This window comes from Crassostrea angulata, chromosome 5 (assembly GCF_025612915.1).
Source record: "Crassostrea angulata isolate pt1a10 chromosome 5, ASM2561291v2, whole genome shotgun sequence".
NCBI lineage: Eukaryota > Metazoa > Mollusca > Bivalvia > Ostreida > Ostreidae > Magallana > Magallana angulata.
The window spans coordinates 121,765-245,343 of NC_069115.1; the positions used below are offsets into that span (position 1 = coordinate 121,765).

General features: G+C 33.6%; 6 protein-coding genes and 2 pseudogenes across 8 annotated transcripts; 6 read left to right on the forward strand and 2 right to left on the reverse strand.

Moving 5' to 3' along the window:
• Positions 1-644: 644 nt before the first annotated feature.
• On the reverse strand, positions 645-11,527 carry LOC128184004 (titin-like). 3 transcript variants are annotated; one of them, XM_052853273.1, is made up of 4 exons: positions 11,509-11,527; positions 10,731-10,840; positions 3,367-4,919; positions 645-2,218 (listed from the first exon to the last, which is right to left on the reverse strand). In XM_052853273.1, coding segments are annotated over exons 2-4 (2,799 nt in total). In that variant the 5' UTR covers positions 10,733-10,840; positions 11,509-11,527; the 3' UTR covers positions 645-974. The 3 variants fall into 3 exon arrangements, with proteins under 3 accessions (XP_052709233.1, XP_052709234.1, XP_052709235.1); XM_052853274.1 differs by lacking the exons at positions 10,731-10,840; positions 11,509-11,527 and adding an exon at positions 7,398-7,920; XM_052853275.1 differs by lacking the exons at positions 10,731-10,840; positions 11,509-11,527 and adding an exon at positions 6,147-6,255.
• A 66-nt stretch (positions 11,528-11,593) lies between these two features.
• Positions 11,594-28,894, forward strand: LOC128184005 (uncharacterized). Its single transcript, XM_052853276.1, has 16 exons — positions 11,594-11,809; positions 12,215-12,398; positions 12,891-13,049; positions 13,159-13,246; positions 13,377-13,494; positions 14,472-14,595; positions 15,413-15,559; positions 16,129-16,326; positions 17,539-17,664; positions 18,497-18,691; positions 24,955-25,116; positions 25,733-25,944; positions 26,667-26,793; positions 27,111-27,269; positions 27,435-27,620; positions 27,765-28,894. The coding sequence occupies exons 2-16, from the start codon at positions 12,224-12,226 to the stop codon at positions 28,061-28,063; spliced, it is 2,475 nt and encodes an 824-aa protein (XP_052709236.1). The 5' UTR covers positions 11,594-11,809; positions 12,215-12,223; the 3' UTR covers positions 28,064-28,894.
• Positions 28,895-29,880: 986 nt separating this feature from the next.
• Positions 29,881-36,655, forward strand: LOC128183588 (uncharacterized). Its single transcript, XM_052852670.1, has 5 exons — positions 29,881-29,904; positions 33,022-33,167; positions 33,692-33,800; positions 33,885-34,027; positions 34,499-36,655. The coding sequence occupies exons 1-5, from the start codon at positions 29,881-29,883 to the stop codon at positions 34,815-34,817; spliced, it is 741 nt and encodes a 246-aa protein (XP_052708630.1). The 3' UTR covers positions 34,818-36,655.
• A 9,228-nt stretch (positions 36,656-45,883) lies between these two features.
• LOC128185866 (uncharacterized) lies at positions 45,884-48,609 on the forward strand (annotated as a pseudogene).
• A 13,215-nt stretch (positions 48,610-61,824) lies between these two features.
• Positions 61,825-89,565, reverse strand: LOC128183591 (uncharacterized). Its single transcript, XM_052852685.1, has 14 exons — positions 89,354-89,565; positions 86,458-87,113; positions 86,018-86,323; positions 83,791-84,057; positions 82,962-83,264; positions 82,584-82,868; positions 82,105-82,392; positions 81,690-81,755; positions 81,337-81,456; positions 81,041-81,253; positions 80,604-80,897; positions 69,986-70,141; positions 69,317-69,585; positions 61,825-63,609 (listed from the first exon to the last, which is right to left on the reverse strand). The coding sequence occupies exons 2-14, from the start codon at positions 87,077-87,079 to the stop codon at positions 62,734-62,736; spliced, it is 4,065 nt and encodes a 1,354-aa protein (XP_052708645.1). The 5' UTR covers positions 87,080-87,113; positions 89,354-89,565; the 3' UTR covers positions 61,825-62,733.
• Positions 89,566-95,485: 5,920 nt separating this feature from the next.
• Positions 95,486-104,114, forward strand: LOC128183894 (N-lysine methyltransferase KMT5A-like; annotated as a pseudogene).
• On the forward strand, positions 103,876-106,481 carry LOC128183592 (dentin sialophosphoprotein-like). The gene is made up of 4 exons (XM_052852686.1): positions 103,876-103,910; positions 103,952-104,764; positions 105,091-105,231; positions 105,974-106,481. The coding sequence occupies exons 1-4, from the start codon at positions 103,876-103,878 to the stop codon at positions 106,479-106,481; spliced, it is 1,497 nt and encodes a 498-aa protein (XP_052708646.1).
• Positions 106,482-106,937: 456 nt separating this feature from the next.
• On the forward strand, positions 106,938-112,025 carry LOC128183893 (uncharacterized). The gene is made up of 3 exons (XM_052853113.1): positions 106,938-107,788; positions 108,436-108,534; positions 110,390-112,025. Exons 1-3 carry the CDS (start codon positions 107,062-107,064, stop codon positions 110,650-110,652), a joined length of 1,089 nt encoding a protein of 362 aa, XP_052709073.1. The 5' UTR covers positions 106,938-107,061; the 3' UTR covers positions 110,653-112,025.
• The last annotated feature ends 11,554 nt before the right edge of the window (positions 112,026-123,579 follow it).

Sequence of the window (123,579 nt, forward strand, 5' to 3'; positions counted from 1 at the left end):
TCCCGCTCTTACACTGTTAATCCAATTTTAATTTTATGGCGTCATCATATATTCAGCAATTTGGAAAAAAATAGGGCGATATATAAGCTATACTCTGTCCCGAGTTTTTGCTTCCATCACTTTTTGCTTGATATTTCGATAATCATAAATACCTTTGTGCTCAAACTACGTTCATCCACTAATATGAAAAATTTCCAATATGAAAAATATCTGTTTTGAAACGTCCCCTCTACCGCTTCAATACACAACCAAAAATAAAAAGCATTGCATCAGCCATAAATAAGCCCGGATGGTAACGTTGAAAAATTGCGCGAAACATCCAGAGTACTTCCGAATGGAGAAAAGATGGAAACATTTCCCATTATAAATCTCCGTAAGAAATTTGCATGTTTTCTTTCCTGTGAACCTTTATGAGTGGAAAATGATAATTGTTTAATGAAAATATCTTGGACATATTCCCTTTTATCGATTTTACCTGTACTTCTTTCACAGGTATGTGCATTTTTATTAAAACTCATTAAAAAGTGATGGAAGCAATAACTTGGGACAGACTATAAAAGAAGTAATGGGAACTTGGATGCAGAATTATCTACGGGGAGAATAATGTGCAATGCCTCATGTAATTAACATGCATTACAATAAACAACAGATAATATCATTTATTCAACAACATCGGCACCATTTAAAATCCGTAGAAAAATAAATATGTATAACAATACTGTTACCATGACAACCGTACACGTGATTATATACACTGATATCACAGCCGTTGAGCATCCACAAAATACTGCATCGGATACTGACATATAAACCAGAATCAACATTGATTAAATAAAATAGAAAATCCGTAATATAAATAAAAAATGAGAACATATATAATATCGAAAGACAACGCCTAAACAAAAATATTATCTTGTCTCTTTTTCTAGAATCTTTACGTATTCATGTGTCCACGTTTACTCTCAACATCAGCTCTATGTTCCAAACACTTCTGCAATAGAGTCAGTAGAGTGGTCCGTGTTTTTGCTTGACGCATTAAGACGCTTTGCGTTCGCCTCAATCAAAGAGGTGGCGGAAGTGGCTGCGTCTCGCTTGGTTACTTCCGCCTTAGAAGAGGCCTCTTCTTTTACCGTTTCGTCTGCTTCTCTCTCCGTTTTCTGATTTTCCTCTGTTGTGTTCTTGTCGTTTGGTTTGTTTGTTGAAGCTGGTACCGTTTCTCCCTCCTGTTCTTGTGTCTGCTGAGTGTTATCTTTATTTGAATCCTCTGTCGGTTTCTGTGTTGACTGGTTCCCCTCTGACGGTTTCTCTGTTGATCGGTTCCCCTCTGACGGTTTCTCATTTAACTGGTTATGTGGCGCCGTGACCACTTCAATCTTCTCCGCCGATGGCTCCAATAGTTTGGATGGAGATGGAATCTGGTCTGAGGGCGTGGTGTTTGGGCTGTGTTCAGGTGGTGACTCAGCCGATGGGGCGTCTACATTTGTCGTCTGTTCAGGTTGTGTTGGTGTTTCCTGTACAGGGGGATCTGGCGTCAATTGGTCCATTGTCTCCTCGGGAATTTCTTCAATTGTATTTTTCCTGGAGCCTAACAGACTTTCTTGATGAGGATTATCGCCATCAAAATCCCACAAACGACCTCGAGGCCTTCCTCTCCCAGACAGGTTAAACTCCGACATGTTACGATAGTCAGGCGTCATGGTGAAATCCGTCGAAGTGTCATCAACTTCCGGTGTGTCTTGTTGTTTGCCGGTCGTTTCCACGTTTGTCGAATCAGAACGCTGGGGAGATTGCTCGGTCGTGTTGTTGGACTTAATTGGGCCTCGTTTTGGATAGAAGCTATGACGCTGGTGGTCACGTGGTGGGCTTAAGGCGTTTGCAGCATTTCTAGAAATAATGACCTCGCCAGTTGAGAATTGGAAAGTCATGGCCGGAAGTTCTTTTTTCAAATCTCGTTGGATCAAGGGTAGTGGTGGTTGGGGACTAACATCCGGGGCTTTCTGCCATTCGGTCGGAGAGCAGCGTAAATCCAGTTTGACCAACGGTTTCTCCGTGTTTTTTATCGGATTAAGCTTCTTGGTACTGGTGTCCCCAAACACTTCCAGGCGCTTGAACTTGAGAACTTCTCGCTTGGCCTCGGATTTACTCATATCCAGGTTGGAATCTCTTGTCGGCGGAGGAGCGTTTCGACCATTCTGGTTTGTAACCGAGGAATGTGAGCCTGGAATGATACAGAAATAAAATAATGAATAATATATAATTATATTCAGCTGTTTTTGTGTAACCATGGTAACAGATGTAACAAATCCAAAGACACCTTTCTTTACCGGCTTTGCTAGAATTCCTTTATTAATATAAAAATTAAGAACTGTTAAAATATAAAGCAACGCAACTTCACAACAAATACCAGGAAATACAGATTGTTTCTGGGGTGTCTGCGCAAAATTCCATTTTTTTTTTTTATCAATCCATTCAATTAACGAGTTTGCCGATTTATTAAGTAAACAAATATCTTCATTTTTCATCTCATTAAATCACCAAACCGTGAGATTCCGCCATCCAGCGAAATTCACGACGGTCGTTCCAGACCAGCGACATCGGCGTACGCCGGCAAACCTTCCCCGGTCAAATGAAGGAACAGGCCGGGTCCGACGCCGGTTTGACAAATGAAGTCCTACCCTGGGACTCGCGCTTTCCTCGGCAGTGGAGTTTTGGTGAACACGTTTGTAACTATACAACAAACTTGGGCCATAACATCTTAGTAACTACGTCTCAGCGTGAAGAGAGGGAGCTAGTGGGTTCATTGTTACAGAACTCTGAAACAACATTGTCTAATTAATAACCTTTTTCTTCGTGTGGTGAGAAATAATGAACCTCTCGATTCTTAAGAAGGATTTCACAATTTATCAAACTGGCGTACGCCGATTGCGCCGGTTGACACGTTGTTATATATATATATATATAGGTATAATTAAGTTTGCTCATATACTACTAGTATTCGAAGTTAATGTATAGACAAAGACTGCAGAATGCTTAATTTTCGTGGAGGAACCCTTTAAAAAATCTGTATTTCACGGTGCCTTTAATGAATATTGAATTTTGATTTGATAATCTGTTACCATGGTTACATAAACATTTTGATCCACAAAATATTGCTCTATTTTTTTTACGCCAGTTTATAATTATTTTATTCGCCAATTTACCGTTTACGTCATATGACTGACGCATTATGGCTTACGCCTATATGGAACAAAAGAAGTACTAGTCTGCCTATGAAGAATAACCTTAATTACGTATGCCGTAAGGATCAAATAGACCCACTTATATACATGGGCCTCTAACAAAAGCAAAGGAACCCGAGTAAGTTACCTGGGGAGGTCACCTGTCTGTTGTCTGGGTCAGCCGTCTCACTCCTGCTCTCGTCCGTCGCCTTCTTCTCTATCTTGATCACCGACAGGGCTCTGTCCAGCGGCTGCTCCACAGACTTGGCTTTCTGCCAGGAATGCTCGGTGTGACCCGGACTGACCTTTGACTCGCTGGAACGAAGCGAGTTTCTGAGTCGGATCGGGGTCAAGTCTACTGATGTCCTCGCCCGGAACAGACCTGACCTGGCTCCATTGTTCTCAACAGTTTGCTTGGCAAAGTTGAACTTCTCGCTCGGATGAATATCGTACGCTTCCACTGCGAACTGGTCGATGTTTACAGTTTTGACTCCGTCGCCGTCTTGCCTCTTGGCGTTCATGAGATCTTTCAGCGTAGTTTTCTGCTCCTGGTGATAGAACTTCTCGGCGTCATATTGATACAGAGGGATTTCCGCGTCTGAATGCGTCCTGTGACGCTCAGTGCGCGCGTTCTCGTCACCAAGCATCTTCAGCCGCAGCATGGAACGCTGCTTCAGTTTGTAATGTTCCCTGTCGATGATGACGTCACGCTTTATGGGTCGCTTCACATTTTCTCTAAGTTCTAGATATTGGTTGGGTATCGGGTTTAACGGTCTCAGTATTGGTAAATGAATCTTCTCCTTTGAGGGATTTCTGGGTAATTTCTGTTGCGAAGAGTCACTCTCACTTTGACTGGTTTTTTCCTCTCTTGCCATTTTATCGGCTTGTTCTATGACGTCATCGGGCATTTCCGAAAACCATTTTTCGAGATTACTTTCTTCCGAATTACCCTCCAGATGTAAATTCCTGTTCTTGATGACGTCACTACGCTCCTCCCCGCGAGTGAGATAGGGAAGGGTTTCTCCAGACACGGACTTTATCACAGGCAAAGGGAAGCCTTTATTTTCATCTGTTAACTTGAATGGTGGAGCTTTGTTTTTTGTCCGTTTCTTCGAAGAAATTGTGGGTAATATAGTTCGCGCCACTCTTTGAGCTTCAACTTCCGGTAGGTGTTCAAGGTCCTTTATATTAAGGTACGGGGCGTTTATAAATAGCGCTGTGATGCTGGGGTCTTTTCGCTCCTTAAGGGTCAAAGATCTGAGGTCCTGACTACTGTAGTGGCGCTCCTTCCTGGACGCCGTGCGTAGACCTGCAGCCCGCCGTAAATCACGCATGCTTGTTGTACGCGTGATACGTGGGTAGTCTGATGGCACAGAATCCGCGGACTTGGAAACATTGGACACGTCATCGTACGACTTGACGCGCCGTTTGCTGATCAGCGAGTAGACGTTCCTCGGGTTGGTGAAGTCGTTCTCAAACAGGCCAGGGTTACTCTTGTACAGGAGGTAGACGGGATCGTACTGCGATCCCACGGAGTCTTGGTCAGTCATTATCTGGTCCTCTACATTGGTCACAAGGCGGTCGTAGTCTAAGATTATAGGCTCACACGACCCGGTCGTTAGGAACAGATAGTCGGGACTGGTCCGCGCGTCACGCGACGACTCGGGGGAGACCTCGGTGTTACCTTGGAGACGGACCGACCTGAAAAACAGAGGACATAAATAAAGAAAATATGTCAGTACAAAAAGAGGTTTGCAAAAATCCAAAACAACAAAGTCGGTGAACAATAAAAGTTCGAGCTTTCATGCAGCTATCACTGCTACCAGTTACAATGTACAACTCAAGCATGTAGTTATTGCAAGGAACTACAGATAGGTGGTTGGGCTCTTGTGAGGTCTTTCAAGGACTCCGTAACCAGTAGATTTAAAATTAAACTGTGTATCTCTAATTGTCAGCAGGCCTAAATTGTCATCAAAATACGTGAAAATGTCATAATTGTCAATCAAAAAAATGATTTATAAATTCGTTTGTATTGTGTTTTAATAAAGAATAATTTGAAAATGCAGTTATCTTTGGGATAATGATTTTTATTATGGTGTTCCGTTACCCGTTTATGAGTGGAATAAATCGACTTAACGCTAAGATAAACAGACCGATGGAGGAAAGGAAGGATGGACGGACAGACCGATGGAGGAAAGGAAGGATGGATAGACGGACCGATGGAGGAAAGGAAGGATGGACAGACAGACCAATGGAGGAAAGGAAGGATGGACATGCGGACGGACAAAAGGACGGACGGGCGAGCAGACAGACAGGGACGTTAATACAGTAATAGACAAAGCATGAAGTCCTCGTGGGGTCGAGAGCTTACGGACAGGATTAAGACGGTCAAACGATCAGAGAGGGATTAGAATAATCCGGAATAAACATATGGTCAGAGAGACTTAGATATAACAGATCAATATCTACACGGACTCACAGGAAAAACTGTCTAATAACCAACCTCTCTATAAAGATAAAATATAAAGATATAAAACGATAATTTTATCTTATTTTAAAGAGATATATCTCGACTATTACTCTTACTAGGGCATACATGTTTTCTACCCCATCCCACCTCCCTCTTTGAGATATCATTTTTAAATAGTTTACTTTATGATACACGTCCATATATATCTTTCTATAAAAAATGTTCTATAAAAGTCAAGTACAATGGCATAGCTGCTATGCGAGGTACGTATTCTATACTCTTTAATAAACTTGGATATTTTGCCTACTGAACCATAAATAAAAATTTATTTATTTATTGACAATGTCTTTAAAAACCAGAGAGAGTCTCTATACATCAATTTTTAATTACACCCTCCTCCATTACTTAGCACGCTCTACAGACACCTAACTCCTCTAATCAAAGGTAGAATAGCTTACCATTGTCAGGATATCACAATGACGCCTAGCACCACGGCAGGAGGAATGAGAGACGAAGAATGAATTCAGTTCAGAAAAGCGACTAGGGATCAACGAAGCACCGATCAATAGGAAAGATTGCAAGTGAAATAAAAATCGTTGTAATTGAATTTTAATCCGCGGCAAAGCTGCGCTGGTCGTGCATTCTTATGCAAATCAGTTACCCCGTGCCGAGTCAATCCCTGTTTTATTTCTGTTTTTCTTCTATCTCTCACTCTTTCTTGTATTACTCTCTCTCTCTCTCTCTATTTGAAATGATGTTTGTTCGACCGTCTCTCTCTCTCTCTCTCTCTCTCTCTCTCTCTCTCTCTCTCTCTCTCTCTCTCTCTCGCTCTCTCTCTCTCTCATAACTAACTTATCTATTTTATATTATTTGATATTAACCCTGACTGCCAAGCAATATTTTTTTGCAGTCTTAAATAATATCTTATGATCCTTTTTGACAGCCGCAAATCAATATATCCTATCTCAAGTACATACTACCGAAATATTTCGCAGACCAAAACACACTTTAAACATAATTAAAGATAAAAGTCAAGCCTAGATTATCAGCTGGCGCGTGTGTCATAATTCTGAAGCCCCCCCCCCCCCCTTCTCCTTCGCACTTTTTTTGTTTTTTATGTATTAATTTCGTCCTGGGTTTTTATTTTCAGTTTATTATGTGTTACAATAAAATAAAAACTTAGTTTTTTATCGATCAAATCATGGGCAAATAATGTAGTTGGAATGCAGACATTTCTACAAACAACAATGTACATACAAACTAGTTATGTCTGTATTGAAAATCAATGGTTTCGGGAACTGAAATAACACCGAGGGGGGAAATCGAGCCAAAAAATCGCTACCATTTTGTTGCTCGAATTTGAAATTCAGAAAACTTTGTATTCAAAAAACTTTAAACAATGCTGAATTATGTATGCATAAGATAGAGTCTTGGCAATGGTTTTCTTACCGACAATCCTTCAAAAATAAAATCAGTTCAGAAGATAGGATGATTATCCTTCATACTTTAAGGATGGAGTAAAATCAAGTTCATGAGCCATTTTATAGATATACCGACAGACAAACACACGGACCACACCAACCTACCGCCTCTCTGTGTGGGTACAGTTATATGACCTGATTAAAGATTTAGGAAGAAGAATCCCTGTTTTAGGACAGAACCTTTTATAGATTAAGCAAAGACGAAGGAGACAGAAGTTAGTGTTTTACCTCTATCAATTTAAATTCCAAGTAAACAATTACTCTGGGATCCAACATAAGGTGTAGTCTAAGCACCACCGGACAGTTCCCCCGGGTTATCACACTGTAGGTTCACCCCCACCACACGCGGCGTACTTATCCTGTCTGTCTATCTGTCTGTCCGTATCCGGGACTCCCACTATTGGATCAATCCCACAAAATCCCCGCGATCCGATTTCGCTCACGTTCCCGTGTCCGCATCGATCCGAGGCCCGGCGCACTAGGTAGTGTTCCCCAGGTGTGTATAATTAATGTCCCCCCGAGAAATCTCGCCGAGCTCCAACAAGGGGGGTAATCCTGTAGAAGGGTCCTTCAGACGAGCACTCGTCTCACAGCCAGCTATGTCCTCCACTTCTCCACAAAACCTTAATCCCTGGCCGCGCATTAAAAGCCTGCCGTGTTTATACAGCTAATGAATTTTTATGAAAATTAAAAGTGAGGCAGGCTATAACTACTCGTGGATTTAATTCTCGCCGCCGTGAAATCGACCTTCTCACTCGGTTTTGTTCTATGGGTATTTGTGTGGGGAGAATGTAAGGGGGCGGGGCCGGGTTGCTTTGTTATAGAGTCGTCACAATAAGTTGGACAATGATTAAACGCAGCACATATTTACTTCTACTGTTAATACCAATATCGACCAACTTAATTCATTGTCATTACATATATACCTCTACTTATAAATAGAAAGCTACAAATAATTTTGTGTTCTCTCTCTCTCTCTCTCTCTCTCTCTCTCTCTCTCTCTCTCTCAAACAAAAAATTTAACTAAATGTTGTATAGTCATAAAAAGAAATAGAAGGCAATATACACCAGGGTCATTATTTGATTTGTAACCGTTAAGGCCTATATACACGTTCTGGGTGTCGTCATGGTGTCAGTGTAGAGTTTGGGGTTTGGGCGACAAGTCGTCTTCAGATGGGATTAACGTGAAAAAGAAAATCCTCACGAAAAATACAGCTCATCAAATCAGAAAGAGACTTCCACGTGAAAAGAGTCCAATTAATGTCTGATTGTTTGGGTCTAATTTACGGTTAACATGTCTGCATGATTCAACAATCAACAATTTTTCATTGTAGCGCGGACCTAGGTGGCTATAGATTGGGTTGGTTTATCCATGGTGTATCGCGCCACAATAAGTGTTTGTACAGCTTATTATCAGCTAAACCAACTCCCGAATTGTTCTGTTTTATTATTATGTCGTGCTTAAAATGGAAGTCTTTCTGAAAACTTATTTAGTCAACAGTAAGACCCACGAGGCTATTTATCTATGAATAATTGTATTTGACGAACTGGATTCCTCTGATACAGCATTGATCTAATTATTAGGATCATAACTTGAATAAATATTGGTTTCCTTTGACTTCATAACATGTAATTGTACAAAGTCCTTTAAACTTTGTAGATGTATTTATATGTTTACGGGGATTCCGATCTCGTTCTCATTTTGTCGAACGGGTTCATGTAGATGTTTGATAAGTAAGAGGAAAATAGAGTGGTCAAATTGTTTGTAATCAACCTGCTTTAGGTCGTGTTTTGTGATGGTTTTATATTGATATTTGGTCAAAGTTTACAAGTGGACGGATAAATAGATAAGTATAGAATTCAGAATCCTATAATCTATAGAAACTAAGAAACTAAGACTAGAGCCGGGTTGCACAATGGTACGGAATAGACGGGTGCCGGGTTAGGCGGGTTTGTCTGTATGTGAGGAGAGATTTTCCCAAGTTTTATTATACTTTGTTTGGCGATGTAATATTAATGCAGAGAAAATTAAAAACCATAGCAAACTATGTCTTCTAATTAAATCGTAAACAGTTTTATTTCCATACGTACAGTAATTAATCCTTTCGACATTCCCTATAACGCAAAGATGGCTTCAAACTGTCCTAAGGGAGTTAATCACTTTTGTCGGTACACAGTCCATTGGAGAGTTCTTATTCAATTCAATTCAGTTTATTCGCCCAAACCATGAAATGGTACATGATGTCAATCATTATATACAGTCCAATGCAACTTTGAATAAAATACATGTACAGATAGAGTGATCTGTCTGTTTAAGTTTAGATACATGCAGAATAACATTTTATTAAACTCATGCGCGGATCCAGGGACCGTTCTATAGGGCGCGAGGGATATTAATTTTGTTTGCCGGGCGTCCGAGGGTGTTAAGGATGGCCGGGGAGGGGGCCCGGATCGAGTTTTTCGGACTCCCACCCCCTTTTAAATCGGTGCATGATTGTGACTTACCGAAATGAAATTACAATAATTAACTACATAATTATATATGCATTTAGTTGATAAATTTATTTTCATTTAGTTATCTTACAGTTGTTCCTTAGCATTGCATGACCAAATATAATTAACTCGTTATGAAAATCATATATGGTGTGATTGTATACTTGGATAATTACAAGTTGTTTGGTATCAACAAAAAGAATATTATGAAAGAAACAGATCTTTATCACAAAAAATTTCAATCTTTGAAGTAGCGACCTTGACAGTAGTTCTTCCGACAGAACCGCTTTAGTATATGGCGGGTCACATTCTAGTTTTTCAAATCAGAGGTTAAATACATAAAAATATGACAAAAAAATTTTTTTTATTTGATGCGATATACCTCAAACTGAAAAAGGTTGAACATGCATGAATTAAGTCTTCATTTGATAGGTTTTGTGAAGTAATCTTTACAGTTTTTGAAGCATATAAAATTGCCGATTTATCATTATACAGTTTGTCCATTTTCTTCGATTATTCAAGCCACAACATAAATGAAATATATTTAGCAGCGTTTTCACTAGACGCATTTCCTCCATTTATGTCAGCAAAAGCAATAATTAAATATTAACATATGATATTTTCTCTTCAAACTTTTAACATGTGCATGTACTTCCTATATAGGCAGTAATTTGAGCAAAGGCGCTACATATTCAACATTTTTGCAATATTCATGTTTTACAAAAAATAATAAAATTGTTCATGACGAAATTGATGTTTAAAATCAAATTCATTAATATGGATGTCAATTATTATGTAGCCTAAATGTGATTTTATGCAAGTAATATTGTAACATAAAATAAATCTAAATATCAGTTGCGAGTAAATATGTTTTATTTATTTTACTGTCAATTGCCCTCGCAGGAATTGTAATATAGACTATAGCAATTAAGCAATTATCTCACCTGGTCAAATTCCCGTTTCGCACACATTTTTTCGATACCTAATTTACAAATGTGTGCAAAACGGGAACAAAGCGTGGTTGTTGTGTATGTCAGAAATATGACAAGAAATTAAAATTCTACTTACATTTTCAAATGCCCAGCAATTACATGTACATGTACCAGTTCTATAAAATGCTATCCGTGGCAAAAATAGCCGCTCATGAACCCAGTTTGATTTCCATAGTTTAAGCTCAGCTATGAAATGGAAAGGTTAGAACAATCAGTAGGGTTAGGGGTTGTCAGGGGCGAAACGTTTGCCTCTTGTTTTATTTTGTATCATTATTTTGAAGAAAATTTTTTATTTTCTCTTCATAATTCTAAATAATATAATAACTGCAGTCTGCATGAATTTATTAAAAAAAAATTTGCCCGATATTCATGTGAAATTCTGTATGAATTTTGTTGAGAAAATTTCCCCCTCAATATCCCCCTTTGTCCCCCCACCTATGACTGTATACCGTTGTATTGTTTTAGACTGCGCTCACGAATAAAGCGTTCATTTCCCCGGACCAATGGTCCAAGTCAGCGCGGGGTGTCCGGTGTCAAACATATAGACCGGTGAAACAGAGAGGAACCTCATTACACCACGCAAACAACTTTTACTAATTAAGAAATTGTATCTCATGAAAAACAGAAGATTTCAAGTAGCAGTAATTTTGATTTTAAACGATGCAGCACCTCCAAAAATCGACCAGCTAGCCCAGCTACTATTTATACAATTACATACTCCGTGCATAACGTTAGGCTAGCCTAAAATAATATTTTGAGAATCTGAAAGTTTACTATATTTTCACTAAAAATAATTCAATTAATGATGTAGTTTTATATTATTTTTGAATGGATTTGTGAACTTTTAAAATTACCAACAAACCAAGTCTTGTGAACCGGATAAAAACTATCTGCAGACTTGGTTCTAAATTTAGTAAAGTGTTTACTTCCGAAAGCATGCGACGGAAAGATAGCAACGAACAAACTAATCTTAGAATTTAATGTTTGTGTAAAAGATAAGCGAGAAAATGACTACTAGATATAAACATTTACTAGATCTGTTGTGAAATGTATCTGGCGGTTGTCTGTTAACCGAGCCCTGTGAACATCGGTGCGTGGTGAGCCGAGGCAGTGAGTCCCTATCATGGAGGTGTCTATACTGGAGTAAATCAACAGGTGAGACCACCTTTACGTGTTAATCCATTCACCCCGAACCTGTCCGAGTGTCAATGAAATCCGACAGTGTAAGAAGATCCTGAAGTAATATTTCCGTCACAGTGTGAAAATCTTGAAATCAGAAGCCAACGTCATGTTTTTTTTTTACCAATTAAATTACCTACATGTAGGCATGTTAAATTAAATAGCCAGGGCAGCTAAAGACAGTTATATGTGATATGAAAAATATTGGACATTTATGAATCAACGCAAAAGTGTCAATATTAACTAGATTTGAGCCATATTTCTACTAATTCTATAATTATTCTTGTTGGTGGAAAACCTAGTTAATTGTGATTTCCTGAAATTTGATATTTTCACATACATGTATATGATCATACAAATTTGCGTCTGTTGATTTAACAGGTAGTGACAATGCCTGGACAGTTCCGCAGCGCGGGGGACATCCTGTTCACTGACCACCCCCCTATGCCGGGTCTGATCTCGGACGTCCAGCTGAAGCAGTTCTCCGAGACCAGTAACTTTCTCCAGTGTCTGGTTCCCCTCACCCCCGACAAACCGTTCTTCTTTGCTCAGATTCGAGCTCTGTGTATGTATTCTGTTGTGTTAAATCTTGGATTTTTCTTTTTTATCCAAAAAATTGAATTGAAATATTTTTGTTACCAAGACCTGGTAAAATTTGGCTAACCTTTGAACCTTGAATGCTAGCTTAAACTCAGATATCCAAGCACCAGTGGTCTGGAACTTTTAAGATCAGTGATTTTTGCATATCTTATTTTATTGTTCATTAACAGCTAAGGCTTTAGTATGGTGGTTTTATTATAATCAGTGATTTTTTGCATACTTTTGGCATTTTAATGATTAGTGATTTTTGTGTATTTTTATGTTACCATGATCAGTGATTTTTGATCTCTTTTTGGATTTCATCTTTATTTGTGATTTGGGGATAATTTTAAATTCATTTTTACAACTTTAAGGATTTCGACAAAAGATTGGATTTATTGTGATATCATAAAAAATCTTGGCATACTTTTAAAACTTTTACACGGTTAGTGATTTTGGCGTAATTTTTTGTTGACAGCTGATAACAGTGAGATCACCATCGGAATCGCTGGACCAGACATCGCTGAAGATGGACGACCGGGCCGGTGGATTAACACGGTGGGATATAGCAGTGATGGCGTCTGTCGGACATCACACAATGATGCAGCTAACACCCATGGAGCCAAGTATAGCATAGGTATCGGGAACTCTGTTAAATTTTAAAAAAGATAAGATGAAATGACGTGTGAATTTACACAAAAGATGCATTGTATAATCTATAATTTGCTTAATATTTTTTTTTTAAGGTGACATGTTTGGGGTTTTTGTTTACCATTTTGGAAAGTCGATGTCAACTGTCATTTTTGTAAAAAACGGACTTCCTGTTGCCACAAGGTCAGATTTCTTGATGAATCAAGACCTTTGATATAGATCTATGATTCATTAAAATCTTGGTTTTAAACCCTATTTTCTTATGAAGAAATTCTGTCTTAAATCTCTCTAAGAACTGATGTGCCTGTTGTAGATATCACTTTGAACCGGACCACAAGAAGTTTTTGCCGACGATAAGTCTACAGGGCGGCCCTATAGACCTCGGGATCATGTGGCCCCAGTCAGTCATGATGAAACCTCAATTCTCTGATGTAAGTAGGATGAATATATCATAACCAAACAAGAAGGTGTATACTGTAGCCACCTTATTTTACGGGAGTACTTAATTCAGCTATTCAGCCGTTTCACATCAAATCGCGAGAACATAAATGCCGAATGTCGAATTTTTAACATAGTTTCAAGTAGTTTACATATGTCCAGAAAAATAAAAACGAGATTTTAAAATTCGCGACATGAGCTTCTCTACACGGATATCAATTCCTCGTGTTTTAATAGGAATCTACAGTAAATACTGTGGTTTAATCATTATCGGTAGAAATGAACAGACTTAAGTGAAAGAAAGTCAGTTTAGAGGGTACATATTAAATTTGACAGTATTTGTATCAGTATTATATTTTGTTACACACTTTACTGTCATGCCTTTGATTATAAGCAGATGGATTGTCTCAACAAAAAATTCTACAAAAATTAGCGTGTAGATTTCAGTCTGGCTGTTTCTATAAAGCTATGAATTAGCTATAAGTTTCCGTAAGAAATAGAGGAAATTATGCTTGGTAGATGTAAATATATTAGAATGTAAAACTGATGAATCAGATCATAATTATAAAGATGACGTTGATGATAATCATAGATGATGAATTGATAATGAAGATACTATGAATGATAATGTTATAGTTGATGATTGTCATCTTAGATAATGATGATGATCATCATAATGAAAAAGGGTTTATTTAAAACTTGGAGAAGTCTGTACCAATTCCACTTTTCCAACACCAGTTTTTCCACAGGTGATATAATCTAGCTGCAGGTGTGTAACTCCCTGTCTGAAAAAAATTTGTATGGATGGCGTGGTCTTCCATTCAAATTTTTTCAGATAGAGAGTTTAGTAACAGACCTACAGCCAGAGAAATCTAGATGATAGGTCTTAATGACAAGAAGTATTTCAATAGGTTCTTTGCTATAAATATGACATAGTAAATAGAGATGAAATAATTTTCATTACTTACAGAAAAACATGATACACTGGATGGGTGACAAGGATGTGAGATTCAATATGGCTGACAAAATGTTTTTGTTGGATTCTGAGGCAGAGAATGTAGGAATAATACAGAGCCCAACTTCACTCAGTAAAGGTGATCAACACTATATGTATATACATGTATACATGACCAATAAATTCTAACCTGCTCTAGATAGAGTTGCTACAGTCAATAGCTACATACACCATGCATAATATAATCATGTAAAGAAGTCATATGTATTCTAGAGAAGTGACTATATAATTATGTTATACTTTCATGTTAAATACTGAAATCTGATTGGTTAAGACGCAGTTCATAATCCTTTCTATTACCCTCAGCGTTAGCATTGCACTTAGCAACGGGTAACATTAAAAATTGTTACATGCGCGAAAATTATGCGCATACGGTTCGCTGTAGAATTCACGTTTTTCTATATAAAAGCAGTAAAATTTTCTTTAAAATTAAGACATTCAGTATAACAAAATAAATAGTGTCTGTTTGGGAGGATAACAGTTGAAATTGACACCCCTCGAAAACCATTGTCAACCTCCGCTTCGCGTCGGTTGACAATAGTTTTCTCAGGGTGTCAATTTCAACTGTTACCCTCCCAAACAGGCACTATTTATATAATGTTTGTTTGATAAGGTTAAGACATGACCAAAACAGATTTGCTCAAAGACATAACTGCCAAATTTGATAGCTTTGATGAAAAACATCTACTGTTATTAAATCTCAATAAAAATCTTAATTTATATTTGAAAAAAAATAAGAGTTATCCAACCTTATGCATGTTACTCTATACCACTGATGAATGTTTGAGAGAGAGGTACAGGGTGCAGACCTACATTTATACGCTGTGTCTCCATGGTAACACATTTTTCATTTTTTCAGAGTTTGGTGACCCAATGTTTTCTCCTTATATTCACAGAGTTTGAGCACTACGAGGTGATTGTTCAGAGTGTGTCAGAGTTACAGGAGGGACCAGCCGTTGGCATAGCAACCTGTAGTCTGCTGAAACCAACACCCACATGTAAAACAACTGTAGATTTCTTCCGACTATCTGCTGATGGTGAAAGTGAGTTTAAACTGAATGTTTAGTATAATATTTTGTATGATATCTCTGTATAATCTCTGGTGTGATATCTCTATGTGATATCTTTGTGATATTTGTATATCTGATATCTCTATGATATCTGAATGTTATCTGTAAAATATTTTGTGTTATATTTTGTTTGATATATCTCTGTTAATTAAAGACAAGTTTAAAAATAGCTCAGAAAATTTACAAGCGAGTCAAAACGGATGAAAAAGACATGCATTGATTCATATACTGCGAAGTCAGTTAAATTCGTTTTTTGATTATTTGTAAGGGTTAGGGTTGAGGTTGATTTTGTGGATGCATCAGTTTTCAGTTCATCCAGTAACAAACTGTTCTTAAATTTGTTTTCATTGAGGACGTAAATTTGTTGGGGAAGGCTACCCATGAATACCATGAAAACAAATTCTAATGGTTCCTCAGTACATGAGCTGGAAAGAGATAATAGATTTTCATTTTTTCAGGCAGCTGGAATGATCGCTGATTAAAAGTAGATAACATAGCAGACACTAAACGTGGCTTTCCTTAAATTCTGATTCTTTTTGCAGATATTAAGATTTCCGTGGGACAAAGGATGGGAATTGGGATCCACTATCCCAAGGAAGTGCGGGAAAATCCTAGTCAGAGTGACAAATCCCAGCAGCTGGTGCTTGTGTTTGTTACCATAGATACGAAGATTGTACACGCCCGTATCATCATGCAGCCAGAGGGCGGGTTCTTTCCACTGGTCATCCTGACCAAGAATGGTGAGTAAGGGACAATGTCCTGAAGTACTTGGTCTCAGAAGTAAAAAAGATCCAACAGTATATCTACCACTGAAAGTCAACTTCAGTATCATCACACAAGGAATATTGACACTCAGTGGAATTAAATTCCTGACATCCATGTATAATTTCATTGAGTATACTGTACCTCTAAAATTTCTTAAACACAATCTGAAAAAAAAGAAAAAGAAAAATTCTTTTTTTAAGCCTTTTTAGTTCACCTGAGCTGAAAGCGCTTGTGAGATATTCTAATCAAAATTAGTCCGTTGTCCATCTTTGTTGTTGTTGTCATTATCATCATCATCGTCTTAAACTGTTTAGTTTTTAGACTTCCTCTCCAGAACCAATGGACCAATTTCAACTAAGCTTGGCACAAAACATTCTTGATTAGATGAAAGGGCTTCAAGTTTGTTAAAAAAAGAGTCCTTTCAAAGGGAGATTATTAAGAATTATTGAAAATATGTTGGTATCTTTAAAAAATTTTCTTTGCAAAATCAGTAAGGAAAGCTGAAACTTGCGTGGAAGCAGCCTCAGGTTGTGTAGATTCAAGTTTGTTCAAATCATAAACCTCAGGGGTAGAATGGGGCCACAATGGGGTTCAGATTTTTACATAGCATTATGTAGAGAAAAAATCGTTAGACAATTTCTTCCCAAAATCCAATCAGCAAAAAAACCTGAAACTTGTGTTGAAGCATCCTCAGCTAGTGTAGATTCAAATTTGTTTAAATCATGATCCATGGGGGTAGGGTGGGACCACAATTTGTCTTTTTTTTTGGTGGGGGGGGGGGGGGTTCAAACATTAAAATATGTTTAAAAATCGTATTCAAAAGTACTACAATGCTACTAATTGTGAGATTATTATATTACTATACAAGAATCCTCAGATAGTGTAGATTCAAAATTGTTCAATTTTCTGAAGAAATACAAAACTACCTTTAGTGATGTCTCTATTTTAGCATTTTCATATCTTCATATTATCATATCAAGGTTACAGTGACGTTTTTGTTTTTATAAGTATTTATAGATAGTTAATTTTCCAATTTTCTTACATATAGGTTCATGTGTGTAAATTTCAAGAGAGATACAAGTACTGTTGTTTAGGTGAGCAATGTGGCTCATGGGCCTCTTGTTTTGCTTACTTGCACAACTTTTGGTGTGTTTAGTTCAATTTACAATTAGGGATTTATTTTACAGGCTACAAAGTAACTCTTGATGTGACAACTAATCGTAAAATTGAGACACATGAAAATCTGGATGAGGTTTTTGAGAATTATTTGGAAGAGGCCAACCGTCTTATGTTGAATGATTCTCTTCAGAGGCGTAAGTAAACTGTATCATGCTGAATGATGCTCTACAGAGGTGGACAGAGATGCTAGTGAAACAAACTGTATCTTGGTGAAATATTTAGTACCACATATCTGGTACCATTGTTTCATTGTATACCAAATTGAATGTTTAAAGGTGGAATAACAGTTCATCACAAAATGCCTGACCGCTGATCAAAACAGCATTTCGTTTTTTTAAAGGATTTTATCGAAGGCAATATGTAACTCCCTCCATAGCAGAGTGGATGAAGTGTTGGGCTTGTGTTTCGTACATCCCAAGTTCAAAATCCCTAGAGATTTTGTTGTTACTGGCTGAATTGAATTTTTTAGATATTTATTTTTTATGCCCAAACTGCTAATTGTTCGCTTATTTATGTATAGTTTATTTATCATAATATCTCTCATAATCAAATAATTTACTGTTAACTTGAGTGACTTTTTTCAGGTGTGTTATTCCACCTTAATTAGAGAAATTATATACTGTGTTACTGATTAACTCCTGTGGGAAACAAGTACATGTATGTTGAAGGTGTGTCAATGGGATAAACATGAATTTGAAAAGAAAAAATAGATTTTTGTAAACTATATCCATCTGTGATTGCAAAATTGAAGTTTCGAAAAGATGCAATAATAAATACAATATGCTCAGGTTGTATTGAATTTTTTAAACTATCTCTTTATAGCTAGAAAAAGAGTAGGCAAAAGACTGTGGATAAATGATTAAGCACAAGCATTGAAAATAATGTCCATGTTCGGGCATTTTGAAATTTTTGACTGTTAATTTTACTAGCCTCATTTAAAGTTTTTACTTCCCTCTAAATCTACAGAGCTGAAACTAGAAATGATGAGGAAATCTGAAGATTTGATGGTCGAATTACATGAGCAGCTCCCCCAGGTGGACTTCAGTAAGCAGTACTGCCGTGTTAGACTGTCCAAGGAAGCTATGGGGATCCATGTCATCCAGTTCAGCCTACCCCTGACTGAATCACGACCATACTACTGTATAGAGATACGTAAACTCAGTAAGCCTACCCCTGACTGAATCCAGACCATACTACTGTATAGAGATACGTAAACTCAGTAAGCCCACCCCTGACTGAATCACGACCATACTACTGTATAGAGATACGTAAACTCAGTAAGCCTACCCCTGACTGAATCCAGACCATACTACTGTATAGAGATATGTAAACTCAGTAAGTCTACCCCTGACTGAATCCAGACCATACTACTGTATAGAGATACGTTAACTCAGTAAGCCTACCCCTGACTGAATCCAGACCATACTACTGTATAGAGATAGGTAAACTCAGTAAGCCTACCCCTGACTGAATCCAGACCATACTACTGTATAGAGATAGGTAAACTCAGTAAGCCTACCCCTGACTGAATCACGACCATACCACTGTATAGAGATACGTAAACTCAGTAAGTCTACCCCTGACTCAATCCAGACCATACTACTGTATAAAGATACGTAAACTCAGTAAGCCTACCCCTGACTGAATCCAGACCATACTACTGTATAGAGATACGTTAACTCAGTAAGCCTACCCCTGACTGAATCCAGACCATACTACTGTATAGAGATACGTTAACTCAGTAAGCCTACCCCTGGCTGAATCCAGACCATACTACTGTATAGAGATACGTTAACTCAGTAAGCCTACCCCTGACTGAATCCAGACAATACTACTGTATAGAGATACGTTAACTCAGTAAGCCTACCCCTGACTGAATCCAGACCATACTACTGTATAGAGATACGTAAACTCAGTAAGTCTACCCCTGACTGAATCCAGACCATACTACTGTATAAAGATACGTAAACTCAGTAAGTCTACCTCTGACTGAAGCCAGACCTTACTACTGTATAGAGATACGTAAACTCAGTAAGTCTACCCCTGACTGAATCCAGACCATACTACTGTATAGAGATACATAAACTCAGTAAGTCTACCCCTGACTGAAGCCAGAGCATACTACTGTATAGAGATACGTTAACTCTGTAAGCCTACCCCTGACTGAATCCAGACCATACTACTGTATAGAGATACGTTAACTCAGTAAGCCTACCCCTGATTGAATCCAGACCATACTACTGTATAGAGATACATAAACTCAGTAAGTCTACCCCTGACTGAATCCAGACCATACTACTGTATAGAGATACGTTAACTCAGTAAGCCTACCCCTGACTGAATCCAGACCATACTACTGTATAGAGATACGTTAACTCAGTAAGCCTACCCCTGGCTGAATCCAGACCATACTACTGTATAGAGATACGTTAACTCAGTAAGCCTACCCCTGACTGAATCCAGACCATACTACTGTATAGAGATACGTTAACTCAGTAAGCCTACCCCTGACTGAATCCAGACCATACTACTGTATAGAGATACGTAAACTCAGTAAGTCTACCCCTGACTCAATCCAGACCATACTACTGTATAAAGATACGTAAACTCAGTAAGTCTACCCCTGACTGAAGCCAGACCTTACTACTGTATAGAGATACGTTAACTCAGTAAGTCTACCCCTGACTGAATCCAGACCATACTACTGTATAGAGATACGTAAACTCAGTAAGTCTACCCCTGACTGAAGCCAGAGCATACTACTGTATAGAGATACGTAAACTCAGTAAGTCTACCCCTGACTGAATCCAGACCATACTACTGTATAGAGATAAGTAAACTCAGTAAGTCTACCCCTGACTGAAGCCAGACCATACTACTGTATAGAGATACGTAAACTCAGTAAGTCTACCCCTGACTGAATCACGACCATACTACTGTATAGAGATACGTAAACTCAGTAAGTCTACCCCTGACTGAATCCAGACCATACTACTGTATAGAGATACGTAAACTCAGTAAGTCTACCCCTGACTGAATCCAGACCATACTACTGTATAGAGATATGTAAACTCAGTAAGTCTACCCCTGACTGAATCCAGACCATACTACTGTATAGAGATACATAAACTCAGTAAGTCTACCCCTGACTGAATCCAGACCATACTACTGTATAGAGATACGTAAACTCAGTAAGTCTACCCCTGACTGAATCCAGACCATACTACTGTATAGAGATATGTAAACTCAGTAAGTCTACCCCTGACTGAATCCAGACCATACTACTGTATAGAGATACGTTAACTCAGTAAGCCTACCCCTGACTGAATCCAGACCATACTACTGTATAGAGATAGGTAAACTCAGTAAGCCTACCCCTGACTGAATCCAGACCATACTACTGTATAGAGATACGTAAACTCAGTAAGCCTACCCCTGACTGAATCACGACCATACCACTGTATAGAGATACGTAAACTCAGTAAGTCTACCCCTGACTCAATCCAGACCATACTACTGTATACAGATACGTAAACTCAGTAAGCCTACCCCTGACTGAATCCAGACCATACTACTGTATAGAGATACGTTAACTCAGTAAGCCTACCCCTGACTGAATCCAGACCATACTACTGTATAGAGATACGTTAACTCAGTAAGCCTACCCCTGGCTGAATCCAGACCATACTACTGTATAGAGATACGTTAACTCAGTAAGCCTACCCCTGACTGAATCCAGACCATACTACTGTATAGAGATACCTTAACTCAGTAAGCCAACCCCTGACTGAATCCAGACCATACTACTGTATAGAGATACGTTAACTCAGTAAGCCTACCCCTGACTGAATCCAGACCATACTACTGTATAGAGATACGTTAACTCTGTAAGCCTACCCCTGACTGAATCCAGACCATACTACTGTATAGAGATACGTTAACTCAGTAAGCCTACCCCTGATTGAATCCAGACCATACTACTGTATAGAGATACATAAACTCAGTAAGTCTACCCCTGACTGAATCCAGACCATACTACTGTATAGAGATGCGTTAACTCAGTAAGTCTACCTCTGACTGAATCCAGACCATACTACTGTTTAGAGATACGTAAACTCAGTAAGTCTACCCCTGACTGAATCACGACCATACTACTGTATAGAGATACGTAAACTCAGTAAGTCTACCCCTGACTGAATCCAGACCATACTACTGTATAGAGATACGTAAACTCAGTAAGTCTACCCCTGACTGAATCCAGACCATACTACTGTATAGAGATACGTAAACTCAGTAAGTCTACCCCTGACTGAATCCAGACCATACTACTGTATAGAGATACGTAAACTCAGTAAGTCTACCCCTGACTGAATCCAGACCATACTACTGTATAGAGATACGTAAACTCAGTAAGTCTACCCCTGACTGAATCCAGACCATACTACTGTATAGAGATACGTAAACTCAGTAAGTCTACCTCTGACTGAAGCCAGACCTTACTACTGTATAGAGATACGTAAACTCAGTAAGTCTACCCCTGACTGAATCCAGACCATACTACTGTATAGAGATAAGTAAACTCAGTAAGTGTACCCCTGACTGAAGCCAGACCATACTACTGTATAGAGATACGTAAACTCAGTAAGTCTACCCCTGACTGAATCCAGACCATACTACTGTATAGAGATATGTAAACTCAGTAAGTCTACCCCTGACTGAATCCAGACCATACTACTGTATAGAGATACATAAACTCAGTAAGTCTACCCCTGACTGAATCCAGACCATACTACTGTATAGAGATACGTAAACTCAGTAAGTCTACCCCTGACTGAATCCAGACCATACTACTGTATAGAGATACGTAAACTCAGTAAGTCTACCCCTGACTGAATCCAGACCATACTACTGTATAAAGATACATAAACTCAGTAAGTCTACCTCTGACTGAAGCCAGACCTTACTACTGTATAGAGATACGTAAACTCAGTAAGTCTACCCCTGACTGAATCCAGACCATACTACTGTATAGAGATACGTAAACTCAGTAAGTCTACCCCTGACTGAAGCCAGAGCATACTACTGTATAGAGATACGTAAACTCAGTAAGTCTACCCATGACTGAATCACATCCATACTACTGTATAGAGATACGTAAACTCAGTAAGCCTACCCCTGACTGAATCCAGACCATACTACTGTATAGAGATACGTAAACTCAGTAAGTCTACCCCTGAATGAATCCAGACCATACTACTGTATAGAGATACGTAAACTCAGTAAGTCTACCTGAGTTTACCCCTGACTGAATCCAGACCATACTACTGTATAGAGATACGTAAACTCAGTAAGTCTACCCCTGACTGAATCCAGACCATACTACTGTATAGAGATAAGTAAACTCAGTAAGTCTACCCCTGACTGAAGCCAGACCATACTACTGTATAGAGATACGTAAACTCAGTAAGCCTACCCCTGACTGAATCCAGACCATACTACTGTATAGAGATACCTAAACTCAGTAAGTCTACCGCTGACTGAAGCCAAACCATACTACTGTATAGAGATACGTAAACTCAGTAAGTCTACCCCTGACTGAATCCAGACCATACTACTGTATAGAGATACGTAAACTCAGTAAGTCTACCCCTGACTGAAGCCAGACCATACTACTGTATAGAGATACGTAAACTCAGTAAGTCTACCGCTGACAGAATCCAGACCATACTACTGTATAGAGATACATAAACTCAGTAAGTCTACCCCTGACTGAATCACGACCATACTACTGTATAGAGATGCCTAAACTCAGTAAGTCTACCGCTGACTAGTCCAGACCATACTACTGTTTAGAGATACATAAACTCAGTAAGTCTACCCCTGACTGAATCCAGACCATACTACTGTATAGAGATACGTAAACTCAGTATGTCTACCGCTGACTGAATCCAGACCATACTACTGTTTAGAGATACGTAAACTCAGTAAGCCTACCCCTGACTGAATCCAGACCATACTACTGTATAGAGATACGTTAACTCAGTAAGCCTACCCCTGACTGAATCCAGACCATACTACTGTATAGAGATACGTAAACTCAGTAAGTCTACCCCTGACTGAATCCAGACCATACTACTGTATAGAGATACGTAAACTCAGTAAGTCTACCCCTGACTCAATCCAGACCATACTACTGTATAGAGATACGTTAACTCAGTAAGCCTACCCCTGACTGAATCCAGACCATACTACTGTATAGAGATAGGTAAACTCAGTAAGTCTACCCCTGACTGAATCCAGACCATACTACTGTATAGAGATACCTAAACTCAGTAAGCCTACCCCTGACTGAATCACGACCATACCACTGTATAGAGATACGTAAACTCAGTAAGTCTACCCCTGACTCAATCCAGACCATACTACTGTATAGAGATACGTAAACTCAGTAAGCCTACCCCTGACTGAATCCATACCATACTACTGTATAGAGATACGTTAACTCAGTAAGCCTACCCCGACTGAATCCAGAGCATACTACTGTATAGAGATACATTAACTCAGTAAGCCTACCCCTGACTGAATCCAGACCATACTACTGTATAGAGATACGTTAACTCAGTAAGCCTACCCCTGACTGAATCCAGACCATACTACTGTATAGAGATACGTAAACTCAGTAAGTCTACCCCTGACTGAATCCAGACCATACTACTGTATAGAGATACGTAAACTCAGTATGTCTACCTCTGACTGAATCCAGACCATACTACTGTATAGAGATACGTAAACTCAGTAAGTCTACCCCTGACTGAATCACGACCATACTACTGTATAGAGATACGTAAACTCAGTAAGTCTACCCCTGACTGAATCCAGACCATACTTCTGTATAGAGATACGTAAACTCAGTAAGTCTACCCCTGACTGAAGCCAGAGCATACTACTGTATAGAGATACGTAAACTCAGTAAGTCTACCGCTGACTGAAGCCAGACCATACTTCTGTATAGAGATACGTAAACTCAGTAAGTCTACCTCTGACTGAATCCAGACCATACTACTGTATAGAGATACGTAAACTCAGTAAGTCTACCTCTGACTGAATCCAGACCATACTACTGTATAGAGATACGTAAACTCAGTAAGTTTACCCCAGACTCAATCACGGCCATACTACTGTATAGAGATACATAAACTCAGTAAGTCGTCATTTAATTTTGTGACGAGCACAATTTTTTGAGGACTTTACCATATGTTTATTTGAATTTGAATTGTGACAGAAAATCATTTTTTGTTAGATAAATTCATGTAATATTAACACAGAATATTACTGAGTCAATGCATATGAAAATTGTAGCCTACTTCAAATGAATTCACAGTACTAAGTGTCGATAAGTTTAATGCAAGAACTATTTTTTACAGGTGAGGACTCGGTGCTAACACTTGGTCTCGCTCACTCCAGATTTCCACTTAACAAACATCCGGGAAAACTCCCAGAATCCACTGGATACAACTCAAGGGACGGCAAAATGTACTACAACAAACTACATGAGGGCTTCACTCCAGGGGAGAGATTTGGAGAGGGTGAGTGTTTCCTTGGGTACATATAGTCGGAGAATATGAAAAGTGGTAGAATATAACCACTTTGTGACCGGTAAAATATAACCACTTTTTGACCGGTAAAATACAACCACTTTGTGATTGGTAAAATACAATCACTTTGTGATTAGTAAAATATAACCACTTTGTGACTGGTAAAATAAAACCGGTTTGTAAGTGGTAGAACTCACACACCACTGTATCATATCATACACCCAATAGTGATTCATTTTGAACAGGGGAATCACTCAATAGAACATAACCAGTTTGTTAGAAATGAGTTGGATAAGTTTCTGGCCAGACCAGACTCAAGTTGTCTTTGGAGGAAGCAATAATTGTTTTATCCACTTAACTTAAAGAACTATTAGTATCCTGTAATCCAAAAAATTACAAGGCATTGAGTTAATTAGGCACTGAGTTAATCTGGAAAGAACTACAATAAAAGTTATGCTTAGAAATGGAATGTGTTTCTGAATCATTACCCTGGAATTATATTGTTCACTCTTATTTTGACAAAAATTTTTGAAAAAGAAATCCATATAAGATGCTTTGCAGCAAAGTATCAGGACTTTATTTCAAACTTAGACTATGTCTTTTTCAGGAGACATGGTAGGGGTGGAGATTTCAATGTTTGATAAGAATCACCCAGTGGCTCTCTTCTCCAAGAACTATCGGGCTATAGGCACACGGTACGTCACGATGCCTGACCAGGACCAGATGTTACCGACTGTGGCTGTGTGTGGGAACGGTTATGATGTGGAGATTGACATCTACTGGCAGAACCAATACCTAAAGGGCCCCGCATTCAGTGAAGTAAGCTCCCTCTATTAAGGAACGAATTTGTTTTTTACCTACGTAATACTCATAGAACATAGGTAGAAATTAAATTAATTCCTTATGATTAAATATTCTATGACTAAAATAAAAAAAAAGCTTACTTTTTAAAGAATGACGTTCTTATGTGCAAATTTGAATGTAACATCAATCAATTAATTATGTTTTGCATGTACATCTTATTGTGACGTAGGCAAGTTATTTTATATGATGAAAATTAATTTGTTTTACCATTCAGATGAGGCATTACAAACAGAATTAAATTATTCACTAATAGTACAAAAAAAAACAATCAGTGAAATGGGGATATAAGGTTCAAACAAAATGTTTTGTTTCTCACACACCACTGTATCATATCATACACCCAGTAGTGATTCATTTTGAACAGGGGAATCACTCAATAGAGTTATTATTATTCTTATCAAAATGAAAGTAAGATAAATGTCTGCCACTCCATATATTAAATTTAGTAGTCTGAGAAACAAAAGATTATTTTTTAATCTATTAAAGTCTGTATGACTGTTTATCTAAAGATATGTTCAACTCACAACCAGATTTTTATGAGGTGTCTTTGTTTGGTCTCTTATTGTGTGTGTTTTCAATATCACGGGAGGACACACATTTTTGTGTGAAGACACTTTCTGAAGGATCAGATTTTGTAAGGTTCAGTGATTTGTAATGTTTCACTCTATTTGTTGCAGTGTAAGCCACGTGACTGGTGCTACCCCCAGGAAGTGACGGTGGACAGTGTAAGCCGTGTGTTCAGTGTACCGGAACACGAGGATGTCGTTCTGATTCAGTCACCGCGACCTCTGAACCCAGACAACAGTCAGTATTCTCGTTCTAATATCATAGAAGAGGAATGGGACATATCTAGGTTCTTAATCTACCCTGATTTTATTGTGATTGCTATAAAGTGCAAAAGTTTTACATTTTTGACTCATTTAAGAATGTTTTGTGGCCCAAATTTGTGGAGTTTGAACCTACATTGTACTTTAAATTGCAATTACCAGGATATATTTGAGTGTTTCATTCTAATTATTGTCTTTCTGTACCATTCCTCTAAGCTTATGACATCATGTTACATAAATATTGTGATGTTTGATAGATGCCTTTTGAAGCAGTATGTATTTTTGTTGTTGTAGATTATGACTTCTTTGAGGTGCAGATCTTGGACGAGTTTGAGGGGTCCGATTCCCCTCCCCCAGGGATTGCCCTGGCCTCTCCCTGTCCCCAGAATCTCTCCCCAGAGGGTTCTTCTAATTTTAGATTGGATTTTGTGCGTTTTTTGGCCATTAATGGAGGTAAATAAAAATTGTTTCTTTTATCAAATCTCAAGTCTCTATCTAATTTTTAATCCATTCTGACTCATTTTTTATAACTTTTCACAAGTCTTGTGAATACTGGTTTTTGATAATGGCAAACTGTGTCTAAACAAAATGGACCAAACTTGATCTGATTAATTTCAGCTGAAACGTCTGTTTCTGTGGGGGACAGGATTGGTTGGGGGGTGATAGTTCCGGTCAGTGAACAGAACAAACAGGAGGATCGCCTCATCATCTGTTACCTGTGTATCAACCTGAAGGTCGCCATGACCCGGGTCATATACCAACCCAGGGGAGGGGTGTACCCAGTCATCATGCTGCCCAGTGGAGGTAAGTCTAGTGAATGTGTAATTTGTGAATCTAATATACATGGCTTGGAATGTAAAATGATTAATCATAATTATAACTTAAGTTATATTCTTATGTATAGTACTGACATGTGAATAAACTGGATTGTTTGTAATCGTCTTACAGCGAACCGTGCAAAGCTTGGAAATATTGTTCACATAAAGTCACATCCGATAACACCAAGCATAGAGGAAAACCTCCTTAAAGAAGCCAGGGACCTACTGGCCAAAGAGAAGGACTTCAAAGCAGAAGGGAAAGATGCACAGGAAATGGACATCGATAATTCACTGTTTAAGGTGCTTGTTCCAGAAACTGAAGAGACAACGCAAAAACAGAGGAATTCTTGGAAGGTTGCGGGAAATGTGATCATGGCTGCCAATGGATTTAAGCGGAAAAACAAATCCACCAGTTGTGTGTTGTTATAGCACATGTGTAGGGTGTGTGTGGTACACAGTGTTGGGTTTGTGTCACAGCAATTGCAAAGTGTTATAGCAACAGTTTTACATGTGTTGCATACCTTCATGACTTTCTATAACAGCTACATGTGCTGTTGCCCAATACATGTGCAATGCAGCAACATGTAAATACTCTATAAACAGAGCAGCAACATGTTAATACTATATGTAACAGATCAGCATTGCTAACTTAGAACTGAATAACCAAGTGTTAACACATTGAGTATCTCTAAGCCTAAAGGACATGCCTCTGAATTGTATCTCTCCTTGAAATAATTGCAATGTTAACAATGGTTTGTATGCATACATTTTTTTGCTTTTTTTTAAGCAACTTGCAACATTAAGATCATTAATTCATTAATACATTTGACAAGTCATATAATTAATGATTGTGTAAATATTCTATTCAACATTCCAATCTTGGGTTATCTATTTGTAATTTTCAAATTTATACTGTGTTCTAAACTCTGTATTTATTTTTGTTGGTAGTTAGATAACAATTTACTTGTATTACAATGAAAAAAAATTCTTTATTTAGACAACTACAGAATACAAAATTTGCAGTATAAATATGTTTTGCTAATAGAAAGCAGGGTTTATTTTATCCATACCACAGTTGTATAATGGTAGACTGTATTCAATTTTTTTCACATACATTAATTTATACATATTTTGCTAATCATTTAATGTTTACATATTTTATATTTACATTCCGATGATCATAAACCTGTGATATGTTTTAAACATTGATATACTATCCTATGCTCAAATCTTTGATAAAACAAACTAGTAATATTGTTACATTTTGTATTGTTGATATTTTGTTACCTTTCTGAAATCAGGTCCATGGCAGTACATTGAATTACTGATATGACAGAATTTAGAGAAATGACACCTGATATCACACTAAAATGTACAGAAATGACACCTGATATCACACTCAAATGTACAGGAATGACACTTGATATCACACTAAAAATGTACAGGAATGACACCTGATATCACACTAAAATGTACAAAAATGACACCTGATATCACGCTAAAATGTACAGGAATGACACCTGATATCACACTAAAATGTACAGGAATGACACTTGATATCACATTAAAAAATGTACAGAAATGACACCTGATATTGCACTTAAAATGTACAGGAATGACACCTGATATCACACTAAAATGTACAGAAATGACAACTGATATCACACTAAAATGTACAGGAATGACACTTAATATCACACTAAAATGTACAAAAATGACACCTGATATCACGCTAAAATGTACAGGAATGACACCTGATATCACACTAAAATGTACAGGAATGACACTTGATATCACACTTAAAATGTACAGAAATTACCCCAGATATCGCACTAAAATGTACAGCAATTACACCTGATATCACACTAAAAGTACAGCAATGACACCTAATATTACACTAAAATGAACAGAAATGACACCTGATATCGCACTTAAATGTACAGGAATGACGCCTGATATTACACTAAAATGTACAAAAATGACACCCGATTTCACATTAAAAAATGTACAGAAATGACACCTGATATCGCACTTATAATGTACAGAAATGGCACCTGATATCACTAAAAATGTACAGAAATGACACTTGATATCACACTTAAATGTACAGGAATGACGCCTGATATCACACTAAAATGTACAGGAATGACGCCTGATATTACACTAAAATGTACAGAAATGACACCTGATTTCACATTAAAAAATGTACAGAAATGACACCTGATATCACACTAAAATGTACCATAATGACACCTGATATCACGCTAAAAGTACAGAAATGACACCTGATATCGCACTAAAATGTATAGAAATGACACTTGATATCTCACAAAAATGTACAGAAATGACACCTGATTTCACATTAAAAATGTACAGCAATGACACCTGATATCGCACTTAAAATGTACAGATATGATACCTGATATCACACTAAATGTACAGGAATGACACCTGATATCACACTAACATGTGCAGGAATTACACCTGATATCACACTAAAATGTACAGAAATGACACCTGATATCACACTAAAATGTACAGGAATGACACCTGATATTACACTAAAGTGTACAGAATTGACAACTGAAATCACACTAAAAAGTACAGGAATGAAACCTGATAATACACTCAAAATGAACGGGATATGACACCTGATATCTCACTAAAATGTACAGAAATGACACCTGATATCACTGTATAATGTACAGAAATGACACCTGATATCACACTAAAAATGTACAGGAATGACACTTGATATCACACTAAAATGTACAGGAATGACGCCTGATATCACGCTAAAATGTACAGGAATGACGCCTGATATTACACTAAAATGTACAGAAATGACACCCGATTTCACATTAAAAAATGTACAGAAATGACACCTGATATCGCACTTAAAATGTACAGAAATGACACCTGATATCACACTCAAATGTACAGAAATGACACCTGATATTGCACTTAAAAATGTACAGGAATGACACCTGATATTGCACTCAAATGTACAGGAATGACACCTGATTTCACATTAAAAAATGTACAGAAATGACACCTGATATCGCACTTAAAATGTACAGAAATGACACCTGATATCACACTAAAAATGTACAGAAATGATACCTGATATCGCACTTAAAATGTACAGAAATGATACCTGATATCACACTAAAATGTACAGAAATGACACCTGATATTACACTAAAATGTACAGAAATGACACCTGATATTGCACTCAAATGTACAGATATGATACCTGATATCACACTTAAAATGAACGGGAATGACACATGATATCACACTAAAAGGGTATAGAAATGACACATGATATCACACTAAAATGTACAGAAATGACACTTCAAATACATTTAAATGGTGATATATTTGATATATTATGTTATACGTTTACTTTTCATGCTTCATAACCAAACCAAAAAAAAACCCTCGTTCAATATCGTATTAATTATTTCTTTAGATTTTAGCGTCATTCCGCTAATTTTAGGAGTCATTTCGGTTAATACTGTCATTTTGGTAATTTAGGTTACCTATTCATTTGAATAGCCCTCTAACGCTAACGCGCCTTGAATTTTCAAATATCTGACAGAATACGCTTTTCGGCTTATGACCATTACATAAATGTAATAACCACGGGCACGTAGCCCTGTCAGTTTTATGTACGTTTCTTCGACATTAAGAGGCCAATGAAAATAAATACAGAGAGAGAGAGAGAGAGAGAGAGAGAGAGAGAGAGAGAGAGAGAGAGAGAGAGAATGAATCATTGTAGTTTATAAAAACATAAACCGACTAAAAAGGTACAGATATTATACAAAATGATGGACAAACTGAGACAACAGGGTCTCACCAACTTGCGACAGATGCTCTACTAAATTTTCTCCACTGATACCTGGCTCGGTCACAGAGGCTTGGTTGTTGGATAGTGACGTTTCTAATCATTTGTTCCCGAAGGAAAATTGATTAAAATTGGTAATCTTAGGTGTATTTTAGTTTATTGCAATTAATAAATTCACTGAAAACACCTGTTTCAATCATGTTTAAAAGGTGCATGCAATTTACATTACCTTTGAAAAATTTATTACACACCCCTAGCGTATAATACACACGGGTGGGCGAATTTTCGGTTTATATAGCACAGGGCGGAAAGGGGTATATTTTCTATAAATATACGATATAATATAATATAATACAATATCACATGCTAAATACAATATTGTGTCATACAATAAAATGAAAAATAGCAATAACAAACTGTCCAACTAACAAAGTATAATATTAAACGATATCATATTTTATTATTGAATATTATATATACATGATATTGTATTATATATTTTATACCAAATGATATGGTATAATATGATATGATATCATATGATACAATTTGTTTTGCATAGTATGATTTCGTATTGCATATTATGATTAATATTGCATCATACTGTCACAGTAATAAATTGTATATATAACACTTATATTAATGCATCATAAGATTTATAACGATGTTCTATTTTATTCATTCCAACGTAGGAAAATTGTTTTAGATGCGTCATATAAGTCTTAATTTAGAAAATAACCCCCTTATATTCTTATAGACCAAATTTCCGATCTTTGAGGTGAAATCATTGAGGGCGTTTACTCAAAACACTTGAATACATTGATGGTACTGATTTTAACAAAACCTTAAAGTGAAAATCATTTACTTGTCATGTTGTTAACTTCCTTCCTGCTTATTCCTATATTAGAGATGGTTCCTTATTACATTCTTAGAACTATCCAATACGGTTTTTCCGCCCCTCCTTTTTATTGAACACTCTTAAGTGAGCTAGTTTTGTTCTACTCCGTAAACATATTTTAGTTTGAAATCGTTTCAAACGAAAACCATGCCCACAAGATTTCACGCCGTTTTAGTTTTGGGGATCTCGTCATTCATTTCACCGGTATATATTGAGGACTTTTTGAAAGCTTAGTTTCAACATTTAATACAATTTTTCTCAATGATTGTACTACTACTTTAAATGTATAATTGGATGCCATCCAAGCCTAAATGATATTTTGAAAGTTGTTTACATCTTCTAATAGGTCGTTTTTTTTCATTGTTATGCAATGATTTCATAGGGAAATATATTTGCTTCATTTCTTTTAAATGCACATCGAACACGACATCATTGTTGTAACTGTATCATCTGTTATAATGTCTTATCTAAATGAATTCATTGCTAATGTAGTACTGATACATGATATATTGAAATAAGGAAACAATTTAAAAGAAAGGTGAGAGCAAATTAAAAGTGGGTTCTTTTACTTTTAATACATGTAATTTTTGTTACCCAAAGGCCAGATCGTGGGTTTATGTATTAAGAATTCCTTTTCAGATAGCTGCGGGGGACTATGATGTATTGGTCAGGTTTCTGGAGTACAACAGAGATAAAGACACCGACTGTGATGGGCTCTTTGTTAGCGGTGAGGAATGTGATGTTTACTTCAAAGTATGCCTACAACCTCTTTCGCCGAAACAAAGGTAACTATGCGTTCGTTGTACTAACTTAAAAAAGTCTTTTCAGTACAAAATGATTAGTTTGTATTTATTTGTCGGATATACGATTTCTCTCCTCATGCCGTGCACCTTTGTAAAAGTGCCAACATTATGTTTGTGGCCAAACTATCCCTGAGGGTTAGGGTTAGGGTTATTAATTATGTTTGTGGCCAAACTGTCCCTGATTTAATTAGGTATTAAGACTTTACTTTCAGGTATGTTTTCCTCAACTTTCATGGTTTTAATTTTAGAACACAATCAACAATGTGATTGTTAATTTGATATGTCTATTACATTTTCGAACAGAATGAATACATGGTAGCACTTTAAAAATAAAGGATTGGATCGTTTTCAAAAATCAATCGAAATTTCTCATTCAAAGATTTTAAAGAATATTTTAATTGTCTCAACATATATCTATAATAAGTATTTATAACCTGTACATACTTTTTACTTAAGCAGACATGTAAAGGAAACAATTCTATAATCTGTACTTAATTTTCACTCAGGCTGACATGCTCGAGAAGTTATTCAGAGTTAGAAAATACCTACCACCTCGTTTTTTCACGTACTCAATGGAGATACTTTACTTATAGTTGGAAAGGGATTAGGGGTCAGGTATGTTTAGACCTAGTACTGCTTGTTTTCGTAGAAGCGATATATCCTTTTTCGTTTTTGTTTAAAAAAAAAAAACTTTTTTAGCCCATATTCAATATATTGGTCCACGTATATGACCTTGACCCCGTTGGTGATGACGACTATTTGGGGATGACCATCTACACTCACCTAGGTAGCGGGTCCACGGTACGGACCGTTACTACCACGCCTTCCCACAAGAACTTGAGGTATGAGACAGTGACAATATGGGATGAAGGTACACTTTTTCAGTTAGCTAACTTAAGGCGTATCACAGTTGATTCCATATTATGCACCTGTCAAGTATATAGCTATTTGTGCACGCACCGCGATAGCACTGCTGTGTTAACTATGCAATGAATGTTTCATATATTATATCTTTTATCCAATACATTTATTTGCATTAGATGGAAACTTGTATTCACTAACAAGGTCAATATAAAATAATTTTTTTTCACAAATGAATGGCTTTATTACGAAGCATTTCCCCCTATGAGTAAAATTAATAAATATCGGAATGATAAGAGCGCGAAATATCCCGTTTGGTCTGTATCTTAATGGACTTTTTCTGTTAACGAGGAAATGAAAAGAAAATTAGCTGATGATTGCAACCTGTTGTTATAAATGGTGATAGAACAAAGGAAACCTTCACTTATTGACATTCATTATTTTTCTTTCAGAATAAAATTTTTGGTGGAAGTAACATGCTTATCTCCTCCAAGTAAAAGCCTATCCACTACACGTGCATCCACTCCAGGTAAAAGCCTCTCCACTATACGTGCATCAACTCCAGGTAAAAGCCGCTCCACTATACGTGCATCCACTCCAGGTAAACGCCACTCCACTACACGTGCATCAACTCCAGGTAAACGCCACTCCACTACACGTGCATCCACTCCAGGTAAAAGCCTCTCAACTACACGTGCATCCACTCCAGGTAAAAGCCTCTCCACTACATGTGCATCCACTCCAGGTAAAAGCATGAAAAACAATGTCTAAAGGGTTTTTTTTTAAATCAAAAGAAATTAAATGCTTCGATTTCTCCATCCTTGATGTTTTAATGGTTTAATCTACTTTTTTGTTTAAAAAAACTGCAAACGCTAACGTCCGTTTCCCGCCTACATTTGACATCCAAATATTTCGGAATTTCTCTCAGATATTCAAAACAAAGTTATCTAGTAAAAAGTATAATCAATTTCTAATTGATTTATATCAAAACAAAATTTGTAGTCAAATAATAATTTTTTTAAATGAAAGTTTTGCTTACGGGAGGTCTAAAAAATTCTTTATTGGAAATCAGTCTCTATGAGTAAGGAAAATATAATTTAGCGCCCGATATTTGCATAAAAACTTAAAAATCACATGTTTACATTAAATAAGAAAGTAAATATCCATTTTAATCCATATTTGTATATTATTTTTGAAACGTTACAAAGCAAAATGCCTTTCATTTGGAATGTATTTTAGTCTGTAGACATATCCACCCCCCCCCTTCCCGTGAAACCACAAACCCTTTGGTATAAATATGCTGTATAACCCTTTATACCTTTATATAACCCCTTAAAAGAAATTTTTGTTTCTCCGGGGGGGGGGGGGGATTTTTTAAAATCCTTTTCCCGTTAGTTTCTATTATAAAATGAGCTATTTTAACCCAAAATACAAAGCTATTTATCTTTGTTTGACCAAATAATTCATATTTAATGAAAATAAGCAGAAATGTTTACATTATCTTAGAAATATAAATTTAATTATACAATTATCAAAAAATGACTTTTAGTTAGGCGGCTAGACAATGTTATCGTTCGCAGTTCATTTAGGATCAATATGTAAACAATTAAATTGAATTAAGATATTGATAGGTTGCAAATATTTTTTTTCATGGTGTAAAAGCTAAAACATGTGCATTATCAGGGCAATTATAGCGATTACTGCTCCAAAATAAAACATTACAATGACATATAAACTCTTATCTGATTACGAAAGCTAAAAACAATCTCAACAGGAATAAATCACAACCCTTTTTATATGACCGCCTATGTATGTTTTCACTAGTTTTTTTTATTGATTTCGTGATTCAAGCCATAACAACTCTCTTCATTGTTAAAAATTACTGTCACTTTACTTAATTGTGTTAAATCACAACTTATTTTTCAAGAAATATTGCCAAACCTATGAATCACGATACACATATCAAAGCTAATAACGGTAAAATATTCCCGAATGGTCCTGACAATATCATGCCACAATCGAAAGACTTTATATTGCACATCTGCAATATAAAATCACTAGCGTTCAATTAGCAGATATCATAAACCGTTCAATCTAATCCAAACAAACTAAATGGCGGTGAAACACTTTATTTTTATCACAATAATATTCGACGATGAAAGAGTAAGAATTGTTTTCAATTTAATTGAAACTTTCACAAAATGACGCTTATTAATTCTTGTAATGTCATGTGAAATATTGTGCATATTTATGCGCCTAAACGGTACAATTACTTAATAGGTAAAATGTTTACAAAATATAAAATAATTAAAAAAAAAACTGACATGCTCCGTGAAGCAATTATCTTATCGTAATAATTAAGCTGTATATTTATGGTACGTAAAAAAAAACAAATCGTGGTGTATTTATTAAAAATTACGTCAAGTTTAAATCCGAGAAGTTAATCCGCTCACGATCGAACTTGTCCACGAACTTTCTTAACAACCTTCGTATATATCTATGAATTTAAACCGTGCAAGCACTGAACAACAAAACAGAAACCTTTCTTGAACGATTTTAAGATTAATCAAGCGCGGGCTTTAGAAAGATGCATCCAATGTTTTTTTTTTTTTTAAAAATGGTCGATCAGCGTTTGAACAGACAGCAAAAGACATTTGAAGATACATTAGGTAAGTTATGTATAAAACTTGATAAAATTAAATGGATTGAACTATTGATGCAATTTTATTCAAAACATTTTTTTCTCTTGTTCAGCAGGATTTACATTTTGGTAAATGCCTATGGATCGGTGATCACTCGGTACGAAACCTTTTCAATCATATTTGCGTGGACCCTGAGGTCCACGCAGAAAATATATAAGCGAGGTTAAACCGGATGCAATGGGGAAAATTCATTCTGCGCATGAGCTAGCCTGGTTCCTGTGCGTAAAGGGTAGCTCAGGGAACCAGGCTAGCACACGTTTATCTGAATCGGGATCGGGATTCCGTGCCATATGTGTACATAAGTTCAAAGGCGCTGTAATTGTAATGTTGTCGGTAAACAGTACAGAAACAAAGTATTCCTTTTAAAGAAATGATTGGCATGTGATATGAACTATCAGTATTATGAAATAAGTTAATGTTATGCCGAAACTGCAACATGCATCAAATAGCATAATTTGCAATGTTTTGTTGTTTTCCGAATACACAATCATGTAACTTAACTTTACTTTTATAGTAGGCGAGGCTAGAGTACTTCTTGATTCAATTTTTTAAGCATTTAAGTATGATTGAATAATTATGTCCCTGCATAAAAGTTTAAATCCCAAGAAAAATACATCAAAATATGAAATTTTTAATTTACACAAAGCTGTCACTGCATAGTTAACAAAGTAGTGCGAATCGTAATGTGTGCGCAAATAGTAGAATTCACCGAATGCATGATACTATACATGCAAACTTCATTCATAGATAGATCATAATTATTTTAGAAGTATGAACCCTTCAAATTCTGAGATAAAAAATCAGGGCTATACATAAATGTATACGTAATACAACGTACAAATTTAGTGGTTAAAAGCAGAGGGCTAGAGTCGGTGGAATCTCTGATAATCTTAAGGCTTTCACGTTTTCGTTAAAAATACCTGCAAATGGTCCACGTATTGTAGTCCTTTTTTAAAGGACAGCAACTTGTATTTAACTTTTATATCAGTAGCTTCTAGATCATGAACAAAAAGCCCCAAGATTTCTCCATCCGAAATTTTGAAATAATTGGATTTTTGATATAACAGTGAGTATTTATTCCCAAGTCAGTGTTTTATCTATTTGTGCTTTACAGCTTCAGACATCATTATTTAGTTTAAACTCTTGGCCGATTTCAACACGACGGCATTTCAGGGACATCATTTCTACGGCGTGAGTCCATAAATAGGAAATTTTTTTAAGTATTCCTTTTGTTGTCACTTATAAATTTTCTATCGCTATAAGAATTCATCTCCAGTCTATCCCTGTTTTCTGTTCTTGTCAAGAGAGTGCTGCATTTAGGTTCCCTAAATAAACTATCAATGGTCTCGCCCTCCGTCTCTTCAATCTGTAGATATCCGCTGTGTCGTAATCCTTACGATCAGTGACAACCTTAGCTCTAAGATGCTATTAACACCAGCATGGCAATTGAAATTGAATTGTGTTTTTTCTTGTGAACCTGTTTCACAGCTGCTATGTACATTTAAGTAAAACAGTAATTAACATATAATAATAGGTACGTGTTAAGTCGGAAAGTAAAAAAGAATAGTATCAGAGGGAGACAAAAGTCAAAACCAACCATATGTTAATTCGAGAAAAATGTAATTTACGTACTTTACAGGAAAAAAATGAAAAGAAGAAGAAAAAATTTATTGTTTTAGTGTTGTTAGATAAATTATTTATTTTACTGATATTGATTATTTACAGAAGATGACAACCCTAAAGATCAAATATACGAAAGCAGCTGAGGAAAATTGGAACAGAAAGGTCATTGTAAACTTGTGTAAATACTTCGTATTGCGACTATAAGCAGTGGTTAATGTGATAAGCATATGTTAATTTCAGTGTGTCCAAACTAATCATCTCGCTTATCTTTCATGCATGTTTTCAAACAAATATTAGATGGTTAGATTATCGCTTCATGTTTAGAAATTTTATAATCATTGTGATAATTCTTTGGTTTTTGTAAAATACAATTGTTGAATCATAATAATGGCAGTTTTTTTTAAACTTATGTTGTATTATAAATTATGTTTTTGAATACTGCGATACCAAATTCTTTTCTTTTTATCCTTAGGTTACACTTTGGATTCATAATTTAAATTGATCAATTAATACCCCGTAAAACCGCATGAAGAACTCATCGTAAATTATTAGATCTCATTATGCATATTATTCTTTATCAGCATTATGTTATAATTTATTTACAAAAATTCATGTGCAAAAATATATTTTCTTGATTTGATATAAAGCTGTAGAGATGTTGAATAAACTGTTGGCGATACACAACCAATTTACTGTACTCAAAGATAGCATACATTGTCACAGAAAAATTGTTTATTGCAATTACCTATCGTCGAAACTCATACATTGCCATATCAACATCATATATCAACATATCCCGTCAAAACTCGAATACATAATGTCATTCTATTTGTTGTAGTTTCAATATCATCTGTTTAAGGTCTAATTTAAAAACAAGGAAAAACTGTCAACGTGACAGCAAACAAGATTTTCTTTCGTGGGAATAGTATTGATAATCTTTTTCCAACCCGGAACTGACAAACTCTACAAATACTGAGAAATTGGGTACTATATCTGCAATATTATGCGAAAAATGACTAAGTTCAGCAGCTATTTTTTTGTATTAATTATCAACTGCAAAATCCATGTACAAAGGTTGATCCAAAAGTTTGGTCACACGATGCATTGCGCTTCTCGTGAACGCTTGATTATATGAAATAATATATCAAAGTTTTTTAATTCTAAATCCTAATTTGAATTAGCAGTGTGATTAAATTTCGTCGACTAATTAAAAAGACATGAATATTTATAACACTATATACATGTCATCGCCGCTTAATAAATGGACGTCTTTTTTTTAAAGTTGCATTCAGGTTGCACAGACTTCTAAATGCATAAATTACACAATGTAGTAAAATGTTTGTAATAAAGAATAAAAGAAACAACAATCAATGAAATACAAAATATATTTATTCTTTGAAAGAATTTCCAAGGTAGACAGCGCCGCCTTACTTCCCATGCACATCGAGCACTGTGTAGTTCATACAGAATACATAACGTCTGCATCCTTTGAAAACCCCGGCGTTGCTACATCCAACACAGTAGCTAAATGATAGGAAATTTAAGACATCGTTTCCATCGGTGTCTACGTACAAAATCGCTCCGATTCAATGATGACCGCTGCCTTAATAACCTGCTTTAATAATTAAAGAAAGCATTCTATTGTTAACATTTACATCATTCTTTTCACAAATTAATAAATTGATCGTAAAAAGGAAGTACAATTAACTAGAATATTGTTCATGTGTATCAGTATGTTAGAGAAAAGAAACAACCAATGTTTTCTATAGGAATTTAAATCAGACATCAGCATGATTATCTCGTGCAGGCAGTGATGCTGAAGGTTTCAACAAATCGATAAACGTGGCGTGTAGATTTCATTCCTGTCAGTTTTTACAGAACTTAGTATGAATGTACAATCAATTTCATTTAGAAATAGATGGAATCATACTTAGTGGATGTAAAATATTATACAATAAAACGCGTCATAAATACTTCTCAATAACCTGATAAATGTATGCATTCTTTCTTTAGTTTACAAAGCTATAAACTTTCTGAGTACATTGAACATGCGTATTGTTTATTTGTTTAATTGATTTCTAATAAAGGTGGAATAACACACCTCGATAAAGTCACTCAAATTAACAGCGAATAATTTGATTATAAAAGAAATAATGATAAATAAATGTACATATGTCGAATAAGCAAAACATTTGCAGTTTTGGGAATAAAAAATGAATATCTTTAAAATTCAAATAAGTAAGCAACAACAAAAGCCCCTGTGGGATTTTAACTCGGGGTGTACGGATCAAAAGCCCGAAACTTTAATAAAACGAAATATTGTTTCGTTCAAAGGTCAGCCATTTTGTGATGATGTGTCATTCCACCTTTATTACAGATCCTAATTTTGTATTTAAATATGAAAAGCTTGCAGCAAGTTAGACAATTGTTTTATGTGGATTTGAATAATGCAGAAACAAATTTAATGTCCGGAAAACTAGTACATTCTCATGTACATATTTACTACGGATTCATAATTATTAAATCTAAATAAAATCAGATTCTCGGTCCGCTCCTTGTGTTTCTATTGTCGCTACACGTGTAACGACAATAAAAAACAACAACAAAGGAGCGGATCGAGGATCTGATTTTAATCAGATTGCATAATTATTGGGAATCTAAGCATTTGTACGGGAAAAGTAATTGAGCTAGGAAGTCATACTACATTTGTTTTTTGTACAAGAAAAGTAAGTTAAAGTTTAAAAAACAACATGTCAAATGATATAATGTTTTTATTAAAAGTAGTCTACTGTACAGCATTTCTTGCGAAAGGGTAGGTATTGAAAGAATAGGGTACAGTTTTTTTCAATATTTGCCCTAAAAGTTGTTCAAATGTCATAAAAATACACATATACTATTTTGAACACATGTTTATGAAAAGTACCAAGTTATGCACTTGTTTCAAAAAGTAATTACGACTTCAACATTGGCATATTGCTAAGATTTGGTAAAGAATGATGAAAAATGGTACATTTTCTTACAGATTTTTGAAAGAAAAATGTGTCCGCAGTCGTCACCCAAAACAAAATTGATATATTTCATATAATATCACATCATAAAGTTATAATGTAAGTTTCATCGTGGGCGACAGCTGCGGACATATTTTGCTTATCAAAAAATCTCTAGGGAACTAATGTCTTCTGCTCAGTTTTATAAAAATTACGGGATAATGCATGGTTTATGACGTCACAATCAAAGTCTTATCACGTAACTATTTATAGATTCTTAATTTATGAGTATTCTTGTGTAAATAAACGTTACATTTCAACTGTTTGTGATATTTTTAAAATTTACTATAAAACAGGACAAAATATGACTGAAACTGTACCCGTTTCTTTAAAAATCAAACATAATAATGCCCTCCTATTAAACCATATCTACAGTTAAAAAAAATTAACAGTCAAAAGTACCCTAGCTCTGTATCTGGGCCCCTCTTTGACAGTCAACTTAAGGTTGTATGGAACATCTGTCGATATGAATGTGGATTGAAGTACATTACAATCAAAATACGGATTTACATTTGCAAATTTTACTATTTTAGTATGTTAAGCCAAAAAAAAATACGTTTAAAATTTGTCTTGAAAGGTAAAAATAACAAAATTCCTAGAGGGATTCGAACTCATGACATACAGATTTGTAGTTAATCCTCTGACCCACTGCGCTACGCTGCTTGGTGACAAAACTGTGGAAAAAAAACTATTTATGAAATTTGACTTAATTTTATTGTTTATTTCGATAAATAAAACGTCACAACATGGAAGTGTCCCATAACAACTAAATGCATTGTTGTGTGACCTGTTTACATAGAAGCGTGCATTAAAACTTACCTTCTAAAATTTAAAAACCAGATTTTTCTTTGTTCACTTTTTGCACTCTCTTTCTGCCTTCCACGCTTTCCATACCTGTTTACTTTCTAAATTCATCTCGCGAGGTCAGATTTCATTAAGATTTTAGCAAAAAACGTTTATTAACAGGCAACAAAAGAAATAAATAATTATAAAATATTCGTTCATTAGATTTAAACTAAATAAAATGGTGTTGTCTATTTATTTTTCAAATACTTCCTTCTCCAATTAAAATGTATCATTTGAGGCAAATAAACACTGTCATTTTGGCTGATTTTAACTAAACAAACACAGCACAGGAGTGTATCATTACTGGTTTAAAACATATTGATGAATGCATCATCCAACGGACGTTGAATGTTTAATTTTCTTCGAGGGTGTGTTGCTGAAATTAATATAACAGCTACAGGAATGAATTATAGAAACGTTTGCGAATATCAATTCAAAGCTTAGATAATAGGCTAATATTCTTATATTGTGTTATTTCTATAGCACACGCCGTTTTAGTTTGTTAAGTGTCCAAACCTCAAAGTTTACATTTTTGCCCCAAAATTGCATTAGTATGGCTCAAAATTCTTCATGTTACAATGCTTTTTAAAAATCAAGACCAAATCATAAACCAGCAAGTATATAACTTTTCTTTTAACCAAATATTATGAGATTAATATTTGTTCAAGATTGATAATAAAGAACATTTCTTTCCTCAGTGAACGTCTGCTGTCCAGGTAAACAAACAATTTTGAATGTATCACACGGCACTTGAATGAAATGACTCCAAGTGGTTGTACGGTGTGGTTTCACATGTTTAAAGTGACCGGTTTGGGTGTAGTGGTTAGTAGAGGCTCCGGTAACGACATCCGCCGGGTGTCACGTTTTACATCTACTGAGTCTAGATATAGTGAATATCTCCAGTTAGATAAAATACTAGTTCAAAAAACGAGTAGCCATTGAATTCTGGATATTGTTAGGTGGGCACATATTTTCTGAACCTGTAAGCTTGGTTTTTTTTTTTTTCGTTTTTTATGTTTTGTTTATTATCTGTTTCAAACTAAACTTGTGTATTTTATTTACAAAATCCTTTTTTTCATTCAGCCGACAAAATCAAAAAGAACTCATTACACAGATATAGCACAAACCTTTCTGTGTTAAAACAGTTAGGAAATGTTAGAGTTCATTTTGTGTGCTTTTAGAGAAAAAAAAACGGATATTCGACTACTAAAAAAAATGCATATGTTTGCTTCAATAGAGAGAAATAACCACAAAATATATTGGAATATATACATGAATCTTAAAATGAGAAGAGAGAGAGAGAGAGAGAGAGAGAGAGAGAGAGAGAGATAAAATATGTTCGAAAATGAAATGTTTTTTTTTTTATCTTTAAGAACCTTTGTTCTGTGCGTTATAGAAAAAATTGAGGTTAAAAAAAGACGTAGTAAAACATGCGTCAAAAAGTATCTCTCATGATTTGCGATGGTATACAAGGCTCGGGATAGAGAACACAAAACGAGTTGGATAAAAGTCATATACCATCGTACGTCATCAGAGATCCTATATACAATGCTAATAAATAACTTAAATAGTCAGAAGACATGCGCTCTGAACAAAAAAATAGAGCTAGGTTCATATGTCAACAACAACATTACACGACCACGGTTGTTAATGACTTTTTGCAAAGACATCGATAAAAGTGATTTTGCATTTGCATCAAATAATCCAATATACTATTCTAATGAACACACGAAGAAAAATAGTATTCAATGAAATAAAAAGAATGATAAAAAAGTTGATAATAGCATCATGATAAAATCCATTTTTAAGCTAAATTATGAAGTTTTAACAGAGCCTCAAGAATCCAGAAATGACGTCGCCAGTGTGCGGTTAAAATAAATGATTTTTCACATTATATGTTTTTTTTTTTTTACAAAACACAAATTGCTCGTAGGCTCCCTGATATATTTACAGTTTAAAATTATGAATGATTTTTCAACATATTGGAATTTTTTTTTTTTTTAATAAAATCAGTTAAACTGTTGAATTTTCTGTTAATAAATTGGGTGAAGACCTTAAGTTAAGAAGCTTGGCACACTTTGTAATTTTTAAGTACCCTTGTTTATTAAAACATGATAAAGTGTTACTAATTATAGTTGTTGTATCTTTTCTGATCGTGCCTATATCAAATGTACTAGATGTAGTTCCTTATCACATTTCCAAAACTATCCAAAAGATTCTTCCGCGTCACTCTTCCACATTTTTATCTTTTAATTATAAACGTTACATAATATATACTTATTATTTATTTCCTGGTTGTGCCTCTATCGGATGTACCAGATGTAATTCCTTATAAAAATCCAAAAATTATCCAATTAGATTATCCCGTCCCTCTTCCATCTTTTAATCGAACAATTTTAATAAGACCGATTTTAGGGGGTTTTGTGCAAAAACAAAACTGCATTAGAAAAACTCTTTATTTTTTTTTATTTTTACAATATGTAATTTACATCAATTTTAATTTTTTGCGAAGTTTCAAAAAATCGATTGGTTTGTTCATTTTAGGGCCCATCTCAAAAAATATCGAACAGGTACAATTTCTATAGTAATATATAGGAAATTGTCTTCTTTCGCACTAAAAATCAGATTTAAAAAAACAAAATTATAGAGATTTTCCTCAAATTGTAACATATGATTATATATAACATTTATAATTATGTAAAAACTACTTCATTCAAAATATTTAAATAAACAAATTTTGATATATTTTTGGAACATTACAAATGCAGATCGGTATTATAGATTCACTCAAAAATTAAGAAAAATAACCCCAGGGATAGCATTATTCTGTGTATAAAACGACGAACGATTTATACTCGCTCTTTTATATTTGTTCTTATAACATACTCCCACAAAGCTTCAATTTATTATAACGTCTTGAAAGCACTAAGGGAATGCTCACCTATCGTACAATGGAAAAATTGTTTAAAAATGCCATTTTCCATTAAAATCTAATTAATTTCATCTGTATTTTGTTTATTGTGTTTAATTTAATATATAGTATCGAAAAATGAAACAAGAATAGAATTCCTGGGTCCCCCGCCGGTCAAGCAGTATACTAGAATCGACCAAGGCTGATTTAGAAACTTGACCAAGGTATTAGTGGTATAAACATTTGGTATAAATTTAATGAAAATCCGTCATAATTTGTAGGCATGAGAGCGCTTACAAGGTCAATTTTTGGATAAAACGGAGTCATTATTGTGGTCAAAGTCCCATAACTCCAACAACAAGTATCGACCAATGCTGATTTTCGAACTTGACCAAAGTATAAGTGGTATAAACATTTGGTATAAATTTAATGAAAATCCGTCAAAATTTGTAGGCATGAGAGCGCTTTCAAGGTCAATTTTTGGAAAAAACGGAGTCATTATTGTGGTCAAAGTCCCATAACTCCAACAAAAAGTATCGACCAATGCTGATTTTCGATCTTGACCAAAGTATTAGTGGTATAAACATTTGATATAAATTTAATGAAAATCCGTCCAAATTTGTAGGCATGAGAGCGCTTACAAAAAAGTGTGACGGACGGAAACACGGACACCCGGACGCACGGACACACGGACACACGGACCCACGGACACACGGATCCACGGACGGACGCCCGGTATTTCTATGTCCCCACTGCGCGTTGCGGCGGGGGACAATAAAAAGATATAAATACACTGTATTTTAATAGAATACGTAAAAACATGTGCAATTAAAATCTTAAGCCGGCCTCCAATAAGTTTCTTCCGTCCCTCTTCATTTTTCTTTTATCGAACAATCTTAAGTTAGCCAGTTCTGAACTTTTCCATGAAGATATTTTAGTTGTAAACCATATCAAACGATCGCCATGAAGAAAAGAACTCACACTGTCTTATTTCTGGGAGTCTTGTCTTTCATTTCACAGGTATACCTATTGATATTATTTTGAAAGTTAAGATAAAACTTAAATTTTTGAAATTTCTCGCATCATGATTGTAATATTTGTTTAAATTCATAATTGGATGCCAGACTGAATTATGTTTTGAAAACTGTTTACTTACACCTATAAAAAGGTCGTCGTTAATTTAATGTGACGACTAAATAATATGTATTTGCTTTAATTTTTTAAATGCACATTGATCATTAGTTCACAACGTTTATCTGCATCATCGGTAAAGTCTTATCTAAATGAATTCATTGCTAATTTAGTACTGATACATAATATACTGAAATAGAGGTACATAGAGGAGTCTAAAACAAAGGTTAGAGCGAACTTAAACGTTGACTCTTTTTCATTTATTATTACTTATAACCAGATCATAAGTTTGAAGACCTCAGATTCCTTTTCAGATCACTAGGGGAGACTATGATGTATTGGTCAGATTCCTGGAGTACAACAGAAATCAGGATGCTTGTGATTTACTATTTGTTAGCGGCGTTGAGTGTGATGTTTATTTCAGAGTGTTTACAGCCTCTTTCGCCGGGACAATGGTAACTATGTTTATTGTACTCTAATGATTGGAACAGTTCATCTACAGTATTGATTGTTTCTTATATGGTTTCATTTTCCTGTGGTAATTCGCGGTTTATAAAGCGTTAACTGTCCCAAACCATTTTATATCGTATAAAACAAATAAATATTGAATTCATTCCTTAAATGATTCTGTTAATTTCACTTAGTTAGAATAATCTAACCCGAACAGGCCTTCACACCAGTTAATATGCCTCCCATATACCCGTAATGTAGCAAAAAATGCACAATCGCTCCGAAACGATTTTGGAGCAACTTAATGGGGCTGCATTGAAGATAACAGTCCAAGTTTCATCTAAAAATTTAATTCATTTTGATGAAGAATTCAATACTTTTTCACCAACGTTTTTTACTCGCTTCGAATTTACACACCATGTTGACATTCGGAACTCCCGGGATATTTCATATTAAATGCACTGAGATAGAATTATCTCCTGTATTCCTTTGATGAACAGAATATAAAACAAATTTTCAATAAAATTTACACTTACTTGTAATAATATCGTTTCTGTGTTTATCCAAGCAAATGTGATATTGTGGAAACACAAACTAAACAGACTCCCATGATTTAGCGTGAATGCAATGCGCATGTGCAAGATTGTAAAATCCAAAAAATCCAGATAATTTCCGGATTTTTTAAAGGAATTTTCGTTAATTATTACTTGAGGGAGCTTGATTGAGAAAAAAAATAAAAACAAATTGGTAATCTTCAAGTACCAGTTATGTTTAAAACATAAAAACCCTTCCAATTTCTCGGTATTAAAGCCCAAAAATTCGAGTCTATCATTTTAATATAGTAGTATAGAAAGCCTAATGTGATGTGTTTCGAAAGTCGCTTTCTACGAAGAGCAGGAAGTGGAAGCTTTCATTCTCAATATTTAGCAAAGAGACTTAGCTCAATACATGTTAAATGGGTCAACTTTTAAATTTGCAGTAAAAGGAATGGTTATAATCATATGCATAAATAAGCCTGCAAGTGATTCCGACAAAAAAGCATATTTTCCATATAAATGCACGTATATAATCCTCAGTTTAAAATAATAGCTATGTTTGAACGGTTAAAGGGGGGGGGGTCATGGGGGGGGGGGGGGGGTCATCGCGTCAAGATGTTACCTATCGCTTACTATGATAGAATGTACAACGTTTATAATTGATGTTGGATTATTATTGACAATAAAAATCACCAGCTTGGATAGAATTATAGATATATTAATATAGTCTAGAAGGACCTAAATCACGAAGCGGGCCGTTTTGTTTTTCATGCCCTGTTTTCTTGATCTGCAGAACGATTTCGCGAAACTTGTGTCAAGCTTGCGTGTCTTTAAAAATGTACTCGCTTGCACTTTAGCTGATTAAACAATAAGAATGTGTATTTATTCTAAAGACCCTTTCTAAACATTAGATGTTAAGTATATATATTGTTGTTGATATGCAAACTAAATCTAATGATATGTTTTGAACTTTTTACTCAGGGAAATATGTCGAAGGAAAAATTCGAATATTTTGTTAGAAAACACCCACTACTTTCTATTCTCGCCTGCTCAAAAAGAAGACTATACTTTCCGCTGGGGTAACATTAAGGGAGAAGTAAGTTCACATTTATAGCTGCTTGTTTTTGTTTAAATCAATTTCAACCTCTTATGTTGAACGTATTTTTTCAGCCCATATTCAATATATTGATCAAAGTTTTTGACCTTGACCCCGTTGGTGAGGACGATTTTTTAGGAACGACCAGCTACAATCATGTAGGCAGCGGACCCATAGTACGAAACGTGACCACCACGCCTGCCGATATGAACCTGAGGTAAATGACTGTAACAATATTTTAAAAATCATCAATTTTTTTTATTGGTGTTGGTTGATCAAAAGAGTTCCGTTTAAATATAAAATATGCGGCATATAAATTTCTTTGCGCATGCACTGCAATTACATTAAGTTCTTTACCTGCACTGTCGTATCTTTAATCTAAAGCATTTACCTCGAGATGCAAACTTTTACATCCAATCAGGATAATTAAAATCACGTGTAATATATATATATATATATCGCTGAAGACATACGCGGGTTGCTTAAGGCGACTCAGAGTTAAATGACCGTCGATATTATGATCAATTTAAAAAATGTTTATTTTTATGAAAACAGTGCTGAATATTAATATCAAGTAAACATTTTCGCCAAGATATTATTTTTCTATTTTTCGGAGTCGAGTCAATCTTTGAAGCTGCCATGCCATGGTATCACGTGACAGTTAAAAAATAGATAACTTTTTTACCTTAACAAAAAATCAAAAAATGTAACATTAACAGTTCATTTGTATGTTTGCTACAATAATTCGATCGGCAATTAGTTCATGTTTATTACTATTACTGCTAGAATCCTATCGTAAATCGCATATAATAAATATTGACATTATTTATCGGAAACCCTCTCAACTTCTTCAATTTCATTGAAAGTCCTACGGATTTTTTTTACAACAAGGCACATGATTCTAGCAGCACTTTTCAATAATTTTATGTAATGTGCTTTTGATATTTGCAAAATTCAACTTTCATAACATTCAAGGTAGTGTTACACTCTTGTCTTTTTTTAACACATTGTACAGGAAAGACCGGTCAAGCCATATAAATGTCTATCTGCTAACATAGTAACACTCGCTGATAAAACAAAATACCCATGCCTGTATTATCCTGATTATAATCATCCTAACTGATATTCATCTAAATTTTGGGTATCTGTATTAAATATCTTTTTTCGACATTGTTTACACTGCATTCCGATGATTTGTCTTGCGATATTGATCTTTTCTATTAAACATACATGTGACGTCATCAATCATAATTATACGTAATACAGAGAAATCGAAGATATATTCAATTAAAAGAAAATGAAATTGACATGTTTCTGATTAAAATATGACATCATGCTGCTTATTGTGAAGTAATATTGATATAACAGTTAAGAGTGATTTCCATAGCAAATATTAATGATTATTAATAAACCTTTATAGAAGAGCAACACATATGGCTTTTGAGAAATATTCGTCGAGGATTTAATTTTGTTGTTTTCGTTGGCAGTATAAATCAACGAAATTAAAGCATGACAAATGTTCAACCCAAATTTCAATGAGTACAAAGAGATTACAATATGATGAAATTTAATGCAAACGAAATTTTATTTGGTTTAAGGTGGAATAACACATAATCATAAAATGGCCGACCGCTGATCGAAACGACTGCTCGTGTTATTAAAAGAATTTTATGGACTGTAACACGTAAATTACTCCATAGCCGAGTGGACAAATTGTCGGACTTGTGATCTGTACATCCCAAGTTCGAATTCCGTAGGGGATTTTGGTGTACTTACTGGAATAATTATTTTAGATATTCATTTTTTATCCCCAAACTGCAAGTTCTTCGCTTATTTAACATTTGTACAGTTTATTTATCATTTTAGCTTTCATTATCCAAAACTTTCCTGTTAATTTGAGTGACTTTTTCCAGATGTGTTATTCTACCTTAAAAACAACGAAATTTTGACCCAACGAAAATATGTGCTTTTACAGAGTTGTCTTTCTTTTCTCAAATGATATCACACACTCCTTTTATAAATTTCCTTACTAATAAGCTTCCTGACTTTCAAAGATCTATTGATGGTTGCGTTTTATTTATATGTTGTAAAACTAATGAGTAAAACAATTAAGAGATTATATTTATTATTAAGAAGCGTTTTACAAACTAACTTATCTCTTTCAGAAAATGGAGTATAATTTTGGTGAATTACATAGTTTATATCTGTTTACGAGAGAATGAAAAGAGAAATGTAAAAAGATGAGCAATTTTATCCTAAACTTTATTGTTGATAAACAGGTTTACTGTAACATCTTTCCAAGAATAATCATGTGACAAAACAAACCCTTACATATTGACATTCACTATACATTGTAATGTATATTGTACGTACATTGTATATCGTTTCAGAGTAAAATTCATGTTAGAAATAAAATGCTCATCTTGACCATGTGAAAGCACATCAACCGGACTTACATCTACCAAAAGTAAAAGTATATTTACTACACGCGCATCAATTCCAAGTCAAAGCACATCTACTCGACTTATACCTAGTCGAAGTAAAAGTATATCTATTACACGGGCATCAACTCGAGGTAAAAGCACTTCTCATGGACTTATATCTACTCGAAGTAAAATTGTGTATACTACACGTGCATCCACTCCAGGGAAAAGCACATCCACTGCGCGTACGTTCCCTGGATTATCATCTGCTTCAGGTAAGACAAAAGTTTTCAAAATTTTCATTCCCACGACTGTTAGGCATCCCCCTTTCCAGTTGAGGCAAAAGGTACATGTTTTAATATTTAAGGCTACAATCATCGTTTCTAACAAGGAATTAGGGAGAGCAGTTGTAGAAAAAAGCAGTTGAATAACCTCGAGGACAAACGTAAACATAACGTAAAAAAATGAAAATAGATTTAAGATATTAAGAAATAAAACGTTTTCTTTTAGTGTTTAGTGCAGGTGTAAATGTTGCTACCAATTGCAGGAAAAATTATGAGAAAACCTTGCAGCTGATGAAATAAATGCAGTTGTCTTGATCTGTGCGACAAGAAATGTTCCTTAATATTTTGTAGGTGCGACCTATCACGGGACTAGTAGATTTGTCTTTGTCAGTGAATTGCACAAAAATTCGTTAGTATAAAGGATGGTGAGAGTCTAGGTTCTCAAACGTAGTACTATTATCATTTTTTGTATTTCAAATAGGTTCCCTGTCTGTTGCAGTAATCTCATAATGTCTTTTTGCACTGTGTGGGCTTTATAGTATCGAACAAACAGATGAGATTTTAATATCTTGCTCTGTTCTTCAGAGAGCAAATTTGTCAAATCTGGGTAGTTTATGTTTAAATAAGGAGTACATCTTAAAGGTATGTGATGGAAACCGCTGGACGGTGTAAGGTAGATATTGAAGTAACTGGGTTAATTATGGATTAAGACTGATCATTATGTTAAGAAGAGGTGGGTTTAATATTGACCCAAACTGAATATTATGTTGTCATCTTCGATACATACATGTATATATTTTCTGTAATGTATGTCATTTATTCTTCATAACAGTAAATTTAAGGTATATATATATATATATATATATATATATATATATATATATATATATATATATATATATATATATATATAAAGCACTGAATAGAATCAACAACACTAGGCATCTTTAAAGTGTCGGATCTAATATATAGATACTAAGCCAGTAAACTGAATATAAAAAGCACTAAAAATGGCTAACGACACGAACAATAGAAATTGTCAAATTTTCGGGACAACCAGTCCCTTCTTCAGGACCAAAAAATAAATTACATGAGTACAAAACAAAGAAAACAAAATCTAAAGCTACTACTAAACTACTTAAGAAACTATAAAAAAGAACAGCTACATTATAAACAATTGTTCACATTCTTAAAGAAGGTGTTGCTACTGTCGCCGATCGCTCTAAAGTAATCAATCGACTGCCAACTTCACGCCTGATTAAGTTAATTAGCTAATTAAAATTATGTCCGAATTATCTAATGAAAATTTGAACCCCCGTTGTTAACTCGTACGGCACTTATGATATAGACTCGAATTTAGATTAAAAAGAGATAAAATTTTATCTCTTTTTAATCTAAATTCGAGTCTATATCATAAGTGCCGTACGAGTTAACAACGGGGGTTCAAATTTTCATTAGATAATTCGGACATAATTTTAATTAGCTAATTAACTTAATCAGGCGTGAAGTTGGCAGTCGATTGATTACTTTAGAGCGATCGGCGACAGTAGCAACACCTTCTTTAAGAATGTGAACAATTGTTTATAATGTAGCTGTTCTTTTTTATAGTTTCTTAAGTAGTTTAGTAGTAGCTTTAGATTTTGTTTTCTTTGTTTTGTACTCATGTAATTTATTTTTTGGTCCTGAAGAAGGGACTGGTTGTCCCGAAAATTTGACAATTTCTATTGTTCGTGTCGTTAGCCATTTTTAGTGCTTTTTATATATATATATATATATATATATATATATATATATATATATATATATATATATATATATATATATATATATATATATATATATCTGTGTGTGTGTGTGTGTGTGAGCACAAACATTGCAATAACTCTCAATGACAAATACCTGCCCATAGTGAAAGATATAGATATACATAAAACACAAGGAAATTCACTGCATTCATTTGAATAAACTGTCTAAATTTTATTCATAATTTTCTTTCTAAAATTACAAATATAAAACAATTAAACACACCATGGGTGAAATCAGACGTGTTAGACTTACCAGATATCACATACTTCTCATTTCATTTCATATCGTACTAAATTGTTGTTGAACACGTTTATTGTTTATCACAATAAAAAGCCATTACAATAGGTATTATAGAATTTAAGTCAAGTAAATTCGTTCGCGCTTGTGAATTACAATCATGTAATCACTAAACAACGGAAACTTGTATGGAAAGAAGATAACGCTGATTTAAAGATTGATCAAGCGCTTTTTTTAGAACAGTTCAATGCATTTGTGAGAATATAAGGTAAGTAATTTATTTTTAAAAAGCTTTGATATAGTTAAATAAAATGAGCTATGGATGCAATGATATTTTAAAAAACCCTAACACTAACCCTGGATTTACCTTTTAAGTAAGTCTCTTAAGATGACGAAACATCATTTAATTCTAGCATCTTAAATTTAAAATCTTAATTTTTTACCATCTGTATAAGTGGTTGCTTTCAATTATGTCACTATCTTAAACTGCTCATAAATGATATGTGTATAATTTGAAAGTATATCTTTCTATTAGCAGTTGACGTTCACTTTAAAAACTGGAAAACAGACTTGAAGAGTTGTAAATATGGAAATGAAGAGATGGAAAACCATGGCCAGAATAATTCAATTTTTTTGCTAAATTTAATAATATTCCATTTCATTACTGATGAATTTATTACGACTTAAACATTTTTTGAATTATAAGAGAAAAATATGTTTACCACATCAAAACCGTTAATTAACTTCATTTTACAATTTTATTTAAATGTGGATAGATGGCAATTCTGTACAGAAACTCGTGCAATGATTTCTTTTTGTTGTATTATTTTACTTTTTGATCGCTAACTTCTGGATCATGGGCAAGAAGTAGCAGAATTTCCACATCAAAGATTCTGAAATAAGTGAAATATTGGTTAAAAAGTGAGTATTTCCTTTGATTATTATATGCTTTATAGCTGCTGCAGATGTAAAGCGTTCAGTTCAAACTCGTGGCCAATTTCAACACAACGGCATTTCATGGTATTGGCGTTTTAACTGCATGGCTCCATAACAAGGAAGTCATTTTTTAAATTTTTTATTGCTTTTGTTGTCACTGGTAAATTTCCTATCAATTTAAGAATGTATTCTTATTACTTCCGTGTTTTCTCTTCTCTACTAGAGGGTGCCACATTTAGCATTCTTAAATAAACTGGCAATACAATATTCACTTTTTTCGCCTCTTCAATCAACATATATATCCGCTATGTCGGTATAGGTTACAATCAGTGATATCCTAGGTTCTAGTGACATCTCCAGTTCTAAGATGTTATCCGCATCAGCAGATATTCGCAATGTCAGTTTCGTTACTAGCAGTGACATCCTTATCTTAAAAATGTTACCACTTCAGCACTGCAATAGAAAAAAAAATATTTTTTTTTATGGTGAGCCTGTTTCACAGCTGCTATGTTAATATAATCAAAACAACGTTAAACAATTAGTGACAGGAACGTGTTCAGTCATTCGGAAAAAAAAAACAATATAAAAAAAAGGGGAGGGGGGATACAAAGTATTCAGAGAATGATTGGTATCATAAAAGAAAACTTGGAAAAGTAAATCTCACAGCTTTAACATGTTTGAATAAATCATTTCGGGCACCCCTAAGTATGATGATACTTCATTTGTGATATTGCTTTATTCAGATATTTTCAGTAACCAATGACGACTATGTGTTATAGACAAGTACCACTTTGGTGGCCGGGATGGGTGTGTCTATTTTACTGGTCGAACAATGTACTAATATCTCTCTCCATGGCAGTAGAACAGGTTAATTATTGTCGCTAAGATTTGTTCAATGTATTTATTTCATCAAAGTCTTAAAGCTGTATACCAATGTAAATAGGTTTATGAATTTATTGCTATTTTGAAAGTTGCACATCAGAATGTGTCGGTGGTCTATTAATACAAAAGTATTAGTTTGTAAAAATATTTACTGATTAAACCAATATTAAAGCAAAATAATGTACTAAATATTGATCATTTACAGGAGAAAATCACCACAAGAAACATATATACAAAAACAGCCTTGGAGAATTTGAACAAATTGATCATTGTAAACTTGTAGAAAAAAAACATGTTGGGGTCATAGCAGAGATTAATAATAAGGGTAATACATGTATTTTACTTTCAGTTTGTATGAACTCATGACAAATTTCTGCAAGACATGTTATGGAAAAATTGTAAGTGTAGGGTTATTGATGATTCAGCAATAAATGTTGAATCATAATCATGGTAGTTTTAACTCGATTTTCTTAAAAGATGGTCTTTCTACTTCCCATCAATCCTTTTCTTTAATTCTCAAGATTTAAGTAATTTTAGATGGCGATTTTGATCTTTAAATACCCAACGAGGATTATTCTATGTGTTCACATCTAGATAAACTATTTAATGGTAACGAATGAAGAGTTTTATCTAAATATAAACACATTACGTTGACGACTACATTTACGTAGGGGGTATGTCCTGTATTTAGGAAAACACATAACCTTCTATGTTAATGTAAATCCCATCGATCATACCAAATGAATGGATGGGAACAGTTGTATTTGACTAATTATTGCTGAATTGTTTTCAATGAAAAGGAACATGTCAAAGGAACTTCAAATGAAACGTACCTGTAAATGGTGCACAACGAACACATTTTAATTAATAAATTGACCGATAAATACATGTAACAACGTCGTATATATAACTTGTATATATACATGTTGGTGCAATATGCACACAATACCCTAATTCATTTGTTTTTATTTGCATTGTCTTTTCAGTCAATTGTTCATGGCTATCATTTTTTTTATCTCTGTCTTTCACCATTAATAAGACATTAATAAGACATAAGCATTCTAAACATCTTTCCTATACATTCTCTGGTTAAGGATCGGAGTGGATCACACACCCGTGGCAAGCGAAGGTACATCTAATAATCTATTTTACCATGTACTTTCAGTGTATTTTAATCATGTGCGTATGTATAATCTCCTTCCGCAGCGTCCACCAACAAATGCGAAATCCTGTCCTTTTTGGTTTCACTGTTGTTATGTTTTGTATTTGCTAGAATCACCAAATCATTGAGACTACATGCGATTATGTACAAACAGTGCTCGCACCTATCGGACGCTGACAATACCGGCCAGTGACGCTCTTTCCATTATGTTCATCTCAGATGCTTGTTTGCTGAATTATGCCGAGATTGTATTCGGGCATGAATAAGATTCGACATAGATTGACGAAAGTACATTTGGGGAGTGGTACCATGTATGTACTCATCTACATAGGATGCTGCTTGACGGACCTGATTCTATAGTAAATATCGAACGTTAGCGCTCTTTTATCTGTATATCACCCTCCGTCATCTTAAGGAAGTCATGTAAACAGTTATGCGATTCATGAAGTAGGGACCATGAACTGAACCAATGAAGTAGCATCGTTGGTAGAAAATTTATAAGAAGATTTTGGAAGGTATGTGGGGAATTCAGTGTAAAACCGCCGTCTTTAAAGTTTAAGGACATCTCAAAATCCTCGATCCAGGATAGATATATCACTCTCTTTTAGTCAATCATTGATTCCATTAGCGTTTGGGTTTTTTTTACTTCACGTTTCTGATAATTACTGCATCATTGTTTTTCCATCAGCAAAGAAAGGCCCAAATACTTATAAGATGAACCCTGTCGTGGTAACCCAAACCATTAGCTTGATAAGCGGACGGTGCTATAGCATTTTCTTTGAACTTTATTGTGATGGGTGATTGTTTAATACATCGTCTCTACTTATCGCATTAAATCTGACGAAACTGTGAATAAAGACGAAGTAATTGTAAAAAGGTGATATTTTATTATAATTAAGTCATAATTTCAATATCATAAAATTATAAATTGAGAGTTCTAGATATAAATTATAATTTTTGGTTTTACTGTTAAAGTTGTTATTATAAACAATTTTATGTACAATCTAACAGAATGTAAATATCTATATAGTTATTTATATAGTATGACATCACAATTGTAATTATGGTCAGTGTAAAACTTTTTTTAGTTATTTATATATCACATGATGAATTCTATTTTTGAATTTTCAGTTTCATTGGTCCTTTAAACTTCCTCTCTTTGCTTTGTCCTTTTCAATCTTACTGACCAGATGTGTTTGTGTTAGATCCTGAAATAAATCTGTAGACTGTAAGTAATTGTTTTATATTTTATGCTATTACTGCTTATTAATGAAGCATATTATATTTGCTAAATAATTAGATAATATTGTAAAATGTAAATATATTTAAATGTTAGTTATCATGAGAAAAACTTAGTGTTTGAGCAATACTCATAACATTTATATAACCTGCTTTCAGCCAGATCACCAAAATGTAGGTTTAATAATATTGTTGTATGTAAATAGATACCATACCTGATGAATCTAAAGGTTCATGCAATGCAGATCAAGGCTAAGTGTCACACATAGGTATGCATATTTCAATGTCAGATTTGATACTTATTTCCTAAGTCAAGTTTTAATATGTTTAACTTATTATTTATTATTTTAGAGTTACAGATAACAGTTAGCACTGCGATAAGGGAAATAATTCTTGATTGTAAACTGTGCTTGGCAAAATCATTAAATAGATGTTTTAAATCTTATACATTGCAAATGACATATTATGTGTGATCTTCTTTTTTATTTTTATGATTTTTACTTATTGTGATACATGTATTGTTAAACATTTCAGAGCTGATAAAGAATAATATATCGGATGAGAACCCTATTTTGAAGTTGTCTTACATATCTAGAATAACACCACCATTACATAAGCGCTATCTTTCCTTTCTGGATCTTGAGACTTGGTATCGTTTTAAAGAACCACACAAAGTTTCTATCAATCTGATATATATATGCATATCAATATACAAGTATGCAGTTTGAAAAGGTTATTATCTATTGTAAAAAAATTGTTACACTATTGCAATTCTATTCTTGTTTATATTCGATACCTGGGTTATGATAATGTACACAAGATACATTTTAAACAAACCCATTGCATTCAGCAAAAGAAGCTGGATTTTGGATAAGTAAATCAGATGGAGAGACTGGTGGATAGATAGATAGATGTACGGATAAATAGATGGTACAACACAATTAGCTGTAACAAATTGTGCTATAATTATTCTTGTTTATTTTCATTTATCTATTTTACTTTTTTCTGCAATGACATTAATTACAGTACCGATCAGACTCAACCTAACAGAAAGTAAACCCCAACAAAACCCTGGGTTCACTTTCTGGGTTTACTTTGGGTTTACTAGAGTGGACCCAGAGTAAACCTTATGTAAACCTAGAGTGGACACAAAGAGTAAAACCCCGATCAGAAGTATATCCTGAAAGCAGACGCTACATGTGTATTTGGAATATACAAGGGGCACGAATCACAGGCAGTAGGATGATAAGATAAAATCTGCACACTTCACTCAAAAAGCAGTTCTAAAGTAAACCCCGATTAAACCTAACGTAAACCCAGGTCTGATTGGTACCTGATGATAATGTACCAACACCTGGTGATAACTAATGACATCTAGGCCATGCTGAGGATATCATAACTGGACATCTGATGCAGTACATATTATCAGTATCGATATGGTCATCGAGCCCGTGGAACTCTATGATAGGACTATCAGGGTTATAATTGATTCTCCATCGAACTTAGGACATTCACCTTTAAACTACGATACAACGAAACGAATATAATATCCGAAAGTGGTCAGAAGAAATCAGTCCTCAAATCACCATCAGTGAGGAAGAGCATACTCTCCAGCCGTCATGAAACCTTAAAGCTATACGATCACAGACTGTAGAACAACTTCCCCCGTCAGAGACTGTTATCTGGTGTGCCTGTTGCTTGGAACTATAACTTTAATTTAACCATATTATTGGAGTTTGTAACTGAGATAACTTTCTTATCTGATTTGTAATTACTTCATCATTTGCTTTGTAACCTTATTTACCTTATTTGAACTTAGCACTCTCTTTCGTTTATGCTGTTATAATGGATAGATAGATGAACGAATGAATAAATTAATGAATGGATTGATGGATGGATGGATGAGACTGTAAGCGGATGGACTGATGTGACTGAATGAACGGATTGATGAACTGACTTTACAATTAAAGGAAGAAAAAATACAAGATCCTAATACGTTAGGCTTTGTATTTAAATTATATGTGCACAGTTCTATACTTAAAAATTGATATTTAAATACCATATGTTTCACTGACGAATAAATCATTTTCGTAGATGTTCATTTGTCAATGATATACATAATTGTTTAACATACAATTCGTTTGATTTAAGTTTGTTTGTTTAAATCAGTACATTTTGAGAAGCATTGTTAAATGTTTTTATTTACAAGAGTAACATGTAGAATAGTTTACCTCAAAGAAACACCAGTTCGAAGTTCTAAAAGAAGCATGCCTATTATATTCATGTACTATTTACATTTGCCAATTGTTTCTTTGCACACACGTAATGGTTAACAGTTATTTTTCTTGTTTGGCCTTTTGTTTAAAATGACCTGCATAGGTCGAATTGTTTTTTTGTTTCTTTGTAAACGGCATGATTTTTCATAGTACAAACACCCACTTTCTTAATAGATGCATACGTTTTATTGCAGTCCTCTTTAGTATGTGATATTTATATGTGGACAGTTGATTCATGTACATAAATGTCGGGTACAGTACACAGGAAGTTTATGTATGAGATCATAAGCAGTAACGAAGGAATACATTTTACCGTACACTAACATTTTCAATTAAAAATCGAAATTGTTCATTTTAAATTTAAAATCAAAGGCCTGAAGGGCCATAATGGCTTACGGGTTTGATATGACCATATTTACATGGATCGAGTATGAATCCCTCTATTTCTTACGGAAACTTTAGTTTATTTATAGCTCTATAGAAAGTAACTAGCTACATGTAATTCATAGATCTATAGAAACTAACAGGACTGATATCAACATGCCCCATTTGTTGATTGGTCGAACCTTAGTGACCGAAACAGACAGGATTGAAATCTAGACGCCTCTTTTATCAATTGGTTGAAACCACCATTGCTTTTAGGAAAATCATAGACTGCATAAAATAATAATGATGATGTCAGACTCAAACTCCAATATGAGACAATTTGTTTCTTTCTTTTATCCAACGACTGAAGTACATTAACTGTAAATTCATTCAACTATATAGGACACAAAAACACTTAAAACCAACATGCTCTCAAATATCAGTATACAAATGTACCTTGTATTCCTACGCACTATGAACTTGCGCGAGAGTTCATGCACGGTGCGACGTAACAGCGCCACAGCCAGCGCAAAATCACTGCGCGTAAAAAGAATATAACCAAATGATGAAATATACTGCATGTTATGTACTATAATTAATGAATTCTCATGAAATCTACACCATTAAGTATTATTCCATTTTATTTGTATTTCATAAATGTATATTAATTCATATTTTTCTGGGGTTTTTTCTACTTTTTTAAAAGGCTGACCTTCACAAGCTTTTATAAGAAATATAGATTCACAAGGCAGTTCTAACACCTTCTGTTTTATTTTTTTTCCCTTTGTTCAGAGATTAACTCTTTGGAGGGGGGGGGGGGGGTGGCAAGAAACAGGCAGAACTATGCAATTACAGCAAACTTGTTTTGGCACCAAATTTAATTAAAATTATTTACTGCACTATAACTTTGCAGTCAGACTCTCTTCACATGACATGTATACACAGTCTAGTCATTCTCAGAGGCATACTATACGATGTCTCTAGTATGTTATAGTAATGTGACATCGCTTCCGTATATGACTTGCAATCAAGCTTAACTGCATATTGTTTTCTTATTTGAGTACATTTGGTCTCAAGTTTCCAATATTTTTACGACAAATAAACAGTTCAATCATAGCACAACCAAGGTAACTCCATCGAGGGAACATTGTGCTATTTTTAGATCTTGGAAAATCCCCAACATTCGATAATGGCGGAGGTGACGTCGAAGAAGGCACATTATATTAAAACAAGTCGTAATTGACCCTCTATTTATGCATTTATTACCGATTTATAATCCCGGTTTCAATATATCTCAATCATAAGTTCAGTTCTTTAACCGTTAAACACTTCCCCCTTGCTGAGAAAGATGTCGATCGAAGTTAGCGACGCTCTCTGCGGGTGCAAACGTTTTTATGAAGATTGAACGAAATAACGACAACTTTACATTTACTTATCACTGTTAGGATCTGAAATAATTGGGAAAAGATTTTTTTGCTTATAATACATGTAAGTATGCATAGCGGAGAGCATGGCGGCACTGTGTGATGCATGGCGGGGGGCTTATACCTCTATGCAAAAACGGCCTAGGGAAAACAGTGCAGTTAATATTCATTCGCGTTACATTTCGAGTTTATCTAAATCAAGTCAATTCATATTGGTTACAATAACATAAGTGATAATAACATATGGAAAATATAATCTTGCTTAAAGATATTTATTATGAACAACAAACAGTTAACTTTGCAACATTCGAATAGAACTATTTTTTGTCGCGCATGTTCAGATAACTGAACTCTTTGCCGTAAAGATTATCCGGCAACTAGATGGCCGTAAGCCATAAAAAAATTGTTACCTTTGTCAATACGTACTTTAAAAATGTCATGCATAAAATTAATACCACACATATCAGGATTCAAACCTAAAAAAAAGGTACACATAATTCTAGGATACCTTGTTTATAAAGTTGCATGTTTAAAAAATCACTTCATTTTGAGGGACTTTGATTTTGTGTCAATTTATCAACACATTAAGAGAAAATAGCGTTGGAATTGCCACATTATATATCTTGTATTTTCTTTTAAAATCCGGAAGAACAGAAACGGAAGTCCAAAACATTAAAAAATGCAAGAAGACAATATCTTACCGTTTCAGTATCTTTATTTCGTTTTTAAAATATCGCTGACAAATGTTGTCAAGAATAATACTTTAAGAAATTTTCACAAAGAAAGAATTTTATTGTTCAAAAACTTTTGCATAGAAAATTAATTTTTTATGTATATGGTATGAATATGGTATGAATTATAATTATATTATGTTTATTGATATATCATAAAAACATAAAACCCGTATACAAGTTGTTTTTTCTTGTGTAACATTTTGTAATCTAAGTTGCAATTGTAAATATACATCTTAAATAATGTAGATTCTTTATAACTAAGTTTCACTATTCAATCCCAATATGCAACAATTTACACATCAACAAGTAGGTATAAAAAACGGCCATCAAATGTTTAAAAGCATTTAGAAATCTGTTATATAATAGGATATTTTTTTATAATTAAACGCATACGTCAAGTATATAGTTAAACAAATTTCAGGGTCGCACTAGCTATTTGGCACGCCTTTCATGGACATAACCAACCAAACAAAAATCTGAGGACAGTCACAAACATTACAACTTGTTAGTTACAAGTAGTTATATATCATAAATGATATTACAGTAGTAAGATACAATAAACAACAAAACCCTTATTCATATATCACAGGGAATTTCAGAATCAATCACTGTGTCGTCATGTTCTGTAATTGCTGTGTCTGATAAATATGTATAAACGTATATTTTGTTTTCACACCCAATATATAAATTGTTTTTCTCGTCTACACACAGAGCATTACTGTCTAAACCTTTGTTAGATTTGTGAATCAGTAATTTTGCTAGAAGGTGTCCGTTAATATCAAGTAGGTGGACGCATGGATGGAGAATGTTACTCAGCAGTATGTGTCCAAAAGTGTCGTTACATAGTCGTAAAGGAATAAAGCCTGACCAATAATGTTCACCCGGGTAGGTAAATTTATGTTGCCCATCGCTTTTAAACGCAACTACTTGGCCGTCTACAATGGCCAGAATGTCTCCATTTATGTTCTCCGTGATGTTATAACGAATTTGAGATCCGTTCGTGAATTTTAATGTACTTATCGTTTGTAGTTTAACACCTTTATCGCTGAATCTCTTTATACTATTTTCTTCACTTACGAAAATATCGCCGTTTAGTCGAGAAGAGTGGATGCATGAAAATTCATTGGCGCGTATATGTAGGTCGCGGACTTCACCACTTGAGGACAACATGTAAATATCATTATTATTTTTAAACAACAGGTCTCCTGCCTTTGATAAGGTATGATATCCAGCATGTGTCCAGTTTACACTTAATTCCCTAAGTAAATGTCCGTTCTCATCAATTTCCTTGATTCTCGTATCAGTGGTGAACCACAATCTATTTGGCTTCAAGCAAGATATGTGTTTAATTCTATACGTCGTCACTGTAATACTTGACCTTAAGTGAGCGGAATATTCAAAACGCTTGTGGAATGGCAGCTCTGTAAAATAGAAAATTAGATCAACATAAATAATTTAAAATAATACACGACTAATTTTTTTTTTTACATTTTCCTCACAATTTGCTGCAATTTAGTGTGCGTGTTTTTAATATAGATACATATACTTCAATATATATGTTCTGAAAATAGAAATCCGCACGCAAGTACATATCTAAAATGACCGAATTCTCAAATGATTCCCAAAATTTCAAAATTGATTCACAAATCAATTTGAGTAGCGTTTTTGTCGTGTATAGTGTTCATTAAGCAGATAAACAATTGACATACATAGCACCGATATGTTTCATTTTAAGCTGTAAAAATAAGATATTTATTGTCACGTAATATGATATTTATTGTCACGTAATATGATCTTCGAGGTCCTTGTTTATCATTGTTATAGATAAATGTATTGGCAGTACGGTGCTTTTATTAAAAGTCGTAAACTCGTTTGATACAAGGTATCTTGATCAAATTGAATTAAGTTGAACTACTTACATTTAAATTTATTAAACAAACTTAGGTGAAAAATGTAGGGAGGATAGTTTTTAATCCTGTTGAATGTAGGCGAACAAAACCGTGATATTGAAAAGCTTGAACAAAACAAGAGACACATTAAATAATGAAACAGTAATACAGATGTAAATATGTGTCTTCTCACGACTTCCTTCTGCCTTATGAGTTTTCAGAAATGCTCGCTTTTCAGGAACTATACAGTGTCATAACTTTGTATAAATGTTTAGCGACGACACATTTAATGCCGAAATAGTTCACACAGAAATCCAGTGATACCGGTTTTTGGGAGTTGATTTTAATCAACTCTTCTATGCAGTTACCCAGACAAACCGAAAGTGAAACAGAATTTGGACCTCAGCACAAATCATCACTGCTGACAAGACTTAGTTCTTGATAATAATTGATAAATTCGATGTAAAGTATGCTAAAGCATTGTTTTTCAAGGAAACTTATTTATAAATACCTTGAAAATAACAGATTTTAAATGGTACGAACAGTTTAAATATTTTTGTAGTCGTATGAATTCCTACGCCAGAGTTCAATATAGTCTCGTTCAACTCGACGCTCGGCTGTCTCCGTAAATCCTAGTCGGAGATATACAGTGTCAGCCGAGCGTTTGGTTGAACGAGACTAGAGTTCAATATATATTGCTTGGATCCATACGAGAAATATTTCTATTATTGATACATAGTTTGATTGAATTAATTTTATCTTAAAATATTATTTAACATGATTCATATGGGGTTTTCTCGACATTCTTGTCGAAAAAGTCCAAAAATTCATATTATAAAAATGTTCGTAATTCAAATTAGAAACTATATGTACTTGTCATGCAAAATAAAATATCATTGTTTTTTAAATAAATAAACATCGACGAAATAAACTCCCGTCAGTTTTTCAGTACTTCGGTGATTTTTCTATCAATAATCTTTCAAGATCGCCTCCTCTTGTACCAAGTAAACTTATTCGAAGTTTCATTTCACCGGTCAAAACGAATGTTCAGCAAATATTGTTATTGCACATTTCTCAGTCTTTTAGAATTATAACGTTTGTTTTTGGTCTGATTCACTTAATTCTGCTTATTAACTGCATCAGTTGAATGAATATTGCTGTTTGTTGTGTATTTTTGGCACCATTTTATAACCCGTTAATAAAATTGTTCGGTTAAATAAACTTTGTTTTATAATTTAGTAATGTTAATAAAGGATAAACCACCAGTTTGATAGTCTTACACACCCCGTGGTTAATATTTTTCTGATAGTACGTACGTCATACAAAAAACATTTTTGACTGCTTTCTTATAAAAGTTTCCTTTTCTTTTTCTGGAGTTTGCTAAACATTTTGCAACTAATTTCTAGAAGTTTCGATCTTAAACGTCTAAGTAGGCACACTATATGCCACACCAATGTTTAGTGTTGCATATTTTTGCCACAATGAGCCCAAATGATACTCCAATGAAGCCCCAATGACACTCTAATGAACATCCGTGTATCCAAATAATACTATATTATATATGCATTAATGATATCATCAATGAATTTTTTGTAACAGAGTATCAACAAAGTATGAACTACATTACATTGTTATTAATTTTTCCAACGAAAAACCTCATTGATTTTGTTCCATTTCGGTCTCAAATGATCAAAATTAAAAATAGGTATCAGTCAGATTTGCACCAGTTGTTCTATGTGAAAAAAATTGATAACTTCTCAGATAAGTGTAACAAAACAAAATTTGAAATAATATTTCATTTTAATAACAGGACGATATTGTGACATGGCTGTTATTTTGAAATACAAGAACAAATCATATATTAAGTCAAATCAAATATCAACATAGATAAAGGACCACTATGCAAAGAACATGCACCATAAATATATGTATAGACAATATATAGTTATACATACAAAACTTTAGCTTAAAGGTAAAAGTTTAAACAACATACAATTTAAGAGTTCACGTTTTTGCACATCACAAGTTCATCTTGTAGAAAACATTGACCCCCGAAGGCGCAGAATTGAAATTAAGATACTGCTTTTATGCCGCTTTTTTATGCAGATATTAGGCAAAATATTTACAAAAACATTTTTTAAAATATGGTGAAAAAAAGAAAATTAACGCATTCCTGGCAGAAACTTTTAATACAGATTTATCTTTAAAAATCAATGTATGCATTAATAATTATTAATCAATAATGATTATAAAATGAATTTTAATGATAAGGTGTACACGTTCAGGAGGTTGTGCGGCCATCTTGTACATTTGAGGATGAAATGTAAACATTTTTTGAACAGGCTTGTTTCTGCCCGAAAACGGCCAAAAATGTTACCAAAATATATAAAAGCAAATAAATACGAAGTCATACATGTAATTTTGTTGGAAAAGTATGCACATAAGAACGGGACAATGCCTTTTTGATCACTAAGAAGAGCTGTCGAACTGCGCAGCTACGGACTTTTTTTGAAGATTTGAAAATCTGAAAAAATATGATTGACTATAGGGGAAAGAGGTTTTAGGAAGGTACGTAGACTCGTAATATTTTGAGAAAATCACTGCAATCACCATCTTGTTTAACTGTTAAATGTTTTACCTATCTAAGGTGCAAATAATATAACCGATATTAGGCATACCGCATCGTTTGTTTTCCATATTTGTAGTAATATTTAAATAAATAATACGAAAACCCCCCAGATAACTTCAATAGATAATATAGAGTATTACTTTCAACTACTTGGACCTGAAAACCAAAGGCTGAATTTCATTCATAGCAATTTGTATTGCCTTTTCGTTTTCTCACTTTTTAAGGCTTGAAATCTACGAAATTTGTTAAGTCGTACTTAAAAAAAATCATCAGAAAATTGTCTCCCTTGCGTAAAACAGTATCTTAACCAATGAAATAAATGTTAATTTTCCCATTGTGTATTTTCTACCAATCATAAAGGAGAGGAAGTGTACAATCCGGAGACTAAATTATTTCAACATAGTATACCGTCTTCCAAGGAAAAATGGCTAAATCAGGAAATTGCGAATCTTCCTCGGAAGCATAGAATTACAAGCATTCGTGGATCAAAATAGCTCAATTGAACCATTAGTTCAGGTGAGCAAAAACAAAATGCTGGAAATGCTTGACAACAACGAATTTTATTGCGAAATATCCGAAAACAATTATATAAAAAAATTCAAAAAGTGAAACAATTATTAAAGACCACCAGGCTCCTTATAAAATAACAACCAAAGAAGTGAATTTTTTAACGGATTTTGATCCCAGAAATGTGTCTTTTATGGACTTACCAAGATACATAAGTCAAAAACGATTACGAATGCCATCAAAACGCAAAATAATACATACATTACTTGTATCAATCCGGAGTAGACCTATTGTGGGAAGGAAAATTTCATTGACAAATTACCATTATTCCCTCGTAAAAAATTCACGGAACGAAACAGATTTCCTACGGAGATTTATAAAGGGGAATGTTGACATCTTTTCTCCATACGGAAGTCAATGGGAATACCTCGCACAATTTTTCAACGTTATTATTCGGGCTTAATTATGGCTGATGCAATGCTAAATCCCCGTAAACTTTCTAATTTTTTTTTGCCGTGTATTGAAACCTGACAAGCTAGAGGGGGCATTTCAAAAGACAAATCTTGGGATTTTTTTTATACTATTGAATGAACGTCGTCTGAATCAAGAGTTATTTATAAATATCGAATAATGTATGAAAATATGCGGCAAAAATATCTCGGACAGATTATAGTATATTTCCCGTCAAATTTATTTATAACTTTATGATGCAAAGGTACTTTCATGGGGTGGTAAAATTGTGTGTTGTTCTGTCATTTGAACGTGTTCATGATAACCAGCACGTTGACTTTCTATAAAAAAAAATAATTCTGTTTAAGTTACCTTATGAAACAAAACAGTATTATAGATTAAATAAGTATTTTCAATGTATCTTTACTAAAGTGAGATTTTGGGTTAGAAAAAAATAACGTAACAACATTAATGTGTGTTGTTGCAAACCCTGAAAAGATAAACTAAACTTAACTAACAATATTTGGAACTTTCTAGAAATTAAATGTAACAGTACTGTTATGTTTTTGAGTTCTTCTTCAATCGGCACATTCAACTACTTATATTGACCTTATTCTTTAAGCATAACGTTTATATAAGTTCAATGACCGAAATTCGGTCGTATGGTGTATTTTATCGTTTTTAAGCATTTTTCAATATTTTTGCAATGCGTGCCATACGATTATTATAATGAATAAGTGACATTAAAAGAACAGAAAATTTGCAAAATGTTTTAATACAACCAACAATGTTTAAGCAAAACAAAAAAACCCCCCAAAATCTGATAATTTTCATCAAAATTTCCTCTGTTTTGCTAGAGGTCTTATTTTGTTTCAGCTGAATTCGATAATATGATAAAGTTATTGAATGTTTTGTCAATAATGATTCTTTTTATAAACACTTTTTGTGTAAAGAAAAATTTTACTCGTGACGTTGAACTTTAAACAATCCAAATTTGACAACGTAAAGCCTTAGTAAACAAAATCCTTAAGATTATTTATAAAATAAATTATGTGTGCATCTTCATTGAATCTATTCCTAAGTATGATTTCTATTTAAAAGACTAGTGTTTCCTTGATGTTATTTCTTAAAGAATGCTTAATGGTTCCATGTTCCGTTTCATCAAAATGTATATTCAACTTTATTTTACTACTGTGGTAAGTTTATTTAGATACACGTATTTATATTGGATTCATTGATAATAAATAATTTTATTTAGAAGTAAATTTATTAATTTGCATACAAACACCTTTTGACAATTTTCACTGAAAACAAATAAAGAAATGTCATAAAAAATTATGAAAATATCAATCGTGTTGAAAGGAGATACCAAGATTAGTATTAGGATTTAAAAAAAAAACCTGCTAGGTTAATCTATCAAGTGAAAACAATATAATATTAAATAACAATGCATTTTCAATGTATTTATTACTAGTGTATCGTATGTTTTTGCAGGTGGGAGACTAATATTTGTCTAACGTAATTTTATAAATACTTAACTGGTGTTTTCATATTTTTCTTCAACAAAACATATGTCAAACTCTGAAACTTTATTTTACTATTGTGTCAAATTTATGAAGATTTTTATATTGCATACATAGATAAAAAGTATTTTTGAAAGTAATGTTTGTTATTTGCAAATAATATATAAAGCTATAAAAAAGAAATCGAACTTAGTAGGAGATACCGAGAATATCAACTGAATTAAATATTGACTTTTCAATTCTATAATTAGTAAAATAAGAGTCTTACTTAAACTTGATTTCATTGACTCTTCATCTGCCATTTTATGCAAAAATCCAGTAGATGTATCAACTCTAACTTTAGATGGTATAAAGGTACTTTCATGGGGTGGTATAATTGTGTGTTGTTCTGTCTTTTTAACGTGTTCATGATAATCAACACGTTGACGTTCTGTAGAAAAAAACCAAGCTGAGTTAATCTATAAAGTGAAATCAGTATAATATAACATAACAATGCATTTTCAATGTATTTATTACTAGTGTATCGTAGGTCTTTGGGTGGGAGACTAATATTTGCCAGATGTAATTCAATAGAAAAACATGTCTGGTGTTTGTATATTTCTCTTCACCAAAACATATGTCGAACTCTTAAACTCTAGTTTACTATTGTGTCAAATATATTTAGATATGTATATTGCATATATAGATAAAAAGTATTTTTTGAAAGTAAAGTTTGTTATTTGCAAATAATATATAAAACTATAAATCGTATTTAGTAGGAGATACCAAGAATATCAATTGATTTCATTACTGACTTTTCAAAATTATAGTTAGTAAAGTAAAATTCTTACTTAAACTTGTTTCCATAGACTCTTCATCTTCAATTTTATGCAAAACTCTATTAGATGTATCAACTCTGAATGGTACATAGGTTCTTTCAAGGGGTGGTATAGTTGTGCGTTGTTCTGTCTTTTGAACGTGTTCATGATAATCAACACGTTGACTTTCTATAGAAAAAAATTAAATTCTGTTTAAGTTACCTTATAAAACAAAACAGTAGTGTAAATTAAATATGTATTTTCAATGTATCTTTTCTAAAGAGCAAACCCTGAAAAGATAAATCTACACTTAACTAACAATATTTGGAACCTTTTAGAAATAAAATGTAACGGAACTGTTATGCTTTTGAGTTCTTTTTTATTCGACAGCTCTACCTGCGCTACGGTGGTAACATCGTTATTGTTGACAAGCCAGTCGTGTTAAATAGTTAGTGTTCCGTGGGTGATGTTTGTGTATCGTGCAGAATCGTGCGTGTATCAAACAAATTGGTTTGCGTTTTTTAACGTGCGTGATCATGTGCTTTTTTTTAAATAAATTGTTTACGGAATGCCAGGATTGTTTCTATAAACAACAAGTAGTTTTAAAAACAATTCAACATTGTGACTTTAATAAATTGATAGAAGAATATTGACAATTGTTTAAGTACATGTTTGATGTCAGCGCATATCTCTATCCAATTATTCTCCCTTTTGGTGTAAATGGGGATAATCGGCCATCTTGTACATTTGAGAATGAGAATGTAAACATTTCTTGAACTGAATTGTTTCTGCCCGAAACTGGTCAAATATGTTGCCAAAAGATGAAAAAGCAATAAATATGAAGTACTTCTTGTCAATATATTTGGAAAAGTATGCATACAAGAACAGGACAATACGGTTTTTATCACTCAGAACAGCTGTCGAAATGCGCAGCTACAGACTTATTTTTAAAATTTTAAAAAATCTTTAAAATATGAAGGGGTATATTGGTATCAAAATTATTAGTATTAATATATACACCTTATTATTAAGACTCATTATTTTATAATCATTATTGATTATTAATTAATAATACATAAATAGACTTTCAAAGAGATACTGAAGAAATATGTGTGCCATAGATGCATTCATTTTCTCTTTTCCGAACACATTTTAAAAATTTGTAAAGCATTTTATTAAATATCTGAATATCAATAAAAAGGGTAACCTTTTAATCTGTGTTGACTTTCATATTCGTAATTTTAATTTTGTTATAGTTTTAAAAACAGGACGTTGAATGTTTTGAATTTGTTTACAAATTACATTACATTTGTTTACATAAGATATTCAGTTGATATCTAGACGCACAACACACTCATGTGTAGTCAACAATTTATGCACGAATTAAAAGTTCTTAGCAAAACGAACAACTAAGCCTCAAATTTCAGCGGAATGTACAGAAAATGGCATGTATTGATACACAAATACAAGAGGCTCATGGGCCACAGCGCTCACCTGAACAACACACAGGATGAATGACCATCTTTAAGTTCTCCTTAAAGATAGCTTAAAGGTGTTTAAAGGTAGATTAAAGACGATATTTAAGCCACCTTTAAGCTATATGTGTTGTATAAAGGTGGCTTAAAGAAAGCTTAAAGATGGCTTAAAGGCAGCTTAAAGACTATCTTTTAGCTACCTTTAAGCCACTTTTAAGGACAACTTATAGGTCCTTAATGTCCAAACGTCTTTAAGCCACCTATAAGATACCTTTAAGCCACCTTTAAGCCATTAAAAAATTTTAATTCAATATTGTGCTTAATTTAACAACAAAATGTATTAACTTTATGAAAGAAAAGGTATTAAAACGGTTTTTGTTTAGAAAATAAAATGAAAAAAAACCGCCCACGGCGAGAATTGAACCCGGGACCCTTTGTTTACTAACATCATCACACTTCCTCTCGGACGGTAACTTACATATTTACGTGCGTTTTTATATCCGATATATCAGTGGATATTGAATCAATGCATTGAATGTGTATACTTAAAAAGATTTTGGCAAACCATTGACAAACCATTCAGTTTGTAACAATCAATTATATCTAATTTATAAAGTACATGCATGCATGTATTTAGAATGAAATACGGAACATGGTCTTCAGTGAACAAAAATATATTATACCTAAATGAAAACCGTTAGGCTCACTAGTAGGCTTTCTTAGTTAATAAATTTAAACCGAGTAGATATACGTTCATCTAATTTATAGCTATAAAAAATGTAAGAAAGAAAATGAAATCATTTCTTTTATTAAATGCATTGATACTATTAGGGCATTTGTTCAATTTCCCACAATTTCCCGGTTTCCATGATCGCGGCGCCGTTCCAGTATGATTAAATATTTAATTGTATACATGATTTTTAAACAAACAATATTACCAATTACCGGTGACGTATTTACTGCATGTGGCAATTGCAAATGATGTATACATATACTTGTACATACAATTGTATGATGTACCAGGCCGGGTATGTGACATATTAACCCTAAGGCTTATACATATATTTAGATAATTAACCCCTATTTATGATCACTGGTACATTAATTAATTAGTCTTTAGATTTTACTCTTACATACATGTATCGTTGATTTGTAGACTTAACATTTTTGAAACCCAGAGCTAGGGAATAATACTTTGAAAATGAATTACAAATGTAAATTAACTTTCATTCACTAGACTTATCGTATACTCGTACATACTAAGATTCAACGCCTTTAGAAACCCTGACGTGCACTTGGACACACGACACACCTGTTGTGTATATCTTGTATATTCTGTGTTAGTTCCAGGGGTTTTCTTAAGTTGGACAAACAATAGACTTTAAATAAATATACACAAACGTGCACCTGGGCACACGACACAACTGTTGTGTATATCTTGTATAGTCTGTGTTAGTTCCATTGGTTTTCTTAAGTTGGACAAACAATAGACTCTAATTAGATATACACAAACGAACAAAACTATGTCTAGACAAACAAAGCAGTAATATCCTGCCCGATATAACAAAGGCAGTTGAGAGTTTTTTCATCTTTAACATGTATCTAGCAGATCAAGAGTTAGACCTAGAAATAATGAAAATTGAAAAAAAAATACAAACCTTAAACCGATTATCAAATTAAATCATGCATTTTTGGTTCATTATCTTTATTTTGTTTAATAACCGGATGAACTGAAAGAGAGAGAGAGAGAGAGAGAGAGAGAGAGAGAGAGAGAGATATTTATTTCACCGATTAATTTATAATTGGAAACAAACATACTTTAATTAGTTTTATGCACAGATTAAGATACAGAGACTGTGCTCACCCCTACAATAATTTTGAAATCCCCCCAAAATTATAAACTTTAGAATTTTATAACGGCAATCTGTGTCCATCGTAGCGGTGTTGATGATAGCGATCTGTGTTTAATGGAGCGACAATTAAAACTGCCTGGAACACCCCCCTTCCCTGGAAATTATAGTATCACTCGGATCACCCCCTCCCATCCCTATAAAAGAGCTTTTGCATTTAATATATGTTTTTATTGTTCAGCTTGATCAAACTTGACTAAAAGGGAACTTAAAGATGGTTTAAAGACAACTTAAAGGGAGCGTAAATGCCACTTAAAGATGCTTAAAGGTGGCTTAAAGATGGCTTAAAGGTGACTTAAAGAAGTTTGGACATGAAGGACCTATAAGCTCAGCTTAAAGGTGACTTAAAGGTGACTTAAAGATTGTATATCCTTTAAGCCATCTTTACGCCACCTTTAAGCCACCTTTAAAGATTGCTTAAAAATTGTTTTTCGCCCTGTGACAGTTCCTTGTAAATTCTATTTCAAAGCATATAATGCTATTTCTATTTTTAACGTTCAACCCCTTTCTGGGGCCCCAGTATTGGTCCGGGCGTTTGCTCTTACAATTTAGAATCTACACCATTTAAGAATGTTTGCGTAGATATCTAACAAATGGTAGCAATGTAGTTCAATGTAGAAGAATATTTTTAACACCTTCCCAATATGCTTCTATGTTAAACTTTGAACCCCTTCTGGGGCTCCAGTGTTATTTTTACATTTGATTGACAAAGACAGTAGAGAAGGATACAAAGGGTACAAGTACACACATCTCACAATGTAACAGATTGTCTCTTAAAGTATAAGAATATAATATAGGCCTAAGTCGCATATACTATATATTACACATATAACGCGTTTATAAATGTACCTATACATTACTTGAAAAAGGAAGTTAAAGTCAGTGAAAGTAAGCTGAAAGAGAGACACCCTAGTGAAAAGTATTTGAGTGTTTGTGGGGGAGGGGATTTAATTATAATATTTCAAATTAAATCTGATAAATATAACTAGTATGTCATAATAAAAAGTCACATATTCTTTGTCAGAGCCTTTCAAACTCTGAGAATCTACAGTTTTTAAGCAAAATATATTTCTCTACAGATATTCTGTTTTTCATTATACTTTCAAGTGCACTGATATTCAGTTTTGGAACTTCTTTACATCTACTTACGAATATGTATTGCTTTATCATTATAATTAAAAGAATATATACTTTATACAAATTTCTCTCTTTATATTTTAGTTTTTATCAAATGTTACTTGCATTTCAAATTTCTTTAACAACTATTCCTCGCATAGTTCCGAAAATTTTTTTAAACAATAACAATCTACAAATAAATGCTCAATTGTCTCATTAGCTTTTAAGAAAAGGAGCAGATTGGAGATTTTTTGACCCTAGTTTTATGAAGAAAATCATTTGTTGGTATTATTTTATGTAAAACTAGAAATTGGAGTTTGACTCTTAATAGTTATATATGAAAGTTTAAATATTTTTTTCTAGTCTTTGTTGTTAAAAAATTTATAAACATTTTTCCCATGTATTTTTATGATTTTTAAAAACATACACCATATACTCACTGTTTCGCAGTTATCTCCCTTTTAAAAAGGGTTAAGCCTTTTATTTTTACAATTTAGAATCCCCTTCCCATAAGGATGCTTTGTACCAAGTTTGGTTACATTATCTAAGTGGTTTACGAGGAGAAGTCAAAAATGTAAAAATTTACAGACGGACAGACAGACGGACGAACAGACAGACAGACAAACAACGGACGACAGGTGATCAGAAAGCTCACTTGAACCTTTAGTTCAGGTGAGCTAATAACTGAAAAAATACTGTGACTTTTATCACTTATTAGGTTTGCTACTGACTGACTACAGAAATAGGCGCTATGACATTCGCGATTTTTCAAAATAGCGACGCCTTAGATATGCACCTTGTTGCAACCACTATTGAAATGAAATAGTTTAATAGTGCTAGGGAAGCCTGTCATTTTATGCCTATTATTCCGTCTGCTTATAACATTTTTGGTTCCAGATGAGAGATGGTATGGGGGAAAATTAGCATACAAAAGTAAAAAAAAAACCATCATAAATAAAAAGGAATTTATCATTTCATAAGCAATACTTCTTATATTAAGAAATTCCCCCACTGGAAAGGAAAGTGTTACACACAGACGCAATAATAGACAAAAAACTGCAATGCATTTAAACCACTGTTGAAATACTTTATTTCAATAGTGATTGTAAGGAAACGCATCTTTAACCACCACTGATATAATTTATTTCAATATGGGTTGAAATAAAAAGCATCCCAAACCACTATTGAAATAACTTATTTCAATAGCGGTTGTATTCAATAGTGTATGCAAAGTAATCCTAATAATGAAATACATCCTCAACCATTATTGAAATAATTGAACTCAATAGTGATATTTATAATAATATTTTTCTATTAATAATTTTTCACAATATATTGCAATTTGAATCTATAATGAAATACATCCACGATCTATATGGGAGTAATTTTAAAAAAATTATTGTTTGATAGTAGCTGCACAGTGATTTTTATAATAAAATACATCCATAACCACAATTAAAATAACATATTTCAATAAAGATAATTAAAATGACATTACATTATAAAATATTTTAACGGTCTTTGTGTTTCAATAGTGATTGCAAATTATTTCTTTTGATAACTAAATAACCAACCACTATTGAAGTCATTTATTTGAATAGTGTTCGTAATAAAATTCATCACCAACCACTATTGAAATAATATAATTCAATAATAGTTGTAATGAAGTACATTCCCAATTACTATTGAAATAATTTATCTTAATAGTGATATCTAAAATTACATGATTGTAGCTTTAAATGATTTTTAATATACAGGGGGGTTTGAATAGAATTTCTTGCAATTTACAAAGTGTTCTCTCTTGTACAAATAATTCACATGAATGTCTGTAACACCTTAATTGTGTATCAAAAATTGTTCGTTAGATAAAGTGTTTCTTACATTTGAAAATAGTTTGCAAAAATGATACACAACTTCTTTCTTTCCAAATGTGTTGCAATAGTCATTACATAGTTATATTTATAAAGTAATTCATTCCCATCTACAATTGAAAAAAATAATAATAGTTGAACTTCAAAAGTGTCTGTAAAGTGATTCTTATAATACGTCCTCAAACACTATTGAAATTTTTACTTCAATGGTGGTTTTATTTTAATAGTGGTTGCAAAGTGATTCTTCAAATGAAATACATCCCCAACCAAATAATTTTTTTTCAAAAGTGGTTTTATTTCAATAGTGGTTGCAACAGCGCCTCGCTCGTAAAAAAGAAAATAACTTCTGACGAACACCAGTAAAACTTTATAAAAAGTGATGTTATTTGTAAACTTCCGTCGTCTGCTTTCTTGTATAATCGAAGGAATTGACAAACGATGAGAGAAAATTAATTGATTGTTGAGATAAAGTAAGAGGGTAAGAAGACGTGTGAAATTGAAAATTTATTGGGGATTTCGGAATCTACAATTAAATCAATATGGACAAGAGGTCCATTAACAACAGCCAGAATAAAATAAGCACTATGGAGTCATAAATAAAATATATCTGGACAATGTAGATTAACATATTATTTTCTAAACATTTCGACCCCCCCCCCCCCTCCGATAATCTAACGTTAATTATTAAACCTTTTTTGTAAAGGGTGATTTTAAAGTCATATCACACACATACTGAGAATTGCAGTTCTCAATATACTTATATACAATGAATTGTCCAGGGGCCAAATCTTGACATTTTTAAGAAGTAACAATTTGTCAAACTGCTTGTTTAGTAGTAAAACCATATATTAAAACATTTGAGTTGTTTTTTAATAGGTGAGATTTTTTCCCTTTTTAAGATTAGACCCCTCAATATAGCCTAACCTTTCTCCTGAAGATTTTGACAAATTTGAATCTAAGTTTTTAAGGTTGCTTTCACTTATGTTACAGCTTTTCTATGCAAATGGTTTTTGAAGATTTTTAAAGATTTTATTCTATATATTCCTATGTAAATCTGGCCCCCCATTGTAACTCCATCCTATTCCTGTGGATCATGATTTTAACAAACTACAGTATACTCTACCTGAGAATGCTTCCACACGTTTCAGATTTTTGTGGCCGATTGGTTTCTGAGCAGAAGAATTTTAAAGATTTTATTCTATATCTTGCAAGAGGGCAATAGGCCTTTACGGTCACCTGAGTACCATGGCCCAAGGCATACACAATCTTGTCGGGGAGTCTCATAGAAAAATTATAATTTTGTAATAACGATTACCTCCCTGCCTGAAATCTTTCAAAAAGGACTATGAAACCTATAATTTTAGCGAAAAATTTAAAGATCATAATAGAGTGCATGGTAGGTTTTATGTGTATATGTTTTCATAAAGATTAATTCTATATATTCCTATGTAGAAAGTTGACCCCCCCCCCATTGTGGCCCCACCCTACCCTTGGGGTAATAATTTTTTTAACTTTAAATAAACACTACCTGAGAATGCTTCCACACAAGTTTCAGCTTTCCTGGCTGATTAGTTTTTTAGAAGAAGATTTTTAAAGATTTACTCTATATATTTGTAATTTTAGAAATCGACCCTCCATTGTAGCCCCACTCTACACCCCAAGGGTCATTATTTTCACAACTTTGAATCTTAATTTCCTTTAGATGCTTCCACACAAGTTTCAACTTTCCTGGCCAAATGGTTCTTGAGAAAAAGATTTTTAAAGATTTACTCTTTATGTTCCTGTTAAAAATCGACCCTTAATTGAAGCCCCACCCTCCCCCGGGGGTCATGATTTTCACAACTTTGAATCTACATTACCTGAGGATGTTCCTCATAAGTTTCAGCTTTCCTGGCCTAACAGTTTTTGAGAAGAAGATTTTTAAAGATTTACTCTATATATTCCTATGTCAAAAGTCGACCCCCCATTTCGGCCCCATCCTACCCCTGGGGGTCATGATTTTCACAACTTTGAATTGGCATTATCTGAGGATGCTTCCACACAAGTTTCAGCTTTCCTGACCAAATGGTTCTTAAGAAGATTTTTGAAAAATTTTCGAAAATTTTCATTAATTCCTAATTATCTCCCCTTGTAAGAGGGCTTGATCCTTAATTCTCACAACTTTGAATTCCCTTTGTCTAAGGATGATTTGTGCCAAGTTTAGTTGAAATTGGCCCAGTGGTTCTTGAGAAGATGTTGAAAATGTGATAAGTGTACAGACGGACAGACAGACTGAAGACAGACAAAATGTGAGCTTTCAGCTCAGGTGATCTAAAACAATTGTGGTCTCACCCTTGTCACAAATCAGTATCTACCGGTATTATATTTTTTTTACGTATTAGTATCCTGTAGGGACCCTCTTAAACGTTCCTGTGTAACTAGTTTTATACCCGTAGTGTACCTCTCTGGACACAGTGTCAGCTACGGTACGTATTGGTCAGTTCTTTTCTATTGTTTGATTACCTTATTTAAACTGCCGCATTGCAGACCTGGCAGACAGTGGCCACGTTTCCTTCATGACAGGTATGAGCAGCTAAGGTTTTGAGTAACCCTTTCTCCTGTTAGGGGTAAGTTAAACTATTTTATACTTTTGTAATTTAACTACGGTTCAGACTTTTACATTACTGTGGAGTTTATATTAATTATTTTTGTTTGTTACTTTTTGATATACTGGTTTTACGAGGTAGAACTGTTAAACATAGGTGCTTGCTCGCACGTATTCCTGTGTGGTCACGTGTCGAGTGTGTGTGCTTTATATTGGTATATAAATGCATGATATACTTGTATTTTTGACGTGCAGTACGGTGTAGTAGGTATATTAATCATGTAACTCAAAATATGTTTACATGTATTTGTTTAATTTAATAAGGTCCCTATCTTGTTTCTGGCAGTCCATCGCCATGATTATACCTGTCCGCCACTGTTTCACGCCATGCCATATCTACCCATATCGTCCGTCTACTCACTGGATGGCATCTACCTCTATTCTACATGTGATGGAGACTTGGGACACCAGAAAGCTTTAACATTTTATTGTTCATGTTATGTGTAAATTCTGTTTATTTGTTTGGTTTTATTTTATATAAAAATTGTAAATAGAAATCGAATCTTGTTGTGTTTGACTGAACAGTCACGACGGCTGTCGTGACAACCCTGTCCCCACGAATCAAGATTTGAACAAACTTAAATCTACCCAACCTGAGAATGCTTCCCCAAAAATATCAGCTTTTTTGGTCAAAAAGTTTTTGAGAAAATTTTTGAAAAATATCGACAATTTTTAATGATTTTAAAATTATTTTCCCTTTAAAGAGGGCATGGTCCTTCATTTTAATCAATTTGAATCCACTTTACTCAATGATGCTTTGTACCAAGTTTGGTTGAAATTGGCCCAGTGGGATTGGAAAAAAAGATGGAAATGCTTACAGACAGACAAACAGACTGACAGACAAACGGACGCAGGACAAAAAGTGATCAGGATGCTCACTTGAGCTTTCAGCTCAGGTAAGCTAAAAGTATTTGAGTACAGGGGAGATCAACAAAGCGAAACAAAGCGGATGCCCTTCCAAATTGTCACAGCGGGATCGAAACTGGCTCGTTCGTCAAAAAAAAAAATGAACAGGGGACTTAGGTAGCATTACAAATGAATTAAGCAGTCCCCAGACATTGAAATTATTGACAATTTGTGGCTTCGGATTAAACAAAATATCACGGCCTCTAAAAGAGCTCTTAGCCATCGTTTTAGACATCTGGACTTCCTTCGATCAGAAATAGGTAAGAACGCTGTATGATTCCATACTACGCCGTTTACTTGCAGTAATAAAGTCAAACGGACATCTCATCAAATAATTTTAATTCATTTTAAACGTTTTCCACTTTCTCCGCAGAGGTTTGACCAGATCTCGACGCTGCCATTTTAATTTGTTCCATACAGAGCAATAACCTTTTAGTGACTAACGCTTTTTATATTGCAAAACAACATTTCTCGACCTCGGAAGTTATTCTGCAACATTCATGAAAACTCATACTTTATTTCTTAATTATACCATCGCGAAATTTACCGGTTATACAGTTATTCGATTGTCATTTACCAGTCATGTTGATTGATTTTGTTTAGTGCGAGCGATTGTGACGTAATTTAACAAGTTAATACGTTTAACTTATTTAATTTAGCCAATGAAATATCACGTTACAAATATTTTATTAAAAATTATTCACAGCTCAATAAAGATATATCAATTACCTTGTGAGATTTTTAGGATCACTTTTATAAAGTCAACAGTGAAGTAGTCAATGTCCAGACGAACAAATCTGTATCTATCCTGCTCGTTTATTGCCACCAGTTTCCCAACGTAGATTACCTCTATCGATACAATTGCTATAAAACTCTTTGAGCGGCGATATCCATTCAAAGAAACTCGGTCTGTTTTGCATCCCACCATTGCAGCAACAGTTTCTATAATATTTCTTCTCTTTTCCATATTGAAGTTTGATAGATCTCCCGTCACATGAAAATAAACATGTTTGAACCCGCCCTCTGAAAATCAATATACACATTTTTTCAAAACAATACAGAGTATTTACAGATCAAACTTTTGGTATAAAGTTTTACGAAAAATTGAATTCTATATACAATTGTAACATTGTACAAATCAGACAAAATGGTAGGATTTAGTGTACCCGGTTGTTTCTCGTAAAACCCTAATGCCCTCTGTCCTTTCGCATATTCTACACATTTGTTTTCGAGGTCTTTACACTCTGTCCTTCTAAGTAAAAACTGCACAAACGTCACATCAGACTTGGTAAAGAGGTTTTCAGAATCAAGAATCCTAATACAATCTCTTGCAGATCTCGCTTCATTCAAGGATTTAATGTTCTTAACTTTCTTTGAACCTAAATTAAACAAGACAAGAATGATGATAACGATTTTTTCCTCCAGAAATTCATTTAACAGTAAGCAAATCTGGATACATTACTTTGAATAAGGTCTTTTAATTTTTGAAATTTTTCTTCCGGAAAGTGGTCTGCTAAGTCGTCAAAAAGAATAGCGAATTTTATTCCGGCTACCTCATCATTATAAGTCTCGTTCAGGCTACCTTTATTGATAAACACATTAAAATACAAAACACATTATGTTGTAGACATATGTTTCATAGAATTAAATACATTAAGAGCAAATTCCAATATTGTTTTCGGTTATAACATGCTACAAAAAAATTAAATAGTCTTCTTTCTACAATTGACTATAATTGCCTTTCTAAAAATTATTTTCCTATGCAATTTGCTCATTTCTGTTGTTTGATTAAACTTTATGTTATTTCAATCTCACCGTCATTTATTTCATCTGATGAGCCATTCTCCGATTTCATGGTACCAGGCACAAGGTTCAATAAATCTATAAAAAATTTAAAGTGAACAAATAAGTATAAAACGTTGTTTCATAAAATGGTTTTCTTCATTGTATTATGTTAGACGGTTTATCTGTGCAAGTTTTGAGATTTTTATTATTTATATGCATCATGTTCCGCTAAAATTCACTTTTCTGCCACGACGGTGACAGTTAACCATCACCTCCCCTTTATGAAAAATAAATTTGCTGTTAAACTGTATAATATTCTATTTCTGTTTTATTTGGTTTTCACCAAAGTTCTTTGTCTGAACTTTAATCTTTTTAAAGCATGACACAAGTGGGAGTATTCTTTTTTCGTTTCATTGCGTATAAATATAAAATATACTTCGTATACCTTGTATTGTCTTTTCACAGGTACCGATGAAATTTTGTATCTTTATTTGGAAGGCAAAGTTTTCTAATTGTTCTCTTTGTCTAATGACCAGCACAGGGTAAGGAAATGAACATGAAGATCCCTCAAATTCCTTAGCAATGATATTAATCGGTTGAAACATGTCATTGTTTTTTTCTTTCTTTCTCCATTGTACAAGGAAAGGCTCTGGGATCGATTTGATTGTCACTGTGACCCATTGTGTACCATCTTCCTTCTCGTCAAATTTAGCAGATATAACATCAGGAATATCTGTTAAAACAAAATGGTTCTTTTATTTGTAAGCAGAAAGGTTTTTTTTGTGACTGTATAATATGTGCCTGATATGTATTACGGGAAAGGTATTACTTAATAATATGTCTGTCAGGAAAGGTATTACTAGTAATTCATATTTTTCTCATTGATTCATCTTGACAAATTCATTGCGTATATAATGGGTATACTTAATTCAGTGGCATCACTAGTAGTCAACCCCACGGCGTTAGTAGCTGTAAGTTTGTACGATCCCGCATCACAACAATTGACGTTGTGGATGGTTAAACATGGATAATCGACGCTCACTTTTGAGAACTTTCCACCCGGTCCTTGTTGGTCTATTTCTTCATCATTTACTGTCCAGACCACTTTCTGAATTGCATGACACGAGTCATAAAGGTAAACTTTGGCAATCAATTTCACTGATCGACTTTCGAAACATGTTTCATGACTGCATGTTATGTTTGGGGGATCTACAATAAAACAATATTGTAAAGAGTAAACTAAGCCATGTGCAAGAGAAATAAATTGAAAAGTAAAAGATTACATGACATGTGAAAACATACTTCCTATGACGTTAAGGTAGACCGTGTTACTGACACATCCTCCAATTATATTCCACACCGAAAGGCGATAATAAAGAATGTCGTCAGAAGTCGTGTTTGATATCACTAGTAACGGGTTCTTTAAACCGTCAGTTACGTGATATTTTCGTTCATTGATGTCGATGCAATGAAACTCATTACCATCAAAACTCTTTTGCCATGTATATTTACTGAGTGGTAGGGCTGATGAAACTTTGGACCTGATTTGTGTTGTAGATCCAAGGTAGACTTTCGAATCTGTTGAAATTGTAACTTTAGGGATGTCTGGAAAAAAATTAAACCGTCGAATATTCCCAATGTTCTTTAGCAACTTTCAATTCATATTTTGAATAGCCAATACAAGTTAATCTGGAAATATATCCAAAAGCATGCATTTTATATCATACATTTTACAAATAGAACTAAACATTGAAAATTATGACTCAGACATTGAACAAATGTTTTACAGAAGAACACAAATTTTAATTTGATTTCAAGCGCAGTTTACATGTTGAGGATATTAAACTAAACACTTCAGTACATTTGCGATTTTTATATATGCTTCATACCTCAAGTGTAAAACAAAAATAAATGCTGATCATATGACCTATACATGTTAACGTTTTAGAGTGTGGGTATACGGGTATTTTAAAACTGATTTAATTCTGCGTCTGTTGAAATTCGGCAATCGTTTAACAATAATCTATAAGCTAGGAGGAATGAACACAACAATCATATAGGACTTTTTATAATGTCAATTATCATTTTGAATATATAACCCTTTCCTCTCAAATCTGAACATTAATATTACCAAATGTCACATCTCTGGAGGTAAACCCAACAGCATTTTCCAATGTACAGGAGTATGTTTCTTTGCCTCCTTCATTCGGTGACGTAATCCTCAAAAAACTGTCAGATAAACCCCCTCCAATGTATTTCTGAGTTTTGAAGTTCAGTCCCTCTCTGTTCTTTATCCACTTTATATCGTACACACGAGGTGTACTATTCTTTACTTTATAATGAATGGTGACGCTTTCCACCTCTGTCGTAACTTCCCAAACCTCGAATACTGGAAGTTCTACAATACAAAATGTTTATCGTTTTACTTTTTTCTGGGTATGAGAGTACAAAAAGATTTTATGGACTTAACGACAGAAAAGTTGCAGTAGGTAGTCCAAAGAATGAACACTACATATACATATCTGTTTAAATGTCTAACATAGCACGTGCTTCCCCTATTTCAATTATCAATTTACTGTTATTAAATAAACTAATCATGGTTATTACCTATGCAATAGAACGCATGATAACGAGTGTTTTAACTATATTTATTATGAAAAGTTATGTCTTTTTATACAGTGATAAAATCAATGTACCTTATTTGATAGGGTTATTTAAAATCGGTAAACACTAGGTAAAACAAGGAAGAAAACTGAACATAAACAAGTATGATGGAGTGCCAAACGTCAATCATGAACTAGCTCTTGGGTCTATGTACTAGTATTAAAGTGGTCGATATTTTTAAGGTACATTATATTGTCAAGAAAATAAAGGCATTATATATATATATATATATATATATATATATATATATATATATATATATATATATATATATATATATATATATATATATATATATATATATATATAATCCAAAATGAGTGAAAGGTGATATCACACAGTATAAATAATCAAAAAAGAAAAAGAAAATGAACAGTTCCAAAGTTTCTATTCACTAGCGCTTTCTGGATTTACATCCTTCTTCAGGTGAACGTACATAAGTTATGAAATTGTTTTCCTTAGAAACGTTTACTATGACGTCATGATGTAACGAGAGTCTTTTCAGGGAAGGAATAGATCCATGACGTCATAATACAATATAAAACGTTAAAGTTCGGGAAAACTGAATTAGACAAAATATGATCATAACGACATCAATAAATTTACAAATACAAAGACTGGTTAGAATAAAGATGATTATATAAACATATATTTAATGTTTGTTGAGTTTTGGGGAAAATAATTTAATAAAATAGTTCTCTTTCACAAGTCTCATGGCGGTTGAATCGGTTTTAAGTTTATAAAATGGGAATACTTCATAATCTCCCTTAGCACATCTGTCAAAATGTTCACTGCATGGGGTGTTTCTGGTACTGGGATCATTAATCTGCTGGCGATGGACGCGCATGCGGGCGGTAAGCTGTGTTCCGGTTTGGCCGATGTAATGTTCGCCACAGTGGTTACATGTAATACAGTAAAGCAGATTTTTGGATTTGCACGACATATTTTCATTAACATAAAAAGACCCTGATCCCGCTCAATGATAGAAATTGAGCGGGATCAAGAACCCAGTACCAGAAACACCCCATGCAGTGAACATTTTGACAGATGTGCTAAGGGAGATTATGAAGTATTCCCATTTTATAAACTTAAAACCGATTCAACCGCCATGAGACTTGTGAAAGAGAACTATTTTATTAAATTATTTTCCCCAAAACTCAACAAACATTAAATATATGTTTATATAATCATCTTTATTCTAACCAGTCTTTGTATTTGTAAATTTATTGATGTCGTTATGATCATATTTTGTCTAATTCAGTTTTCCCGAACTTTAACGTTTTATATTGTATTATGACGTCATGGATCTATTCCTTCCCTGAAAAGACTCTCGTTACATCATGACGTCATAGTAAACGTTTCTAAGGAAAACAATTTCATAACTTATGTACGTTCACCTGAAGAAGGATGTAAATCCAGAAAGCGCTAGTGAATAGAAACTTTGGAACTGTTCATTTTCTTTTTCTTTTTTGATTATATATATATATATATATATATATATATATATATATATATATATATATATATATATATATATATATATATATATATATATATATATATTGTGTATACGTATGAAATAATACATGTACATGTTTTGATTATACGGGAAATTTTATTATTTTAAATCAAGCATTTATCTTATTGATTCTTATTTGTTTTTTTTATGAAAAATATTCATGATGATAAAATACCTCCCATGACGTGTAGAAAAATAGCATTGCTTTCTATTTTTCGTTTGTTTCCATTTGATTCTCTGGCGAGAACTGCTTGGTATTCTCCCTGGTCGTCTTTACTCACGGAATGAATGACCAGCTGGGTTCTGGTACTGTCCCTGTACTTTTTGTCACTGATGTCAATCTGATAAGTGACACTTCCTCTTACTCTCTGCCAGCTGATTGACCAATGAGATGCTTCTTTTTGTTTCAAATCTGCCTCAAAACATGTTTTCTCTCCCCATACTACTCTTTCTGCGCCCGTTATTGAAATTTCTGGTTCTTCTGTAACACAAATGCAACAAACTTTTAGACAATACTACCATGTGAAACCATTCTGCACTGAGCTTTGTTTTGGGGTTTTCTGTTTGTTTGTTTTTTGGGGTTTTTTTTTGGCATTTTCAAGCTCTTATACTAACCTTTTATTCTTTCTTCTTTTAATTGACTCAACGTTGCTTCCAAAAATAGCTTATATTTTTGAAGATCCCCGAACCCAAAATCAGTTCTTTCTATATCCGCCAACTTTTGTTCATAATTAACATTGCTTCCCATTGAGTTCATAAATGTTTGAATTCTCGGAATAACTGATTTTAAATCGTTCCAAAGAACCTGAAACTCGGCCTCTGGAATCCCCGCGGAGTTGGCGTGCGCAAACTTGTTTCTCATCAATCTGAGACGCTCGATGTCATCCCCTATCCGCATATGTGAAGAATCTGGAACCTTGCCCCATCCTTTTGTCGGATTTAGTGATGTCGGGTTCAGTGATGCAGAGCAAAGATTTCTTATTAATGTGTACAGCAAAGTCACATCGAAGTCGTTGTAGTCTGGTTGGCCAGGTGGTGGAATGAAACAAATTATTTCTTGTTCTTTCCTAAGGTAATCTCTTTTATTTGTTTGTGAAGAGTCAATTCTGTTATAAAGATCTGCAGGTTTTATCTGATTAGATAAAATGTCTTTTAAAGGCAGCTTAATAAAATCCACACAAGCTATCGAAATCCACATGAAATTTTGCTGGTCTTTCGAAAGAGTTTTAGAGGCCATTCTTTGGTTATTTGTATGTGCAGCTTTTTATCATCTATAAAACAAAACTGAACAATAAATATCCCTTTCTTTCTATATTTAGGAAACATAATTACAAGATTTAAACAAGAGGCCCAATGGGCCACATCGCTCACCTGAGCAACACTGGCTTTATATGGGCGTCCAAAGGATATTTTGCCATGTGACCCCTCAGTAGATTAACCAAAAATGAGTATCCGAATTTTCACCTATTTTTGCATATACTTAATCTTTGACATATTTACCTTCATGAAATACCATTTTTACCTAAAATAAGATCATATGCAATATAAATAACTAAATTTTCAGTTGGTGTTCATGGTTAACTTCCTGTTCCCTTTATTTTAGCCCCCCCCCCCCATCACTTTATAGAACGATTAAAATACATGAGAGCATAAAGGTACATTTTCTCCCTCCACTACTTGTTACTTATTGTATTTTAAAAAATTCTATATGTGAAAGAAGAAAAGTGTACCACAAAACACCAGAATGAATGCGCCCAATTCCTTAATTGAACAAGTTTATTGGCCTTCTCCATTATAGACGATTGTCATTTACTAGGCATGAATTCATTTCGTAAGACCTTTATTTTCTTTACTCACTTGATTGAAGAAAATAAACTTAACTGAAAATGTTGTCACATACACAGGTTAAAGAGCTATAATTCAAATTAATGTATTGGTCGGCATGTCGCTCTATTGTACAAAGGCCCGTCCATCATTTTCATCGTTATTAAAAGTATTGGTTTCTCCGTCAATTTTCTTATATATTAATTAAAGACTTGAAAATAGGACAGGGGCTGTTTTATGTGTTTGATAGTTTACATTAGTGGGCAAAACCTTCTAATATGGCTTTAAAGTAAGTAAGTTTTGCTATTTTCCCATCTTTAGCCTCGATTACCATGGCAACAGTTACCACAGCAACCAACTTTAAGTGGTTTTTTGGGTTTAACACCTAGGTGTGTCCATGTATGAAATATAAGGGAAATTGATGCGTTGCCAGACCCTTTTATAATTGATTGATTCTTAAATAGAATTGATCTTAAGATGTTTCAGTTTTGAAGAATATTTTTTTAATAGTTTTTCTCTATTTATTCCAACATAAAAAAAAATTCCACCCCTATCCTCCCTCATTATATTAAAACAAACTTGATTTTTCTGTATATTCCAATGTAAAAATTTACCCCCACCCCCGTTGTAGCCCCAACCTTAGTACCCCCTGGGACCATGATTTGAACAAACGTGAATTTACACTACATGAGGATGTTTCCACACACATTTGAGTTTTTCTGCCCTAATAGTTTTTGAGAAGATTTTTAAAGATTTTCTCATATATGCCTATGTCGAAATTTATGCCCCCATTGTGGCTTCACCCAACCTCCAAGGACCATGATTTAAACAAAATTTAATCTACATAACCTGATGATGTCTCTACACAAATTACAGATTTCCAACCTGTGTTTGAGAAGATTTTTCTCTATTATTCCTTTTTTAAAAATTTAACCCCACCCCCATCCCCCATTGTAGCCTTATCCTTCCCCCAGAGAACATGATTTGAACAAACTGTAATCTTCACTACCTATATGTAATAGTGTTTTCACATAAGTTCCAGACTTTCTAGCAAAATGATTTCTCAGGGAATCAGCGAAATACATCGAATCACTCTTATATAGTGAAAAATAAGAAGAGGTATAATAATAGCAAAATGGATTTTGAGAAGATTTTCACAAAATTTTCTCGATATATTCCTATGTAAAAATTCGACCCCCATTGTGGCCCCACTCTTACTCCGAAGATCATGGTTTAACCAAGTATGAATTTACACAACCTGAAATGCTTTTACACAACTTTCAGCATTTATTGCCCAAAATTTTAAGATTTTTTTTTTTAAGTACCAATAAATTTTAAGTTTACTACACAAATATAACGCAAACGACGATAGCAGACAACGGTTTTCTTTTCATCAGAAAAGCGCACTTGAGCTTTCAGCTAAGGTGAGCTAAAAACAATATCAAAGATGGCCGAGAAGGCTGTGGTTTAAATGCTGATCTATTTCAAAAACGAAAGTAGATTTTTTTCTATTATATTTTAAACATACATCCACCATATATACATATTTTCATTGTCCATATATACGTATTTTCTTTTAACCACATTATGATAAACTTTCACAGATTGTCAACTGATCGATTAATGACTCAACTTCTCTAGCCTTTTCGACTATAGGAAAGGTATTATGTTAACGTCCACAACCCACCTGCACCTTTTCATAATCGCTGAAATAAACTAGGGTAGCCTATGGTCTGTTGAGGCTGGACTTCATTATTTCCAACAATTATAAACTAAATTTACAACAAAGGTGGCATCCATTTTCGTCTAACTTGAACCCAATATGAATCAGGAGCGACTCCATTTTGTACAAACATTATTTTCCGAACATTGCCGAAAAGCCTGAGAAATTCTGATTGGTTCGAAACAACATTAGGTAGGCCTATATATACCATCGCAGTTTCTCGGGCCTTTCCAGCAGGCTCGGAAAAACACGCAGCTTCTCGGGCCTTTCCGGCAGGCTCGGAAAAACACGCAGCTTCTCGGGCCTTTCCGGCAGACTCGGAAAAAACACCTCGAATATATTACCTAAGCTTCCATGACAACCCCCCTTTCTATAAAATTTGATATATTAATTACGAAACATTTTACGATTTGTCGAAATGTCACCTAGACTTCGTTAAAGTCAATGATATACCCTTAAATATACAACAAAAGCGACACACGAGGCTGTCTAGCCCATAACTCCATGTATAGGCGATGAAGGTATATTGCTACACATGTATCCTAGGTTGACGATAGAAAAAATGAAGTCACGATTATCATAAAGTTTTATTGTTAGGTCCCAATCATGTCCATTTCCAGTAAAATATCTAAATATGAAACAGATGACTTGGACTCTCTGAACTGGTATCAATTATGGATATATCGAGTCGACGTAAGAATGAAAGTAACAATTGTTAATTGATAATGAATACGTCGTCGATATACTTAAATGTCGAGTTGAAAGCCACATCTAGTGATTTGCTTGTTTTTATGTAAAAGTTTCTGAATGAATTCTGCTTCATATGAACATAAAAATAGGTCTGCTAACAACGGAGTGCAGCGCAATTGGTACCCATTGGAATTCCAACAGATTGTTGGAAGACATGATTTCCAATCAAAGTACTGAAGTACTGACGGGAGTTGATTTTATCATTATCATTTATTTTTTTATCAACTTATCTTGCATGGCAATAAGTTTCTAGTCTGTATTTGATTAACGCACTTTTTTATAATATGAACTTTTAGACTTTACCGGCAAGAATTTCAAGAAACCCCATGTGACTCTTGTTGTGTAATATTTAAAGATTTTAGACTATGTATTAATAATTGAAACAATTCTGAAAATTGTATGGATCCAAACACTGTTGACATCGAACTCGAATCGCACTTTCTCGGGCCTTTCCGGCAAGCTCGGAAAAACACCTCGAATGTATTACCTAGGCGTCCATGACAATCCCCCTTTTTATAAAACTTGATATAAATACAACACATTTTACGATCTGTTGAGATGTGAGCTAGACTTCATTAAAGTAAATGATATACCCTAAAATATAACACAGAAGCGACATACAACACTGTCTAGCCGATACTTAATTTAATGGGAAGCGACTCCATTTTGTATAAAATTCTAACATCCGGTGTTTTCCGAGCTTGCCGGAAAGGCCCGAGAAGTTGCGATTGACAGTACTCTAGACTCGTTCAAACAGACGCTCGGCTGTCTCCATTAATCTCCGACAAGCAAGAGAGCCTCTCTGCTTGTCGGAGATTTACGGAGACAGCCGAGCGTTTGGTTAAATTCTGGCGTAGGAATACATGAGACTACAAAAATATCTAAATTGTTCGTATTATATAAAAATCTGACTATTTTCAAAGTGTTTATAGATAAGTTTTCTTGAAAACAATGCTGCAGCATACATTACATCGAATTTTTGTATCATTTTCAAGAACTAAGTATTGTCAGCGGTAATGATTTGTGCTTAGGTCCAAACACTTTCACTTTAGGTTTGCCAGAGTAACTGCATAGAAGAGTTGATTAAAATCAACTCCCAAAACCTACATAGATGTTGTCTATCAGAAACTCAAGCATCTTTTTAATATCCACTTAACTTGTGTGAAATTAGAATTTCTCACAAAAAAGCTTTGTAAATGACCGATGAGGTAAGTAAATTTACGTGATCTATTTTTATTTAAAAAGCAGCTATAAATGATGTCAAAAAGCCTGGACATTAATTTATCGTCGGGGAGGGTTGAGTAAGGTGTAGAAAAGTCGTAAGTTTTAAATCTTAATTTGTATTCTTACTTGTTACAATTTTGTCTAAAATATCACAGACATATAATGCTATAACAGTGGCTATCAAACCAGTGTCATGGTTCTACAAAATACAATCATTTTACAAAACTTTGCATTCCGAGTTTTTTGAAAACTTCAACAAAGTAAGAATCCAATTCTTTATTCGCTCAAGACCAGTTCAATGGTATATGAGCTCCATGTTCAACATAAGTACATGTATTTAAAGCAATATGAGCTGTATTTTTTAGAATTTTATGTTGCTGCAAATACCTGTTAGTATTATAAGTCTGGATATAACTTAAACTTTTATGATAAATAAGATTTGAAAAATCATTAATTTTTGTCAAAGGAAATATTTCTTTTCTACGGAATATATAGCCAATTAATTTTTGTACAGGACGACAATAATTCAATTTTGCTCCAAATAAAGATTCTTAATGGCCTTTTCCACAAAAATATGGCTGACAGAAATTTAAAAACCATGATATTTATGTCATTTAAGTAGAAAAGAACATTTTAGTAAAAAAAAAAAATTCAACATAAAAAATGCAGCTCATATTGCTTTAAACAATGAAATGCTTTCTTTGGTGATTCGTTCGGGATATGAAAGTAGCGACATTGAAGAAAAAATACATAACCCGCGTTAGAAAGCATTTTATTGTTTATATTAACATCTTTCTTTTAAGTGATTAATAAACTGATTATGAAAAGTAAGTAAAATTCACTAAATTGCTTTTAATGTACATAAGTACGTTAGCTAAAAGAAACAGCCAAATCGTCTTCTGTGAGACTTTGAGTCTGACATTATCATGATTATTCCATGATCTTTCGAAGGTCGCTGAAGGTTTAGACCAATCGACAAACAAGGTGTGTCAATTTCAGACCTGTCAATTTCTCCTCAGTTTCAGTCGCTATAGATTTCGACAAATCGACAAACGGGGCGTGTAGATTTCAGTCTGGCTGTTTCTATAGAGCTAGATTAGCTGGATTAACAATAATTTTTCGTTAGAAATAGAGGGAATAATACTTGGTAGATTTCAATATATACAAATGAATACAAAAACAGGCAAGGATCACAATACATGTGTATGTAATAAAAGTTTTTAAAAAGTGGAAATACAGTTGGTTTTACAGGTTTTTAAGAAAGAGAAGACAAAGAACTTTTTTAATCAATATTGACAATGTTTTTAGTTTTTCATTAAACTTAAGGTTTAAATATTTGGATGTTCATTGTGTCTCTTGGACAAAAACATTTTTCTACTTTGCAAAAAACATACATTATAAAAGATATTATCCCCAATACTATTACAATCACACATTGTACATTTTCTCAATGTCTTGTCAATATTATTCAATCTACCTGTTTCTACTGGAAATCGATGGTTCCAGGTTCGTAATTTTGTAAATTAAACGTGATCTGTAGATCTCTAATTAAAATCAACAAATAATTTTCTAAATTAAAGTATGTTTTGGTTAAGTTCTATAATAAAGTACATGTCTATTGTGTTAATGACTTTGTCAAACACATCTATATAGCTGACTTTTAATTGGATTTTTATTTCTAAAACGGCATATAATTCCTATGACGCTTGTATTGTCACTATAATAAAAAAAACTATACTATTTCTATTCACTATCTGACTATTCGACTTGTAAACCCGCTCCTGTACGACTTAAAATTGAATAAACTTACTCATGTCTAAGTTTAAGTGGTGTCACCGGGAAATGTTTCATCTTTAATAAAAATATGTATGCTGGTATTAAATCAAAAATTATAGGGAGAACGGTAAATCACCTGAAATTTTCAATTGTAATGCCGAGGTCCATCAAGGGGAAAATTTATCTTCCTTTTCACTTTATATTAATAACCTAGACAGGCATCTTATTGAAAAGGGAATTAGTGGTTTAGAGAAAATATCTGAATATATTGAAGATGAGTTTAGTATTTTTATGAAACTCTTTAAATTTTGTATGCAGACGATACTTTTGCGGGTTTTTGCGACTTCAGAGAAACTCTCGGTACTCACCACATATTTTCATAAACCATTAACGTTACACATTATAATAAAATCAACCAAGTTGGAATAAGTTCCAAAAACCTTAACTACCTTCTACAATTTAAGTTTTTGTCTTTGTGTGTGTGTGTGTGGGGGGGGGGGGGGGGTAGATGGACAAGATGAACAGGAATACAGACTATCGATTTGTTACTGCAGTAAGAATGTTTCTAGTTAGAGTATTCAATGCATGGCCACATTTTGTGCCTAATTAATGAATGGTACGATTTTAATAAAAATCGTGGACACTATGAATCATAATTATATTATGTTTTTGATATAATCATAAAACATAAAAGCCATACACAAGTTGTTTTTCTTGTGTAACATTTTGTAATCTATGTAGCAATCATAAATATTCATTTTGTCAAATAAATCAAGGACTGTGCATTCTTTATAACTTAGTTTGACTATTCATTCTCAATATGCAACACTTAACACATCAACAATCAAGCATTAAAAACGGCCATGGAAATGTTTAAAAGTATTTAGAAAAATTTTATATAATAGGATATTCGTATTATAACTAAACGTATACGTAAAGAACATAGTTAAACAAATTTCAGGGTCGCACGCCTTTCATTGACATAACAAACCCAACAAACTTTACAACTTTTTAGTTACAAGTAGTTATATATCATAAATGATATTTCAGTAGTAAGATACAATAAACAACACAACCCTTTATTCACATGTCACAGGGAAATTCAGAATCGATCATCGTGGCGTCGTGTTCTGTAATTGTTGTGTCTGATAGATATGTATAAACGTCTATTCTGTTTACACATCCAACATATAAATTGTTTTTCTCGTCTACACACAGAGAATTACAGTCTATACCAGAGTAAGATTTGTGAATCGGTAATTTTGCTAGAAGGTGTCCGTTAATATCAAGTAGGTTGACGCATGGTGGATCACAAAAGCTTATATCACCCACCAGTATGTGTCCAAAACTGTCGTTACATAATCCTGAAGGATAACATTCTGGTCCATAATGTACATCCGAGAAGGTAAATTTATGTTGCCCATCCCTTTTAAACGCAACAGCTTGGTTGTCTACAATGGTCACTATGTCTCCATTTATGTTCTCCGTAATGTTACAATTACGTTTATAGTTGAAACGTTTCAACCCAAATGGAGATCTTTCCCTGAAATTTGATGCACTTATCGTTTGCAGTTCAACACCTTTATCGTTGAATCTCTTTATCAATTCTTCTTCACATACGAAAATATCGCCGTTTAGTCGAGAAGAGTGGATGCAAGACAATTCACCGGCGTGTATATGAAGATTGCAGAATTCACCACTTGAGGACAACATGTGAATATCATTATCTTTTTTAAACAACAGGTCTCCTGCCTTTGATACGGTATGATATCCAGCATGTGTCCAGTTTACACTTAATTCCCTAAGTAAATGTCCGTCCTCATCGATTTCATTGATTCTCTTATCAGTGCTTAACCACAATCTATTTGGCTTAAAGCAGGATATGTGTCTCGTTCCAAACGTCGACAATCTAATACTTGACCTTAAGTGGGCGTGATATTTAAAACGCTTGGGAAATGGCAGCTCTGTAAAATAAAAAATTAGATCAACATAAATAATTTAAAATAATACATGACTTAATTTTTTTTTTTACATTTCCCCCCTCATAATTTATCGCATTTTAGTGTGTGTGTGTGTGTGTGTGTGTGTGTGCGTGTGTGGTTCTGCCAAACTGGGGGCCTGCCTCAGATACGCAAGTCGTAAAATGGGGACCTCAAATAGTCTGGGGACTTGATTTAAGTCCCCATATTTTTTTTATTGCTTAAATCAAAAAAATAGCATGTTCTAAACCTAAAAAATATCGAAAAGTATCTAGTCCCATTTTCGGGTTTTCATCAGACATATGATTACACAGATACCGTGCGGATTGTAGTTGCCATCTTCACTTACGCACCTCTGACGATACACATGTTCGAAATGCGCATGCGCGTGTGCATAGAAAACGGAAATGCCATTTTGTTGAAGCGGGGGAAAAGTATGTCGAGAAGAAGTCGGAGGGAACGGGGAAGGCCAGGTCAACATGGTCAAAGAATCATTGACCGGGATGCCTTTTATATTAAAGAAACTCCGAATAAAGGTATGTTGATTTCATGTTTCGATGACATTTGTGATGTAAACTTGAAATACGATGTGCTGTGGAAGGGGGGGGGGGGGGGGTACTCGCACTCGGTGATTTTCTTCCATAACGATTTGCTTAACATTAGAAATGAAAATCTTATTAAGACGGGTTGTATAGTGAACTTTCCGAGAAATGCACAATGTATACTTTTTAAAATCCCCTTGCAAATCATGAAAGAAATATCTTTGTGCATAACGCTCAAGTGCGATCCAGGATTTTTTCTCGGTTGTATGCTAGGCCTAGTTTTCCCTGGGGTTGGGGCGGAGGGTTCCAAGGCATACATTTGGTCATCTTACTGTGTAAATTTAAGAAATTTTAATTTTCCAGAGGAATAGGCCTTAGAAATTTATTTAAAACGTATAAAAATTGTGAACATACCACATCTATCTATAGTTTGTCCAAATATATTGATGCAGTACATTTGGACAGTTTTTAATAGAAATACACATACCTGTGATAAAGGTGCAATTAAAATAGATGAAAGGGAAAATAGTCAAGATAATTTAATTGAAACAATATCATTTGTCACTCAGAAAAATTCACAGGAACAAAACTTATTTCTTATGGCTTATACAGCTCCAACACAATCTCCTGATTTAGCTATACTGGCGTGCGAACAGTTGTCGCTGAGTACTTTTTCTCGCAAGTACATTGTGAAGTCATTTTATCAAAACAAAAAATAATACCGGTATATGAAAAATGATGTCCCAATGTACTGGCGAGAAATGGTACTTGGCGAGAATTGGTTGCACGCCAGTATAGCTTCTAAAACTTATGTAGATAATAAAGCTATTCAGAATAGCTTGGTTTAGTTATTTTGACATACAATTTTCATATATGTGTATTTTTTTCAGCATGTAAACAAAATCGCTTTTTAGAGCAGTGATAGTTTTCAACTTTGAACTGTGTCTGTAAACAATGCAATGTAAAGATTACGGGTACTCATCAATTTGTGTTTCTTTCATAGACTTTGCATTCAAACTTCTAAAAGTTTTGGGGCAATTGTATAATGGCCTCCCAGTTACTTCTTGCATGAAATATAAAGAAGGTCAGTTATGGTAAACAAGATAATTATAGGGCCAAATGGGGAATGTTGACATCCATTCGGAAGTCACTTTAAATACCTCACAGAATTTTCAACATTATCATGCGGGTCACTTTGCAGTACAAAATCCCCATAGACATCATATTTTTTAGCTGTGTGTTGAAACCTGATAAGCTAGTGGGGGTGTTTCAAAGGAGAAAACTTGGAAATTGTTCATACTGTTGAATGAATGTCATTAGTTTTGAACCCAGAGGTTTTAACAAATATCAAGTAAATAAGCAAAATGTGAATCAAGGATATCTTTAGACAGAGATAACAAATCTAATGTTAAAAGCATGCAATGATCACCTTTGACCTTCAATTGTATTTAAAAATCTCATTGTTAACAATATTTTTGAGTTCCTATTGAGATAAATAAAATAATTATATATTAAGTGAAATAAAAACCGTTGCAAACTAGTTTTTTTAATCTCATAAGATATGTAACACTTTCATTGATAACAATACAGCATACATCCTATTTATTAGCTTTTATTTAGTGTTTCATTTAAATGAATTGAACACAATTTGTAATGGATTCAATTATTTGCCGATCATCAGTTTGTAAGAGACAACTGATTGAACGATTAATCAATTATCATTTCCAACCAATTTGACCACACTAAGAAGTGATGGATCATGACCATGCAATCCCGCTGGTTTGAATCAAATTGCACGAATAAATATATATTTTTTATGGTTCTCAACTCTCAGAAAATAATGACGAGACTATAAATTCTGCGGAGGGGGCTTCTTGCGATTTTACGCGGATATTAATTCCTCCATTTAATTAGTAATCTATGGTATTTGGGCAAGGGAAAGAGAGCTTGCCAGGCGTTCTTCATGTTTTTGGACCGAGCCCAAATATCGCCCATATTTTAAGACGTTATCATGTATTTTGTTTATCCTGTAACATAATGTCACATTTTGCATCTCAAATAAGCTTAATTCGTCAGATTTTGCTGCCTATCTGCAGTTGAAACCATGACACCATGGCGTAAACCAAGCAAGAAAAATGATGTCATAGTGTATTTGAACGTTAGTTAAATGCATGAGGCTATATTGGGGCATTTACCGAATATAGCTTTGGTTTATTGGGTTACCTTTATTTGGTCAATGCAAGAAGTAGTTGCAGGATAAAATATTTTAATTCAATTTAATGGTTTACATATTGATAGGTCCCATGTTGATCTCAAGGGTCTAGAAACCCTAAAAATGTTTAGAAAAAAGTCAGGAAACAATGAAATTATCTTGGGAACTTTGTAAAAATATATAGGCCCTAATGATTAAGAACAACAAAAATATTCTGCAAAATAATTTAAATTTAAGGAAAAAATGTTTTCCCTACATTAGACCAATCCTAAAAATTGTTTATATCATTAACAATTAGATACAATAAAGTGATTTTGAACTAGGTTGCATTGGAATAAAATCTTTTTTTTGGTATAATTTGAGGAACCCATTCTTGTATATAATTTTAAAATTGATCATTTTACTACATAAAATAATAAAATGTTTGTCAGATGCCTAAGGGACTGTTAAAATGCAGTGTTTGTCAGATGCCTAAGGGGCTGTGAAAAATGCAGTGATATCATGATTCTGTTAATTTGTGAAGGTATAAATAATTTCTTAACCTAACAATTTGTACATGGAAACAGTCTGTCAATATTCCAACATTTGAATTCTATTTAGTATTTCTGAGTATAGTTTGAACTTGTTTGTAATTGTGAAATTCAATGATTTTAGGGTTTGTATTGAGACTTTGTTTTAGGATAAAGATAGAAGAAAAAAACTGATTGTGTTTAACAGGGTTAATTCTGGGATAATTCAAAACACCCTAACTAATGTTTCTACATCTACAGTTTCTTGAGTGTAAGCTTCTGAATTAAAATCTGAATGGATAATCATAAACCTCAAAATCCGAAAAAGCTAGACCATTATTTTGTAACTCGCAAAAGTTGGCAACCACATGTATCTTTTAGCACACAATTTCATTTTTTAATTTGCATACAGCAAGTATATCTTGTAAATTTCAACCCCTAATGGAAGTTCTTTATTTATTTTCAGGAAGAGGTGTATTTACAAAGAAAGAATTTGGACAAAATGAATTCCTATTACCGTATGAAGGAGAGTTATTAGAGAAAGAACCAGATGTAGATGACTCATATATTTTTGAATTTACATTCAAAGGAAATCCTTTTTGGTAAGAAATTTTTGCTGCTTAATTTGTACATCATGTTCACCATGTTTAATTGTTTATGTTAAGAATACAAGGGCTTGGTTGTTGGAGAATGAGTTTCTAGATATTTGTTGAAGGAAAACTTGATTAAAATTGGTAATCAAAGGTGTATGTATTGCAATAGATAAATTCACTGAAAACCCCAGTCTCAATCATGTTAAAAAGTATATTCAATGTAAATTAGAAAAGTAAAAGGACGACACCCGCCGTCTTGGATTTATAGGAGGTCCTCGCTTCAAGCTAGTGATAGGAATCGGTGAGATTTTCATAATCAATAATCGACTCTCTGCAACTAACTTATTATCGATAATAATCAAAATTTGTCATATTTCTTAGTTAAGTGTTAAAAAAATGTAAAGAAACAAGATACAATTAACTGACTTGTTAATAGGCCTTTGATATTTCAATTTATTTAATATTTCTTGCCATAAAAATGCTGTATTCAAAAGATGTTCTTAAGTAGCTAGATGGTTCAACACTCAATTTCTTGAAACAAAAAAATGTCCAAACAAGAGATTGAGCTTTATTTCACGGGTAGGGATAGCGCACAACTGACATATCAGCCATTTTTAAACCGCAGCTCCTTTTTGGTGTATTGATAGTTCGGGTCTCAAATATTCTGCTATATGATATGCGCTTGTCGAGAGGGAAATAAAAACCCAACCAATTAATTGTAATGAAACTTTTTATAATCGAGCACTTAGAATGCGGTAATAATCTACTAATTTTAGATTATAATCAATGATTAGAACATCACTACTTCAACATATGTTTTTAAACAAGTTCTATATTAATATCTCCAACGATTTCTGATGAGATCTAGGTGGGAAAATGATCAAATGAATTATCCCTATCGTCTAACTACATCTGTCTGTCGCATAATAAACACATCGTTCCAAAATGTACTAGATACTTGCCAAACTTGTCGAAAGCAATAGGAAGGTTACTTTTGAGTGACGTAAATTCTCCATATAATCACCGAGATGTTCTGAAAACGTATGATAAATCCAGAGAGAGCAAAAATCTGAGGGCTGTGTGAGAAACCACTTGGTTTATTGTATTTTTTTGGATCTCCTCAGTGTTTGCATGGATAGTTTGCATCACCCTCCGTTGCTTTCAATAAGTCTAGCGAGTATCGTAATGTATCAGAAAATCTTTACCAATACACAGCCCTAGTGAACTGTGATTATCTAGCTCTAAAAATGTTTCAGTATACCCTTTTACATATATAAAGACTTGTTTTTATATTTTATTACATACACATATATATGTAGAACTTATGAAGTGATTTGCAATTTTAGATATTGTCTTCATATCTTTCACTGTGACAATACCAGTTATGCAAGGTTCAAATTTATGTTGCTTATTTTATTTTCATCAAGGGTTGATGCTTCAAAAGAAGATGGATCATTTGGACGTCTGTTAAATGATGATCATATCCATCCAAATTGTAGACCAAAAGTGATGGAGATTGATGAAAAGCCAGTCATTTGTTTTTTCTCTCTAAGGCCATTATCCTCTAATACAGAACTGGTATATGACTATGGCCCAGGCAACATCTATCCTTGGAGAGGAAAGGTAATTACTCCTTTGCATATGTTGATTGTGGAAGTTTTTGTGATTTAATAGTCGATGAAAGATTTTCACATGTTGATGTTTAAATTTGTATGTATTTTACACTTTAAGTAATCATAATTATACCCACACTTTGTAAAGAATGTTATTGTTGTTACCCCTGTTAGTCTGTCTGTCAATCGTTTTTTTGAAAATCTTGATATTGCTTGCTCTTACTGTCTGCACTGTTTCTGAGAAGGCAACTTTTAAACCTTTGATATGCCTGACGTCATAAAGTCAGGCAAAAACTAGTAACTACCAGATATAGCATGCATATGTGGCCTTCTTTTTTTGCTGTCCAATGACAACATATATTTTTTTTCTGTAGATGTCCAAAAGAGGTGCATGTAATACACATCCTTAAAACGTTTTTCATTTTTTGTGCATTATATTCTGTTATTTGTTTTGTTACAGGTTGTAACTCGTTATCATTAGACTACTGTGGTATTATTTGAATTTGTGAGGGCTAATTTTCATGAACTATGGGTTATTGCTCATTTGTGGGGATGAAATTTCATAGATGCATCGGTTTTCAGTTTTAGTATGATGACTTACCCAGGTACTCTTTCAAAATGTGTTTTCGTCAAGAGTGTAAATTTGTGGGGGAGTGCTACACACAAATACTACAAATATTTAGCCACCACAAATTCTAATGATTTCACAGTACTTGTCCTTTGGAGTAAAGTCAATCTATATACAATCTAGACTGTCTTATGTGACAATCCAACATTAATCATTATTAACTTAGTACATTGTTTCAAATAGATAAAATATTATGTACGGTATCTTTTATCTTAAAACTAGGATTTAATTATTAGCTGTATTTTAAAATTCATGGCCATTAGGCCGCATAAAATTACTTTTTAGATTCTCATCCCCGCTAGGGCTGGGACGATACTGTACTGAGCCTATTCGGTACATATCACGATACATGAGGTGCGATACGATACATATCACGATACATTGCAATTAAATGAAAACATGAATAAAAGTTTAAAATTTATTCAACCTGCCGATGTATTACTGCATGTCCAAAGTTATTTAGTTATATTCATAATGAGCGTTGCACAATTTACAAATTACTTTAGTCTCGTGTACACTAGTTTTTCATAAACAAGTACTCCAAAAGTTTTCCACACTCCATATTTAGCTTCCTAACAGTTTTGACAACTTTACGAGGTTTTCCGCCATCTTTGTACTTTCATATTAGGCGCGCGGACTAAAAATAGCCGATATATGAAGCTCGGATATTTTTGAAAAATTAAAAAAAGTTTGGTAAGGTATCGTTGTATTAATGGTAAATGTATCGATCCAAATATCGTCAAAATAAATACCGCGATGCACCGGTGCATCGGTGGATCATCCCATCCCTAATCCCCGCCCACCTCTCTGAAAATGACCCGCTCCAGTGTATTTCAGGGAAAAAATATCAAGCTCGGCACATACAAACATTGCAATGGCTGCTTAACATGGATAAACGTTCGATTCCAGTCATGTTTTTAATAAAGATACAAATGTCTTTCTGCATGTGCAGTTAAGTTGAAATTAAAAGATTACAAATGGGTTTGTATACTCATATTAGCATTAACAATTTAAATATTTCAGGAATAGAGCAGTTGTAATTTCTAGGACATGAATGGTGAAAATAATAGTTTTTAAAAGATAATATAAAATAAATCCACCCACCCGCCCCATTATTTAATCCAAATCAAGATGAGAATCTAGATACCGAGGGTTCCACTTAATCTTATAGTCAATTTGCCCGAGAAAAATTATCAGATTAACCATGCAATTATAAGATTACCGGTAGCCAGTTTAGCATTTTTGTTGTCTTTGATATTGGTATAGAATAAGATATAACTTGTTTCAAGACATAATTTATCAATGAAAAATATGTTATGTGGGTCTTCATATGGTCGCATAAGACAGAGAGTTGCTATGGCAGTCTAGACTGTATATGACAATTTGAAAGCTATATATGCAGTAGCAGTCTAAATCCTGCTGAATTTAAAGTTTTTAAGCATTGTGAAGAGTTTTTTTTTTTCTTTTGATTATATTTGCATGAGTTTATTTATTTCATCTGATTAACCAATTGCTCAATTTTGAATTGTTTCCATCATGTTGAGTAACATTACAACTTTGGGGACTTGCACAATGAATATAGAATACACTAAACTGAGGACTTAATACACACGGTAAAACTTGAGGATTGGCACATAAATATAGTATACACTAAACTGAGGACCTAATACACACGGTACAACTTTGGGACTTACACATAAATATAATATACACTTAACTGAGGACCTAATACACACGGTACAACTTTGGGGACTTACACATAAATATAGTATACACTAAACTGAGGACCTGATACACACGGTACAGCTATGGGGACTTGCACTTGAATAAGCTGTGTTATGTACCAGGTAATTAACTAGTTACCAATTATCACCCTTGATATAAATCCCTCCAGTTCATTTTAAGTTTTGTCAGTTTAATCAGTTACCATTAAGACTTGTAAAAAAGATTCAGTTGTCCACTTTGTTGTATTGCAAGCATACAGCTGCTATTAGAAGTCATACATACATGTCCATTTACAATAAATTGTGTAACATTGAAAAAAATGGAAAAAGTAATGAAGAATAAAGACTTCAGGGATTTACCGGTATATTCACAACTATTCGATTGCTTGGGGCAAGTAAAATCTTATTAGAAGCAAGTGAAACTAGGAACTTCATTGACCAATTGGTTAAGTGAAAATTTTTAAATAGAAATATTAATAAAATATATTTTGTCAGCTTCAAAATAAACTTTCACTATACAACTTTGCAATCGGATACTCAAAAAGACCCCTGTCGATTTTAGATATTCGGATACTCAAAAAGACCCCTGTCGATTTTAGATAAGTCCTCTTTATTAATTTACATAATTAGCTATTAAATTTGATTTTTTCTTACCATGCCAGTTAAATAAATAAAGCCCTCATCTTATAATTATGTTGCATTCTTTTTTATAAAACTGTTTATCGTGATTGGTTAGACAACCTTAATTAATTTTATTTTTGTCCAAAAGTGACATACATATATTCTTTTTTTTAGTTCTGAATGCTACGGAATCACCAGAAAAACTTAACAGCAGTGTACCTAGGAATGCCACAGATTCTCTAGAAAAACCTGACAGCTGTGTACCTGGAAGTGCTACAGATTCTTCAGAGAAACCTGACAGCAGTGTACCCGGGAATGCCACATATTCTCCAGAGAAACTTGACAGCAGTGTACCTGAGAATGCCACATATTCTCCAGAGAAACTTGACAGCAGTGTACCTGAGAATGCCACAGATTCTCCAGAGAAACCTGACAGCAGTGTACCCGGGAATGCCACATATTCTCCAGAGAAACTTGACAGCAGTGTACCTGAGAATGCCACATATTCTCCAGAGAAACTTGACAGCAGTGTACCTGAGAATGCCACAGATTCTCCAGAGAAACCTGACAGCAGTGTCACTGGGAATGCCAAAGATTCTCCAGAAAAAGTTGACAGCAGTGTACCTGAGAATGCCACATATTCTCCAGAGAAACTTGACAGCAGTGTACCTGAGAATGACACTGATCTTCCAGAGAAACTTGACAGCAGTGTACCTGGGAATGCCAAAGACTCTAAAGAAAAAGTTGACAGCAGTGTACCTTGGAATGCCACGGATTCTTCAGAGAAACCTGACAGCTGTGTACCTGGGAATGCAAAGGATTTTCCAGAGAAACCTGACAGCAGTGTACCTTGGAATGCCATATATTCTCCAGAGAAACTTAACAGCAAAGTTCCTGTGAATGCCACAGATTCTCCAGAGAAACTTGACAGCTGTGTACCTGGGAATGCAAAGGATTTTCCAGAGAAACCTGACAGCAGTGTACCTTGGAATGCCACGGATTCTCCAGAGAAACCTGACAGCTGTGTACCCGGGAATGCCACTGATCCTCCAGAGGAACTTGACAGCCGTGTACCTGGGAATGCCACAGATTTTCCAGAGAAACTTGACAGCTTTCTACACCATGATTTTGTTGGTGATGATGATGAGTTTTCTTTTTCGGATTCCAATGATTCTGATTATTCACCTTCAGAAGATACTGATCAGTAAGTAGACACTGTTAAAAAATGGAATTTTGCAGATTCTTTTTTTTCTACCTGATCATTATTTACAAGAATAGGTTCTGTAAAGTCTATAAAGGATTGTATAAAAATAAGAGTATAATTAATGATTTGAATTTTATACAGAATTGGGTTCATCAGTCTTAATTTGTTGTTTAGTAATCACTATAAAAATTAACATACCTATAGCAAATTCAATATTATTTATATTTATAAATTGATTGGTTAAAGTACGGTACACCAGTACTTAACTTTTTAGAAACAGAGTTTTGCTATTTGTCAGATGGAATTAATGCAATTCCTTTTTATAGGGGTTCTAGTGATACAGATGACAATGCAGTTTGTTCCTTGCTACATTTAAAAGATTCATCCAATCCTTCCGATTATGTCAGTGACAGTAATGATTCTGAGAAAAGTATTGTTGTTCCAATATCTATCCCTTTTGAAACTAGGTATGTACAAAAACAAGAATATACTGTAGATTCCTTATTTTCAGCTAATACCCTGATCATCCGTCACTTCTGGTCTGCTAAAATGGCATTTTTGGAAAACTGTTTTTAAAAAAATTTAAATTTAAAATTTGGATTTTTTTCTTCATCAAAATATGTTTTAAACTTATCAAATTTGATTATGGGCAGGTTGTCCGTCACTTCTGAATGTCACTGGAAGTGATTCCAACACATTGCAGAGATATTGCCTCTTAAAAATGACCTTTTTTGGAAATCTTAATTCTGCAGTGTTGGGCCAAAAATTAGTCTGAGAAATTTAATATAGTAACTCGTACCAAATCTGGTTCAGAAGAATTGTTAATTTGTACCGAGTAAAATGAATTGTTTTATATTAAGCCTTTTAATTTCCAGTTTTTGTTAAGTAATGCATAAAATCATTCGGGCTTTTAGTTAAGTCCTTCTTAAGATTTTTGGATTTTAATAAAGTTATTGTATTTGTTATGATTTTGCCCAATTAAGGTGGATTTATTAAATTTTAGAAATGAAATAATGTCAACATATTAGTTGAACCCTGTCATTAATTCATTATCAAACAGAAAACCTATTTGTTGCTCGCAATGAGATCATGTCTAGTATTTCTTATATTTTTATGAATTTGCTAAATTTAAGTACATCAGTAGTGAACTTTATAGAAACATGAGTTTTGCTATTTGTCAGATTGAATTAATACAATTCCTTTTGATAGGGGTTCTAGTGATACAGATGACAATGCAGTTCATTCCTTGCTACCTTTGAAAGATTCATCCAATCCTCCCGATTATGTCAGTGACAGTAATGATTCTGAGAGAAGTATTGTTGTGCCAATATCTATCCCTTTGGAAACTATCACTGTACAGAAAACCAACACAGAGAAAGGAAAGCAGAAATGGGACAAAAAACATGCATGCAAATTTTGTGGAAAATTGTACCCAAAACTGGCTAGACACTTGGAAACAATGAACAAAAATGAAGTTATTGTAGCTAAGGCTCTTTCCTTACCCAAAAACAGTGCCGAAAGAAAAGAAATTTGGAAAACAATAAGAAATGAAGAAGACTGGGATCACAACTTCAACGTTCTGAAAAATGGAACTGGAACATTAATACCGAAGTATAGAGAGCAGAAGACCAGAGCACATAGTGAATTTATACCATGTAGTGGTTGCAAGGGTTTGTACTCCAACACTTCATTGAGTGATCATTTTAAGACGTGTTAGTAAGCAGACTGATAAAAAAAATCAAGGAGTGAAAGAAGGTCGTTTTTTACTACCTATTCCAGAACATATTAATGGAGGATTTTACAAAGATGTGTTATTATCCATGTCTCAAGATGACATTTATATGTATATATATCGCGATCCACTCATACTGAAATTTTGAAAGCGCCTGTATGAAAATAAGGACATCCAGGAACATACATCTAACCACATCAGCTGCAGAATGAGAGAACTAGGCAGACTAATTGGAGAAGCCCAAAAGACTCCTGAATGGGGTATCCAGAAGATTGAGGATTGTTTTAGTCCTGAGAAATTTAACAATGTTGTGTCATGTGTGAAGTCCCTTGCTGGATTTAGTGAAGATACACATATGTATGCAACTCCTTCACTTGCACTAAAAATAGGGTATAGTCTTCAACAATGTGCAAGGATTTATAGATCAGATGTAATTATTGAGTCAGATATAACAAAACAAGAGAATGGTTCAGCCTTTATTCAGTTGTATGAGTCTGATTGGAACGATCTCATCTCTTCCCGCGCGCGACAAACTTTGAGTGAGAAAAAGTATAATGCGCCAAAAATGTTACCTCTATGCGAGGATGTGTACAAGCTTAATTCCTACCTAAAAGAAAAAATCAAAGAACTTTTGATGAAATTGTCGAATGATTCAGCTTTCTACATTGAGCTGGCAAAGATGACGCTATGTCACATAACTCTCTTTAACAGGAAGCGTGGAGGCGATGTGCAGCGTATTACTGTAGACAATTACAAGCAAGCTATTGAAGCACAAAACAGTGTTCCCTACGATGACGAACTTAAATCAAGTTTGTCAGACGTGGAAATTGAGCTTTGTCGTTCTTTGACTCGAATTGAACTCAAAGGCAAACAGGAAAGAAAAGTTGCAATATTACTTACTCCAGAGATGATTAAATGCATTGATCTCTTAATGCAGAAAAGAAGTGATGCAAATGTATGTGGAAAATATTTATTAGCTAGACCATCACCCTCCACACGAACACTAAGGGCAAGTGACGTATTGAATGAAATATGTGGGAAAATAGAATTGCGCTATGGAAACATTATAACCTATACAAACCTCAGAAAACACATTGCCACAATGGCACAAATCCATGAGCTTAGTGAAAACGGTCAGGATCAGTTAGCCAAATTCCTTGGCCATGACATAAGAGTCCACAGAGAAATTTATCGGCAACCATTGGATATCATTCAAAAAACAAAGATCTCCAAGATGTTGATGCTAATTAACGAGGGGAAAAATGTCACAGAGATGCTCTTTAATAATCAGGGTGAGTTGTTTTCTTTAAATGATGATAGGCATATAGACAGGGAAGGATTCAGTGTTGTGAATAGATTATTATAATGAACTCATTTGTTATATTTCAGTGGTGATTATTTATTCCTCCTGTGCAAGTTTGATCTATAGACTTTTGATAACATTTGATTTTAGATTTGGTTTAGTATAGTATGTTTATTGTGGACTGTTGTACTGTAAAATTGTGAAATTCACTTGGAGCGGGGCAGGGGTTGGGGCTTTTTCGTGGGGGGGGGGGGGGGGGTGGATAAATTTGGCCGTATAGTGAATGACTTTTTTTTAGGTCAATTAATTCACATATTGCTGCCATAATTTAGGAATTAACTGCACGTGTGCATTATTAGCAAAACTGAATGTTATAAAAGTTTACCGTTAAAGTCTGCAAGTTTCTTTTAACCAAAATTAAAATTTGGATTAGGGTTTAGACTCCAAAATGAAGCTTAAAATGCAAAAACGAGACCCTCAGCCAGGTTAATCTAAATGATATGGTACTCAGGTGACTGTCAAGGCCTGTATGCCTCTTATTAGTTAATAAAGGTAAGAATTCTAATTTCTTGTATATATGATATAAGAATTAATGTTCATAACTTACTCTTATCGTTTTTTGATTATTTTTTCCAGAGGAGGTAAAGGAAATTGACGGGTCCTGTGCTGATGAGAGTGATGGAGAAATGGATTACCAGACTGATAAAGACAGTCTTCATAATAAAAGCGCTCAAGGTCTGTACCCTTATTTCAGTACACATTTATTATTGGTATATTCTCCTTTTCTGGTATATTATAATTATACTTTAAACTAGATGCATGAAAAAAAAAAGCAGTTCTCAAGATTAAATGTTGGGTACATTAACAGTCAAGCTTCAGTCCACACAGGGTCATAGTTTTAAACTAAATGTTTCCTGAACAATATGCATCTTTGAAAAACTTCTTACATCTCCCCCATCCATAACAAAACAGTTCCCAACAGATGTATTTTAATTATCATACTGACATTTTTCCCAAGAATATATTAGTTAGAAAATATGTTTCTAATTGAGTGGAAAGATTTCAAATTCTGATTTACAAAAAAAAAAACAATTTTCTTAGTTACTGTAGAAGCAGAAATATTCGTTGAGGATTAAATTTCGTTATTTTCGTTGGCAGTATAAATCAACAAAATTAAATCCATGACGAATTTTTAACCAAAGTATTAATGAATACAAAAAGATAAAAATATAACGAAATTAAATGCCAACGGAATTTTATTTGGTTAAAAAAACACGAAATTTTGACCCAACGAAAATATGTGTTTCTACAGTAATTTGTTTTCTTAAAACAAGACAAAAACAAAGCTTAAATACGACTCATGAATATAGTTGATAAACTTCATCACTGGCATTACCATATTTTCTGTCTGCTCATAATGTGAAGAATTTTCAGTCAAAAATCAAGTACATGTCAAGACCATGTAATTTATACAGAAAGTTTTTATATACTTAGTATCTTTCATATTACATATACATGTATGATAGATGCAGATGACAAATTCCTTTTTACTTCTCTAAAAATATTTAGCCAGAATGAGATATGAAATTATGGTTCCTGCAAAGTTATTTATTTTACAATCCTTTATCAATGTATGAATACTATTGTATCGCGCGTGTAAACTGTTCTATCGTGCATTATTCCTATCCTAACGTACAGTAATCTTATCAGGTTTATCGTTATATTTTATCAGTTTCTCCATTTATCCTATCGTGTTAGCTGTATCCTGCCTTTTCGTAAGCAAGCTATTTTATTTTAAAGTTATAAGTCGTTCATCGCTCCGTTAACAATAATATTGGAACAAATAATGCAAATCTTTATCAAACATTCCATCAAATTAACAATATTAAGCTATATGTATTGAAGTTCTTAAGTCGAAAGATATTTTTAAAAAGAAGACATAAGTAACATTTGGAGATGATAGGATAATGTGTACAATCGAAAATTCTTTGGAACAAGATAACATATGTAACTGTACGTCTGACATATTAAATCGTACGCAGAGAGTGTTTTGAATTACTGTGTAAACATTAACTTGCATGTCATCTAATTTGTTTATTTAATTCAATAAAAAAAATGATAATATTTAGATAGATTATATATTATTAAAGAACACGCAATGTATTTTGATTATTGATAAAGATAATTCATACATCATTTTAGTTTATTTTTCCAATGAATTTATTCTAACGACGCAGCTCGTAATGATTTGACTTTTTTAATAAAATGAAATTCTGCATAATATTTCTTATTTCCTACATTTTCTTTATCAAATTATGCCATTTTCGGGTAAATCGTGAAGATCATATATTGTGATTATTCGTTAATTATGAACATGCATAGTATATCCTTTCCTATGGTGTATAAATCCTATTGTATCATGCATGTATCCTGTTCTATCATGCATTAAGCCTGTCCTATCGTGCGTAAATTCTATCATTTATCTTGTGAAAAAAAATGTTGCGGTACTGTATGTCTTCTTAGTTATTTGCATTTTTCACATTCCAACCATATCATCAACCAATTTATATTGTAAAACTCGTAATTTTAGGGAAAAGGAAAGCACCCTCTGATGGCAGATCTACCGATGAAAATTCTGCAGGCAAACGTCACGAAACACAGAAAAAACCATGGAATCCATCTGAAATGAATTCAGTCAACAAGCATTTTTCCCATTTTATTGCAATGTCCAAAGTTCCTGGCAAGAACGATATCGAGAATGTTTTAAAAAAAGATAAAATCCTTTCCAAAAGAACTTGGAGAAATGTGAAAGATCAAGTGTACAACCTTATAAAAAAACAAAGAAAATGCTGATTTTTTGTCTTTATTTACTTTGATAATGAAGTAATTACAAGTTCATTATAGCTTGTGGACATCAATTTTCATATATTGTATAAAGCAGAGAAGTGTGAGGATTAGCGAATTTGTAGAAAATACTCCATGTATAGCTTTACCAATACATACTGTTGTCATGTTTGCTGCTGTGATGAGCATTCACCTTTGTAAAATAACTAAGGAATAAGGGCCATGATAACTTTAGCTGGAATTGATTAATACAACTGTAAAACTAATATGGTTTTGTGTTTTTAGTTGACATTAACTTGAAATTACAAAAAAAAAAATTCAGATATTTTGGGTATAGACCTTGATTAATTTTAGCATTGTCATTGAAATACAGAGGGATTGGAATAAATATTACAGTGACTGGACATGTAGTTTTAATGAGCAAATTGTGTACCGGTATATCTACCTTCATTGTTGGTTGTATGAATGACTATGGTTACAGTTAGTATTTGTATGAATTATACAATAATTGGTAATTGATTTGATTTGATGTTTGGAAATAGATTTTGACAAATATATAATGTACTAAAAATTAAGAAAATATTTAGTAACTTTGCATACTGCAAATTATATTAATGAGCTAGATTTGCTATATAAAAATTAATTGTACTGTTGATGTGCATTGATGATAGTTGTATGAACAACAGAATGTGTACTGTATTCACAGGAATTGTAGATTTGTTGAAATGTTTTAATGATAGATATAAGAATTGGTTATTTTAATCAAAATGTAGAGAATATGTTGTATGTGCATGTATATATATATAGTGTTTTACAATTTCGGTTTTGGAGTGAACTGACAGCATTAGTAAACTCTGAATAATTTGAATTTGTAAATTCACAAATTGCACTGATGAAATGTTGGAGAAGTAGATATTGACATATTTCATACTGTTGAAATGAATTACTTCATTGTGGATGTTGAGAGTTGACAATGATATGAATGATGCATCGTTTACAGCTAGTATGCACATGCACTATACATACGAGGTATTTGATTGTTTGGGATGATTTGGAGATTTGGAAATAAATAATTGGCTGATTTTAAGTATTGTAATCAATATGCAGAGAATGTTAATTAACTGTTAAGTACGACAATTTTATCAATGATTTGTGTATGATCAAATAGTATATTGTTTTACATAGAATATGTTAATTAATTTGGATGGAGATGTTTTTTAAAATTTAAACTTCTTACAGCATTAAATCCTATGTTTAAGTGGAGTTTTAAACTGACATGAATGGATTGAAAGTGTATGATAAATGATAACTATAATTGCAACTTTAATTGCAATTTTATCAATTGTATGAAAATATTTGCCAATAAATTTTGATTACTTATATTAGTGTTAATTTGTTGTAGAGCAGTAAGAAATTTATTTATTATATCAAAATGTAAATATGTTAATACGAGGCTCACATGAGCTGTAATGTTCAGAAATTTATTGTGCTGCAAAAACGTGGTATTGTGATCATGCTGCGTACAATTAAAATTTTGATTTGAATGACATAAAAATACTTATTTTTGTTATAATAACTACGGAAGAAGAATAATGCAACTTTCAGCTCATACCTTGAATAGCCTTTAGCTCATACTCTGAACAAAAGTTTATAAATTATAATTTAGTGGTGAATGTAGGATCGGCGAAAAAAAGGTGCAAAATTGCCCTGGAAACGTTTGAAAGTTCAGTAAATTGTGACTTTAATCGTCTATATTTGATAATTTCAATATAAAGCTTAATATTTGTTAAAGTCTGCAATGTTTACTTTGTGTATTCTATATTCATGTGCAATATAAAGCTTAATATTTGTTAAAGTCTGCAATGTTTACTTTGTGTATTCTATATTCATGTGCAAGTCCCCAAACGTGTACCGTGTGTATTGGGTCCTCAGTTTAGTGTTTACTTTATTCATGTGCAAGTCCCCAAAGTTGTACCGTGTGTATTGGGTCCTCAATTTAGTGTATACTATATTCATGTGTAAGTCCCCAAAGTTGTACCGTGTGTATTAGGTCCTCAGTCTAGTGTGTAAACTATATTCATGCGTAAGTCCCCAAAGTTGTACCGTGTGTATAAGGTCCTCAGTCTAGTGTGTATACTTTATTCATGTGTAAGTCCCCAGAGTGGTACCGTGTGTATTAGGTCCTCAGTTTAGTGTATACTTTATTCATGTGTAAGTCCCCAAAGTTGTACCGTGTGTATCAGGTCCTCAGTTTAGTGTATACTTTATTCATGTGTAAGTCCCCAAAGTTGTACCGTGTGTATTAGGTCCTCAGTTTAGTGTATACCTTATTCATGTGTAAGTCCCCAAAGTTGTACCGTGTGTATTAGGTCTTCAGTTTAGTGTATACTATATTCATGTGTAATTCCCCAAAGTTGTACCGTGTGTGTTTTGTCATCAGTTTAATTTAAATTGGATTCATATGTCAATATCAAAAGGTGTACTGTGTGTGTTATTGGCTCTCAGTTAAATATATTTAAAAAATAAATAAATAAATTTATCATGCCTAAGTTCCCAAACTATACACGTAGTTATGTGAGGATTAGGATTTCAGGTTTTTATGTTATCGGTACAAGTATTCCTCGCGATTTAAGATTTTAATCACATAACATTTTTCAAACGTTTTAAATCTCATTTGTTGAATGTTGAAATGATCAATTATCAATTAATCATATATCATTGTATGAATCCTCAGAAAATGGGGATCCATGTGGGATATTAAGATGGCGCCATTGCAGAAAAAATACATAAAACGCTAACGTTGGTAGTGAAAGTTTTTTCTGCAATGAACGTTTCCATTATTTTTTTTAAGAATTTAGTCTTATCTAGATAAGGTCCTCAGTTTTGTTTGATTATAAGGAGCAGGGTCCCCATACTTTACACTCAAGTCCTCAGTTTGGCACTTCCGGGTCCCCGTTTTCAAAATCCATTGATATTTCGTTTAAACACAACGATTCACTTTATCTACTCAAATCAGGATACAAACAGAATAAAATGAGTTGAACAATGTCAACTATGCTGTGAAATCTCTTGGTCCCCAATTTGAGATATTTTGACAAGGTCCCCAAAAAAGGGTTGATACACGTATGTGTGTGTGTGTGTGTGTGTGTGTGTGTGTGTGTGTGTGTGTGTGTGTGTGTGTGTGTGTGTTAATATAGATACATAGACTTCAATATATATGTTCTGGAGATATAAATCCGCACGCAAGTACATATTTAAAATGACCAAATTCTAAGACGATCCCAAAATTCCAAAATTGATTCACAAATTAATCTGAGTAGCGTTTTTGTCGTGTATATTGTTCATTAAGCTGATAAACAACTGACATACATAGCACACATATGTTTTATTTTAAGCTGTACATATCTTCTAGGTCCCTGAGTTTTTCACTTTCACAACATATATACATACATACATGACTTATCTTGTACATGTATTTATATAATTATCTTGAAAAGCTTCTTAGTATATGATTGTTCTATATTATACAGTTCTTATGTAGTGAAAAATTTTGAGAGAGAGAGAGAGAGAGAGAGAGAGAGAGAGAGAGAGAGAGAGAGAGAGTAAATGAAGGGGAGAGAGCAAGGGAAAGATTTGGGGCATTGTTCACATATGGATATAAAACTTAAACCATAATGTGATCATGTGATAGATCCCTGTTCTACATATATTCTAAAATCACAGGAGAATGGTCTGATCGATAACTTTTTTCATATTTAATTTGTGGTACTCGGTTTGTAAGTGTTTCAGATATTAGGAAAACATCTAGTCTAGCTTGTTTTATGGGTTTTTTTCTCCTCCATGTATATCTCTTTAGATTTGGATTAGTTTCCCTAAATATGCCTACCAGATTAAATGTATCTATTAATTTCAATACTTCCATTCTAGCTTTTGGGTTGTTCAAGTGCTTATAGTTCATAGAATCTGAATCTTTATTCATTACTAGATTAAAATCACCCCCATTATAATATGCTGGGTATTTAGACACGAGTCAATTTTACCTATTATTTCCGAATAAAAATTGGGTGTATCTAAATTTGGACCATATATATTTACTAGTAAAAGGTTCATATTTTCAATAGTGGTATCTAGTATCAGATAATTACCACTGTTGTCTTTGTGTACATTTTGTACCTTATATTCAAAATTATTATTTAAAAGTATTGCTACCCCTCTTGAATTTGTTTTATAACTATTAAAAAAAGCTTTAGATCCCCATTGTGATTGTATTAATATTTCCTCTTTTTCATTAAAATGTGTATCTTGTAAAAAAAAATTGTAGTTTTTTATTTTAAGATTTTTGAACACATCTTTTCTCTTATTAAAATCATTGAGCCCTTGGCAGTTTAAAGTTAATACTTTTAACTTATTTTCCTCAAGGTCTAGGTCCCTGTTTATCATTGTTATAAATAAGTGTATTGGCCTTACGGTGCTTTTATTAAAAGTCGTAAACTTATTTAATACAACCTATCTTGATCAAATTGAACTAGAAAACTGACCAGTCAGGAAGGGCCCCGCTATGACAATTAATATAGAGAAGTGAGAAAAAAAAAACCCTTTGAATTCCATCCTCTTTATATTATCAATGATGAAAAATAGATGACTGGCATAAGATGTAAAGAACTGCAATATATAGAATCTCATGATTTGTAGTTGGATATGATTTTCATCCAACAATTAAAGTGTTTTTTTCTTGAGCCTTAGTGAGGGGATAAAACACACAAGTTGGATATAAGGGTGCAGCTCATGAAATGAGAGTTTAATTTGATTACATTTTTAAAAAAAAATGAAAATTATAAGTAACGACTGTATCTTTAAAATTTCAAGATAATTCCTGAATGTCCAAAAACTCTAAATAGTAACCTTATATCTTCATAAAACAGGGATAACCTCATGTCTTATAAAAAAAAATAAATCAAATGTGTATTTAAAAAAGATTTAAACAGGTGTTTTATAAAATGCAAGCCTTCAGTGAATGCAAATACATTGTATCACCCAGGGTTGACCTCAACTTCAAAACAAACAGTTGCAGACAAAGGTGTTCATTAATCTTCAAATGACAGATAGAGAAAAGCCTCTAAATTTTCTGCAGCAGGCAAGATAATTAATCCCAGGGGATTAATTGTTCTGCTCTCTCATCCTTTTCTTCTAAATTTACAATAAAAATTTTTTTCTGAAATGACAGAATGGGGTTATTATCTGATTACCTGTTAAAATTAACAGCATTAAAGGGGCATGGTCACGATTTTGGTCAAATTTTATTTTTCTGTTTTTATTATTCGCAATACTTTTGGAATGCATTTCTAATGATAAAATGAAATTTGGGTGACAGTTGTTGAGCTTTAAGCAAGATACAGGGCTCACAATTCTTCGTCATGTAAACAAGGCTCGTGCCCTGTTTTTGTTTACATAGGTTCAATATACCAGTAACAATCTTTCTCAAGCTCGTTTGTCTATCTTATTATTCATTTAAAGCATAAATAAACAGTTCCTAACGATTAATACATTCATCTTAGGTATAAAACTGGAATTTTCACTTCAACATTCATAATGTAAACACACGCTTTGTTTACATTGCAAAGAATTGTAAGCTTAGTAACTCGCTTATAACTCATCAAATGACACTCAAATTTTAGTTGCCTATTAAAAATGCCTTACTGAAGCATTGTAAACATTAAAATCGAAAAAATAATTCTTGACCCAAATCGTGACCATTCCCCTTTAAGGCAGAAAAAAATAAAATAAATAATGAAAAAATAAATTGTGAAAAAGGATATCTTAATATATATCTTGATTTTAGAATTCAATAAAATTATCATAAATCATTCTGTACGGAATTTTAACCAAAATAAAGTATGAATATTATATTTTAAATGCATATTTCATAGAATGTACACAATACTACACATCATTCAAAATTGACCTTAACTTCAAAACAAAGTTCATTTGCAGACACATGCAGTGCAGTAATTAATCTCAATGTGACAAATAAAGATAAAGCTTAGGATTTTCTTCCTGTGGAAGGTTAATTAATCCCAAAGGACAAATATTGCACAGCCTTCCAAGTATAGAATGGTAACATTCTCAGCAGTTATCTCTTTTGCCCATTCGTTCTTGTGCATAGTTAAGGAATCTACCCCATCACCCCAGCTTGAACTTGATTGGCCAACCATAAAAAAAGTTATTAGAAAAAAACAGAAAATTTGTGGTCGGAAGCGTGACAGACGGACATACAAAGTGATTACTATAGGGCACCCGCAAATCCTTGCGGGGCCCTAATTAAGTTGAACTACTTACTTTCAAATTTCTTAAAGAAACTTAGTTGAAAAATGTAGGGAGGATATTTTTTAATCCTTTTGAATGTAGGCGTACAAAACCGTGATATTGAAAAGCTTTGAAAACAAACATAAGACACATTAAATAATCATACGGTAATATCGACGTACATGTGTGTCTTTTAATGATTTCCTTCTGCCTTATGAGTTTTCAGAAATGCTGGCTTTTCAGGAACTATACAGTGTCTTAACTTTGTTTAAATGTTTAGCTACGACACATTTATGTCGAAATAGGTCACACAGAAATCTTGTACCACGTTAACTTATTCGAAGATTCATTTCAGCGGTCAAAACTAATGTACAGCAAATACTGTCATATTTTCTCAGTCTGTTAGAATTATAACGTTTGGTTTTGTTCTGATTCACTTAATTCTGCTTAGCAACTGCATGAGTTGAATGTATATCGTTGTTTTTTTGGGGTGTGTATTTTTGGAACCATTTTATAACCGTTAATTAAACTGTTCGGTAAAATAAACTTAATTTTATGATTAAGAAATGTTAATAAATGATAAACAATTAATTTGATAGTCTTACACAACCCGTGATTAATATTTTTATGATAGTACGTACGTCACAAAAATGTTTTTGGACTGCTTTTTAAAAAAAAGTTTCCCTTTCTATTTCTGGAATTCGGTAAAATTTTACAACTAATTTCTAGATGTTTCAATCTTAAACATATGTTATTAAGATCAAATGATATTAATCAATTCTACTTTTCTTTTTAAAAATTGTCAATGTAGGCAAAATAGATGCCACACCAATGTTGATTGTTGCATATTATTGCCCCAATGAGTCCCTATGATACTCCAATGAAAACTCCAATGACACTCCAATGAACATCCATGTATCCAAATTAAAATAATATTATGTGCATTAATGATACCATCAATGATTTTTTTTTGGTAACACTAGATTTTTACCCGTCCGTTCACAGGTTGACATTGCATATTATGTCAGGCATTTACGAAATAGATACATCAAATTTGCACACCATGTTGACATTTAGACAAATTATTAATGAAAATTTACATGTATTTGTATTATCGTTTCTGAGTTTATCCATGCAAATGTGATATTGTGGAAACATAAACTTAAGAGCATCCCTGATTTAGCGTGAATGTAATGCGCATGCGCAAGATTGTAAAATTCGAAAAATTCAGACGATTTCCGGATTTTTTAAAGGAATTTACGTAGATTATTAATTAGCGAAGCCTGATTGAGAAAAATAGAAACAAATTGGTAATCACCAAGTACCAATGATTTAAAAAATATATAAAACAAAGACAGTACTTTCCCGATTTATTAAAGCTAAAAAATTCGAGTCTATTATTTTAATATAGTAGTATAGATGGTATCAACTACACTATATTGTTATTTATTTTTCCAATGAAAAACCTCATTGATTTCGTTCCGTTTCTGTCTCAAATGATTAAAATTAAAAATAGGTATCAGTCAGATTCGCAACAGTTGTTCTATGTGAAAAAAATTGATAACCTCCTATTATCTCAGAAAAGTGTAACAAAAACAAAATTTGAAATGATATTTCATTTCTATAACGGGGCGATATTGTGACATAGCTGTTATTATGAAATACAAGTACAAATCATATATTAAGTCAAATCAAATATCAACATAGTCAAAGGACCACCATACAAAGAACTTACCCCATAAACATATGTATAGACAATATATAGTTATAAATACAAAACAGAAGTTTAAAGTTCAATGTTTAAACAACATACAAGTTTAGAGTTCACGTTTTGCACATCACAAGTTCAAGTTCATCATGTAAACATTGATTCCAGAAGGTGGAAAGGTGAAAGTTTGATAAAATATACAAGCAGATTACTGCTTTTATGCCACGGGTTCTCTGGGCCGAGATTCATAACTGAAAATCGGGCCAGGAAACTTCGCCACGAAAGTGTTGGTAGAGAGGCAAGCAGAAACAGTCAAACCCACAAATTTCCTCTTACTTGGATAGGTAGAATGGCCGTGTACAACGATAGATAAGCCTTAATTGGAGAGAGTTAAGTTAAGAGAGTGGAAAATGTAATTTCCTAAAAGGCGACAGATGTAAGCCATCTGAAACAAAGCTTTTATGCCACAGGTACTCAAGGCCGAGATTCATAACTAAAAAATCGGGACATGAAACTCTGATACAAAGTGTTGGTAGAGAGGCAAGCAGAAACAGTTGAACCCTCTTAGAATGGCCGTATACAACGATACATGTAGCTTCAAATCCTCCATTGGGGAGAGTTAAGTTATGAGAGTTGAAATTGTAATGTAAGCCATCTGAAACAAAGTAGGATATGGGTGTATGACTGATTAACGGATAATTGCATCCCGCAGGAGTTAACAAGTTTAAGGGTCTTTTGTATGGCGCACCAGTTTTCAGAATAGCACCAATGGAGACACGGGAGAATGTACGACAATATTATCCTCACTTATAGAATGCGATGACTTATAAGCTGCAGAATTTTATTATATCAAAAAAATTAAAAATATGAATGTCAACACAGAATAAAAGAATAGCTTTTTAATTCAGATATTTAGCAAAATATTTACAAATATTTTTAAAAATATAGTGAAAAAAGAAAATTAACGCATTCATGGCAGACACTTTTCATATAGATTTATCTTTAAAAATCAATTTATGCATTAATAATTATTATTCAATAATGATTATAAAGTAATGAATTTTAATGATAAGGTGTACACGTTCAGGGGGGATATGCAGCCATTGAGGATGAAAATGTAAACATTTCTTGAACTGGCTTGTTTCTGCCCGAAACCGGCCAAAAATGTCGCCAAAAGATATAAAAGTAATAATTGTTTGAAAAGTATGCACACAAAAACCGGACAATGCCTTTTTGATCACTCAGAACAGCTGTCGAACTGCGCAGCTACAGACTTTTTTGAAGATTTGAAAATCTGAAAAACTATGAAGGGGGTTTGTAAAATATGTTGTGACATCTAGCCTAGAACAAATATTGCATCAATCCTGAACTTGAATTATTCAACGAGAAGTATATAAGTTATCCTTGCATAAAGAAGCCTCAAAAATTAAACAGAAAATGAGAATAGAATGGTACAAGTTTAGCTTTAAAAAAAAGGTTACCGTCTTAAGATAAAACCCTAAACAGCAATTAGTTATCAAAGACAGTTTAATTTTTTATATAAATGTAAACTTCTTCTATATAGAATGGCGCGCGGAACAATTTTATGTCATGTGTCTTTTAAGCCTGCGTGTCTAAAATTGAGAACTGCGTACCCGAGCTTGTAAGCTGTGATCGACAATAGGGTGAAGAGATCTTAGGAAGGGTCGTAGACTCTTATTATTTTGATAAAATCACACAATCAGCATTTTGATTAACTCTTATTAGTTTTACCTATCTAAAGTGATTTTTTTACCGATATTAGGCATACCGCATCTTGTTTTGTTTTTTTGTTTTTTGTTTTGTTTTTGTTGTTTACATATTTACATATTTGTATTAATATTTAGATAAACAATACTAAAAAACCGATTATTTTAATAGATATTATAGAGTATTACTTTCAACTACTTAGACCTGAAAACCAAAGGCTGAATTTCATTCATAGCATTTTGTATTGCTATTTCGTTTTCTCACTTTTTAAGATTTGTAATCTACGAAATTTGTTAAGTCGTACGTAAAAAGATCATCGGGAAATTGTTTCACTTGCACCAAAGATTATTTCAACCAATGAAATGAACGTAAATTTTCCCATTATGTATTTTCTACCTATCATAAAAGAGAGGAAGTGCACAACCCGGAGATTGTAAATCATTTTAACTCTTTATACCGTCTTCCAAGGAAGACGGTAATAAGAAGAGAAGTTAAACAGTGTAAAAAAATGGCTAAATCAGGAAATTGCGACTCTTCGTCGGAAGCACAGAATTGCAAGCATTCGTGGAGAACCTGAAGAACAGGCAAATATTACAGTCCATGTTGCAATAGAGAGAGCCAAAGTAAAATAAAGAATTATTGAAAATGAGGTCAAGTACTTCTATACAAATGATCGCAAACAGTCAGAGTCTTAGAAAAGTGATGCAAACAAAATGCAAAACTTACTTGTGTTAACCACAAACTGCAGATCGTAATCACCGAAAAATTAAAAAAACAAAAAAAGAAACACCATTGGGGTAAATCTCCATTTGAAAGAAATTCGAATGCCAACAGAAAGACATTTTATCAATCACAGGTTAAAAAAAATCAGCAGAGAGAAGACCATTTCCTAAAAACAGATACACTGCCCAAAGATTTGAAAATTCTTATTATTCATCCGAAAATTTATTCCTGTGGAATGGAATGACCTAAATCGGCAAAAAGGCAAAACATTAATTTTAGGAGGAGGCAAACCAAGCCAAGACCAAAAATATCAATACTACCGATATCTAGAAAGGCAGAGGAAAGGGCGGAGATGGTAGACCCTAAAGTTGTTAAATCATTGAACGAAGCTGAATTAAACTTACTTTCAAAAGGATAAAAATTAAACTAACGCAAAGATTAACAACTAAAGAATATACTTTAAAATTAAGATTAGCCGAACATTTCCATAGTGACGATGACGGATATAATACAAATGAAACAGTTCTTTTCAAAAAAAAAAATTAAATACTTAAAAAAGAAGAAATGCTCCACTAGATACAGTTTGTGATGCTCTTGAAGGCATATTAATTAAAGATAACCCTCAGAAAAATAAAAGACATCATTTATTAAAATCAGAAGAAAATGCTATAAAATCGTTGCTCATTGACTATTTTTTCTAAACCAAAGAGGTGGACAAAGGTGGAGTAGTAGTAGTTATGCACGCAGAGTATTACGAACAAGAGGCCCATGGGCCAAATCACTCACATGAAAAACAATTTTCTTGTAACATTCGATTTCGTAGTATATGGTATCTTTATTTTAAACTTTGAACCCCTTTCTGGGGCCTCAGAAATGGTCAGTGCTATATTGTTGGCTTTAAAAATTTAGAATCTACACTATTTTGGGATCCTTGCACAAACAGTAGCATTGTACTTCTCGAGAATATCTTTTAATCATGTTCCTTATATATTTCTATGTTAAATTTTAAACCCCTCTTAGGCGTCAGTACTAGTCTGGTGGTCTCAGCTTGTTAAATTAGAATCCACATTATTTAAGGATGCTTGCAAAGTAATATCACAAATTGAAGTATTGTAGTTCTTGAGAGGAAAATTTTCAAATACTTTCCTTTTATATTTCTATGTTAAACTTTGAACCGCTTCTGGTGTTCCAGTGTTAGTCCAGGAGTTACGATTTTTACAATTCAAAATCTAGAATAGCAAAGAGTGTGTGCATAGTAATATCTCAAACTGTAACATTGTAGTTCTAGAGAAGAAGATTTTTAAACATGTTTCCTTTATATGTTTAACTTTAGCCACGATTTTAATGCTTTAGGATCTTCACTATATATACAAGCTTTTGTATAAATATTTGCATTTCTGATGCAGTGGTTCTAAAAAAAGAATACTGCAAAAGACACAACCCCTATAATCACTGTTTTGAAATTGTCACTCATTTGAAATGTGTTTAGGCCTTTATTTTAACAATCTAAAATCCCCACCCCCTAAGGATGTTTTGTACTAAGGCTGATTAAATTTGGCCAAGTGGTTTTAGAAAAGAAGTCGAAAATGTGAAAGGTTTACAGACGTACAGCCGGACGAACGGACAGATGGACAGACGGACGACGAATAACGGTTGATCAGAATAGCTCACTTGAAGCATTGGTTCAGGTGAGCTAAAACAAAATGCTGGAAATGCTTGACAACAACGAAATTTATTGCGAAATATCCAAAAAAAATTTTTTTTTTTTTTCAAAAAGTGAAACGATTATTTAGACCACCAGGCTTCTTTTATAATAACAACCAAAGAAGTCGGTTTTTAACGGATTTTGATCCCAAGAAAGTGTCTTCTATGGACTTACAAAGATACATAAGCCAAAAACGATTAGGAATGCCATTCAAACGCAAAATAATACATAAATGACTTGTATCAATCTGGAGTAGACCTATTGTGGGAAGGAAAATTTCCAAGATATCTTCATTGACATATTACCGTTTTTCCCTTGTAAAAATTCACAGGAACGAAAACAGATTTTCTACGGAGATTCATAATAGGGATTGTTGACATCTTTTCTCCATTCGGAAGTCACTCAGAATACCTCGCACAATTATTCAACGATATCATTCGGGCTTAATTATGGCTGATGCAATGCAAAAACCCCGTATACTTTCCATTTTTTGCCGTGTGTCGAATCCTGACAAGCTAGAAGGGGGCGTTTCTAAAGACAAATCTAGGGATTTGATTTTTTATACTATTGAAAGAACATTGTCTCAATCAAAAGTTATTTATAAATATTGAATAATGTAAGAAAATATGCGGCAAAAATATCTTCAAGAATATAAACTGATTTCATTACTGACTTTTCAATGTTATAGTTAGTAAAAAAGGAGTCTTACTTAAACTTGTTTCTATAGACTCTTCATCTTCCATTTTCTGCAAAAATCTAGTAGATTTAT

Bases quoted from the DNA above. Each gene is read 5' to 3' on its own strand.
- LOC128184004 (XM_052853273.1), bottom strand. The intron at 2,219-3,366 runs GTAACTTACTCG...GTATCATTCCAG, and splicing joins CAGACAGGTGACCTCCCCAG to GCTCACATTCCTCGGTTACA.
- LOC128184005 (XM_052853276.1), top strand. From the start codon at position 12,224: ATGCCTGGACAGTTCCGCAGCGCGGGGGACATCCTGTTCACTGACCAC. The intron at 14,596-15,412 runs GTGATCAACACT...TTATATTCACAG, and splicing joins CCCAACTTCACTCAGTAAAG to AGTTTGAGCACTACGAGGTG. The intron at 27,270-27,434 runs GTAAATAAAAAT...GATTAATTTCAG, and splicing joins TTTTTTGGCCATTAATGGAG to CTGAAACGTCTGTTTCTGTG.
- LOC128183591 (XM_052852685.1), bottom strand. From the start codon at position 87,079: ATGGCCTCTAAAACTCTTTCGAAAGACCAGCAAAATTTCATGTGGATT. The intron at 86,324-86,457 runs GTTAGTATAAGA...TTTGTGTTACAG, and splicing joins AAAAGAAGAAAGAATAAAAG to AAGAACCAGAAATTTCAATA. The intron at 81,254-81,336 runs GTAATGTATCCA...TGTTTAATTTAG, and splicing joins ATTAAAAGACCTTATTCAAA to GTTCAAAGAAAGTTAAGAAC.
- LOC128183592 (XM_052852686.1), top strand. From the start codon at position 103,876: ATGCCACATATTCTCCAGAGAAACTTGACAGCAGT. The intron at 104,765-105,090 runs GTAAGTAGACAC...TCCTTTTTATAG, and splicing joins CCTTCAGAAGATACTGATCA to GGGTTCTAGTGATACAGATG. The intron at 105,232-105,973 runs GTATGTACAAAA...TCCTTTTGATAG, and splicing joins TCTATCCCTTTTGAAACTAG to GGGTTCTAGTGATACAGATG.
- LOC128183893 (XM_052853113.1), top strand. From the start codon at position 107,062: ATGTTACCTCTATGCGAGGATGTGTACAAGCTTAATTCCTACCTAAAA. The intron at 107,789-108,435 runs GTGAGTTGTTTT...TATTTTTTCCAG, and splicing joins GATGCTCTTTAATAATCAGG to AGGAGGTAAAGGAAATTGAC. The intron at 108,535-110,389 runs GTCTGTACCCTT...TCGTAATTTTAG, and splicing joins TCATAATAAAAGCGCTCAAG to GGAAAAGGAAAGCACCCTCT.
- LOC128183588 (XM_052852670.1), top strand. From the start codon at position 29,881: ATGACACCTGATATCACGCTAAAA. The intron at 29,905-33,021 runs GTACAGAAATGA...ATTCCTTTTCAG, and splicing joins CACCTGATATCACGCTAAAA to ATAGCTGCGGGGGACTATGA. The intron at 33,801-33,884 runs GTATGTTTAGAC...AAACTTTTTTAG, and splicing joins GGAAAGGGATTAGGGGTCAG to CCCATATTCAATATATTGGT.